Here is a 142,721-nt window from a genome sequence, read left to right as displayed (position 1 = left end):
CATCTATTTCCCATGAAGTGATGGGACCGGATGCCATGATCTTCGTTTTCTGAATGTTGAGCTTTAAGCCAACTTTTTCACGCTCCACTTTCTTTCTTTTTTAATATAATTTAATTTTTTTAAATTTTAGTTTATTTTTTAACTTTACAATATTGTATTGGTTTTGCCATATATCGAAATGAATCCACCACAGGTATACATGTGTTCCCCATCCTGAACCCTCCTCCCTCCCCCCTCCCCATACCATCCCTCTGAGTCGTCCCATTGCACCAGCCCCAAGCATCCAGTATCGCGCATCGAACCTGGACTGGCAACCGTTTCATATATGATATTATACATATTTCAGTGCTATTCTCCCAAATCATCCCACCCTCTCCCTCTCCCACAGAGTCCAAAAGACTATTCTATAAATCAGTGTTTCTTTTGCTGTCTCGTATACAAGGTTATTGTTACCATCTTTCTAAATTCCATGTATATGTGTTAGTATACTGTATTGGTGTTTTTCTTTTTTTTTTAAATTTTATTTTATTTTTAAACTTTACAATATTGTATTGGTTTTGCCAAATATCGAAATGAATTCACCACAGGTATACATGTGTTCCCCATCCTGAACCCTCCTCCCTCCTCCCTCCCCACACCATCCCTCTGGGTCGTCCCAGTGCACCAGCCCCAAGCATCCAGTATCATGCATCGAACCTGGACTGGTGACTCATTTCATATATGATATTATACATATTTCAATGCCATTCTGCCAAATCATCCCACCCTCTCCCTCTCCCACAGAGTCCAAAAGACTGTTCTATACATCAGTGTCTCTTTTGCTGTCTCGTATACAAGGTTATTGTTACCATCTTTCTAAATTCCATATATATGCGTTAGTATACTGTATTGGTGTTTTTCTTTCTGGCTTACTTCACTCTGTATAATAGGCTCCAGTTTCATCCATCTCATTAGAACTGATTCAAATGTATTCTTTTTAATGGCTGAGTAATACTCCATTGTGTATATGTACCACAGCTTTCTTATCCATTCGTCTGCTGATGGACATCTAGGTTGCTTCCATGTCCTGGCTATTATAAACAGTGCTGCGATGAACATTGGGGTACACGTGTCTCTTTCAATTCTGGTTTCCTCAGGGTGTATGCCCAGCAGTGGGATTGCTGGGTCATAAGGCAGTTCTATTTCCAGTTTTTTAAGGAATCTCCACACTGTTCTCCATAGTGGCTGTACTAGTTTGCATTCCCACCAACAGTGTAAGAGGGTTCCCTTTTCTCCACACCCTCTCCAGCATTTATTGCTTGTAGACTTTTGGATCACAGCCATTCTGACTGGTGTGATCTACAGCCCAGATTATTGTGCCCAGCAAGGATCTCATTCAAATATGAAAGAGAAATCAAAAGCTTTACAAACAAGCAAAAGCTGAGAGAATTCAGCACCACCAAACCAGCTCTCCAACAAATACTAAAGGATACTCTCTAGACAGGAAACACAAAAAGGGTGTATAAATTCGAACCCAAAACAATAAAGTAAATGGCAACGGGATCATACTTATCAATAATTACCTTAAACATAAATGGGTTGAATGCCCCAACCAAAAGACAAAGACTGGCTGAATGGATACAAATGGATACAAAAGCAAGACCCCTACATATGTTGTCTGCAAGACAGGGGACACATACAGACTGAAAGTGAAGGGCTGGAAAAAGATTTTCCATACAAATAGGGACCAAAAGAAAGCAGCAGTAGCAATACTCATATCAGATAAAATAGACTTTAAAACAAAGGCTGTGAAAAGAGACAAAGGCGGTCACTACATAATGATCAAAGGATCAATCCAAGAAGAAGATATAACAATTATAAATATATATGCACCCAACACGGGAGCACTGCAATATGTAAGACAAATGCTAACAAGTATGAAAGGAGAAATTAACAACAACACAATAATAGTGGGAGACTTTAATACCCCACTCACACCTATGGATAGATCAACTAAACAGAAAATTAACAAGGAAACACAAACTTTAAATGATACAATACACCAGTTAGACCTAATTGATATCTATAGGACATTTCATCCCAAAACAATGAATTTCACCTTTTTCTCAAGTGCACACGGAACCTTCTCCAGGATGGATCACATCCTGGGCCATAAATCTAACCTTGGTAAATTCAAAAAAATTGAAATCATTCCAAGCATCTTTTCTGACCACAATGCAGTAAGATTAGATCTCAATTACAGGAGAAAAACTATTAAAAATTCCACTTTCACTTTCATCAAGAGGCTTTTTAGCTCCTCTTCACTTTCTGCCATAAGGATGGTGTCATCTGCATATCTGAGGTTATTGATATTTCTCCTGGCAATCTTGATTCCAGTTGTGTTTCTTCCAGTCCAGCGTTTCTCATGATGTACTCTGCATATAAGTTAAATAAACAGGATGACAATATACAGCCTTGACGAACTCCTTTTCCTATTTGGAACCAGTCTGTTGTTCCATGGCCAGTTCTAACTGTTGCTTCCTGACCTGCATACAAATTTCTCAAGAGGCAGATCAGGTGGTCTGGTATTCCCATCTCTTTCAGAATTTTCCACAGTTTATTGTGATCCACACAGTCAAAGGCTTTGGCATAGTCAATAAAGCAGAAATAGATGTTTTTCTGGAACTCTCTTGCTTTTTCCATGATGCAGCGGATGTTGGCAATTTGATCTCTGGTTCCTCTGCCTTTTCTAAAACCAGCTTGAATATCAGGAAGTTCACGGTTCACATATTGCTGAAGCCTGGCTTGGAGAATTTTGAGCATTACTTTACTAGCATGTGAGATGAGTGCAATTGTGTGGTAGTTTGAGCATTCTTTGGCATTGCCTTTCCTTGGGACTGGAATGAAAACTGACCTTTTCCAGTCCTGTGGCCACTGCTGAGTTTTCCAAATTTGCCGGCATATTGAGTGCAGCACTTTCACAGTGTCATCCTTCAGGATTTGGAATAGCTCCACTGGAATTCCATCACCTCCACTAGCTTTGTTCGTAGTGATGCTTTCTAAGGCCCACTTGACTTCACATTCCAGGATGTCTGGCTCTAGGTGAGTGATCACACCATCATGATTATCTGGGTCGTGAAGATCTTTTTTGTACAGTTCTTCTGTGTATTCTTGCCACCTCTTCTTAATATCTTCTGCTTCTGTTAGGTCCATACCATTTCTGTCCTTTATCGAGCCCATCTTTGCATGAAATGTTCCTTTGGAATCTCTGATTTTCTTGGAGAGATCTCTAGTCTTTCCCATTCTGTTGTTTTCCTCTATTTCTTTGCATTGATCTCAGGAAGGCTTTCTTATCTCTCCTTGCTATTCTTCGGAACTCTGCATTCAGATGCTTATATCTTTCCTTTTCTCCTTTGCTTTTCGCTTCTCTTCTTTTCACAGCTATTTGTAATGCCTCCCCAGACAGCCGTTTTGCTTTTTTGCATTTCTTGTCCATGGGGATGATCTTGATCCCTGTCTCCTGTACAATGTCATGAACCTCCTTCCATAGTTCATCAGGCACTCTGTCTATCAGACCTAGGCCCTTAAATCTATTTCTCACTTCCACTGTATAATCATCAGGGATTTGATTTAGGTCATACCTGAATGGTCTAGTGGTTTCCCCTACTTTCTTCAATTTAAGTCTGAATTTGGCAATAAGGAGTTCATGGTCTGAGCCACAGTCAGCTCCTGGTCTTGTTTTTGCTGACTGTATAGAGCTTCTCCATCTTTGACTGCAAAGAATATAATCAATCTGATTTTGGTGTTGACCATCTGGTGATGTCCATGTGTAGAGTCTTCTCTTGTGTTGTTGGAAGAGGGCGTTTGCTGTGACCAGTGCATTTTCTTGGCAAAACTCTATTAGTCTTTGCCCTGCTTCATTCTGTATTCCAAGGCCAAATTTGCCTGTTACTCCAGGTGTTTCTTAGCTTCCTACTTTTGCATTCGAGTACCCTATAATGAAAAGGACATCTTTTTTGGGTGTTAGTTTTAAAAGGTCTTGTAGGTCTTCATAGAACTGTTCAACCTCAGCTTCTTCAGCGTTACTGGTTGGGGCATAGACTTGGATCACTGTGATATTGAATGGTTTGCCTTGGAAATGAACAGAGATCATTCTGTCATTTTTGAGATTCCATCCATATACTGCATTTCTGACTCTTTTGTTGACCATGATGGCTACTCCATTTCTTCTGAGGGATTCCTGCCCGCAGTAGTAGATATAATGGTCATCTGAGTTAAACTCACCCATTCCAGTCCATTTCAGTTCACTGATTCTTAGAATGTCGACATTCACTCTTGCCATCTCGTTTGACCACTTCCAATTTGCCTTGATTCATGGACCTGACATTCCAGGTTCCTATGCAATATTGCTCTTTACAGCATCAGACCTTGCTTCTATCACCAGTCACATCCACAGCTGGGTATTGTTTTTGCTTTGGCTCCATCCTTTCATTCTTTCTGGAGTTATTTCTCTACTAATCTCCAGAAGCATATTGGGCGCCTACTGACCTGGGGAGTTTCTCTTTCAGTATCCTATCATTTTGCCTTTTCATACTGTTCATGGGATTCTCAAGGCAAGAATACTGAAGTGGTTTGCCATTCCCTTCTCCAGCAGACCACATTCTGTCAGAATGTGACCTGCTAAAATAATGAAGCTGAGTTACTTTCAGGCAGCAGAATTAGAGAATTGTGATTCCTTTACCAGGAAGGGTTCAGATGAAAATCTGTTAACTCGATCTAAGAAGGCTGGGTCCTGACCTCACTGTGGGACCTTCCTTGGTGCTGAACTCCTCATCTGCAAATAGGTGGGTTTATGATCAGGAGAACCAGACCATCAGGTATACCAAAAGGCAGACAACAGGAGTTAATATTGCAAATGCAAGTCCATAGCCAAATTAAAGTTCAACTCACATCTCTTTGGATGACTTTTTAAAGAAAAAGCTTAAAAGAAAACAAATGTTGGTGAGGATGTGGAAGTAAGGGAAAACTTATACCTGATCAGTGATAATGAATATTGGTACAGTCGTAACAGAAAACAGAATGGAGATTTCTTAAAAATTAAAAATTGAAACTAATTGAAATAGATCTACCATAGGCTCCAGCAACCCCACTTCAAGGTAGATGCCAACGAGATAAATCAGAACCTCAAAGAGCTATGTGCATTTCCTTGTCATTGTGCTGTCATTTGAAATCGTGAAAATACAGGTAAGTGTCTATTGATAGATGAATAAGTTAAAAAAAAACAGCTAAAAATTCTGGATGTTTTCTTAAAATCTGCTAAGAGAGATCTACTTAACTGTTTCTATACACACAAATAGGAACTCTGTGAGGTGACAGGTATGCTAATTAACTTGACTGTAATCATCCCCAAGGTCTCTCTGTATTAAATTATCACTTTGTACACCTTTAGAAAATCTTCATGTGGCAACACTCAAATATATGCAATTTTGTCAATCACTTCAGTAAACTGATGAAAAGACAATGAAGTTGTATTATCCGCCAGCACAGAATAAAGTCCAAAAATAGTACATTGGTTTCTCACATCAAACATTTAACTGAGACAGTAGTGAAACAAATAATCCTATATATAATTTAAAACCTTAAAGAAGGATTATTAAATTTTGTTATTGTGTAAAAATTGACAGTGCTCTGTACACTAACACCACATTTGTAGTCACCAATGCTGTATGATCATGAGTGCTTAGTTAAACCATGCTGATCAAAATCTGAAGCCCATCAAAGTCAAAGATGGGGTTTCCCAGCTGGCATTAGTGGTAAAAGAACCTGCCTGCCAACGCAGGAAGCATAAGAGACATGTGTCCCATCCCTGGGTCAGGAAGATCCCCTGGAGGGCAGCATGGCAACCCACTCCAGTACTCTTGCCTGGAGAATCCTATGGACAGGGAAGCCTGGTGGGCTACAGTCCATAGGGTCACAAAGAGTCAGACACAACTGAAGTGACTTAGCTTCAAAGTCAAAGGTATGAAGTCTATACTAAATGACTTTTAGGAAAACAACCCTGGGGACTTCCCTAGTGTTCCAGTGGCTAAGACTCTGCAATCTTAATGCAGGACGCACTGGTTCAATCCCTGCTCCAGGAACTAGATCCCACATCCCCCAAATAAAGATCCCTTATCTGCAAGGGAGATCAAAGATCCTGTGTGCCCACAACTAAGACCTGGCACAAATAAGTAAATAAATAAAGAATATTAAAAAAAGATAATCCTGATATTTGAGTAATCACTTATTTCATGAAGTAAGGAAGACAGAAGAAACAAAGGATTATCTAAAACTCTGAGTGTCGCTCTCTCCGCCCCGGGTCGCCGCAGCCTCCACCACTTTCGGGCCTAGTAGCCTGAAGAAGAAAAAAAAAAAAAAAAACAACCCTAAAACGCTTTAAAATTTAAAAAAAAAGAAAGAGAAAGAAAAAGAAAAAAACGAATCCTCTTCGGAGAAACCGCGGGGAAGTCACTTTCGCACGCTTCCCGCCTGACCGCCCCCGCCGCACCTGGGCGTCTGTCGGTCCCCGTCCGTCGGTCTGGTGGTGAGCCGCCTGCGCGCCCGCGTCCACGCGCCGCCGCCCGGTTGCGCCGCGTGGCAGCCCCGTGCCCGCCGCCCTCGCCCCCCGCGCGCCGGCCTCCCCGCCCCAAGTGTCCGCGCTGCCCTTCGCCGGCCCGGCGTGGGAGGCGGCTGCGCGCTCGGGCCGCCCGGGGCTTGCCGAGTCGGCACCGACAAATATTTGGTTTCCCTCTTCCCCGGGCTGCTGTAATCTTAAACCGCCGGGAGCCCGAGGCCTACATTTATAGAGAAACGCGCGTCCCGGAGGCCGCCGTGGGCACCGCTGGGTTGCCTCTGGAAATTTTTTTGTCATTCGGAGGGGAGTCCCCGTTTTAATTTTTTTCCTTTTTTTTTTTTTTTTTGAAATTGGGAGCTTCAGACCAGGACAGCTGAAAAATTGAAAACTCCCAGGGAGGGCCATATTGTTTTTGAGAGCCTTTTGTCTGTGGTTTGGCAGTTTCATCCGAGCTGTCACCGAACTCCTCTCCGGCCCTCGGAGCCGACTCCCAGCTTCTCCGAGCTTCACTGCCACCTGTGAGCCGCGGCGTGGGCCACGGCTCCGAGAGGAGCCCCCTTTGTCCTGTGCGGTCCCTCTTAAGAAGTCCTCCTGGTGGGGCTCGGGGTGGTGGGGCCTGGGGAGATGAACGCTGCGGCCAGCAGCTACCCCATGGTCTCCCTGTACGTGGGTGACCTGCACTCGGACGTCACCGAGGCCATGCTGTACGAAAAGTTCAGTCCTGCGGGGCCTGTGCTGTCCATCCGGATCTGCCGCGATATGATCACCCGCTGCTCCCTGGGTTATGCCTACGTCAACTTCCAGCAGCCAGCTGACGCTGAGCGGGCCTTGGACACCATGAACTTTGATGTAATTAAGGGAAAGCCGATCCGGATCATGTGGTCTCAGAGGGATCCGTCTCTGAGAAAATCTGGTGTGGGAAACGTCTTCATCAAGAACCTGGACAAATCTATAGATAACAAGGCACTTTATGATACTTTTTCTGCTTTTGGGAACATTCTGTCCTGCAAAGTGGTGTGTGATGAGAACGGCTCTAAGGGTTATGCCTTTGTCCACTTCGAGACCCAGGAGGCCGCCGACAAGGCCATCGAGAAGATGAACGGCATGCTCCTCAATGACCGCAAAGTGTTTGTGGGCAGATTCAAGTCTCGAAAAGAGCGGGAAGCCGAACTTGGAGCCAAAGCCAAGGAATTCACCAATGTTTACATAAAAAACTTTGGGGGAAGAGGTTGATGATGAGAATCTGAAAGAGCTGTTTAGCCAATTTGGTAAGACCCTAAGCACAAAAGACAGTGGAGCGGCAGGCCGAGTTAAAGCGAAAATTTGAACAGCTGAAGCAGGAGAGGATTAGTCGCTATCAGGGGGCGAATCTCTACATTAAGAACTTGGATGACACCATCGATGACGAAAAGTTAAGGAAAGAGTTTTCTCCTTTTGGATCAATCACCAGTGCTAAGGTGATGCTGGAGGATGGGAGAAGCAAAGGATTTGGCTTTGTCTGCTTCTCATCCCCTGAAGATGCAACCAAAGCAGTCACAGAGATGAATGGACGCATCCTGGGCTCCAAGCCACTTTATGTCGCTCTGGCCCAGAGAAAGGAAGAGAGAAAGGCTCACCTGACCAACTAATATATGCAGCGGGTGGCCGGGATGAGGGCACTGCCCGCCAACGCCATCTTAAATCAGTTCCAGCCTGCAGCTGGGGGCTACTTTGTGCCAGCAGTTCCACAGGCTCAGGGAAGACCTCCATATTACACACCTAACCAGTTAGCACAGATGAGGCCTAATCCACGCTGGCAGCAAGGTGGGAGACCTCAAGGCTTCCAAGGAATGCCAAGTGCTATACGCCAGTCTGGGCCTCGTCCAGCTCTTCGCCATCTGGCTCCAACTGGTAATGCTCCGGCCTCTCGCGACCTCCCTACCACCGCTCAGAGAGTCGGGTCTGAGTGCCCGGACCGCTTGGCTATGGACTTTGGCGGGGCTGGTGCCGCCCAGCAAGGGCTGACTGACAGCTGCCAGTCTGGAGGTGTTCCCACAGCTGTGCAGAACTTAGCGACCCGTGCCGCTGCTGCTGCTGCTGCTCCTCGGGCTGTTGCACCTTACAAATATGCCTCCAGCGTCCGCAGTCCTCACCCAGCCATCCAGCCCCTGCAGGCACCCCAGCCTGCGGTCCACGTGCAGGGGCAGGAGCCACTGACCACCTCCATGCTGGCTGTAGCCCCCCCGCCCAGGAACAGAAGCAGATGCTGGGTGAACGTCTGTTCCCACTCATCCAGACGATGCACTCGAACCTGGCTGGGAAGATAACTGGGATGCTGCTGGAGATCGACAACTCAGAGCTGCTGCACATGCTGGAGTCCCCTGAGTCTCTCTGCTCCAAGGTGGATGAGGCTGTGGCGGTCCTTCAGGCTCATCATGCCAAGAAAGAAGCTGCTCAGAAGGTGGGCGCTGTTGCTGCTGCTACCTCTTAGACAAGGACGAACCGATTCAAAAGCCAAATAAACCCTCATGGAATTCAGCTCAAGGTTTGAAGACTTCCTAGCTTGTCCTATGGACCTCAACACCAAGAACCACAATTGCAAATTTAATAGGTCATTTTGTATCAAAAGGTCAATTATGAAGCACCTAGAATTTTTCAATTTAAAGAATATATTCTCTGGGTTCTGATGTGGCCCAGACAGTGTTAACTTTTTTTTCTATTGTGGGTTTTGCTTCCCCCCCCACCCCCGAAATTGGTTTTATTTGATGTACCCAAGTCTTAAGTTTCTCAATAAAGAAAAAAATCTCAATAAAAAAAAATAAAACTCTGAGTGTCATATTAGAGTGTGTCCTGGTTGGAAACATTCATTTTTAATTTAAAATTCAGATTATACAGTCCTGCATTTCATAGAGGTTTGTAAATATTCTAAATGAAGGAAATATCTAGAATTGTATTTGAATAAAATAAATATATATATCTTAAATTCTTTAACTTTGAATCATATATTTTCTTTGAGGGGAAAGAGAATTTCTCATTCTATATTATCTCTAAAGAGGTAGGTGGTATTTTACTGAGATCATGGATGTATTATCTCTAACATTCTTGCTCCTTTACACTTTTCTGTGAAGTTTTATAAAGTAAGAGTGTATAGATACAGGTGAATAACACAGAAACCACTGAGGGAACAATTCTAAACAGACAGAATTTGTTACAGTGAGAAATACTGGTGAAGGAAGTGGGGTGTACAATCTTAGAAATGAATTGCTTCAATCCAAAATATGGACACAGTGCTCAACGCCCATTTACTTATTTCCTTTGTTTCCAGCTCTCTCTCTTTTTCCAAAGGTGTCCAAGCAGCACAGATCTGTAAATCTAACAAGTGTCTCAGAATTATTCCTCCTGGGTCTCTCAGATGATCTAGAACTTCAGTCTTTTCTCTTTATCCTCTTCCTGTCCACGTACCAACTGAGCTATCAGGGAAGCCCCTTTTCAGAAAACTAAGATCATGGCATCCGGTCCCATCACTTCATTGCAAATAGATGAAGAAGCAATGGAAACAGTGACAGACTTTATTTTCTAGAGCTCCAAAATCACTGCAGATGGTGACTGCAGCCATGAGATTAGAAGACTCTTGCTCCTTGGAAGGAAAGTTATGACCAACCTAGACAGCATATTAAAAAGCAGAGACATTACTTTGCCAACAAAGGTCCGTCTAGTTAAGGCTATGGTTTTTCCTGTGGTCATGTATGGATGTGAGAGTTGGACTATAAAGAAAGCTGAGCACCGAGGAATTGATGCTTTTGAACTGTTGGAGAAGACTCTTGAGAGTCCCTTGGACTGCAAGGAGATCCAACCAGTCCATCCTAAAGGAAATCAGTTCTAAATATTCATTGCAAGGACTGATGTTGAAGCTGAAACTCCAATACTTTGGCCACCTGATGCGAAGAACTGACTCATTGGGAAAGACCCTGATGCTGGGAAAGATTGAAGGTGGGAGGAGAAGGGGTGACTGAAGATGAGATGGTTGGATGGCATCATCAACTCAATGGACATGAGTTTGAGTAAACTTAGGTTGGTGATGGACAGGGAGGCCTGGCGTGCCGCAGTCCATGGGGTTGCAAAGAGCTGGACACGACTGAGCGAATGAACTGAACTGATGTGAGCAGAGGTGGATTAGACAACGTGGAAGTGATTGCTAGGATTGTTTAAAATATTCAGACAGTAGCAAAAATAATATTAACTTGAACTCATGGCATGTAGTGTACAGGGGATACACTATCAGAGTTGCTGCCAAAGATGTGGGTACAGGACATGGTGTATGAAAAACACAGATATTTGTGTGTATGTAATAAACTTAGTGATTAGGTTTTCTCAATTTCTCCTCACATGATGTGCTTCTTTTCAGGAAATAGTAATCTTTTCATCATGTCACGTGAAACTGAGAAATCTCTATCCTCACTTTTTCTCCCTTTGTTGTTCGTAGTACTTTTCAAACCCCAACCTATATTCTGTGAGTCTTAACCTTTTCTTTTCTTTTTTAAGCTAATTTAATTGGAGGATAATTATTTTACAATATTGTGATGGCCTTTGACATGCATCAACATGAACTGGCCATTGGCATTCAAGTGTTCCCTCCCTTCTGAACTCTGCTATTTCTGTTTTGTAGATAGGTTTATTTGCACTACTTTAAAAAATTCCATGTATAAGCAATATCATATGACATTTGTCTTTCTCTGACATACTTTACCCAGTGTGACAATCTCTAGGTCCACCCACATTGCTGAAAATGGCATTATTTAGTTATTTAATGTGGCTGAGTAGCCCTCTGCCAGGAATAATGCAATTAGTCCTTTGAGTGAAAAAATGTAATAAAATGAGTTGGTTAAAGAGTTACTGAAGGACTGAAAGGCAAAAAGAACAAAGCTAACACAGCAACCCTAAGTGAAGGATGAAGTTACTACCCCAAGGGCTTGAAGAGTATGACCAGACCAGTTGAGCTTTAAGGACACAGAGGTTTTACTGACCACTATTGAAAGTATGTAAGATGATGACAAGATGAAGAATAGAGCAGTGATTTCAAGCCCCTTAATCCAAAGAAATGCTGGGCTGGATGAAGCACAAGCTGGAATCAAGATTGCTGGGAGAAATATCAATAACCTCAGATATGCAGATGACACCACACTTATGACAGAAAGTGAAGAAGAACTAAAGAGCCTCTTGATGAAAGTGAAAGAGGAGAGTGAAAAAGTTGGCTTAAAGCTCAACATTCAGAAAACTAATATCATGGCATCTGGTCCCATCAGTTCATGGGCTTTTATATTTCAAGAGATGGCAGCTATGAGTGTTAAAATTACTATCAGTTTATTCTCTTACACATGCATGAGGTGCAGACTGTTGCACAGTTAAAATATCATTCATTGTTCATCACTCTCCACTTGTTCCATAAATGTTTATGACATGAAAGCAGTTTCTGGCATCTGAACCAGAGGAATTGTTTTCCAGCATCAACTCAAAAGACATTAAAATCCAGGGAGGAAGGGAAGAGAGGAGAATTGTTGTCCTTTGGAGGCTTGGATTAGATGTTCCCCCAGCCACTAGTAGGGACATAAGTGACCCCTTTAAAACTTTCATCAGGCCTGAAGGGGATCCTTGTTCTGATTAATAAACAAAGCCTCCTAGAGAAACTATTTAAATAAAACTCACCTTCATCCTGACCTGTCTCCCCATACTTAGTGAAAATCCTTCCTGTCCTGGAGCAGGGAGTAATGGGTTAGGACTTCCCCAGACTGGAATCCTACCTCTCTGTACCCTACATTGAGCAAAACAACAGTTGAGAGAGTCCAAAAGACAAGTATTGACATAAAATGTCATTAATGTAATTGACCATGTTTCATTTGTGCATGCATTTTATTGGATGGGAAGTGGAAATAAGTCATCTGAATCTATTGGTATTATTTCAGAGACTAATCCAGTTTGTACTTGGGTTAAAGATACTGAAGGGCAATATTTAACTACAGAGTTTAATTTTTCTTAAAAACAATCCTCTTAATATAGTGTGAAATGTCTTTCAAATTTTAGAATTTAGGCTTGAGATGTCTAATAGATGTCTTAAGACTTTCCTATAAACTCATTGCACAAACTGGAATTACCTTCCAACAGACTTAGGGAATGCAAATATGTTATTTGTAAAATGCATTGAGTATTGTAAATAAAACAAGCCATTTTTGTTTTGTTTAAAAAAAAAAAAAAAGCCAAGGTTGAGAAGCAGTGACAGGTATCCTCACACATAACTTCATGCAGAGATGTGAAAAATAGAATTTACTATGGAAAATACATGGGCTTCCCTGGTGGCTCAGATGGTAAAGAATCTGCCTACAGTACAGGAGACCTGGGTTCAATCGCTGTGTTGGGAGGGTTCCATGGAGGAAGGCATGGCAACCCACTTCAGTATTCTTTCCTGGAGAATCCCCATGGACAGAGGAGCCTGGTGGGCTACAGTATACTCTTTGGGGTCCCAAAGAATCATACACAAATGAAACGACTAGGCACATGCACATAGAAATTACATAAGGGCTGTGGAAGAATTGTAAACTTTCAATGTATTAAAAGAAAAAATTTTTTAAAGATTTTATTTTTATTAGCTACTATACCATAATACATAAGGTAGTTACAAAGTTGAGAACTAAAACCTGAAGAACAATGTAAAAAGATATGAAAGCTAATTTTTACTTGCTTATGGCTCTTAGACATAGATACTTTTTCCTTTTTTCCTTAGAGGATAATTGCTTTACAATATTGTGTTGGCTTCTGCCATTCGTCAACATGAATCAGCTATAGGTATACATATGTCCCTTCCCTCTGGAGCCCCTATCCCATCTCCATCCCATTCTACCCCTCTAGGTTGCCACAGAGCACTGGGTTGAGCTCCCTGTGTCACATAGCACATTCTCACTTGCTATTTATTTTACATATGGTAATATATAAATGAAAGGGAATTATTTATGTTTTGAGGATGCTTGGGCTACCAATTATAAACTATAAAATCTCTGTAGATATAACAATATTCAGTCAAAACTGAATATGACATACAAAGGATGATAGAACTCTCAAATGGTCAGATAAGGACCTAAAAAGGAGAAATAATTAAGCTGTTAAGGAAGAGATGTGAAGCCATAAGGGCTACAGAAGTGATGTCCTGAGAGAGGTGGAATTTTTAGGTCTAGATGTTAATTTTGCTACATTTTCCAACCTTATACACTCCAAATGAGTGGCACAGGTACTAAGGTGAGATTATTTTGCTGAGTAACTTCCACATGGCCCTTTTGATGTCTCTGTTCCTAAGACTGTAGATGAAGGGGTTCAACATGGGGGTGACCACAGTGTACACCACTGACGCTGTCACATCCTTCCTGGGAGATTGTGAGACGGCTGAGATGAGGTACACCCCAAGGCCTGTTCCATAAAATAAGCAAACAACTGCCAGGTGGGAGCCACAGGTGGAGAAGGCTTTATATTTCCCACCTGTTGACGGGATTCTCAGAATGGAAGAAAGAATTTTATAGTAAGAGAAAAGGATTCCTGATAAAGGGAGAAAACCGAAGATGGTACCAACAAAATACATGACTATGTTATTGGTGACAGTGTCAGAACAGGCCAGGTCGAGGAGCAGAGAAGGGTCACAGAAGAAGTTGGAGATTTCCACATCCTTGAAGCAGGTAAGTTGTAACACAATCAAATTGTGCACCTGGGACTCCAAAAGGCTAACCAAAAAAGACACCAAAACTAAGGAGCAGCACAGGCATGGGTTCATGATGGCTGTGTAGTGCAGTGGATGACAGATGGCCACAAACCGGTCATAGGCCATAGCAGTCAGAAGCGTACAATCCATGCCTCCAAAAAGGATAAAAATAGACATCTGAGTCAGGCAGCCTTCACAGGAGATGACTCTGCTGTGAGTTTGGATGTTTGCAATCATATTGGGGACAGTGCTGGAGATGAAACCAATGTCAGCCAAGGACAGGTTGGAGAGGAAGAAGTACATGGGGGTGTGGAGGTGGGAGTCAGAGGTGACGGCCTGGATGATGAGTAGGTTCCCCAGAACGGTGATCAGGTACATGGACAGAAATAAGACACAGAGCAAAGGCTGCAGTTCTGGATCATCTGAGAGGCCCAGGAGGAAGAATTCTGAAACACTGGTTAGATTCTGTGTTAGATTCTGTGGTTGTATGTATCTTGGACACCTTTGAAAAAGAAAAGAGTTTGGAAGAAAGATAACAAGAAAATGGCATGTACCACTGTAGCCATTGAAAAATCCAGACTTAAATCGAAGAAAGTATGGAAAACCATGAGGCCATTTAGGTATGGCCTAAATCAAATCCCTTATGATTATACAGTGAAAGGGACAAATAGATTCAAGGGATTAGGTTTGATAGACAGAGTGCCTGAAGAACTATGGATGGGGGTTTGTAACATTGTAGAGGAGGCAGTGATCAAAAGCATTCCCAAGAAAAAGAAATGCAAAAAGGCAAATGGTTGTCTGAGGAGGCCTTACAAATACCTGAAAAAAGTAGAGATGCAAAAGGCAAAGGAAATAAGGAATAAACAGCCCTCTGAATGCAGAGTTCCAAAGAATAGCAAGGAGAGATAAGAAAGCCTTCCTAAGTGAACAATGCAAAGAAATAGGGGAAAACAATAGAATGGGAAGGACTAGAGATCTCTTCAGAAGAATTATAGATGCCAAGGGAACATTTCATGCAGAGGTGAGCAGAAACTGTACAGGACAGAAACTGTATGGGCCTAACAGAAGAAGAAGATATTAAGAAGAGGTGGCAAGAATACACAGAAGAACTGTTCAAAAAAGTCTTAATGACCCAAATGACCACGATGGTGTAGTCATTCAACTCGAGCCAGACGTTCTGGAATGTGAAGTCAAGTGGGCCTTAAGAAGTATTACTATGAAAAAGTTAGTGAAGGTGTTTAAATTCTAACTTAGCTATTTCAAATCCTAAAAGACGATGCTGTTAAAGTGCTGAAATCGATGTGCCAGCAAATTTGGAAAGCTCAGCCACAGGACTGAAAAGGTCAGTTTTCATTCCAATCCCAAAGAAATGTTAAAAGCGTTAGTTACTCAGTCTTGTCCAACTCTTAGTGACCCCATGAACTGTAGCCTGCCAGGCTCCTCTGTCCTTGGCGTTCTCCAGGCAAGAATACTGGAGTGGGCTGCAATTCCCTTATCCAGGGATCTTCCCAACTCAGAGATCAAACCTGAGTCTCATGCATTGTAGGCAGTACCATCTGAGCCATCAGGGAAACATAATCCCAAAGAAGTGAAAAGCCAAAGAATGTTCAAACTACCACACAAGTGTACTCATTTCACAGGCTAGCAAGGCAATGCTCAAAATCCTACAAGCTAGGCTTCAATAGTACATGAACCAAGAACTTGTACAAGCTGGATTTATTACTTTTTAATATAAATTTATTTATTTTAATTGGAGGCTAAGTGCTTTACAATTTTGTATTGGTTTTGCCATACATTGGCATGAATCCGCCACGGGTGTACATGTGTTCCCCATCCTGAACCCCCCTCCCACCTCCCTTCCCATCCCATCCCTCTGGGTCATCCCAGTGCACCAGCCCCGAGCACCCTGTCTCATGCATAGAACCTTGACTGGCAATTAGAAAAGAGGAACCAGAGATCAAATTGTCAATGTCTGTTGGAATATAGAAAAAGGAAGGGAATACCAAAAAACATCTACTTCTGCTTCATTGACTATGCTAAAGCCTTTGACTATGTGGATCACAGCAAACTGGAAATTTCTTAGAGATGAGAATACCAGATCACCTTAGCTGCCTCCTGGGAAACCTGTATGCAGGTCAAGAAGCAACAGTTAGAACCGGACATGGAACAATGGACTGGTTCCAAATTGGGAAAGGAGTATGTCAAAGCTGTATATTGTCACCCTGCTTATTTAACTTATATTCACCCTGAACATCATCCAAAATGCGGGGCTGGATGAAGCACAAGCTGGAATTAAGACTTCCAACAGAAATGTCAATATCTCAGAATGCAGATGACACCATCCTAAACACAGCAAGTGAAGACTAACTGAAAAGCATCTTGATGAAAGTGAAAGAGGAGAATAAAAAAGCTGGCTTAAAACTCAACATGCAAAAACTAAGATCATTGGATCTGATCCTGTTGCTTCATGGCAAATGAATGGGAAAACAATGGAAACAGTGACAGACTTTATTTTCTTGGGCTCTAAAATCATTGTGGACGGTGACTGCAGTGGACATGAAATTAAAAGATGCTTGCTCCTAGGAAGGAAAGATATGATAAACCTAGACTGCATATTAAAAAGAAGAGACATTGCTTTGCTGACAAAGGTCCATATAGTCAAAGCTGTGGTTTTTCCAGTAGTCATATATGGACATGAGAATTGGACCATTAAGAAGGCCGAGCACCAAAGAATTAACGCTTTTGAACTGTGGTGTTGGAGAAGATTCTTGAGAGCCCCTTGGACCGACAACAAGGAGAGCAAATCAGTCAATCCTAAAGGAAATCAGTCCTGAATAGTCCTCAATAGTCATTAGTCAATAGTCATTGATGCTGAAGCTGAACTGTCAATACTTTGGCCACCTGATTCAAATAGCTGACTTATTAGAAACACCCTGATGCTGGGAAAGATTGAAAGCAGGAGGAGAAGGGGACAACAGAGGATGGAGAGATGGTTGGACAATCTGTGCAGAGATGGCTGGATGGCATCATTTACACAAGGGACATGAGTTTGAGCAAGCTCTAGGGGATGGTGAAGGACAGGGAAGCCTGGTGTGCTGGAGTCCATGGGGTCAAAAAGAATCCAACACAACTGATATACTGAACAACAAGAATCAATTCATTCCCGTCTGTATATCCCAACTGTCATGTTTGTCTTGTGGAAAAAATCATGCTCCCAGACTCCCTTCACTTTCACTGTCTCCCTCAGCACTTACTGGGCTGGACTGCATCTCTGCTGGAGCATGACCAAGAAGCACAGACTCTCTTGCCTGGTGTGTGATTCAGCCTCAGGGTCCCTCCTCAGGATGGGCAGGAAGACAGACTCAGGCTGGACCTTCTGATGCAGGTTCCTACAAAGGATGGGGACATAAGTGTGAAGCCAAAGTACTAGAACAGTGAAATTAATTAGCTGGAGGCACTGGCTAATTATTTACAATGGTATGGCCTTAGGGCTCAATGCTCATAGAGCATCATTAGCCAGTTGGTCCATGTTGTCCCAAACTCTGGGGACTTGTTAATATTAATGGAAAAGGAAAAGGAGAAAAGTGGATGTCCTGGGAAGGGTCTGGGTCCCTTTACATCTCAGGAGGAAATTCCACGTACTCTTGCTTCTGACCTCCAAGATGCAGGATCTTAATATAACATCAGACCTTTTTTCTCAATTTACCACTCAATGTGTAATTTTGATATGCTGAAATCCATTGTATCAATCATGATATCTACGGAGCATGAGGTCTAGACCAATGATGCGATACATTTTCCATTTTCAGAGTTAATAATTATCTTGAAAGAAAACGTACTTTCATTTGTTTACTTCAGCTCACAGTCAATGGGAGGAAATACACAATGAAATTAAAACCAGGAGCTGGAATCAGTGAGAGCATCTCAGATCCTGCCCACCATACAGGCCTCATCCTCTATAAGGAATGTGTGCTCCAAACCCTTCAAGGATCAGGTCTTGCCCATCTGTTTTGCTGTATATTCCCAGATTCACTGCGCCAACATGATCTAAACAAAAAAATCCCTGGAAACAAACTAGAAATTGGTAGGCTTTCCTCTCCACTGGGTACTTCTGCAGACCTGACTCGACTGCTTCCAGTCATGCTGTCTCATGTAGACTCCTGGCTTGATACACTATGAGAGCCCCTCCATCAGCATCAGGACAACCTGCAGTTGTCGCGTGAACAGATGTAACAAATTTCCACGTTATGTTCCTCATGTTTCTAATTTCTGCTAATTCTAATGGAATCCATTCAAATCTGGATATATTTTCTCTTGGTTTCTTTGTGGTCTCAGCTCTTGGAGACTTTAATACAATGTGGATTTGGCTTACCCATTTTTGCTAGTGGATAAAGTGAGATGTATGTGGAGAGTGGTGGAATGTAATCTTCTCAGTTCTGTCTTCGTGACAATCTTCATGACAGAGTGCACTCTCTTGAGGAATGTGGAGGTTGGTTTGTCATTAAGTGATATGAAGAAATCTTTAATTTAAACCCTATCAGATTAGATATGGAGGAAAGAATGTTATGCAACTGTGAATGAACAAGTGACAGAGGGTATTTTTAAGGGAGATCACATTGCGGATATGCACAGGCAGATATGAGAGGAAGAAACTGGGGGCTGTGGCATTTAAATATTTAGTTCTTGGCAAAAAACGTATCACTAAACTGAAATGCTTTCATACTGAGAGCAAGGAATAAGATTTGAGGGTCAAAGACAAAGATGAATTTATAGGGCATGAGACATGAAAACCAAGGTAGTTATGTTTGTCCTGTAAAATGTGATGTATGTCTTGTTCTTTTTCTACTTCTCAATACCTTCTATCATGATGAGTAGTGAAGTGAAGTCTCTCAGTTGTGTCCAACTCTTTGAGACCCCATGGACTGTATGCTCTGTCCATGGGATTTTCCAGGCAAGAGTACTGGAGTGGGTTGCCATTTCCTTCTCCAGGGAATCTTCCCGATCCAGGGATCGAACTGTAGTCTCCTGTGCTATAGGCAGACGCTTTTACCATCTGAGCCACGAGGGAAGTATCCATGACCAAATAGCAACTCAGTAGAGTTGATTATGGGCTGCCCCGATGTTGTTGTTGTTCAGTCGCCCGGTTGTGTCTGACTGTTTGTGACCCCATGGACTGCAGCATGGCCAGGCTTCCCTGTCCTTCACCATCTCCCAAAGCTTGCTCAAATTCATGTCTGTTGAGTTGGTGATGCCATCCAATCATCTCATCCTCTGTCATCCCATTTTCCTGCCTTAAATCTTTTCAAGCATCAAGGTATTTTCTAATGAGTCAGCTCTTCATGTCAGGTGGCCCAAGTATTGGAGCTTCAGCTTCAGCATCAGCATCAGTCCTTTCAGTCAATATTCAGGATTGATTTCCTTTAGGATTAATGGGTTTGATCTCCTAGCAGTTCAAAGGACTCTCAAGAGTCTTCTCAAAAAACCACTGTTTGAAAGCATCAGTTCTTCAGCACTCAGCCTTCTTTACTGTCCAACTCTCATCCATATATGACTACTGGAAAAACCATAGCTTTGACTATATGGACCTTTGTTAGCAAAGTGATTTCTCTGCTTTTCATTATGCTATCTCACTCTGTCATAGCTTTCCTTCCAAGGAGCAAATGTCTTTTAATCTCATGACTGCAGTCACTGTCAGGAATGATTTTAGAGCCCAGGAAAAGAAAATCTGTCACTGTTTCCATTGTTTCTCCATATATTTGCCAGGAAGTGATGGGACCAGATGCCATGATCTTAGTTTTTTGCATATTGAGTGTTAAACCAGCTTTTTCATGTTCCTCTTTCACCTTCATCAAGAGGCTCTTTAGTTCCTCTTTGCTTTCTGCATTTAGGGTGGTGTCAGGTGCATATCTGAGGTTGTTGATATTTGTCCTGGCAATCCTGTTTCCAGCCTGTGAGTCATACAGCCTGGCATTTTGCATGATGTTCATGGTGTATGTAAGTTAAATAAGCAGAGTGACAATATACAGCCTTGACGTACTCCTTTCCCAGTTTTGAAATAGTCCATTCTTCCATGTCTAGTTCTAACTATTGCTTCTTGTCCTACATACAGGTTTTCTCAGGAGGCAGTTAGGGTGACCTGGTATTCCCATCTCTTCAGGAATTTTTAACAGTTTTATTGTGATTCATGAAGTAAAGACTCTAACATAGTCAATGAAGCAGAAATAGATAGTTTTCTGGAATTCCCTTGCTTTTTCTATAACAACTTGATCTCTGGCTCCTTTGTCTTTTCTAAATCCAGCTTGTCCATCTGAAATTATCTGTTCATGTACTGTTGAAGCCTAGCTTGAAGGATTTTGAGCACCTTACTAGCGCAATTGTGCAGTTTGAACATTCTTAGGCATTGCCCTTCTTTGCAATTGAAATGAAAACTGACCTTTTCCAACCCTGTGGCCATTGCTAAGTTTTCCAAATGAGTGAGGGTAGCACTTTAACAGTGTCATCTTTTAAGATTTGAAATAGCTCAGCTGGAATTCTGTCAGTTCCACTAACTTTGTTAGTTGTAATGCTTCATAAGGCTCACTTGACTTCACATTCCAGGATGTCTGGCTCTAGGTGATGACCACACCATCATGGTTATCCAGGTCATTAAGACCTTTTTAATACAATTCTTCTGGTGTATTCTTGCCACCTCTTCTTTTAAAAAAAATTATTTATTTTTAATTGAAGGATAATTGCCTTACCAAATTTTGTTGTTTTCTTTTAAACCTTATCATGAATCAGCCACAGGTATATATATATATATATATATATATATCCCCGCCCTTTTGATATAGAGCCCCTGTTTGATTTTCCTGAGACATACAGCAAATTCCCATTGGCTATCTATTTTACATATGGTAAGGTAAGTTTCCATGTTGCTCGCTCCATACATCTCACCCTCTCCTCTCCTATCCCCAGGTCCATAACTCTATTCTGTATGTCTTTTTCTTCATTTCTGCCCTGCAAATAAATTCTTCAGTACCATTTTTCTATATTTTGTATATTTGCATTCAGTTCAGTTCAGTTCAGTTGCTCAGTCCTGTCGGACTCTTTACGACCCCATGAATCGCAGCACATCAGGCCTCCCTGTCCATCACCAACTCCCGGAGTTCACTCAAACTCAAGTCCATCGAGTCAGTGATGCCATCCAGCCATCTTATCCTCTGTCGCCCCCTTCTCCTCCTGCCGCCAATCCCTCCCAGCATCAGAGTCTTTTCCAGTGAGTCAACTCTTCACATGAGGTGGCCAAAGTACTGGAGTTTCAGCTTTAGCATCATTCCTTCCAAAGAAATCCCAGGGCTGTTCTCCTTCAGAATGGATTGGTTGGATCTCCTTGCAGTCCAAGGGACTCTCAAGAGTCTTCTCCAACACCACAGTTCAAAAGCATCAATTTTTCAGTGCTCAGCTTTCTTCACAGTCCAACTCTCACATCCATACATGACCACTGGAAAAACCATAGCCTTGACTAGACGGACATTTGTTGGCAAAGCAATGTCTCTGCTTTTCAATATATTATCGAGGTTGGTCATAATTTTTTTTCCAAGGAGTAAGCGTCTTTTAATTTCATGGCTGCAGTCACCATCTGCAGTGACTTTGGAGGCCTAAAAAATAAAGTCTGACACTGTTTCCCCATCTATTTCCCATGAAGTGATGGGGCCAGATGCCATGATCTTCATTTTCTGAATGTTGAGCTTTAAGCCAACTTTTTCACTCTCCACTTTCACTTTCATCAAGAGGCTTTGTAGTTCCTCTTCACTTTCTGCCATAAGGGTGGTGTCATCTGTGTATCTGAGGTTATTGATATTTCTCCCAGCAATCTTGATTCCAGCTTGTGCTTCTTCCAGCCCAGCGTTTCTCATGATGTACTCTGCATAGAAGTTAAATAAGCAGGGTGACAATATACAGCCTTGACGGTGCTTCTTCCAGCCCAGCATTTCTCATGATGTACTCTGCATAGAAGTTAAATAAGCAGGGTGACAATATACAGCCTTGACGTACTCCTTTTCCTATTTGGAACCAGTCTGTTGTTCCATGTCCAGTTCTGTTGCTTCCTGACCTGCATATAGGTTTCTCAAGAGGCAGGTCAGGTGGCCTGGTATTCCCATCTCTTTCAGAATTTTCCACAGTTTATTGTGATCCACACAATCAAAGGCTTTGTCATAGTCAATCAAGCAGAAATAGATATTTTTCTGGAACTCTCTTTCTTTTTCGATGATTCAGCAGATGTTGGCAATTTGATCTCTGGTTCCTCTGCCTTTTCTAAAACCAGCTTGAACATCTGGAAGTTCACGGTTCACATATTGCATCAGAATATGATATTTATCTTTCTCTTTCTGACTCACTTCACTCTGTATAATAGGTTCTAGGTTCATCCACCTCATTAGAACTGAGTCAAATGCTTTTATGGCTGAGTAATATTCCATTTTATATATGTACCAGAACTTCTTTATCCATTCATCTGTCGATGGACATCTAGGTTGTTTCCATTTTGTAGTCATTGTAAACAGTGCTGCAATGAACAATGGTATACATTTGTCTTTTTCAATTTTGGCTTCCTCAGGGTATATGTCTAGGAGTGGGATTGAGGGGTTATGTTGTGCTTTTATTCCTATTTTTTTTAAGGGACCTCCATATTATCTTCCATAGTGGCTGTATCAATTTACATTCCCACCAACAGTGCAAGAGCATTCCCTTTTCTCCATACACTCTCCAGCATTTTCTGTTTGTAGACTTTTTGATATGGCCTAGTTCCTCCTTGAGGGCTATAGATGATATTCTGAGCCTTATTCTGTGAACTGTCTTACTGAAACCCTCACCAGGTGGAGAAGTTAACTACATGGATCAGACTGTAGCCATGACATATGCTGCCACAGTTCCAAGAATTGGCCTCAAAGAAATGAAAACAAACTGACTCTGAAAATGAAGATTAACTGTACCTAAAACAACTATGATGATGATGGTCAGACCATCAATGACCAATTTGAAGATGACTGTCAGAGCTGACTGTACTATTTCCACATGTAGCCCCCTCTCTCAGCCTATAAAACTCTTCCCCACTGACTGTCAGTGAGGGGGAGTCAGCCTTTGGATAAATGTTAGTTCAGTTCAGTTCAGTCGCTCAGTCGTGTCCGACTCTTTGCGACCCCATGAATCGCAGCACGCCAGGCCTCCCTGTCCATCACCAACTCCCGGAGTTCACCCAGACTCATGTCCATCGAGTCAGTGATGCCATCCAGCCATCTCATCCTCTGTCGTCCCCTTCTCCTCCTGCCACCACCTACCAGTTGCCTACATCTGAAGTAAAGCAAATTTTCCTTTCCATCAATCTGGCCTGTTTATTGGCTTTTGAGCAGTGAGCAGCCAGACCCTACCTTTCAGGAACAAGTCTACGGTGTGGAAGTCATATTGCTTAACTTTTTTTTCTATTAAAAATGGAAGAATTTGTTCAATATTTAATTTTTTTTTAAAAATTCTTGGTGCTTCCTCTGTAACAACAAAGTATAGGGTCTGGGGATTCAGAAATAAATGAGCCTCAGTCATTTCACATAGTTATTGCATAGAAGGCATCCATTATTTGTTTAGTCTTACTTCAGTGGCGTTGTATCATAAGGAATCAACACATTTGGCAATCCTACATCTCAGAGATACTATGAAATTGCCCCATAATATGCTAAGAATAAGGGGAGCACACAGGATTCAAAAACAAGTTGTCAGTCTCTGAGTCCCACACACTAATTTAGTTGTTTCCAGACTTTCTGAAAGGTTTAAGCAAAGATGAAAAAGTGAAAAGGTTGGTCTCAGTCATGTCCAACTGTAGCCTCTGTCCATGGAATTCTCCAGGCAAGGAAAGAGGAGTGACTTGCCATTTCCTTCTCTAGGGGATCTTCTCAACCCAGGGATTGAACCCAGGTCTCCTCCATTGAAGGCAGATTCTTTACAGTCTGAGTCACCAGGGAAGACAAAGGTACCAAGGTCTAATCAGAGATATGTCTGAGGTATATTTATTAGTGTTTTTATTTTCTGAGTAAAGATGAACAACAAGACTCTGACTTTATATTTCCTTTTGTGATTGAGTAGGTGGATTATAAATGTGGATGAAGAAGTGAACAGTTAAAATCCAGGAGCAGGATAAGCAGATAAATCTGCCTTGAAGTGTCTGGGTTCCTTCTATTAATGAGTTTGCTGGTGATCTCACCCACCCTTCCTTCCTATGAGCGATGCAGCAAGTTCAGCCTTTGTGTCCTCTGGAAAACTCCAAAGGGAAGGGTGTGGTAAGTAGGAAGTCTCTTCCAGGACTGCCCAGTCATGTCACTCTGGGTTTTCAGGGGGCACTGTCTAGTCTAGGTGCCCTCTGTCTGGAGGAAATCTGCCCAGATTCACCGGCTTCCAATCTGGCTTCAACACTTTCTACCTCATGACCTGGTACAAGTTACAGAAAATGCTGCAAGCCTTTCCTTTTCTTAAAGTGCTAATGAGGGCTTCACTGATGGTTCAGTGGTTAAGAATCCACCTGCCAAAGCAGGGGACATGGGTTTGATTCCTGTTCCAGGATCCCACATGCACCGGGACAAGTAAGCCCATCTGCCACAACTACTGAGTCCATGCTCCTCGAGCCCATGCTCCACAAGAGAAGCCACAGCAATGAGAAGCCACAGCACTGCAACTAGAGAGTAGCCCCCTCTTTCTGCAACTAGAGAAAGTCTGTGTGCAGCAATGAAGGCCCAGAGCAGCTAAAAAAGTATTAATAATGTGTCTGTACTTATAATTTGGAGGGGTTATGTAGATGAAATCAAACAACATACATAAAACACAGACCTCAGTGCCTGGCTCTGGGGATGACCTCAGCAACAGTACATGATATTATGGTTAATGTTATCTTCCTTATCATCCTCATCACTGCTTTCAGGATCATTAGACTGCTTACGTGAAATTTAGAGACCCATGTGCTGCTATAGTTGGAGAAATGCCAGCCAGAATCAGAACCAATGAGGATAGAATTAGACCTCTGAATGAGAGTTCTCACAACCTAATCAGAACCAAGAACTTAAACTTCATAGGGCTCTGATACAAAATCTTGTATATCAGTGCCCTCTCAACTTTCCATCTCTATTGTCATGTTTGTTCCTCCTGAACATAAAATATTGCTCCCAGTGGTTCCTCCTTCAATCACTGTCTCCCCCTCAACACTTACTGGGCTGGGCTGCATCTCTGGTGGAGCATGACCAAGGAGCATAGACTCATGACCCCTCTCCTGCCTGATGTGTGACGAACTCTCAGGGTCCCTTTTCAGGATGGGCAGGAAGACAGATTCAGGTGGGGAACGTCCAATGCAGGTGCTTCGAAATGGAGGAGACACAGGTATAGATCCACACACTTAGAACTGGCAAACTAATGTGTAGATGGCACCAGCCAATTATTTACATTGATATGACCTAGGGCTTAATGCATAAACGGTATAATTAGCCAGTTGGTCCATGTTGTCCCAATCTCCTTTTTAATATTAGTGGAAAAGGGGGGAAAAAAAAAAAGAAAAGTGAATATCCTTAGGAGGGTCTGGGATCCTCTCTCCTCAGGTGGAGGTCCACTTTTACTTCTTCCTTCCAATTTGCAGGATTTTAACATAAAATTCAGGTTTTTGTTTTTTTAAGCACTTTAACATGAAATTTTGATATCTGTAAATCCATTGTATTTCATGTGAAATCTATGCAGCATTAGGTCTACACCAAGGATGTAATACCTTTTCCATTTTCTCAGTTATTATTTGTCTCTAAGTATAACTGGGGACTTCCTTTGTAGCTCAGTTCAGTTCAGTTCATTTCAGTCACTCAGTCATGTCCAACTCTTTGTGACCCCATGAATTGCAGCAAGCCAGGCCTCCCTGTCCATCACCAACTACCAGAGTTCACTCAAACTCACGTCCATCAAGTCAGTGATGCCATCCAGCCATCTCATCCTCTGTCGTCCCCTTCTCCTCCTGCCGCCAATCCCTCCCAGCATCAGAGTCTTTTCCAATGAGTCAACTCTTTGCATGAGGTGGCCAAAGTACTGGAGTTTCAGCTTTAGCATCATTCCTTTCAAAGAACACCCAGGACTGATCTACTTTAGAATGGACTGGTTGGATCTCCTTGCAGTCCAAGGGACTCTCAAGAGTCTTCTCTAACACCACAGTTCAAAAGCATCAATTTTTCAGCGCTCAGCCTTCTTCACAGTCCAACTCTCACATCCATACATGACCACTGGAAAAACCATAGCCTTGACTAGATGGACTTTTGTTGGCAAAGTAATGTCTCTGCTTTTGAATATGCTGTCTAGGTTGGTCATAACTTTCCTTCCAAGGAGTAAGCGTCTTTTAATTTCATGGCTGCAATCACCATCTGCAGTGATTTTGGAGCCCCCCCAAAAGAAAGTCTGACACTGTTTCTACTCTTTCCCCATCTATTTCCCATGAAGTGATGGGACCGGATGCCATGATCTTCGTTTTCTGAATGTTGAGCTTTAAGCCAACTTTTTCACTCTCCTCTTTCACTTTATCAAGAGGCTTTTTGGTTCCTCTTCACTTTCTGCCATAAGGGTGGTGTCATCTGCATATCTGAGGTTATTGATATTTCTCCCGGCAATCTTGATTCCACCTTGTGCTTCCTCCAGCCCAGCGTTTCTCATGATGTACTCTGCATATAAGTTAAATAAGCAGGGTGACAATATACAACCTTGACATACTCCTTTTCCTATTTGGAACCAGTCTGTTGTTCCATGTCCAGTTCGAACTGTTGCTTCCTGACCTGCATATAGGTTTCTCAAGAGGCAGGTCAGGTGGTGTGGTATTCCTATCTTTTTCAGAATTGTCCACAGTTTATTGGGATCCACACAGTCAAAAGCTTTGTCATAGTCAATAAAGCAAAAATAGATGTTTTTCTGGAACTGTCTTGCTTTTTAGATGATGCAGTGGATGTTGGCAATTTGATCTCTGCTTCCTCTGCCTTTTCTAAAACCAGCTTGAACATCTGGAAGTTCACGCTTCACCTATTGCTGAAGCCTGGCTTGGAGAATTTTCAGCATTACTTTACTAGTGTGTAAGATGAGTGCAATTGTGCAGTAGTTTGAGCATTCTTTGGCATTGCCTTTCTTTGGGATTGGAATGAAAACTGACCTTTTCCAGTCCTGTGGCCACTGCTGAGTTTTCCAAATTTGCTGGCATACTGAGTGCAGCACTTTCACAGCATCATCTTTCAGGATTTGAAATAGCTCAACTGGAATTCCATCACCTCCACTAGCTTTGTTCGTAGTGATGCTTTCTAAGGCCCACTTGACTTCACATTCCAGGATGTCTGGCTCTAGGTGAGTGATCATACCATCGTGATTATCTGGATCATGAAGATCTTTTTTGTACAGTTCTTCTGTGTATTCTTGCCACCTCTTCTTAATATCTTCTTCTTCTGTTAGGTCCATACCATTTCTGTCCTTTATCAAGCCCATCTTTACATGAAATGTTCCCTTGGTATCTCTAGTTTTCTTAAAGAGATCTCTAATCTTTCCTATTCTGTTGTTTTCCTCTATTTCTTTGCATTGATATCTGAGGAAGGCTTTCTTATGTCTCCTTGCTATTCTTTGGAACTCTGCATTCAGATGCTTATATCTTTACTTTTCTCCTTTGCTTTTCGCTCTCTCTTCTTTTCACAGCTATATGTAAGGCCTCCCCAGACAGCCATTTTGCTTTTTTTGCATTTCTTTTCCATGGGGATGATCTTGATCCCTGTCTTCTGTACAATGTCATGAACCTCAGTCCATAGTTCATCAGGCACTCTATCTATCAGATCTAGTCCCTTAAATCTACTTCTCACTTCCACTGTATAATCATAAGGGATTTGATTTAGGTCATACCTGAATGGTCTAGTAGTTTTCCCTACTTTCTTCAATTTAAGTCTGAATTTGGCAATAAGGAGTTCATGATCTTTGTAGCTCAGTCGTTAAAATATCTGCCTACAATGCAGGAGACCGGGATTTGATTCTGGCAGCAGAAAGATCCCGTGGAGAAGTAAATGGTAATCCACTCCAGTATTCTTGCCTGGGAAATTCCATGGACAGTAGAGCCTGACAGGCTACAGTCCATGAGGTCAAAAAGAGTTGAACACGACTTAGCGACTAAGCCACCACCAAGGATAACTTATTTTCTTTTCCTTAGTCTTTGCTTTGGTTGGCATTTTATAGGATGGAGATTTACATGTTTTTATTATTTGCTTATCTGAAATGTCATCAGCTCTAAGTTTTTGCTCTAATTGTATACATTGGCATATTAGAAAACTATTGATTTGTACACATTTGTTGGTAACTGGTACTTAATTAAATGGCTTCCTTGGTGGCGCAGTGGTAAGCAATTCTCTTGGCGATGCAGGAGATGGAGGAGGTATGGATTTGAGCTCGGGGTTGGGAAGATCCCATGGAGAAGGAAATGGCAACTCACTCCAGTATTCTTGCCTAGAAAATCCTAAGGACTGAGGAGCCTGTGAAAGTGAAATGTGGAAGTTGCTCAGTCATGTCCAGCTTTTTGTGACTCCAAGGAATTCTCCAGGCCAGAATACAGGAGTGGGTAGCCTTTCCCTTCTCCAGGGGATCTTCCCAACCCAGGGATCAAATCCAGGTCTCCCACATTCCAGGTGGATTCTTTACCAGCTGACCCACAAGGGAAGCCCAAGAATACTGGAGTGGGTAGCCTATCCCTTCTCTAGTTCATGGGCTTGTGAAGAGTCAGACATAATTGAGCAATGGGCATGCATGAATGAATGTAAGAACACAAGATGGTAAACAGAGCAGTGATTTTAAGAGCCCCAGCCCAAAGCAAGTGCAGAAGTGTGAGTTTGGAGCAGAGATAGTAGCTTCATAACCAGCACTTACACCCAACTCTATGGTGTAGAGAGAGACTATATGTGAAGAATAATGATTCAGAAAGGGGAAAATTGCCTGTTGCCATGGTAAGCTCTTCATATCTTCCCACCTTGAGTTCTGATCATTGTCCAAGAGCTGTTAGGATTCAAGGTGCACAAGTCATCCTGGAATCAAAGATATGACTGAAATCAGAAGTTCTAAACCTTGTCCAGACTGGAGCCTTTTAAGTGCTTTTAAAAATCCTCAGGACACACTGAAGTATAATATCAGTCTCTGGTTGTGAGACCTAGTTGTCAGTATTTTTTTTTTAACCTCAGTTTTATTTATTTATTTTACTTTACAATATTGCATTGGTTTTGCCATACATTGACATGAATCCACCATGGGTGTACATGTGTTCCCCATCCTGAACCCTGCTCCTTCCTCTCTCCCCATCTCATTCCTTGGGGCTGGTGTCAGTGTTTTTAAACTTCCTGATGATTTCAATAATAACCAAGGTTGATGTCACATATAGCCTGTGTAAATAGACTTCAAACTTGAGAAAATTTTATGGAAAATACATCAGAGCTGTGAAAAAAGATGTGAAATTTAAATATATAGAAAGAGTTATTCATCTTTTCAGGATCCTTGGACCACAGATAATAAACAATAGAATCACCATAGATGAAAACTACTCAATAATGCCATGATTAAGATGGACAAAGGATCCTAGAAGTCTCCCCCAGTCCCATTAAAACAATACCAAAAGAAGAAACACTCAGTTGTTCAGCAAGGAGAGGCATCAAGGCCATGAGAGCTACAAAAATGATGAGATGAAAGAGGTAGGGTTTCAGGTCAACATGCTTAGTTTTACTGCATTTTCCAGCCTACACTCCAAATAGGTGGCACAGGGACTGAGCTTAGATTATTTTTCTGAGAAACCTCCACATGGCCCTTTTGATGTCTTGGTTCCTCAGGCTGTAGATGAAGGGGTTCAGCATGGGGGTGACCACAGTGTACACCACAGAGGCCACTGCATCCTTCCTGGGAGATTGTGAGATGGCTGAACTGAGGCACACACCAAGACCTGTTCCATAAAATAAGCAAACAACTGCCAGGTGAGAGCCACAGGTGGAGAAGGCTTTGTATTTCCTACCTGATGAGTGAGCTCTCAGAATGGAGGAAAGAATTTTACAGTAAGAGAAAAAGATTCTGGAGAAAGGAATAAAACCAAAAATGGCACCAACAAAATACATGACTATGTTATTTTTGAGCATGTCAGAACAGGTAAAGTTGAGCAGTTGAGAAGGGTCACAGAAGAAATTAGATATTTTCACATCCTTGAAGCAGGTAAGTTGTAACACAATCATATTCTGCACTTGGGAGTTCAAAAGGCTAACAAAAAAAGACACTGAAATTAATTTGCAGCAGGTGCATGGATTCATGATGACCTGGTAGTGCAGTGGGTGACAGATGGCCACAAACCTGTCATAGGCCATCACAGACAGCAGCATACAATCCATCCCTCCAAAGAGGATAAAAATGGACATCTGTGTCAGGCAGCCTGCATAGGAGATGACTCTGCTGTGAGACTGGATGTTCACAATCATCTTGGGGACTGTGGTGGAGATGAAACCTATATCCGCCAAGGATAGGTTGGAGAGGAAGAAGTACATGGGGGTGTGAAGGTGGGGGTCAGAGGAGACTGCCAGAATGATGAGTAGGTTTCCTAGCATGGTGACCAGGTACATGGATAGGAATAGTCCAAAGAGGAAAGGCTGAAGTTCTGGATCATCTGAAAGACCCATGAGGAAGAATTCTGATACATTTCTTAGGCTTTGTGGTTCTATGTAGATTGGACACCTTTTAAAAAAGAAAAGAATTAGTGGAAAAAAGGAAATAATTATATGGTCATGCAGTACTCTGTCTGTATTTTGGATTCTAGGAATTCATTTCTAAGATCATTCACTCCAGGGCCTTTAGCAATGTATCTCAGTGTGACAAATTCTATCTGCTCAGAACTGTTCCTTTATTGCTTTCTCCTTCTCCACCTCTCTATACACAATTATTTTGTAGGTCCTGGACTGACGGGTAAAAGAGGCACAAGAATGTTGGAGATAGTAAATCCATGATCTCACTAAAAAATAGTCTTCTCTTTAGAAAAAAATCTAGAATGATAACTGCCCCCTCTAAGAAAAAGTATGTATGATTATGGCTAATTCCCATTGTTGTATGGCAGAAACCAATACAACACTGTAAAACAATTTTCCCCCAATAAAAAAAATAAAAAAGAAAAATATTCAAATTGAAAGAAAGTGAGGCATAGTTATATAAATCTTATTTTAATTAAATACAGTCTAGAAATTTCCTTCATTTAGAATGTTTGTAAGCACTCTATGAAACATAGGACTGTGTCATCTGAATTCTAAATTTAAGATTAACAGTCAGAAAACATTTTTGTGTCATAGTAATCTTCATAATTTTTTATCATTCTTCGATTTCCTGAATTTCCTGTTTCAAACAATAAGTATTTACTCAAAAATGAGAGTTGTCCTTTAATTAATTAATTAATTTGAGAGTTGGCTTTTAAAAAGTCATTAAGTATATACTTCATACCATTGGTTTTGCTGGAATCAAACTACAAGAAGTATGGTCTCCTTAAGTGTACATAATGAAACATTGCTGAGGACTGCAAAAATGATATTAGTACATGTGAACGTGAAAGTCGCTCAGTAGTGTCCGACTCTTTGCAAACCCATGGACTATACAGTCAATGGAATTCTCCAGGCCAGAATACTGGAGTGGGTAGCCTTTCCCTTCTCCAGGGGGATCTTATCTTCCCAACCCAGGGATCGATCCCAGGTCTTCCATATTGCAGGCGGATTCCTTACCAGCTGCGCTACAAGGGAAGCCCAAGAATACTGGAGTGGGTAGCCTATCCCTTCTCTAGGGGATCTTCCCGACCCAGGAATCAAACTGGGGTCTCCTGCATTGCAGGTGGATTCTTTACCAACTGAGCTATCAGGGAAGCCTGAGGGCTCTGTTAATATTTAAACAACAATAAGATTTTGAAACATTAGAATATTTTTTTAACGTGAGGTTATTTGTTTCAACCCAATATATATAATCTTGGTGCTTCCCTGGTGGCTCAGCTGGCAAAGAATCCTCCTGCAATGTGGGAGACCTGGGTTTGATCCCCCAACTCTTTTGCGACCCTATGGACGATAGCCTGCCAGGCTCCTCTCTCCACGGGATTTTCCAGGCAAGAATTCCGGAGTGGGGAGCCATTTCCTTCTCCAGGGAACCTTCCTGACCCAGGGATGGAACCCATATCTCTTGCATTGGGCAGGAAGATTCTTTACCAACCGAGCCACCAGAAAAGTCCCCATAAATGCGTGGATAGATAGAGATACAGATGAATAGATGGAAAGTTAAGTATAGGCAAGTAGATAGATATACAAATAGGTAGATGGTGTTTTAGTTGCTAAGTCATGTCTGACTCTTTGCAACCCCATGGACTGTAGCCAGCCAGGCTCCTCTGTCCATGGGGATTCTCCAGGCAAGACTACTGTAGTGTATTGTATGGCCATGTTTAAGTTCATCCATGTTGCTGTAAGTGGCATTATTTCATTATTTTTTTTTATTGCTGACTAACATGCCTGGAAAATGCCATGGACAGAGGAGCCTGGCGGGCTACAATTCATGGACTCTCAAAGAGTCGGACATGACTGAGTGATTAACACATACATCAAATAAATAGCTAATAAAGGACCTACTGTCTAGAACAAAGGATTCCACTCAATATTCTGTAATAACCTATATGGGAAACAATCTAAAAAAGAGTGTAAATGTAAAAAAGTATGTGTATGTATGACTATTTCACTTTGCTTTACACCCAAAACAAACACAACATAATAAATCAACTATTCTTCAATAAAAATTTTTCAAAAAATTAGCATTATTAAAAAATATATTTAACATATATTAAAATGCAATAACTATAACAACATTTACATATCTACTAAATATTTAATGTCACATATATTATTTTGTTATATTATTATATATATCAACTTTGTTTTACAGCAATCCTGTGAAATTTCTTGTAACTCTCTGTGTCATACAAGTGAGAATTTGTGTATGATATGTGAGTGTTCAACAGTTAGTTATTCAATAACTAACAATTAGTGCATGTCCAGCCTTATTAATATTAATTGCCTATGTTCATTTCAATGCAAAAAATATTTTCTATCAACTGCAAGCGTGCATGCTCAATCATTTAGTGATATCTGATTCTGCAACTCATGGACTGTTAACATCCACCCTTATTAAGGTATCATATGAATATATTATTGAAATCTGTCTTTTGATCATTTCATGATACCTGCACATGATTTTTCATCTTCTACAGGAGATCTTATCAATCTTATATTTCAAAACTGGACTGCAAAACATGACTATTCATATAAAATCCTATATTCCATCATGTTAGTGCCTTTATGGTCCCTCTATAATACTGCCTCATTCCCATAATTCTCTGGTTGACACTCTGAGCCCAAAGAGGGTGAATCAATTATTTTCTCTTCATTTCAAAACTGAGACCAAATTGAGAGAGTAGCATTGACATATATACATTACCATGCATAAAGTAGATGGCTAGTTGGAAGCTGCTGTATAGCATGGGGAGCTCAGCTTGGTGCTCTGTGATGATCTAGAAGGGTGGGATGGGAGGGTGGGAAGCAGGCTCAAGAGGGAGGGGATATATGCACACATATAGCTGATTCATGATGTTGTACAGCAGAAAAAAACACAACATTGTAAAGCAGTTACATTCCAATAAAATAATGAAAAAAAAACCCAAAACTGAGGCCAAAGTAGGTTTGGAAAGAAACAGTCACAGTATTAGCAGTGAAGTTGGTTGAGAACTGGTGCAGGAATAAGTAGATCAATGACTGAGTTCTGGGTCTTTCACCCTCTATTAATGAAATGTCTGTAAACCTTTCCACCTCTCTGTGCCTCTGTTCCTTCTGGAAAAATGTCTAAATTGCACCTGTAGAATGTACATGGTACCTAAAAGAAGTTTGGAGCTTAACAGATATTTGGTCATTTTTTAAAAAGAATTTCAATTTGGGGTACTGCATTTAGCAAAGAAACACAGATCCCAAATTTAATGGTATTTCATGGGTTATATGGAAGAGAGATTCAGGCATTTCCTGTTTCAGTGATCTTGAATCATGGATGACAACAAATCCTAAAATGTGTCTCAACTCATGCATTAAGATGTGTATACCTGTGGTGGATTCATGTTGATATATGGCAAAACCAATACAATATTGTAAAGTTAAAAAAAAAATTAAAAAAAAGATGTTCTGTCCTCTTATTTTCTGACTTGCACCCCACCCCCCATATTTGTGCAACTTTCTGCAGTGGTTTTCCAATCATTGAATGCTGCTGATGCTACTCAATGGAAAATAATAGGCCCCAGAGAAAGTTCATGAGATACACACATATAAACACAACTTTATCTTGTCTCTGTCCCTTGGGATATTTCTGAAAAGGATGAAAACAGTGGTATGTGTGGTTGATTGTGTGGGGACTTTATTGAACACTTTATTTCCACGCAAAATGGAAGTTTTTATTCAAATCTTAACAGGGCTTTAAAAAAAAATTCTTGATATCTCCTCTGTGATATCAGGATGTAGGCTCTGGTGTGTGCATGCTAAGTAGCTTCAGTTGTGTCTGACTCTGCGACTCTATGGACCATAGCCTGCCAGGCTCCTCTGTCCATGGGATTCTCCAGGCAAGAATACTGAAATGTGTTACCACGCCCTTCTCCAGGGGATCTTTCTGACCCAGGGATCCAACCCTCGTCTCTTATGTCTCAAGCTTTGGCAGGCAGGTTCTTTACCACTAGCACCACCTGGGAAGCCCAAGGAAATCCAGTAGGCTCTGGGGAATCAGAAATAAAAGAGCCTCCGTTGTTTTCTTTCATCTATGTAAAATATAAACAAAACCAAATATTCTGTCAGCATGTAGGAAAAATATACCATCAGGTCACCAGATATTTAAGTCACATGATGTGAAAATTAGCCTTATCATTCAGTTCAGTTCAGTCACTCAGTTGTGTCTGACTCTTTGTGACCCATGGACTGCAGCATGCCAGGCCTCCCTGTCCATCACCAACTTCCGGAGTTTACTCAAAATCATGTTCAATGAGTCGGTGATGCCATCCAATCATCTCATCCTCTAAGTCCACTTCTCCTCCTGCCTTAAGTCTTTCCCAGCATCCAGGTCTTTTTCAACTAGTCAGTTCTTCTTTGCATCAGGTGGCCAAAGTACTGGAGTTTTAGGTTCCAACGAATATTCAGGACTGATTTCCTTTAGGATGGACTGTTGGATATCCTTGCAGTCCAAGGGACTCTCAAGCGTCTTCTCCAACACCACAGTTCAAAAGCATCAATTCTTCGGTGCTCAGCTTTCCTTATAGTCCAACTCTCACATCCATATTTGACTACTGGAAAAACCATAGCGTTGACTAGATGGAACTTTGTTGGCAAAGTAATGTCTCTGGTTTTCAATATGCTGTCTAGGTTGGTCTTAGCTTTTCTTCCAAGGAGCAAGCATCTTTTAATTTCATGGCTGCAGTCACCATCTGCAGTGATTTTGGAGCCCAGAAAAATAAAGTCTGACACTGTTTCCACTGTTTCCCCATCTATTTCCCATGAAGTGATGGGACCGGATGCCATGATCTTCGTTTTCTGAATGTTGAGCTTTAAGCCAACTTTTTCACTCTCCTCTTGCACTTTCATCAAGAGGCTCTTTAGTTCTTTTTTGCTTTCTGCCATAAGGGTGGTGTCATCTGCATATCTGAGGTTATTGATATTTCTCCCAGCATTCTTGATTCTAGCTGTGCTTCCTCCAGCCCAGCGTTTCTCATGATGTACTCTGCATCTAAGTTAAACAAGCAGGGTGACAGTATACAGCCTTGATGTACTCCTTTTCCTATTTCGAACCAGTCTGTTGTTCCATGTCCAGTTCTAACTGTTGCTTCCTGACCTGCATACAGATTTCTCAGGAGGAAGGTCAGGTGGTCTCGTATTCCCATCTCTTGAAGAATTTTCCACAGTTTGTTGTGATCCACACAGTCAAAGGCTTTGTCATAGTCAATAACGCAGAAATATATGTTTTTCTGGAACTCTCTTGCTTTTGATGATCCAATGGATGTTGGCAATTTGATCTCTGGTCCCTCTGCCTTTTCTAAATCCAACTTCAACCTCTGGAAGTTCACAGTTCATATACTGTTGAAGCTTGGTTTGGAGAATTTTGAGAATTACTTTGCTATTGTGTGAGATGAGTGCAATTGTGTGGTAATTTGAGCATTCTTTGGCATTGCCTTTGTTTTTTTTTAATAACTTTAATTATTTATTTAATTAATTATTATTATTTAAAAAAATGTATTTATTTTAATTGGAGGCTAATTACTTTAAAATATTGTATTGGTCTTGCCATACATCAACATGAATCCGCCACGGGTGTACACGTGTTCAGCATCCTGAACCACCCTCTTTCCTCCCTCCCCATACCATCCCTCTGGGTCATCCCAGTGCGCCAGCCCCGAGCATTCTGTATCATGCATCGAACCTGGACTGGCAATTTGTTTCACATATGATATTATACATGTTTCAATGCCTTAGGGATTGGAATAAAAACTGACCTTTTCTCTGAGTTTTTGAAATTTGCTGGCATATCTTTTCTCACAGCATCATCTTTGAGGATTTGAAATAGCTCAACTGGAATTCCATCACCTCTACTAGCTTTGTTAGTAATGATGCTTCCTAAGGCCCACTTGACTTTGCATTCCAGGATGTCTGGCTCTAGGTCAGTGATCATACCATCGTGATTATCTGGGTCATGAAGATCTTTTTTGTATAGTTCTGTGTATTCTTGCCACCTCTTCTTAATATCTTCTGCTTCTGTTAGGTCTATACCATTTCCGTCCTTTATTGTGCCCATCTTTGCATGAAATGTTCCCTTGGTATCTCTGATTTTCTTGAAGAGATCTCTAGTCTTTCCTATTCTGTTGTTTTCCTCTATTACTTTGCACTGATCACTGAGGAAGGCTTTCTTATCTCTCCTTGCTATTCTTTGGAACTCTGCATTCTTGCCTTTCATTATGCATCCATCACACAGTTATTATACATAGACGGCATCCATTATTTATTTGATTGTAATTCACTGAAGTTGCATCAACAAGTAATACATTCAGTGAACAATCTTTAGCTCATTTATACTAAGAACTTGTTCTCAAATAAACTGATAATAAGTGAAACGAACAGAATTCAAAATGAAGGTGTCAGCCAGATTCCTTCATACAAAATTTCACTGTATCCAGGCATTCTGAAAGTTTTAAGCAGACTTCCCAGGTGGTGCTAGAACCCGCCTGCCAATGCAGGAGATGTAAGAAATGTGGGTTTGATCCCTGGGTCAGGAAGATCCCCTGGAGAAGGGCATAGCAACCCACTCCAATATTCTTGCCTGAAGAATCCCATGGATAGAGGAGCCTGGTGGGCTACAGTCCGTGGGGTCCCAAAGAGTCAGACACAACTGAAGCGACTTGGCTGGAATACCCATGGATATCTAACCACAGATATGTATGAAGTACATTTATAAAACTGTTTTCAGTTTCCTAAGTAAGAATAAACAATAAGACTCTGAATGTATATCATTTTGTGTGATTGAGTATGCTGATTATGAGCATGAAGGAGAAAGTAGACAGTCAACATTACATCTGGGAGCAGGATCAACAGAGAATCTCCCTGAATTATCCTGTGTCCCTTTTCTCTAAGACATTGCTTGTGATCTTGGCCACCCTTTTTATAATAGATGCAGCCAGTGCTGCCTACTGCCCTCCTCTGTGTCCTCCAGAAAACTCTAAAGGGAAGGACACAGTGAGCAGTGAGTCTGCCAGGACTGACAAGGAGGCGACAGGACTTTTGGGGTTTGCAGGAGGAGGACTGCCCATGTGTCCTGTGTCTGGAGTCAGTCTGCCTAGACTGATGGGCTTCAATGCTTTCAAACTTATGATCAGATATAAATTACATAAAATTCTGTATGCATTTACTGTTATTAAAATAATGATGTCTGTGCACTTATTATCAGGAGATTATGCAGATGAAATCAAGCAAGAAATAAAACACATACTTTTGAGCCTGGCACTTCGGAAAACCACAGTTACAGTACATTATGGTTAATATTGGGCTTCCCAGGGAGTGCTAGTGGTAAAGAACCTGCCTGCCAAAGCAGGAAGCATAAGAGACGTGGGTTCAGTCCCTGGGTAGGGAAGATCCGCTGGAGGAGGGCATGACAACCCACTCCAGTATTCTCGCCTGGAGAATCCCTAGGACAGAGTAGCCTGGCAGGCTACAGTCCAAACGGTTGCACAGAGTCAGACATGACTGAAGTGACTTAGCAGGTGGTTAATGTCATCCACCTTGTCATCACTGTTTTCAGAATTCCTTAAAGTGCTGAGGGGGAAATGTATAGAGACCCATTCACTGCTGTGGTCGGGGAGATGCCAGTCACAGCCAGAACCAGTGAGGGTGGAAGCAGAACTCTGAATGAGAGTTCTCACACCCCAACCAGGAACAAAAATATACAGTATAAGGCTCTGAACCAAAATTTGTACATTGATGCCCTCCCACCTAACTGTTCCAACTGTCACATTTGCCTTGTCGAGGAAAAAAACATCATGCTCCCAAACTCCCTTCATCCGTGTCTGTCTCCCTCAACACTTACTGGGCTGGGCGGCATCTCTGCTGGTTCATGACCAAGGAGCACAGACTCACTGATCCTCTCCTTCCTGGTGTGTGATGAAGTCTCAGGGTCCTTCCTCAGGACAGGCAGGAAGACAGACTCAGGCTGGACCTTCTGAGGCAGGTTCCTACAATGGATTGGAGACATAGGTGTGGATTTCTGATATTAGAACAGGCAAACTAAAGAGCTGGAGGCACCGTGTATTTACAGTGATATTAACTTAGGGTTCAGTGCTGAAAGCTCATCATTATCCAGTTGGTCCCTGTTGTCCCAATCTCTGGAGACTTGTTAATATGAACAGAACAGGGAAAGGAGAAAAGTGAATGTCCTGGAAAGGGTCTATGTCCCTCTTATCCTCAGGAGGAAATTCTCCTGTACTCTTACTTATTAATTCTAACTAGCTGGATCTTAATATAAAATTTAGACTTCTGTCCTCAGTTTGACCACTCAATGTGGTTTGATAGCTGCAAATCCATTGTATCAATCATGACATCTATGCAGGATCAGTTCTATACAAAGGATGTGATATACTTTCCATTTTCACAGTTAATATTTGCAAGGATAACTTTTCTCTTAATTTGAACAAATCTTCAGTTCTAAGCTTTTTCTCTGGCATATTAGAAAAATATTGATTTTTGCTTATTATTTAATATTTGATACTTTAATTAAATACTTTGACAGGCCTACCAGAAGGTTTTAATCAAGGTGTCAGCCAGGGCTGCAGGCATCTCAGGGCTGAATCAGCAGGTGTCCACTTTCAAGCACACTCACGAGGTTGTTGGTGGGACTCATCTGTTCACATAATATTGTCCAGAGAATTCCTTCAGTTCCTTGACACATGGCCTCCTGGTGAGGCAGCTGGGTTTTATCCATGTGAGCCATCAAGAATGCAAGAAAGAGGAGCCGGAAAGAAAACTAGATTACTTTACTCTGTTCCCAGAAGTAACTTCCCAACATTTCATCCACATTCTTATCATTGTAATCGAGTCACTATGTATGTCTTGATTCGATGGAAAGGAAATACACAAAATAATGATCACCAATATTTGGCATCATTGAAAACATCTCAGATCTTGCACCCTCCAGCCCCCACCCTGCTACTGTCCTCATCTTTATAATGACTTTGTGCTCCTAGCAATTCAAGACTCAGATCCTGTCCTTCTACTTTCCAGCATATTCCCAAATTCATCCCACAACCTCAGCAAAGCTTCCCTGGACACAAACTACCATTTGAGTCAAACCTCTTCTACAGAAGTGGGGTACTTCTGTAGACCCTACTCTACTGCTTCAAGTTGTGCAGTCTCAAGTAGATCCCTGGCTTCTGATACACTAGGAGAGCCCCTGCATCAATATCAGCACAACTTGCAGCCATTCCATGGAAAAATGTAACAAATCTTCCAAGTGTTCTGATTTTTTTCTAATTAGAGAACAATCAGCTAAATTCAGAATATATCTTCCTTAGATACATTTGTGGCCTCAGTTCTTGAAGACTTTAATAAATAAAATGTGGTTGGGCTTACCCAATTTTTTCCTATTGTATAAAGTGGGATGTAGGTGGAGATTGGTGTGATGTAACCTTCTGAACCCTGTCCATGCAGCCTTTCTGACTTAGAGACCTCGTTGCTGAGGAATATGGAGATTGGTTTGTCATTGACTGATATGAAGAAACATTTAATTTATACCAAAATCAAATTGGATGTGGAGGGAAGAATGGTATTTACCTGTGTGTGGATAAGTACCAGAGGGTATTTTTAGGAGAGAGCACATGGCAGATATTTATAGACACATACGAAAGGGAGAGACTGTGTGTTGAAGCACTTAAATGAATTAGTCCAGGGCAAAAATGCATTCAGTTCAGTTCAGTTCAGTTGCTCAGTCGTGTCTGACTCCTTGTGACCCCATGAATTGCAGCATGCCAGGCCTCCCTGTCCATCACCATCTCCAAGAGTTCACTCAGACTCACGTATATCGAGTCAGTGATGCCATCCAGCCATCTCATCCTCTGTTGTCCCCTTCTCCTTCTGCCCCCAATCCCTCCCAGCATCAGGGTCTTTTCCAATGAGTCAACTCATAACATGAGGTGGACAAAGTACTGGAGTTTCAGCTTTAGCATCATTCCTTCCAAAGAACACCCAGGGCTGATCTCCTTCAAAATGGACTGGTTGGATCTCCTTGCAGTCCAAGGGACTCTCAAGAGTCTTCTCCAACAACACAGTTCAAAAGCATCAATTCTTCGGGGCTCAGCTTTCTTCACAATCCAACTCTCATATCCATACATGACTACTGGAAAAACCATAGCCTTGACTAGATGGACCTTTGTTGGCAAAGTAATGTCTCTGCTTTTCAATATACTATCTAGGTTGGTCATAACTTTCCTTCCAAGGAGTAAGCGTCTTTTAATTTCATGGCTGCAGTCACCATTTGCAGTGATTTTGGAGCCCCACAAAATAAAGTCAGCCACTGATTCCACTGTTTCCCCATCTATTTCCCATGAAGTGATGGGACCGGATGCCATGATCTTCGTTTTCTGAATGTTGAGCTTTAAGCCAACTTTTTCACTCTCATCTTTCACTTTCATCAAGAGGCTTTTTAGTTCCTCTTCACTTTCTGCCATAAGGGTGGTGTCATCTGTATATCTGAGGTTATTGATATTTCTCCCGGCAATCTTGATTCCAGCTTGTGGTTCTTCCAGCCCAGCGTTTCTCATGATGTACTCTGCATAGAAATTAAATAAACAGAGTGACAATATACAGCCTTGAGTACTCCTTTTCCTATTTGGAACCAGTCTGTTGTTCCATGTCCAGTTCTAACTCTTGCTTCCTAACCTGCATATAGGTTTCTCAAGAGGCCAGTCAGGTGGTCTGGTATTCCCATCTCTTTCAGAATTTTCCACAGTTTATTGTGATCCACACAGTCAAAGGCTTTGGCATAGTCAGTAAAGCAGAAATAGATGTTTTTTCTGGAACTCTCTTGCTTTTTCCATGATCCAGCGGATGTTGGCAATTTGATCTCTGGTTCCTCTGCCTTTTCTAAAACCAGCTTGAACATCAGGAAGTTTACAGTTCACGTATTGCTGAAGCCTGGCTTGGAGAATTTTGAGCATTACTTTACTAGCATGTGAGATGAGTGCCATTGTGCAGTAGTTTGAGCATTCCTTGGCATTGCCTTTCTTTGGGATTGGAATGAAAACTGACCTTTCCCAGTCCTGTGGCCACTGCTGAGTTTTACAAATTTGCTGACATACTGAGTGCAGCACTCTCACAGCATCATCTTTGAGGATTTTAATTAGCTCAACTGTAATTCCATCACCTCCACTAGCTTTGTTCATAGTGATGCTTTCTAAAGCCCACTTGACTTTGCATTCCAGGATGTCTGGCTCTAGGTGAGTGATCACACCATTGTGATTAACTTGGTCGTGAAGATCTTTTTTGTTCAGTTCTTCTGTGTAATCTTGCCACCTCTTCTTAATATCTTCTGCTTCTGTTAGGTCCATACCATTTCTGTCCTTTATCGAGCCCATCTTTGCATGAAATGTTCCCTTGGTATCTCTAATTTTCTTGAAGAGATCTCTAGTCTTTCCCATTCTGTTGTTTTCCTCTATTTCTTTGCATTGATATCTGAGGAAGGCTTTCTTATGTCTCCTTGCTCTTCTTTGGAACTCTGCATTCAGATGCTTATATCTTTCCTTTTCTCCTTTGCTTTTCGCTTCTCTTCTTTTCACAGCTATTTGTAAGACCTCCCCAGACAGCCATTTTGCTTTTTTGCATTTCTTTTCCATGCGGATGATCTTGATCCCTGTCTCCTGTTCAATGTCACGAACCTCCATCCATAGTTCATCCGGCACTCTATCTATCAGATCTAGTCCCTTAAATCTATTTCTCACTTCCACTGTATAATCATAAGGAATTTGATTTAGGTCATACCTGAATGGTCTAGTGGTTTTCCCTACTCTCTTTAAGTCTGAATTTGGCAATAAGGAGTTCATGATCTGAGCCATAGTCAGCTCCCGGTCTTGTTTTTATTGACTGTATAGAGCTTCTCCATCTTTGGCTGCAAATAATATAAACAATCTGATTTCGGTGTTGCCCATCTGGTGATGCCCATGTGTAGAGTCTTCTCTTGTGTTGTTGGAAAAGGGTGTTTGTTATGACCAGTGCATTCTCTTGAGAAAACTCTATTAGCCTTTGCCCTGCTTCATTCCGTCTTCCAAAGCCAAATTTGCCTGTTACTCCAGGTGTTTCTTGACTTCCTACTTTTGCATTCCAGTCCCCTATAATGAAAAGGACATCTTTTTTGGGTATTAGTTCTAAAAGGTCTTGTAGGTCTTCATAGAACCATTCAACTTCAGCTTCTTCAGGGTTACTGGTTGGGGCATAGACTTGGATTACTGTAGTATTGAATGGTTGCCTTGGAAACGAACAGAGATCATTCTGTCATTTTTGAGATTGCATCCAAGTACTGCATTTCGGACTCTTTTGTTGACCATGATGGCCACTCCATTTCTTCTGAGGGATTCCTGCCCGCAGTAGTAGATATAATGGTCATCTGAGTTAAATTCACCCATTGCAGTCCATTTTAGTTTGCTGATTCCTAGAATATCTATGTTCACTCTTGCCATCTCCTGTTTGACCACTTCCAATTTGCCTTGCTTCACGTACCTAACATTCCAGGTTCCTATGCAATATTGCTCTCCACAGCATTGAACCTTGCTTCTACCACCAGTCACATCCACAACTGGGTATTGTTTTTGCTTTGGCTCCATCCCTTGATTCTTTCTGGAGTTATTTCTCCACTGATCTCCAGTAGCATATTGGGCACCTACCGACCTGGGGAGTCCTCTTTCAGTACCCTATCATTTTGCCTTTTCATACTGTTCATGGGGCTCTCAAGGCAAGAATACTGAAGTGGTTTGCCATTCCCTTCTCCAGGGCACTACATTCTGTCAGACCTCTCTACCATGACCCACCCGTCTTTGGTGGCCCCACAGGGCATGGCTTAGTTTAATTGAGTTACACCAGGCTGTGGTCCTAGTGTGATTTGATTGACTAGTTTTCTGTGATTATGGTTTCAGTGTGTTTGCCCTCTCATGCCCTCTTGCAACACTTACCATCTTACTTGGGTTTTCTTACCTTGGACTTGGGGTATCTCTTCATGGCTGCTCCAGCAAAGCGCAGCCACTGCTCCTTACCTTGGACGAGGGGTATCTCCTCACTGCTGCACCCCCTGACCTTGAATGTGGAATGGCTCCTCTCGGCCCTCCTGTGCCCACACAGCTACTGTTCCTTGGACGCGGGGTTGCTCCTCTGGCCGCTGCCCCTGACCTCGAGTGTGGGGTAGCTCCTCCCAGCCACTGCCCCTGACCTCGGATGTGGGTAGCTCCTCTCGGTTGCTCCTGTGCCGTCACAGCCTGGCACTCACGGCTGCCGCCCCTGACCTCAGACATGGGGTAGCTCCTCTTGGCTGCTGCCCCTGACCTCGGACGTGGGGTATTTACCCTATTTTGCCAGTGTTATTCATTATGGAAAGGCATTTCATGAATGTTGTAGAAAGTTTACGAGTAATACTCAAATGTGCATATTCCATTATAATATTCTCAAATTGAAAAATTCATATGTTTACTTATCTTTAGAAATCTTTAAGATGATGCAGTCTGAAAATAACAGCTAGAAAATTTTACAGAACATCCTTGAAATTAAACCTTATACACAAAAAAGCAAATTTCCTTTGGCCTTTTCCAAGATTACTTGCCTATCATTTGCTGAGATGAATGGAGAATAAATATAGTATTTTAGGACATATATTTAACATAATATTTTAAAAGTACAAGTAATTTTAATGTGCTATATCTTTTCCCACTGAATCATATGAATTCATCTTCTGTTGCATGGATTCCCTTCTTTACTATTTACATTTCAATCAATGCAGTGGATAACTGTTTATCCTTGGTTGGAAAATGTAAAGCAAATTAATTTAGTTATGGAAAGTTTTCAGAACACCAAGATAACTACCACAAAAATGATGTGTTGCATCTCTTAGGAGTTTCAAAAGCTCATTTTGTAGAAAACAAAAGGAGCCCCAAAACTGAGTTATCCTGACTGAAGACTGGGAAGCTTGGTGAAGTCCTAACCAGGATGCCACTGCTCAAAGGAAACATTCCCCTTTCTGACAATGTGGTCCTTTGCAATCCTACAGTAATATAAAAGAAGAACTGATTCAAATGTATTCTTTTTAATGGCTGAGTAATATTCCATTGTGTATATGTACCACCGTTTTCTTATCCATTCATCTGCTGATGGACATCTAGGTTGCTTCCATGTCCTGGCTATTATAAACAGTGCTGCGATGAACATTGGGGTACACGAGTCTCTTTCAATTCTGGTTTCCTTGGTGTGTATGCCCAGCAGTGGGATTGCTGGGTCATATGGCAGTTCTAATGAGGTGGATGAAACTGGAGCCTATTATACAGAGTGAAGTAAGCCAGAAAGAAAAACACCAATACTGTATACTAATGCATATATATGGAATTTAGAAAGATGGAAATGATAACTCTGTATGCAAGACAGCAAAAGAGACACAGATGTATAGAAGTCTTTTGGACTCTATGGGAGAGGGTGAGGGTGGGATGATTTGGGAGAATTGCATTGAAACATGTGTATTATCATATGTGAAAGGAATCGCCAGTCCAGGTTCGATGCATGATACAGGGTGCTTGGGGTTGGTGCACTGGGATGACCCAGAGGGATGGGATGGGAAGGGAGGTGGGAGGGGGTTCAGGATGGGGAACATGTGTACACGCGTGGCAGATTCATGTTGATGTATGGCAAAACCAATACAATATTGTAAAGTAATTAGCTTCCAATTAAAATGAATAAATTGTATTAAAAGTAAAAGAAGATAAATTTGTTGTGATGACTTGGGTGATTTATGATATTTAGGCATCATTAAAGCCACGTGTAATTGGAAAAATAATAGTATCACCCATTTTCCAGTTGGTTGCCCATGACTAAGGCATATTATGGATAATCACCATTCTTACCTGTGCATGTTTTGTAATCATGAAACTGGAGGCATCATACAATGTACTTCTATATCCCATGCTTCAATATCAGTAAAGGTTCAGTCAAAAAAGCAATATAAGCCAATTAGCTGTTAACAGATGAATATTTAATATGAAGAGTTGGATAAAATGTTATTGAAGGAGGGAGGAGATAAGATGGCGGAGGAATAGGACGGGAAGACCACTTTCTCCCCCACAAATTCATCAAAAGAACATTTAAACGCTGAGTAAATTCCACAAAACAACTTCTGAATGCTGGCAGAGGACATCAGGCATCCAGAAAAGCAGCCCATTGTCTTCGAAAGGAGGTAAGAAAAAATATAAAAGATAAAAAGAGAGACAAAAGAGGCAGGGATGGAGCTCCATCCTGGGAAGGGAGTCTTAAAAAGAGAGAAGTTCCCAAACACCAGGAAACACTCTCACTGCCGAGTCTGTGCCGAGCCTTGGAAGCACAGAGGGCAACATAATAGGGAGGAAAAAAGTAAATAATTAAAACCCACAGATTACGAGCCCAACAGTAACTCCCCCAGCGGAGAAGCAGCGCAGACACCTGCGCCCACCACTAGCAAGCAGGGGCTGGACAGGGAGGCGTGGGCTGCATTGCTTAGAGTAAGGATTGGGCCTGAATGCCCCGAACACTATCTGAGCAAACTAACTTGGGCTAGCCAACCAGACTGTGGGATAACTACCACGTGAAAAGCCAGCCCTAACCTAAGACACCTCCAGGCCTGCGCACAGAACAAAGGACTGAACAGAGATAGCCGGCTGCAGACCATCCCCCTCCAGTGACAGGCAGCCAGAGCCAGAAGGGGGCAATCATAACCCCAGAGAGACATTATCTACAAAACTGCAAGCAGGCTTCTTTGCTAACTAAGACTTCTTGGGGTTCTGGACGGTCAACATTCGCCTGAGAAGATGCGCTGGTTGTACACCCAGAAAACTGAGCATCAGGGACGAGGGAGGTGATAAGTCACAGTGACCACGCTCACCAAATACCTCATCACTTGAGCTGCTCAGACCTGGGAAGGGCACAAAACGCAGGCCCAACAGAGTCTGCTCCTCTGAGGACTACCTGAGTGCCTGAACCTGAGCGGCTTAGACCTGGGAGGTGCATGCAGCCGAGGGCTGGCCTCAGAGGGTTCCCAGTGAAGTAACCTAGAGCCTGAGCAGTGTGGGCAGGGAGGGTACATGCGTCGTGAGCAGGGGCAGGCCCAGTGTGGCTGACGCGCTGCGAGCACATGCCAGTATTATTTGTTTGCAGCATCCCTCCCTCCCCACAGTGCGACTGAACAAGTGAGCCGAAAAAAAAAAAAGAAAAAAAAAAAAAAAGAAAAAATATGTCCACCACTGCCCCCTTTATGTCAGGGCGGAAACCAGACACTGAAGAGACCAGCAAACAGAAGAAGCTAAAACAGAGGGAACCGCCTTGGAAGTGACAGGTGCAATAGATTAAAAACCTGTCGTTAGTACTGACTACATAGGAAGGGGCCTATAGATGTTGAGACATATAAGCAGGACCAAGGAAGTATCCAAAAATGAGCTGACCCCACAAACCCACAACAACACCAGGGAAAGTCCCAGATATATTTTTACTATTTTTACGATCATTCTTTCTTTTTTTTAATTAAAAAAAAAAAATTTAAGCCCTCTATTACTCCTTTTTCACTTTTGTAACATACTATTACTTTGCAAAAAAAAGGACCCTATTTTTTTTAAAAGCAAACTTCATATATATTTTTGTAATATTTTTTGTGACTGTTTGTTTGTTTTTTTCTCTTTCTCTTTTTTTTTCTTCTTTTCTTTAACATTGTATTTTTGAAATTCCAAACTCTACTCTAGATTTTTAATTTTTGCTTTTTGGTATTTGTCATCAATTTTGTACCTATATATATGTATTTTTTTAAAATAATTTTATGACTTTGTTTTTTTTTTTTTTTTTCTTTCTCTTTCTTTTTCTTCTTCTTTTCTTTAACATTGTATTTTTGAAATTCCAAACTCTAGATTTTTAATTTTTGCTTTTTGGTATTTGTTGTCAATTTTGTACCTTTAAGAACCCAATTGTCAGTACCCATTTTTACTTGGGAGCGAGATTACTGGCTTGATTACTCTCTTCCCCTTTAGAATCTCCTTTTTCTCCACCAGGTCGCCTGTGTCTCCTCCCTAACCCCTCTCTGCTCTACCGAACTCTGTGAATTTCTGTGTGTTCCGGATGGTGGAGAACACTTAGGGAACTGATTACTGGCTGGATCTGTCTCTCCTTTTGATTTCCCCCCTTTTATCCTCCTGGCCACCTCTGTCTCCTTCCTCACTCTTCTCTTCTCTGTATAACTCTGTGAACATCTCTGAGTGGTCCAGTTGTGGAGTGCACATAAGGAAGTGATTACTGGCTAGCCTGCACTCTCCTTTATTGATTCCACCTTATCTCATTCAGGTCACCTCTAACTCCCTCCTCCCTCTTCTCTACTCCATGTAACTCCGTGAACCTCTCTGGATGTCCCTCACTGTGGGGAAACTTTTCATCTTTAACTTAGATGTTTTATCAATGGTGCTGTATAGAAGGAGAAGTTTTGAGACTACTGTAAAAATAAGACTGAAAACCAGAAGCAGGAGGCTTAAGTCCAAACCCTGACTCCAGGGAACTCCTGACTCCAAGGAACATTAATTGACAGGAGCTCATCAAACGCCTCCATACCTACTCTGAAACCAAGCACCACCCAGGGCCAACAAGTTCCAGAGCAAGATATACCACGCAAATTCTCCAGCAACACAGGAACACAGCCCTGAGCTCCAATATACAGGCTGCCCAAGTTACTACAAAACCGTAGACATCTCATAACCCATTACTGGACACTTCATTGCAGTCCAGAGAGAAGAAATACAGCTTCACCCAATAGAACACTGAAACAAGCTTCCCTAATCAAGAAACCTTGACAAGCCACCCATATAATCCCACCCACAGTGAGGAAACTCCACAAGAAAGAGAACTCCACAAACTACCAGAATACAGAAAGGACACCCCAAACTCAGCAATATAAACAAGATGAAGAGACAGAGGAATACCCAGCAGGTAAAGGAACAGGATAAATGCCCACCAAACCAAACAAAAGAGGAAGAGATAGAGAATCTACCTGATAAAGAATTCCAAATAATGATAGTGAAAATGATCCAAAATCTTGAAATCAAAATGGAATCACAGATAAATAGCCTGGAGACAAGGATTGAGAAGATGCAAGAAAGGTTTACCAAGGACCTAGAAGAAATAAAACAGAGTCAATATATAATGAATAATGCAATAAATGAGATCAAAAACACTCTGGAGGCAACAAATAGGAGAATAACAGAGGCAGAAGATAGGATTAGTGAATTAGAAAACAGAATGGTAGAAATAAATGAATCAGAGAGGAAAAAATGAAACCGAATTAAAAGAAATGAGGACAATCTCAGAGACCTCCAGGACATTATTAAACGCTACAACATTCGAATCATAGGAGTTCCAGAAGAAGAAGACAAAAAGAAAGACCATGAGAAAATACTTGAAGAGATAATAGTTGAAAACTTCCCTAAAATGGGGAAGGAAATAATCACCCAAATCCAAGAAACCCAGAGTCCCAAACAGGATAAACCCAAGGCGAAACACCCCAAGACACATATTAATCAAATTAACAAAGATCAAACACAAAGAACAAATATTAAAAGCAGCAAGGGAAAAACAACAAATATCACACAAGGGAATTCCCATAAGGATAACAGCTGATCTTTCAATAGAAACTCTTCAAGCCAGGAGGGAATGACAAGACATACTTAAAGTGATGAAAGAAAATAGCCTACAGCCCAGATTACTGTACCCAGCAAGGATCTCATTCAAATATGAAGGAGAAATCAAAAGCTTTACAGACAAGCAAAAGCTGAGAGAATTCTGCACCACCAAACCAGCTCTCCAACAAATACTAAAGGATATTCTCTAGACAGGAAACACGAAAATGGTGTATAAACTCGAACCCAAAACAATAAAGTAAATGGTAACGTGATCATACTTATCAATAATTACCTTAAACGTAAATGGGTTGAATGCCCCAACCAAAAGACAAAGACTGGCTGAAAGGATACAAAAACAAGACGTCTATATATGTTGTCTACAAGAGACCCACCTTAAAACAGGGGACACACACAGACTGAAAGTGAAGGGCTGGAAAAAGATTTTCCATGCAAATAAAGACCAAAAGAAAGCAGGAGTAGCAATAGTCATATCAGTTAAAATAGACTTTAAAACAAAGACTGTGGAAAGAGACAAAGAAGGTCACTACATAATGATCAAAGGATCAGTCCAAGAAGAAATATAACAATTATAAATATACATGCACCCAACATTGGAACACCGCAATATGTAAGACAAATGTTAACAAGTATGAAAGGGGAAATTAACAAGAACACAATAATAGTGGGAGACTTTAATACCCCACTCACACCTAGTGATATCCACCTATGGATAGATCAACTAAACAGAAAATTAACAAGGAAACACAAACTTTAAACGATACAATAGACCAGTTACACCTAATTGATATCTATAGGACATTTCACCCCCAAACAATGAATTTCACCTTTTTCTCAAGCGCACACAGAACCTTCTCCAGGATAGATCACATCTTGGGCCATAAATCTAGCCTTGGTAAATTCAGAAAAATTGAAATCATTCCAAGCACCTTTTCTGACCACAATGCAGTAAGATTAGATCTCAATTACAGGAGAAAAACTATTAAAAATGCCAATATATGGAGGCTGAACAACACGCTGCTGAATAACCAACAAATCACAGAAGAAATCAAAAAAGAAATCAAAATTTGCATAGAAATGAATGAAAATGAAAACACAACAACCCAAAACCTGTGGGACACAGTAAAAGCAGTCCTAAGGGAAAAGTTCATAGCAATACAGGCATACCTCAAGAAACAAGAAAAAAGTAAACTAAATAACCTAACTCTACACCTAAAGCAACTAGAAAAGGAAGAAGTGAAGAACCCCAGGTATAGTATAAAGAAAGAAATCTTAAAAATTAGGGCAGAAATAAATACAAAAGAAACAAAAGAGACCATAGCAAAAATCAACAAAGCCAAAAGCTTGTTCTTTGAAAGGATAAATAAAACTGACGAACCATTAGCCAGACTCATCAAGAAACAAAGGGAGAAAAATCAAATCAATAAAATTAGAAATGAAAATGGAGAGATCACAACAGACAACACAGAAATACAAAACATGTAAAATATCATGTATGAAACGAGTTGCCAGTCCAGGTTCGATGCACGATACTGGATGCTTGGGGCTGGTGCACTGGGACGACCCAGAGGGATGGTATGGGGAGGGAGGAGGGAGGAGGGTTCAGGATGGGGAACACATGTATACCTGTGGCGGATTCATTTTTATATTTGGCAAAACTAATACAGTTATGTAAAGTTTAAAAATAAAATAAAATTAAAAAAAAAAAAAAAAAGAAAGAAATCTTCCAGCAAACAAAAGCCCAGGTCCAGACAGCTTCACAGCTGAATTCTACCAAAAATTTAGAGAAGAGCTAACACCTATCCAACTCAAACTCTTCCAAAAATTGTAGAGGAAGGTAAACTTCCAAACTCATTCTATGAGGCCACCATCACCCTAATACCAAAACCTGACAAAGATGCCACAAAAAAAGAAAACTACAGGCCAATATCACTGATGATCATAGATGCAAAAATCCTTAACAAAATTCTAGCAATTAGAATCCAACAACACATTAAAAAGATCATACACCATGACCAAGTGGGCTTTATCCCAGGGATGCAAGGATTCTTCAATATCCGCAAATCAATCAATGTAATACACCACATTAACAAATTGAAAAATAAAAACCATATAATTATCTCAATAGATGCAGAGAAAGCCTTTGACAAAATTCAACACCCATTTATGATAAAAACTCTCCAGAAAGCAGGAATAGAAGGAACATACCTCAATATAATAAAAGTTATATATGACAAACCCACAGCAAACATTATCCTCAATGGGAAAAATTGAAAGCATTCCCCCTAAAGTCAGGAACAAGACAAGGGTGCCCACTCTCACCACTACTATTCAACATAGTTTTGGACATTTTGGCCACAGCAATCAGAGCAGAAAAAGAAATAAAAGGAATCCAAATTGGAAAAGAAGAAGTAAAACTCTCACTGTTTGCAGATGACATGATCCTCTACATAGAAAACCCTAAAGACTACCAGAAAATTATTAGAGCTAATCAATGAATATAGTAAAGTTTAAGGATATAAAATCAACACACAGAAATCCCTTGCATTCCTATACACTAATAATGAGAAAATAGAAAGAGAAATTAAGGAAACAATTCCATTCACCATTGCAACGAAAAGAATAAAATACTTAGGAGTATATCTACCTAAAGAAACTAAAGACCTATATATAGAAAACTATAAAACACTGGTGAAAGAAATCAAAGAGGACACTAACAGATGGAGAAATATACCATGTTCATGGATTGGAAGACTCAATATAGTGAAAATGAGTATACTAAAGCAATTTATAGATTCAATGCAATCCCTATCAAGCTACCAACGGTATTCTTCACAGAGTTAAAACAAAGAATTTCACAATTTGAATGGAAACACAAAAAACCTCGAATAGCCAAAGCAATCTTGAGAAAAAAGAATGGAACTGGAGGAATCAATCTGCCTGACTTCAGGCTCTACAACAAATCCACAGTCATCAAGACAGTATGGTACTGGCACAAAGACAGAAATATAGATCAATGGAACAAAATAGAAAGCCCAGAGATAAATCCACACACCTATGGGCACCTTATCTTTGACAAAGGAGGCAAGAATATACAATGGATTAAAGACAATCTCTTTAACAAGTAGTGCTGGGATAACTGGTCAACCACTTGTAAAAGAATGAAACTAGAACACTTTCTAACACCATACAGAAAAATAAACTAAAAATGAATTAAAGAACTAAACGTAAGACCAGAAACTATAAAACTTCTAGAGGAGAACATAGGCAAAACACTCTCCAACATAAATCACAGCAAGATCCTCTATGAACCACCTCCCAGAATATTGGAAATAAAAGAAAAAATAAACAAATGGGACCTAACTAAACTTAAAAGCTTCTGCACAACAAAGGAAACTATAAGAAAGGTGAAAAGAGAGCCTTCAGAATGGGAGAAAATAATAGCAAACGAAGCAACTGACAAATAACTAATCTTAAAAATATACAAGCAACTCCTACAGCTCAATTCCAGAAAAATAAATGACCCAATCAAAAAATGGGCCAAAGAACTAAATAGACATTTCTCCAAAGAAGACATACAGATGGCTAACAAACACATGAAAAGATGCTCAACATCACTCATTATCAGAGAAATGCAAATCCAAACTACAATGAGATACCATTTCACTCCAGTCAGAATGGCTGGGATCCAAAAGTCTACAAGCAATAAATGCTGGAGAGGGTGTGGAGAAAAGGGAACCTTCTTACACTGTTGGTGGAAATGCAAACTAGTACAGTCACTATGGAGAAAAGTGTGGAGATTCCTTAAAAAACTGGAAATAGAACTTCCTTATGACCCAGCAATCCCACTGCTGGGCATACACCCTGAGGAAACCAGAAGGGAAAGAGACACGTGTACTCCACTGTTCATTGCAGCACTGTTTATAATAACTAGGACATGGAAGCAACCTAGATGTCCATCAGCAGATGAATGGATAAGAAAGCTGTGGTACATATACACAATGGAGTATTACTCAGCCATTAAAAAGAATACATTTGAATCAGTTCTAATGAGGTGGATGAAACTGGAGCCTATTATACAGAGTGAAGTAAGCCAGAAAGAAAAACACCAATACAGTATACTAACGCATATATATGGAATTTAGAAAGATGGTAACAATAACCCTGTATACGAGGCAGCAAAAGAGACACTGATGTATAGAACAGTCTTTTGGGCTCTGCGGGAGAGGGAGAGGGTGGGATGATTTGGGAGAATGGCATTGAAACATGTATAATATCATATATGAAATGAGTTGCCAGTCCAGGTTCGATGCACGATACTGGACGCTTGAGGCTGGTGCACTGGGACGACCCAGAGGGAGGGTACGGGGAGGGAGGAGGGAGGAGGGGGGCGGGTTCAGCATGGGGAACACGTGTATACTTGTGTCAGATTCATGTTGATATATGGCAAAACCAATACAATATTGTAAAGTTAAAAAATAAAAATAAAAAAATTAAAAAAAATTTTATTGAAGGACTGAAAGACAAGAAAGAAAAAAGTGGTACCATAGTGATCATAACTGAGGGAAAAAACTACTCTACCAAGGTCTGGAGGGGTATAAAGGGACTCGTTGAGCTTTTAGAGTGAAGAGACATTTGCAGGCCACTGCTGAATATATGTTAAGATGAATACAAGATGGAACATAGACCACAAGATAGAATGTGATTTCAAATGCCCCACCCTAAAGCAAAGGCCAGGTGTAAGATGTGGAGAAGCTATGTGGAGAAATTTATTGGATATAATGGGGAAAATGCATTGCTTATTACCACATCAGGGTCTTCATATCTTCCCCCTTTGACCTCTAATCTCTTTTGGATCTTCAGCATTTGTCCATGAGGAACGTTAGGACCCAAGGCATAAAGCTCACCTTTGAAAGAGAGACTTGACTTGGATCAGTGGTTGTCAACAGTGGGCACACACTTGAGAGCTTTTTAAAATCCTTGTGCTTGGACTACACCCAAGTCCAGTTGAATCAGAAACTCTAGTGGTGAGACCCAGTGGTCACTATTTTAAACTTCCCAGATGGTTTCAATAGAAGTCAAGGCTGAGGAGCAGTGACTTGCAGCTCACATAACAGCACGTGCAGATTTGAAAATAGAATTTACTCTTGAAAATATATAAAAGCTTGGAAAATTTGTACATTTTTGGTATATTAAAGGGGAATTATTCTTTTGAGGATGCTTGGGCTACTGAAGATAAAAATATAGAATCTCCATAGATTTAATGAGATTCTGTCAAGGAGTGATTTTGATACAAAAAGGATCTTAGAACTCTCCGCTGTCATGTTAAAACATGTGTGTGTGTGCATGCTCAGTCTTGTTTGACTCTTTGCGACCCTGTGGACTGTAGCCCACGAGGATCCTCTGTCCATGGGATTTCCCAGGCAAGAATACTGGAGTGGGTTGCCATTTCCTCCTCCAGGGATCTTCTGGACTCATGGATTGAACCTGTGTCTCTTGTGTCTCCTGCATTGGCAGGGGAATAAGCTACAGAGAAGTAATATTCAGGTAGAAAGCAAGGAGAGGCATGAAGGCAATAAGAGCTATAAAATGATGTCGAGAGAGGTAGAACTTTTAGATCTCCAGATTTAGTTTTGCTACATTTTCTAGTATATGCTCAAATGGGTTGCCACATCCTAAGATGAGTTTGTGCTGCTAAGGAACCTCCACAAGGCCCTTTTGATGTCTTTGTTCCTCAGGCTGTAGATGAAGGGGTTCAGCATGGGGGTGACCACAGTGTACACCACCGAGGCTGCTGCATCCTTCCTGGGAGATTGTGAGATGGCTGAGCAGAGGTACACATCCAGGGCTGTTACATAAAATAAGCAAACAACTGCCAGATGAGAACCACAGGTGGCAAAGGCTTTGTACATCCCACCTGATGAGGGGACTCTCAGAATGGATACAAGAATTTTAAAGTAAGAGAAAATGATTCCTGAGATAGAGAGAAAACCAGTCAAGGCACCGATAGTATAGCTGACTATGTTATTGGTGAAAGTATCAGAACAAGCAAGGTTGAGCAGTTGAGAAGGGTCACAGAAGAAACTAGAAATTTCTACATCCTTGAAACAGGTAAGTTGTAACACAATCACATTGTGCACCTGGGAGTCCAAAAGGCTAACACAAAAGGACACCAAAACTAAGGAGCAACAGAGGCGCGGGTTCATGATGACCGTGTAGTGCAGTGGGTGACAGATGGCCACAAACCTGTCATAGGCCATCACAGTAAGAAGCATACAATCCATACACGCAAAAAGGATAAAAATAGACACCTGAGTGAGGCAGCCTCCGTAGGAGATGGCTCTGCTGTGAGATTGGATGTCCACAATCATCTTGGGAACTGTGGTGGAGATGAAACCGATGTCAACCAAGGACAGGTTGGAGAGGAAGAAGTACATGGGGGTGTGGAGGCGGGGGTCAGAGGTGACAGCTAATATGATGAGCAGGTTCCCCAGCACGGTGACCAGGTACATGGACAGGAACAGGACACAGAGCAAAGGCTGCAGTTCTGCATCATCTGAGAGGCCCAGGAGGAAGAATTCTGAGACACTTGTTAGATTTCCAGTTCTGTGTATCTTGGACACCTTTGGAAAAAGAAAAGAGGACTGGAAACCAAGGAAATAAGTAAATGGGCATTGAGACTATGTCCATATTTTGGATTCAAGCAATTCATTTCTAAGATTATACACCCCAGTTCCTTCAGCAATATCTCTCAGTGTGATAAATTCTGTTTAGAACTGTTCCCTCATTGGTTTCTGTGTTATTCACCAGTCTATACACTCTTACTTTATTTTTATTTATTTTTTTTTACAGGCTTAAGAAACATTTATTTTTATTTTTTTTAATTTTATTTTATTTTTAAACTTTACATAACTGTATTAGTTTTGCCAAATATCAAAATGAATCCGCCACAGGTATACATGTGTTCCCCATCCCGAACCCTCCTCCCTCCTCCCTCCCCATTCCATCCCTCTGGGTCGTCCCAGTGCACCAGGCCCAAGCATCCAGGATCGTGCATCGAACCTGGACTGGCAACTCATTTCATACATGATATTTTACATGTTTCAATGCCATTCTCCCAAATCTTCCCACCCTCTCCCTCTCTCACAGAGTCCATAAGACTGTTCTATACATCAGTGTCTCTTTTGCTGTCTCGTACACAGGGTTATTGTTACCATCTTTCTAAATTCCATATATATGCGTTAGTATACTGTATTGGTGTTTTTCTTTCTGGCTTACTTCACTCTGTATAATAGGCTCCAGTTTCATCCACCTCATTAGAACTGATTCAAATGTATTCTTTTTAATGGCTGAATAATACTCCATTGTGTATATGTACCATAGCTTTCTTATCCATTCATCTGCTGATGGATAAAACTCCACATAAAAGTGAAAGAGAACAAGAATGTTAGAGGTATTACATCCATGATCTCAGTTAAATACAGCCTACTTCTTTAGAAATAATACAAAATCAGAAATTTCCTTCTTCCTCTAAGAAAATACATAATTCAAATGTAAAGAAATTAGGACATATTTATATATATCTTATTTTATTCATGAGCTTCCCTGGTGGCTCAGATGGTAAAGTGTTTGCCTGCAATGCGGGATACCTGGGTTTGACCCCTAGATTGGGAAGATCTCCTGGAGAAGGAAATGGCAACCCACTCCAGTATTCTTGCCTGGAGAATCCCACGGATGGAGGAGCCTGACAGGCTACAGTCCATGGGGTCACAAAGAGTCAGATACAATTCTAGATAGTTCCTTCATTTAGAATATATACAAATCTCTATGTAATGCAGGACAATATCACTTAGATCCTAAATTAAAAATGAACGCTCTTAATCAGAACATGCTTTTATATTACATTCAGTGTTTTAGATCATCCTTTGTTCCTTCTGTCTTTCTTCATGAAATAATTGATTATTCAAAAATCAGGATTATCTTCTTTTAAAATTTATATATATTTATTTACTTATACATGCCAGGTCTTCGTTGTGGGCATGCAGGATCTTTCATCTCCCTTGCAGATAAGGAATCTTTAGTTGGGGCATGTGGGATCTTTCCTGGAGCAAAGATCAAACCAGTGTGCCCTGCATTAAGATTGGAGAGTCTTAGCCACTGGAACACTAGGGAAGTCCCGCAGTTGTTTTTAAAAAGTCATTCAGTATAGACTTTATATCTTTGACTTTGCTAAGTCACTTCTGTTGTGCCCAACTCTGTGACCCTATGGACTGTAGCCCGCCAGGCTTCTCTGTCCATAGTATTCTCCAGGCAAGAATACTGGAGTGGGTTGCCATGTGGCCCTCCAGGTGATCTTCCTGACCCAGGGGTCAAACCCATGTCTCTTATGTTTCCTGCATTGGCAGCCGGGTTCTTTTACCACTAGTGCCACCTGGAAAGCCCCATTTTTGACTTTGGTGGACTTCAAATTTTGATCAGTATAGTTTAACTAAGCACTCATGATCATACAGCATTGGTGACTACAAATATGGTGTTAGTATACAGAGCACTTTCAATTTTTAAATGATAACAAAATTTAAGAATCTTAAAAATTTTACATTATATTATTTGTTTATTTGTTTCACTACTGTCTCAGTTAAATGTCTGATATGAGAAACCAATGTAATATTTTTGGACATTATTCTGTGCTGGCAGGATAGTACAACTTCATTGTATTTTTTTTTTTTCAGTTTATTGAAGTGATTGACAAAATTGCATATATTTGAGTTCTGCAACTCAACTCAAATATATGCAGGTTTTTTAAAGATATACAAAGTGATGATTTAATACACAGGGACCTTTGGAATGATTACCACAGTTATATTAAGAATGTGTACAATAGACCAGTTAGACCTAATTGATATCTATAGGACATTTCATCCCAAAACAATGAATTTCACCTTCTTCTCAAGCGCACATGGAACCTTCTCCAGGATAGATCACATCCTGGGCCATAAAGCTAGCCTTGGTAAATTCAGAAAAATAGAAATCATTCCAAGTATCTTTTCTGACCACAATGCAGTAAGATTAGATCTCAATTACAGGAGAAAAACTATTAAAAAATCCAACATATGGAGGCTGAACAACACGCTGCTGAATAACCAACAAATCACAGAAGAAATCAAAAAAGAAATCAAAATTTGCATAGAAACGAATGAAAATGAAAACACAACAACCCAAAACCTGTGGGACACGGTAAAAGCAGTCCTAAGGGGAAAGTTCATAGCAATACAGGCACACCTCAAGAAACAAGAAGTCAAATAAATAACCTAACTCTACACCTAAAGCAACTAGAAAAGGAAGAAATGAAGAACCCCAGGGTTAGTAGAAGGAAAGAAATCTTAAAAATTAGAGCAGAAATAAATGCAAAAGAAACAAAAGAGACCATAGCAAAAATCAACAAAACCAAAAGCTGGTTCTTTGAAAGGATAAATAAAATTGACAAACCATTAGCCAGACTCATCAAGAAACAAAGGGAGAAAAATCAAATCAATAAAATTAGAAATGAAAATGGAGAGATCACAACAGACAACACAGAAATACAAAGGATCATAAGAGACTACTATCAACAATTATATGCCAATAAAATGGACAACGAGGAAGAAATGGACAAATTCTTAGAAAAGTACAACTTTCCAAAACTCGATCAGGAAGAAATAGAAAATCTTAACAGACCCATCACAAGCACGGAAATTGAAACTGTAATAAAAAATCTTCCAGCAAACAAAAGCCCAGGTCCAGACGGCTTCACAGCTGAATTCTACCAAAAATTTAGAGAAGAGCTAACACCTATCCTGCTCAAACTCTTCCAGAAAATTGCAGAGGAGGGTAAACTTCCAAACTCATTCTATGAGGCCACCATCACCCTAATACCAAAACCTGACAAAGATCCCACAAAAAAAGAAAACTACAGGCCAATATCACTGATGAACATAGACGCAAAAATCCTTAACAAAATTCTAGCAATCAGAATCCAACAACACATTAAAAAGATCATACACCATGACCAAGTGGGCTTTATCCCAGGGATGCAAGGATTCTTCAATATCCGCAAATCAATCAATGTAATACACCACATTAACAAATTGAAAAATAAAAACCATAGGATTATCTCAATAGATGCAGAGAAAGCCTTTGACAAAATTCAACATCCATTTATGATAAAAACTCTCCAGAAAGCAGGAATAGAAGGAACATACCTCAACACAATCAAAGCTATATATGACAAACCCACAGCAAACATTATCCTCAATGGTGAAAAATTGAAAGCATTTCCTCTAAAGTCAGGAACAAGACAAGGGTGCCCACTTTCACCATTACTATTCAACATAGTTTTGGAAGTTTTGGCCACAGCAATCAGAACAGAAAAAGAAATAAAAGGAATCCAAATTGGAAAAGAAGAACTAAAGCTCTCACTGTTTGCAGATGACATGATCCTCTACATAGAAAACCCTAAAGACTCCACCAGAAAATTACTAGAACTAATCAATGACTATAGTAAAGTTGCAGGATATAAAATCAACACACAGAAATCCCTTGCATTCCTATACACTAATAATGAGAAAACAGAAAGAGAAATTAAGGAAACAATTCCATTCACCATTGCAACGGAAAGAATAAAATACTTAGGAATATATCTACCTAAAGAATCTAAAGACCTATATATAGAAAACTATAAAACACTGGTGAAAGAAATCAAAGAGGACACTAACAGATGGAGAAATATACCATGTTCATGGATTGGAAGAATCAATGTAGTGAAAATGAATATACTACCCAAAGCAATCTATAGATTCAATGCAATCCCTATCAAGCTACCAACAGCATTCTTCACAGAGCTAGAACAAATAATTTCACAATTTGTATGGAAAAACAAAAAACCTCGAATAGCCAAAGCAATCTTGAGAAAGAAGAATGGAACTGGAGGAATCAACCTACCTGACTTCAGGCTCTACTACAAAGCCACAGTTATCAAGACAGTATGGTACTGGCACAAAGACAGAAATATAGATCAATGGAACAAAATAGAAAGCCCAGAGATAAATCCACGCACATATGGACACCTTATCTTTGACAAAGGAGGCAAGAATATACAATGGATTAAAGACAATCTCTTTAACAAGTGGTGCTGGGAACTCTGGTCAACCACTTGTAAAAGAATGAAACTAGAACACTTTCTAACACCATACACAAAAATAAACTCAAAATGGATTAAAGATCTAAACGTAAGACCAGAAACTATAAAACTCCTAGAGGAGAACATAGGCAAAACACTCTCTGACATACATCACAGCAGGATTCTCTATGACCCACCTCCCAGAATATTGGAAATAAAAGCAAAAATAAACAAATGGGACCTAATTAACCTTAAAAGCTTCTGCACATCAAAGGAAACTATTAGCAAGGTGAAAAGACAGCCTTCAGAATGGGAGAAGATAATAGCAAATGAAGCAACTGACAAACAACTAATCTCGAGGATATACAAGCAACTCCTACAGCTCAACTCCAGAAAAATAAATGACCCAATCAAAAAATGGGCCAAAGAACTAAATAGACATTTCTCCAAAGAAGACATACAGATGGCTAACAAACACATGAAAAGATGCTCAACATCACTCATTATCAGAGAAATGCAAATCAAAACCACTATGAGGTACCGTTTCACACCAGTCAGAATGGCTGCGATCCAAAAGTCTACAAGTAATAAATGCTGGAGAGGGTGTGGAGAAAAGGGAACCCTCTTACACTGTTGGTGGGAATGCAAACTAGTACAGCCACTATGGAGAACAGTGTGGAGATTCCTTAAAAAACTGGAAATAGACATGCCTTATGATCCAGCAATCCCACTGCTGGGCATACACACTGAGAAAACCAGAAGGGAAAGAGACATGAGTACCCCAATGTTCATCGCAGCACTGTTTATAATAGCCAGGACATGGAAGCAACCTAGATGTCCATCAGCAGATGAATGGATAAGAAAGCTGTGGTACATATACACAATGGAGTATTATTCAGCCATTAAAAAGAATACATTTGAATCAGTTCTAATGAGGTGGATGAAACTGGAGCCTATTATACAGAGTGAAGTAAGCCAGAAAGAAAAACACCAATACAGTATACTAACTCATATATATGGAATTTAGAAAGATGGTAACAATAACCCTGTGTACGAGACAGCAGAAGAGACACTGATGTATAGAACAGTCTTATGGACTCTGTGAGAGAGGGAGAGGGTGGGAAGATTTGGGAGAATGGCATTGAAACATGTAAAATATCATGTATGAAATGAGTTGCCAGTCCAGGTTCGATGCACGATACTGGATGCTTGGGGCAGGTGCACTGGGACGACCCAGAGGGATGGAATGGGGAGGGAGGAGGGAGGAGGGGGGCGGGTTCAGCATGGGGAACACGTGTATACCTGTGGCGGATTCATTTTGATATTTGGCAAATCTAATACAGTTATATTAAGTTTAAAAATAAAAAAAAAAATCAAAACAAACAAACAAACAAACAAACAAAAAAAGAATGTGTGTAGCACACAGGATTCAAAATTAAGTTTCTCTTCTCTGAGTCCCATGCCCTAAATGTCAAAATTTCAAGCAGAGGCACAGCTTTAAACAGAGGTATCTCAGTCTAAACACAGAGGCATATCAGATTTTTTTTCAAGGTTTTCATTTTCCTGAATAGGTAAAACCCCAAGACTCTGATTTTGTGTCGCCTTTCATGATTGAGGCAACTGATTATAAGTACAGAGGAGAAAGTGGACAGGCGAAGTGAAATTCAGAAACAGAGTCAACAGAGAGATCTACCATGGAGCATCAAGTGCCAATTATTTCTGTGATGTTTGCCTGTGATCACAGACGTTCTTCTTATAGTTGTTGCAGCAAGTGCTACCTACTGCCCTCCACTGTGTCCTCCAGAAAACTACAAAGGGGAAGGGCACATTGATCAGGGAGTCTCTGCCAGGACTGATGGAAAGTGACATGACTGGGTGAAAACAGGAAGACTGCCCAGGTGCCCTGTATCTGTAGTCAGTCTGACCAGACTGACTGATTTCAAACTTGGTTTTAACATTTTCTAACTCATGATCTTGCACATGTTACATAGAATGATGTGCTTCTTTCCTCCAGTTAAAATAATGTGTGCACCTGCATTTTGGAATAGATTATTCAAATGAAATGAAACAGGAGAGAAAACACATACTTCAGAATCTGACACTTAGGAAGCCTTCCATAACAGTATATGATATTATGATTCATGTCATTTTGCTAATGCTTGTCTTCATCCTCAATACCTGTCTAATAATGAACTGAAGTGCTTAGGGGGAAGTTTACAGAGACCCACTTGCTGCTGCTCTGGTACGAGGGATGCCAGCCAGCCAGAGCTAGAACCAGTGAGGGTGGAAGCAGAACTCTAAATGAGGGTTCTCAAACCCCAACCAGAACTGTGAACATAAACTTCAAAGGACTCTATTCCAAACCCGAATAGATTGGTGCCCTGATGCTGGGAAAGACTGAGGGCAGGAAGAGAAGGGGGCAACAGATGATGAGATGGTTGGATGGCATCACTGACTTAATGAACATGAGTTTGAGCAGACTCCAGGAGATAGTGAACGACAGGGAAGCCTGGTGTGCTGCAGTCTGTGGGGTCGTAAAGAGTCAGACATGACTGCGCAACTGAACAACAACAGCATCTTTCTCTAACAACTATTATGTTTATTCTTCTTGAAGAAGAAATACATTTTCAGCACTCCCTTCATCCATCACTCTCTCCCTCAGTACTTACTGGGTTGGGCTGCATCTCTGCTGGAACATGACTAAGGAGCAAAGACTCACTGCCCCTTTCCTGCCTGGTGTGTGATGAAGTCTCAGGGTATCTCCTCAGGACAGGCAGGAAGACAGACTCAGGCTGGACCTTCTGATGCAAGTTCCTACAAAACATGGACACAGACATGGAGCCACAATAGTTAGGACATGGAAGCAACCTAGATGTCCATAGGCAGATGAATGGATAAGGACGCTGTGGTATATATACACAATGGAATATTACTCAGCTATAAAAAGGAACGCATTTGAGTCAGTTATAATGAGGTGGATGAAACTGGAGCCTATCATTCAGATTGAGGTAAGTCAGAAAGGGAAACATCAATACAGTGTATTAACGCATATATATGGAATTTGGAAAAATGGTAACGATCCTACATGCAAGGCAGCAAAAGAGACATAGATGTAAATAATAAACTTTCAGACTATGTGGGGGAATGCGAGGGTAAAATGATTTGAGAGAATAGCATTAAAACATGTATATTACCATATGTAAAATAGATGACCAGGGCAAGTTCAATGCATGAAGCAGGACACTCAAAGCCAGTGCTCTGGGAAAATCCAGAGAGATAGGGTGGGGAGAGAAATGGGAAGGGGGGTCAGGAAGGGAGACACATGTGCACCTGTGGCTGATTCATGTTGATGTATGGCAAAAACTACCACAGTATTGTAAAGTAAATAGCCTCTGATTTAAATAAATAAATATTAAAACAAGAACTGGCAAAATAATGAGCTGGAGGCACTGACCAATTATTTACAATAGTATGACCTTAGAGCTTAATGCCCAAAGCTCATCATTAGCCAGTTGGTCCATGTTGTCCCAATCTCTGGAGACTTGTTAATATTAACAGAATAGGAAAAGGAGAAAAGTGAATGTCCTGGGAATGGTCTGCATCCCTCTTCTCCTTAGGATGAAGTACACCCGTGCTCTTGATTCTTATTTACAAATTATAGATGTTAACATAAAATTCAGTCTTTTTCTCATTTAACAATCAATGTGTGATTTTGATATCTGTAACTTCATTTTATTTGTCATGAATTCTATGCTATATTAAGTCTTTTATATCAGGAATGTGATAATCTTTCCATTTTCTCAGTTAATATTTTTTCTGAGTATAACGTCTTGTTTTTGTTGCTGTTGGCTTTGCTTTGGAAGACATTTTTATATCACGGAGGCTTAACAGCATTGCTTTTCTTTTGTAATTTGAATGAGTCTTCACTTTTAAGTTTTTCTCTAATGTAATTACATTGCCATATTGGGAAACTCTTGATTTTTGCTTATTATTTGGTAACTGACCTTTTTTCTTGAAATATTTCAGAGCACCTCTCAGAAGGTGGCAGTCAGGGTATTGGTTGGGGCTGCAGGCCTCTGAAATCTTTATGAGCAGAGGATCACTTTCAAGCTCGCCCACAGGGCTTTTGGTAGCATTCACAGCATATTATTCAGAGAGTTCTCAAGGTTCCTTGGTATGTGGGCCTCTGAAGGAACAGTGCACAACATGGAAGTTGGATTCTATCAACCTAAAGAGAGAGGCAGCAAGAAGAAATTCAGATTTTTTTTACTCCAATTCCTGAGGAGACTTCCAAATATTTCTTCCACATTCTCTCTCTTTTAATCACATCACTATGTACACCTCATAGTCAATGAGAGGGAAATTTGCAAGGGCATGAAAACCAGGATTTGGGACCATTGGAAATATTTGAGAGACTGCTTATCAGCCAAGCCTCATCCTTTATAAGGATATTGTGTTCTAAGACTCAGGTCCTGTTCATCTGTTTCCAACATAGTCCTAAATTAATCTCACCACCATGATCTAATAAAATATCCCAGATATAGTCTCACAAATGGGTAGACCTTCCTCTCCATTGGGTACATCTGCAGACCCATCTATACTACTGTGGTCATACAGTCTCAAGTAGACCCCTGGTTTCTGATACACTAGGAGAACCCCTCCATCAACATCAGGACAACCTGCAGCCATTCCATGGACAAATTGAGCAAATGTTTCCTGTATTTCTGATTTCTACTAACTAGAGCAGAATCCATTCACTCCAAAATCTATTTTCTTTAGGTTTCTTCGTGGTCTTATCTCTTAAAGAGTTTTATTTATTTATTTTATTTTTAAACTTTACATAATTGTATTAGTTTTGCCAAATATCAAAATGAATCCGCCACAGGTATACATGTGTTCCCCATCCTGAACCCTCCTCCCTCCTCCCTCCCCATTCCATCCCTCTGGGTCGTCCCAGTGCACCAGCCCCAAGCATCCAGTATCGTGCATCGAACCTGGACTGGCAACTCGTTTCATACATGATATTTTACATGTTTCAAAAAATGTGGTTTCGGTTCACTTGTTTGTGTGTGTGTGTGTAGTGGATAAAGTGGGATGATTGTGAATAGTGATGTGATGAAACCTTCTCAATCGCATCATGCAGCCTTCCCAATAGAGAGCTCTCTCCTGATGAATGCAGAAATTGGTTTGTCATTAAGTGATATGAAGAACACTTGAATGTAAATCAAGTCAAATTGGATATGGAGGAAAGAATGCTATTCACCAGTGTGTGGATAAATGCCAGAGGGTATTTCTAGGGCAGAGCACATGGTAGACATGCACAGGTGGATATGAGAGTGAGAGACTGGGTACTGGAGTATTTAAATTAATTAATTCAGAGCAAAAATATATCACTAGGCTGAGATGATTTCATAAAGAATTTGTGGAATAAGATTCTAGAATGAATGACAAAGATGGATTTATAGGACATGAGACATGAAAACCCAAGAACGGTATGTTTCTACCAAAAAATGTAATGTATATTTTGTTGTTTCCCCAGGTCCCAGTGTCCCCTCCCATGACGAGTGCTGTGCTGTTCTTAGTCACTTGGTCATGTCCAACTCTTTGCAACCCCATGAACTGTAGCCCACCAGGCTCCTCTATCCATGGGAATTCGCCAGGCAAGAATACTGGAGTGGGTTGAAATGCCCTCCTCCAGGGGATCTTCCTGACCTAGGAATCAAACCAGAGTCTCCTGCATTGCAGGTGGGTTCTTTACCAGCTGAGCTACCAGGGAAGCCCCCCCATGATGAATATCCATAACCAAATAGCAAGTCAGTAGAGTTGATTAGCGGAGAAGGCAATGGCAACCCACTCCAGTACTCTTGCCTGGAAAATCCCATGGACAGAGGAGCCTGGTGGGCTGCAGTCCATGGGGTCACTAAGAGTCAGACACAACTGAGCGACTTCACTTTCACTTTTCACTTTCATGCGTTGGAGAAGGAAATGGCAACCCACTCCAGTGTTCTTGCCTGGAGAATGGGTGGGCTGCCGTCTATGGGGTCGCACAGAGTCGGACACGACTGAAGTGACTTAGCAGCAGCAGCAGTAGCAGCGTTGATTAGAGAGAGAGGAAAAGCAGGTATTGGAGCCCTTTAATATAGTGGGTAGTAGCAAAAATAACATTAAACTGAAGTCATATCATAGTAAAGGGAATCAAATCTTAGGGTTACTGGTAAAGATGAGTAATGAGAACATGGTGCTTGAAAAACATAGATACTGATGTTCATATAATTAATAGTCAAATGAATGATTTTCTTTTTACTTTTCCAAATTTCTCCACACATGATGAATATGTATAGCTGAGAAATTCTCTACTCCCTTTTTTGTTCCTTTATTATTTGTAGAACTTTCAACCCTCAATCTTAATCTAAGAGTCTTAATCTTGCAGTGATCATTAGAGAAAAATAGATCCCATTGAAGGTCCTGATAATAAAACCAAGCAAATCATACTTTTTTCCTCTTTCAGGAGTTCTTAGATATATCTATATGAAGCAAGGGCTCCAGGAAAGAAGGCAAATAGTGGATATACAAATGTTAAATCATCTTCACTTTTTCTGATAATATAGAGAATAATTTACTTAATGTTATAACGGTTGTATAAAGACCTACAAGACCTTTTAGAACTAACACCCAAAAAAGATGTCCTTTTCATTATAGGGGACTGGAATGCAAAAGTAGGAAATCAAGAAACAGCTGGAGTAACAGGCAAATCTGGCCTTGGAATATGGAATGAAGCAGGGCAAAGAATGATAGAGTTTTGCCAAGAAAATGCACTGGTCATAACAAACACCCTCTTCCAACAACGCAAGAGAAGACTCTATACATGGACATCACCAGATGGTCAACACCGAAATCAGATTGATTATATTCTTTGCAGCCAAAGATGGAGAAGCTCTATACAGTCAGCAAAAACAAGACCAGGAGCTGACTGTGGCTCAGACCATGAACTCCTTATTCCCAAATTCAGACTTAAATTAAAGAAAGTAGGGAAAACCACTAGACCATTCAGGTATGGCCTAAATCAAATCCCTGATGATTATACAGTGGAAGTGAGAAATAGATTTAAGGGCCTCGATCTGATAGATAGAGTGCCTGAAAACTATGGAATGAGGTTCGTGACATTGTACAGGAGACAGGGATCAAGACCATTCCCATAGAAAAGAAATGCAAAAAAGCAAAATGGCTGTCTGCACAGGCCTTACAAATAGCTGTGAAAAGAAGAGAAGCAAAAAGCAAAGGAGAAAAGGAAAGATATAAGCATCTGAATGCAGAGTTCCAAAGAATAGCAAGAAGAGATAAGAAAGCCTTCTTCAGCGATCAATACAAAGAAATAGAGGAAAACAACAGAATGGGAAAGACTAGGGATCTCTTCAAGAAAATCAGAGATACCAAAGGAACATTTCATGCAAAGATGAGCTCGATAAAGGACAGAAATGGTATGGACCTAACAGAAGCAGAAGATATTAAGAAGAGATGGCAAGAATACACAGAAGAACTGTACAAAAAAGATCTTCATGACCCAGATAATCACGGTGGTGTGATCACTGACCTAGAGCCAGACATCCTGGAATGTGAAGTCAGGTGGGCCTTAGAAAGCATCACTACGAACAAAGCTAGTGGAGGTGATGGAATTCCAGTTGAGCTATTCCAAATCCTGAAAGATGATGCTGTGAAAGTGCTGCACTCAATATGCCAGCAAATTTGGAAAACTCAGCAGTGGCCACAGGACTGGAAAAGGTCAGTTTTCATTCTAATCCCAAAGAAAGGCAATGCCAAAGAATGCTCAAACTACTGCACAATTGCACTCATCCCACACGCTAGTAAAGTAATGCTCAAAATTCTCCAAGCCAGGCTTCAGCAATATGTGAACCGTGAACTTCCTGATGTGCAAGCTGGTTTTAGAAAAGGCAGAGGAACCAGAGATCAAATTGCCAACATCCGCTGGATCATGGAAAAAGCAAGAGAGGTCCAGAAAAACATCTATTTCTGCTTTACTGACTATGCCAAAGCCGTTGACTGTGTGGATCACAATAAACTGTGGAAAATTCTGAAAGAGATGGGAATACCAGACCACCTGATCTGCCTCTTGAGACATTTGTATGCAGGTCAGGAAGCAACAGTTCGAACTGGACATGGAACAACAGACTGGTTCCAAATAGGAAAAGGAGTTCGTCAAGGCTGTATATTGTCACCCTGTTTATTTAACTTATATGCAGAGTACATCATGAGAAACGCTGGACTGGAAGAAGCACAAGCTGGAATCAAGATTGCCAGGAGAAATATCAATAACCTCAGATATGCAGATGACACCACCCTTATGGCAGAAAGTGAAGAGGAACTACAAAGCCTCTTGATGAAAGTGAAAGTGGAGAGTGAAAAAGTTTGCTTAAAGCTCAACATTCAGAAAACGAAGATCATGGCATCCGGTCCCACCACTTCATGGGAAATAGATGGGGAAACAGTGGAAACAGTGTCAGACTTTATTTTTCTGGGCTCCAAAATCACTACAGATGGTAACTGCAGCCATGAAATTAAAAGACACTTACTCCTTGGAAGGAAAGTTACGACCAACCTAGATAGCGTATTCAAAAGTAGCGACGTTACTTTGCCAACAAAGGTTCGTCTAGTCAAGGCTGTGGTTTTTCCAGTGGTCATGTATGGATGTGAGAGTTGGACTGTGAAGAAGGCTGAGCGCCGAAGAATTGATGCTTTTGAACTGTGGTGTTGGAGAAGACTCTTGAGAGTCTCTTGGACTGCAAGGAGATCCAACCAGTCCATTCTAAAGGAGATCAGCCCTGGGATTTCTTTGAAAGGAATAATGCTAAAGCTGAAACTCCAGTACTTTGTCCACCTCATGTGAAGAGTTGACTCATTGGAAAAGACTCTGATGGTGGGAGGGATTGGGGGCAGGAGGAGAAGGGGATGACAGAGGATGAGATGGCTGGATAGCATCACTGACTTGATGGACGTGAGTCTGAGTGAACTCCGGGGGTTGGTGATGGACAGGGAGGCCTGGCATGCTGGGATTCATGGGGTCACAAAGAGTTGGACACGACTGAGTGACTGATCTGATCTGATCTGATACAAAGCAGAGCTGTGTTTAACTCAGCCCACCCTTACTGTGTTGCATTTGGGTATACAGATAAATGACATTTGGTCCCTGATCTCGACCTATTCAAGGTCTCATGGTGTAAACATAAAATGTGAGTCAAGCATACAGGATAAAGCTCTCAGTTCAGTTCAGTTGCTCAGTCGTGTCTGACTCTTTGCAACCCCATGAACCACAGCATTCCAGGCCTCCCTGTCCAACAGTAACTCAAGGAGTTCACCCAAACCCATGTCCATTGAGTTGGTGATGCCATCCAACCATCTCACCCTCTGTTGTCCCCTTCTCCTCCTGCCCTCAATCTTTCCCAGTATCAGGGTCTTTTCAAATGACTCAACTCTTCACATGAGCTGGCCAAAGTATTGGAGTTCCAGCTTCAATATCAGTCCTTCCAATGAACACCCAGGACTGATCTGCTTTAGGATGAACTGGTTGGATCTCCTTGCAGTCCAAGGGACTCTCAAGAGTCTTCTCCAACACCACAGTTCAAAAGCATCAATTCTTCAGTGCTCAGCTTTTTTCACAGTCCAACTCTCACATCCATACATGACCACTGGAAAAATCATAGCCTTGACTAGATGGACGTTTTTTGGAGAAGCAATGTCTCTGCTTTTGAATATGCTGTCTAGGTTGGTCATAACTTTCCTTCCAATGAGTAAGCGTCTTTTAATTTCATTGCTGCAATCACCATCTGCAGTGATTTTGGAGCCCCCCAAAATAAAGTCAGCCACTGTTTCCACTGTTTCCCCGTCTATTTCCCATGAAATTGTGGGACCGGATGCCACGATCTTCGTTTTCTGAATGTTGAGCTTTAAGCAAACTTTTTCTCTCTCCTCTTTCACTTTCATCAAGAGGCTTTTTAGTTCCTCTTCACTTTCTGCCATAAGGGTGGTGTCATCTGCATATCTGAGGTTATTGATATTTCGCCCAGCAATCTTGATTTCAGCTTGTGCTTCTTCCAGCCCAGCTTTTCTCATGATGTACTCTGCATATAAGTTAAATAAACAGGATGACAATATACAGCCTTGATGTACTCCTTTTCCTATTTCGAACCAGTCTGTTGTTCCATGTCCAGTTCTAACTGTTGCTTCCTGACCTGCATGCAGGTTTCTCAAGAGGCAAGTCAGGTGGTCTGGTATTCCCATCTCTTTCAGAATTTTCCACAGTTTATTGTGATCCACACAGTCAACGGCTTTGGCATAGTCAATAAAGCAGAAATAGATGTTTTTCTGGACCTCTCTTGTTTTTTCCATGATCCAGCGGATGTTGAAAATTTTATCTCTGCTTCCTCTGCCGTTTCTAAAACCAGCTTGAACATCTGGAAGTTCACGGTTCATGTATTGCTGCAGTCTGGCTTGGAGAATTTTAAGCATCACTTTATTACCATGTGAGACGAGTGCCATTGTGTGATAGTTTGAGCATTCTTTGGCATTGCCTTTCTTTGGAATTGGAATGAAAACTGACCTTTTCCAGTCCTGTGGCCACTGCTGAGTTTTCCAAATTTGCTGGCATAGTGAGTGCAGCACTTTCACAGCATCATCTTTCAGGATTTGGAATAGCTCAACTGGAATTCCATCACTTCCACTAGCTTTGTTCATAGTGATGCTTCCTAAGGCCTACTTGACTTCACATTCCAGGATGTCTGGCTCTAGGTCAGTGATCACACTGTCATGATTATCTGGGTCATGAAGATCTTTTTTTTTTTTTTTCCTTTATGATAAGTTTTTATTTGTATCAAATACAGAGTACCATAAGTAAATATAAGATTATGACTTGAATATTGTAATATAGCTTATAATTTGGCAAATTAATTATCCAAAATTTATTACATGTTTGAGTACACACTGATGAAATTACTTGGCATAACTTGGAAAGATATTTCTCTACCTTATTTAACCATTTGTCATGTATATATGTGGTACATGTATGAACACATGTGTGTGTATATGTGTATAAACACACTTCTGAATTAAATATATTTGTATAAAAGCTAAAGATTTATGTATTATCTTTAATTCCTTTTAAAAAATCTATTGTATTAAATTGCATCTGCATTCAAAGCAGAAATGTAAAAAAATGATCACTTTGCTTAGTACACATGAATTTACAATGTAATGGAAAATGAAACAAAAATTTCAATTGAAATACTATATTCCTGTTTAATTGACATTTACCTGGCACTATCAGACTATGGAAATAAACCTCCTACTTTAGGTTGTTGAGAGAACAAAGATTCTATTGTGCATTACTGTACCCCCTAAATTAAGAATCAACATTACTACAGTAGGAAAGGTGGCATTTAATTTTCTTCTTCATGAATGTGGGAATTCTCGGGAAGCAATCAGGGCAGTGTCTGTACTCCTGGGATGCAGCCTCCTGCTTTTCCATCAGTGGAAGTTGGGCTTCTCGGGAAAGGTGCAGCCAGTCCTCCTAATTATGACACTGGCAGCATAGTGGCCGGCACGGATGCATTCAGTGAGGGGCTTGTCAGAGACCAGCTGGGACAGAAAACCTCCAACAAATGCATCTCCAGCTCCATTGGTATCAACAATTTCTTTCTGGTCTTGATCCAAGACAGCAAAAGCGGTGACTTCACTTTCTGTAGCCACTATGGTGTCCTCTCTCCCTTGGGTGAAAATCACAATGCGCTGCCTCTTTGAGTTGACTTTTGGCAGAGCCTGTGCCTTTCTCGCTATTTCTTTAATGTCTTCAGTCTCAAAGCCTTGCTCTCTGGCAAAAGTGGCAGCTTCCATCTCGTTTCCAAAAAGTATGTCAACAAAAGGCATAACTTTCATCAATGATTCCTTGTAGAACTGACTAATAAATGGTGCAGACAGATTCAAAGTGAAAATTCTGTTGTTTTCAGAAGCATGGTGAGCCACTTTTAAAATCGACTCTGGAGAAACTGTGAGGAAAAAACCTGCTATATAATAAACTCTTGCTTTGTCTACCAATATCCAGTTTTTCTCCATATCAAGATGTTTTTCCTTTTTGTAACAGTTGGCAGCAGCAAGATTAGCTACAAGTGATCTGTTGTCACCGGTGATGCACGCAGCACAAGTTCCTGTTGGCTGCTCATTCTGTTCATAGTAGTGAGCATCCACATGGGCTTCAGCAGCTTTTTCCTTCAGGATCTCCCCAAATTTATCTATCCCAATGCATCCAAAAAATGTTGCTGCTTTGTGTGGCTGCTGAATCATCCACTGGGCCACTTTAATTGAATTCTGGGTAGAGCCACCCGCATGATATTCAACTTTGAATTTTTTTACAAGTTCATCAAACAGTTCCTTATGTTTCTCTTCAGCCAAAATCTGGTCATTAGGTTTAAGAGAATACTTATCAAGGAAATCCTTATCCACTACAGCAGTGATGTCAAGAAGAGGATTTCCCATTCCAAAGAGAATATTTTCACTGATGGCCGTCATAGCTTCACCTTCCAGCCCCAAGCGACAGCGCTCGCGTCCGATGCTCTGCGTCCGCACGGGTGGCAGCAGCAGGTACCACAGTCACCGCTTCTGGGCTCAAAGCACTCCGCGACCCGGGAGCGCGTCCTCACACACCCCGCGCGCGGGCGGCCCCCCATGAAGATCTTTTTTGTACAGTTGTTCTGTGTATTCTTGCCACCTCTTCTTAATATCTTCTGCTTCTGTTAGGTCCATACCATTTCTGTCCTTTATTGAGCCCATCTTTGCATGAAATGTTCCCTTGGTATCTCTGATTTTCTTGAAGAGATCCCTAGTCTTTCCCATTCTGTCGTTTTCCTCTATTTCTTTGCATTTATCACTGAGGAAGGCTTTCTTATCTCTTCTTGTTATTCTTTGGAACTCTGCATTCAGATGCTTATATCTTTCCTTTTCTCCTTTGCTTTTCATTTCCCTTCTTTTCACAGCTATTTGTAAGGCCTCCTCTGACAGCAATTTTGCTTTTTTGCTTTTATTTTTCTTGGGGATGATCTTGATTCCTGTCTGCTATACAATATCAGGAACCTCTGTCTATAGTACATTAGGCACTCTGTCTATCAGATCTAGTCCCTTAAATCTATCTCTCAATTCCACTGTGTAGTCATAAGGGATTTGATTTTGGTCATACCTGAATGGTCCAGTGGTTTTCTCTACTTTCGTCAATTTAAGTCTGAGTTTGGGAATAAGGAGTTCATGGTCTGAGCCACAGTTAGCTCCCAGTCTTGTTTTTGCTGACTCTATAGAGCTTCTCCATCTTTGGCTGCAAAGAATATAATCAATCTGATTTCTGTGTCGACCATCTGGTGATGTCCATGCGTAGAGTCTCTCTTGTTTTATTGGAAGAGGGTATTTGCTATGACCAGTGCGTTCTCTTGGCAGAACTCTATTAACCTTTGCCCTGCTTTATTCTGTACTCCAAGGCCAAATTTGCCTGTTACTCCAGATGTTTCTTGATTTCCTACTTTTGCATTCCAGCCCCCTATAAGGAAAAGAACATCTTTTTTGGGGGGGTGTTAGTTCCAGAAGGTCTTGTAGATCTTCATAGAACTGTTCAACTTCTTCAGCATTACTGGTCAGGGCATAGACTTGGATTACTGTGATATTGAATGGTTTGCCTTGGAAACGAACAGAGATCATTCTATCGTTTTTGAGACTGCATCCAACTACTGAATTTTGGACTCTTTTGTTGACTGTGAGGGCTACTCTATTTCTTCTAAGGGATTCCTGCCCAGAGTAGTAGATATAATGGTCATCTGAGTTAAATTCACCCATTCCAGTCCATTTTAGTTTGCTGATTCCTAGAATGTTGATGTTCATTCTTGTCATCTCCTGTTTGACCACTTCCAATTTGCCTTGATTCATGGATGTAACATTCCAGGTTCCTATGCAATATTACTCTTTACAGCTTCGGACCTTGCTTCTGTCACCAGTCACATCCACAACTGTGTGTTGTTTTTGCTTTGGCTCCTTCACTTCATTCTTTCTGGAGTTATTTCTCCACTGATCTCCAGTAGCATATTGTGCACCTACCGACCTGGGGAGTTCATCTTTCAGTGTCCTATCTTTTTGCCTTTTCATACTGTTCATGGAGTTCTCAAGGTAAGAATACTGAAGTGGTTTGCCATTCCCTTCTCCGGTGGACCACATTCTGTCAGACCTCTCCACCATGACCTGTCCATCTTGGGTGGCCCCACATGGCATGGCTTACTTTCATTGAGTTAGACAAGGCTGTGGTCCATGTGATCAGATTGGCTAGTTGTCTTTGATTGTGGTTTCAGTCTGTCTGCCCTCTGATGCCCTCCCTCAGTGCCAACTTCTTACTTGGGTTTCTCTTACCTTGGGCGTGGGGTATCTCTTCATGGCTGCTCCAGCAAAACTTTTGACTTTGGTGGACTATACCTGTGGCGGATTCATTTTGATGTTTGGCAAAACTAATACAGTGTTTCAGGTTTAAAAATAAAATAAAATAAAATTAAAAAAAAATTTCAATAAGTATTGTTTAGTTAGGTGCACATAATCATATAGCATTGATGATTACAAAGTGGCATTGTATACAGACATTTTATCAATGATTAAACAACAAAATTCAAGGAATCTACTTGAAATTTTTAAATTTTTTATGTGGATATTTGTTTCAATACTGTCTCAGTGAAACTTTTTACATGTGAGATCCCTTTACTTTTTTTGGACTTTATTCTGTACTGTGAAATAATACTACTTCAATGTATTTCTTTTATTCAGTTTAATGAAGTGACTGACAAGATAGAATATTTGGGTGGCGCCACATGAAGAGTTTTAAAGATGTACAAAGTGATGATTTAATACACATAGACGTTGTGAAAGATTACCACAATTAAATTAATTGACATTTAGGTCATCTCATGTAGTTTCTTTTTTTAAATATAAATTTATTTATTTTAATTGGGGGCTAATTACTTTACAGTATTGTATTGGTTTTGCTATACATCAACATGAATCCACCGCAGGTGTACACGTGTTCCCCATCCTGAACCCTCTTCCCACCTCCCTCCCCAATCCTGTATCATGCATCAAACCTGGAGTGGCAATTCGTTTCACATATGATATTATACATGTTTCAATGCCATTCTCCCAAATCATCCCACTCTTGCCCTCTCCCACAGAGTCCAAAAGACTGTTCTATACATCTGTGTTTCTTTTGCTGTCTCGCATACAGGGTTATCATTACCATCTTTCTAAATTCCATGTGTGTGTATGCATAGTAACAATTAAGTAGATCCCTCTTAGAAGATTTGAAGAACACAACCAGAATTATTAGCTGTGGTCACCAGGCTGTATATTTGATTCCCAGAACTTATTCATTTTAATAACTGAAAGTTTATACCCTTTGACAAACATCTCCCTACTTTCTCCACCACCAATACTCACAACTACGGTTTAATCTATGATTCTAAGAGTTTGATATTCTTAGCTTCCACATGTAAGTGAAATAGTTCAGTATCTGACTATGTCTGGTGTACGTATTTTAATAGGCATAATATTCTCCAGTTCCATCCATATTGTCACAAATGGCAGGATTTCCTTGTTTTTGTGGCTGAATAATATCTCATTGTTTATTTACACACCATGTTTTCTTTACCTATTCATCTGTCAACAGACACATCCATCTTTCACTATTTCAGATAATATCACAATGGCAAGGGAATGAATATATCTCCTTAAGGTTCTGATTCCATTTCTATGGCATATACCCTGATGTGGGGTGCTGGATCCTCTGGTAGTTCTATTTCAATTTATTGCAGTTTTTAATTTTTAAAGGAACCTCCATTGTATTTCCCATAATGGTTGTACAAATATTCATTCCTGCCAACCAAGTATTCCCTTAAACTTCACATCCTCACTAATATATATATATATATATATATATATATATATATATATATATATATATTTGTTGTTGTTGTTGTTAAGTTGCCCAATCATGTCTGAGTCTTTGCAACCCCATGGACTGCAGCATGCCAGGCTTTCCTCTCCCTTACCATCTCCTGGAGTTTGCCCAAGTTCATGTCCATTGCATCAGCGATGCCATCCAGCCATCGCATCCTCTGATGCCCTCTTCTGCTTCTGCCTTAGGTCTTTCCCAGCATCAAGGTCTTTTCCAATGAGTTAGTTGTTCACATCAGGTGACCAAATTTGGAGCTTCAGTTTTAGCATCAGTCCTTCTGAAGAGTATTCAGGGTTGATTTCCTATAAGATTGACTAGTTTGATCTCCTTGCTGTCTAAGGGACTCTCAGGAGTCTCCTCCAGCCCCACAATTTGAAAGCGACGGTTCTTCAGTGCTCTGCCTTCTTTATGGTCCAGCTTTCACAACCATACTTGACTACTGGAAAGACCATAGCCTTGACTATATGGACCTTTGTCAGCGAAGTGATGTCTTTGCTTTTTAACACACTGTCTAGGTTTGTCCTATCTTTCCTGCCCAGAAACAATCGTCTTCTAATTTCATGGTGGTAGTCACCATCCACAGTGATTCTAGAGCCCAAGAAGAGGAAATCTGTCACTGCTTCCATCTTTTCCCCTTCTATTCGCCATGAAGTTATGGGGCCAAATGCCATGATATGTTTTTTTTTTTTTTAATGTTTATAGTTTTAAGCTGGCCTTTTCACTCTTCTCCTTCACTCTCATCTAGAGGTTCTTTAGTTCCTTTTCACTTTCTGCCATTAAAGTGGTATCATCTACATATCTGAGGTTGTTTCTCCCACCAATCTTGATTCCAGCTTGTAACTCATCCAGCCTGGCATTTCTCATGATGTGCTCAGCGTATAAGGTAAATAAACTTGGTGACAGCAGACAGCCCTGTTACTCCATACAGGATTTCTAACTGTTGGTTCTTGACCCTCATACAGGTTTATCAGGAGACAGGTAAGATAATCTTATATTCCCATCTCTTTAAGGGCTTTCCATAGTTTGTTATGATCCACACAGTTAAAGGCTTTAGCATAGTCAATGAAACAGAGGTAGATGTTTTTCTGGAATTCCCTTGCCTTCTCTATGATTCAGTGAATGTTGACAATTTAATCTCTGGTTCCTCTGCCTTTTCTAAACCCAGCTTGGATGTCTGGAAGTTCTTAGTTCATGTAACGCTGAAGTCTAACATGCAGGATTTTGAGCATAACCTTACTAGCATGGGAGATGAGTGCAATTGTCCAGTGGTTTGAACATTCTTTAGTACTGTCCTTCTTGGGAAGTGGGATGAGGATGAACATTTTCCAGTCTTGTGGCCACTGCTAGGTTTTCCAAACTTGCTGGCTTATTGAGTGCAGCACTTTGATAGCATCATCTTTTAGGGTTTAAAATAGTTCTACTGGAATTCCATTGCCTCCACTAGCTTTATTGACAGCAGCTCTTCCTAAAGCCTACTTGAATTCACACTCTAGTATCTCCAGCTCTGGGTGAGTGACAAAACCATCATGGTTATCTGGGTCATTAAGATCTTTTTTGTACAGTTCTTCTGTGTACTCTTTCCATCACTGGTTGATCTCTTCTGCTTCTTTTAGATCTTTTCTGTTTCTGTCCTTTACTGTGCCCATCTTTGGATGAAATATTTCTTTGATATTTCCAGTTTTCTTGGAGATATCGCTAGTCTTTCTCCTTCTGTTGTTTTCCTCCTTTTCTTTGCATTGTTCATTAAAGAAGGCCTTCTTAGCAACCTAGATGTCCATCAGCAGATGAATGGATAAGAAAGCTGTGGTACATATATAAAATGGAATATTACTCAGCCATTAAAAAGAATATATTTGAATCAGTTCTAATGAGGTGGATGAAACTGGAGCCTATTATACAGAGTGAAGTAAGCTAGAAAGAAAAACACCAATACAGTATACTAATGCATATATATAGAATTTAGAAAGATGGTAATGATAACCTTGTATGGGAGATAGCAAAAGAGACCCAGGTGTATAGAACAGTCTTTTGGACACTTTGGGAGAGGGCGAGGGTTGGATGATTTGGGAGAATGGCATTGAAGCATATATAATATCATATGTGAAACGAATTGCCAGTCCAGGTTTGATGCATGATACAGGATGCTCGGGGCTGGTGCACTGGGATGACCCAGAGGGATGGGATGGGGAGGGAGGTGGGAGGGGGGTTCAGGATGGGGAACATGTGTACACTGTGGTGGATTCATGTTGATGTATGTAAACCAATACAATATTCTAAAGTAATTAGCCTCCAATTAAAATAAATAAATTTATATTAAAAAAAAAGAAGGCCTTCTTGTCTCTCCTTGCCATCTATATCTATATAGTAGCCATTCTAACAGATGTGAGGTGATATTTGATTTAGATTTGGACTAGAATTTCCTGATATTAATTGATGTTAAATGTCTTTCCCTATTCCTGGTGGTCTTTTTCTTCTGATCATAAATACCCTTATTTAAAGGGAGGAGTTTAACACGAGAGAAGGTCCCACAGCCAGATCAGGACCCAGTCTTATGTTGAGTTAACAAATTTTCGTGTCAAACATTCCTTATACAGGGATTCCAATTCTTTTACCTCTGCTTTTTAAAGGTAATTCTGGTTCATTATTTTGGCATGTTGAACTATGACTTAATTATGAAAAAGATCAAAATAGAATAATGGAAAATCTGTGGGCAGTTTCCTTATCAATGAAATTATGATAGTAATTGAACTTACCTAATAGGACTATTTCAAGAAAAATTAAAAAAAAATCATTAATATTCCTTAAACTGTGGTTTTCAGTTCTAGTTGACTGATTAAGTATGTTTACTTTAAAATGCAGTTAGCCCAGCCTCAGCCTCGAACCAGTTCCAGGATCCCTACTCATGAGTTTCTTGGTCTACCTTTTATGAAGCTGGGCTTGATAGCACTGCCTTAGAATATTGCCCAACACTTGGAAAAAGCTCCATGAATATCATCTATTAATATAGTTATGAATACCATATTTATTTTTAAAACATAATCATTTCATAATATTTACTTCAAATCTCATATTTTTAAAGAGATTTGAAGCATTACAATAAAATTTAACTTTTCTTGGTGTCTCAGCTTCATCCCATTCCCCTGAATACGTGTCCCCAAGAACAACTAGTGTCATGAACTGGATAGGTATGTTTCCTTGTCATTGCTAATGTCAATATTCGTTTATGTATCCATAACCAGCTTTCATAAAATCTTCTCTAAACAGATTACTATCCATATCGCCCCTGAAATGAACTTGTTTAGCACAACGTTTTTGTGAAGCCTCTTTGTGAAATACAAAGAACTGCTTCAGGATGGGGAACACGTGTACAACCGTGGCAGATTCATGTTGATGTATGGCAAAACCAATACAATATTGTAAAGTAAAAAAATTAAAACTAAAGATAAAGATTAAAAAAAAACAAAAGAGGAAATCAAGGGGGGCCAGGTTATTTGTGGAAAGTCATAAAACTGAGATAAAGCAGGATACACACTTCAGGACTTCAAGACCTTCCTACTTAACAACTCTGCTTCCCAAGTTAGTGTCATCACCAAGGCCTTTTCTGAATATGATCTTAGGCCTCACAATGACACAGGATGAATTCAGTTCTGAAATTCATTATCTGTGTCAAAAGTTTCTTAAACTCTCCAAGCTTTGAGTCCTTGTTGTAAATAGGGATCATAAAAAGACTTCTCAGAGATTGCCGTGAGGATTAAATGTAGCAAATCTAGAAAAGCATTTAATGCAGTGTCTGGCACACAGTAAGTGCCCAAGAACTGGATACCAGGCTTGATGCTCTGGACCTGCCACCTTTATAAAAGGAAGCTGGAACTGAACATATGTTGAAGGAGGAAACAAACAGAACAGGCTCCATCTTGAAAGCAGGACTCCATCTTGGGCCAGACTGTGGAGTTTGAGCTATATGCTCAGTATCTATGGAAATGACAAACCAACTGGAAAACCAGACCCCCCCGGATGGAAGAGCCCCAGGGCTCGTAGGTAGACTCTCCACCACCTAAAAGAATACCCTAAGTATCTGTGTAACCGAATAGAATCAGAAATTCTATTATGCTTATTGGGGTATGACCACAGGCCTATTGATAATTGTCCACAGTTAGCTACCTAGGTTTAAGGCATATGAATCTCGGGTTTAAGGCATAAAAATCACAGGTTAACTTTGTTTGTATTCTTCTCGTCCACTGTTCAGACTAGTTTCAGAGAATTTGGGGAGGTGAGTTTGAGCACGTGCACTTAGGGTATATAAGGTTTTCACAAAAACTGGTCAGGGTTCTTGGCTAAGAGGAGACTCTGCCTTGGGCCTGCTGGTGTAATAAACTGCACTCCACTATCAAAAAAAAAAAAAAAAAAAAAAAAAGAACTACTTCAAAACTTTCCTGACACACATTATTACAAAAGGAAAGAAAATATTTTCATCAGTTCATAAATTTATATTTATATAAACTAATATAAATTTAACAAATTTAAAATATATCTTTCTTTTTTATTTTTTAATTTAATTTTATTTTTAAACTTTACAATATTGTATTGGTTTTGCCAAATATCGAAATGAATCCGCCACAGGTATACATGTGTTCCCCATCCTGAACCCTCCTCCCTCCTCCCTCCCCATCCCATCCCTCTGGGTCATCCTAGTGCACCAGCCCCAAGCATCCAGTATAGTGCATCGAACCTGGACTGGCGACTCATTCCATATATGATATTATACGTATTTCAATGCCATTCTCCCAAATCATCCCACCCTCTCCCTCTCCCAGAGTCCAAAAGACTGTTCTATACATCAGTGTCTCTTTTGCTGTCTCGTATACACGGTTATTGTTACCATCTTTCTAAATTCCATATATATGCGTTAGTATGCTGTTGTACTTTAATAGCAAAGTTTTAGTCACTCAGTCATGTCTGACTCTTTGCAACCTCATGGACTATAGCTTGCTGGCTCTTCTGTCCATGGGGTTTTCCAGGCAAGGATACTGGAGTGGGTTGCCATTTCCTTCCCCAGGGGATCTTCCTGACCCAGGGATCATATCTGTGTGTGTTGCATCTCCTGCATTGCAGGCGAATTCCTTATCTGCTGAACTATAGGGGAAACATATTTTAATAGCATTTTATTATTTATTAAATATATATTTAATTTGAATTATAAGTATTATATTTTTATTTATATCAGGTTCTGATTACAACAAATCTATGAAAATTCTTGTACCGTTCTCTGTATAATACAAATGGGAATTTGTATATAATATGGGAGTAATAATTAATTGTTCAAATTCTAACAATAGGTGCATAATCAGTTTTACTAATTTATACTAGTAACTGCCTGTATTTGTTTCAATGCAAAAATCATTTTTGTCAACTGAATCCTCTTTTAAGAAGGTATCTTTTACCAACCTAGATGTCCATCAGCAGACGAATGGATAAGAAAGCTGTAGTACATATACACAATGGAATATCACTCTGCCATTAAAAAGAATACATTTGAATCAGTTCTAATGAGGTGGATGAAACTGGAGCCTACCATACAGAGTGAAGTAAGCCAGAAAGAAAAACACTAATACAGTATACTAAGGCATATATATGGAATTTAGAAAGATGGTAATGATAACCCGGTATGCGAGACAGCAAAAGAGACCCAGATGTATAGAACAGTCTTTTGGACTCTGTGGGAGAGGGTGAGGGCGGAATGATATGGGAGAATGACATTGAAACATGTAAATTTTCATACGTGAAATGAATCGCCAGTCCAGGTTTGATGCATGATACAGGGTGCTCAGGGCCGGTGCGCTGGGATAACCCAGAGGGCTGGGATGGGGAGGGAGGTGGGAGGAGGGTTCAGCATGGGGAACACGTGTATACTTGTGAAGGATTCATGTCACTGTATGACAAAACCAATACAATATTGTAAAGTAGAATAAATAAATTAATTAATTAAACTGAAAAAAAAATCCTTGAAATCTGTCTTGTGAAAATTTCATAATACCTGCACATTTTCATCTTATATAGGAAATCTTTTCAACCTTAGATTTAAAACTGGACAGCAATATGCATGGCTATTCATTAAAAACCCTATAATCCTCCACATCAGGGCCATTAGAGCCTCTCTAAACTCCTGGCTTGTTCTCATGATTTACAGATACATCCCCTGAACCAAAAGAGGATAAAACAGTTCTCTACCATTTTTTCACCTCTGGTAGCCAAGTAGGTTAGAAAACAAACACTTTTAGCTAGATAGAGGTGACTGAGAGTTGGGCAGGAATAAGCAGAAATCACTGCAGATGATGACTGCAGCCATAAAATTAAGATGCTTACTCCTTGGAAGAAAAGTTATGACCAACCTAGATAGCATATTCAAAAGCAGAGACATTACTTTGCTAACAAAGGTCTGTCTAGTCAAGGCTATGGTTTTTCCAGTGGTCATGTATGGATGTGAGAAGTGGACTGTGAAGAAAGCTGAGCACTGAAGAATTGATGCTTTTGAACTGTGGTGTTGGAGAAGACTCTTGATAGTCCCTTGGACTGCAAGGAGATCCAACCAGTCCATTCTGAAGGAGATCAGCCCTGGGATTTCTTTGGAAAGGATGATGCTAAAGCTGAAACTCCAGTACTTTGTCCACATCATGCGAAGAGTTGACTCATTGGAAAAGACTCTGATGCTAGAAGGGATTGGGGGCAGGAGGAGAAGGGGACGACAGAGGATGAGATGGCTGGATGGCATCACTGACTCGATGGATGTGAGTCTCAGTGAACTCCGAGAGTTGGTGATGGACAGGGAGGCCTGGCGTGGTGCGATTCATGGGGTCTTAAAAAGTCGGACACGACTGAAAGACTGAACTGAACTGAACTGAACTGAAGCAGATCAATGATTGAGTCTTGGTCTTTCACTCCCAAAAGTGGAGTATGTGCAAATCTCTCCATCTCTCTGTGTTTCTGTTCTTTTCTGGAAACAGAGTCCAATATTCACCTCTACAGCATATGTCACACCTAAGGAATATTTGTAGATTGATAAATATGCAATCATTTGTATAAAGAGTTTCAATCATTATTGAGATGGCAAGTTTATTAATAAAATAAAGTCCCCCCAATTTAGTGACCTTTCATAGATTATATGGCAGAGAGATCAGAGCCATTTCCTGTCTCAGAGCTGGAGCAGGGATAACATGAAATCTTAAAATGTGTCTTATTCCATATATTAAGATATGCCATCCCCTTCTTTTCTGACTTTCCCCCCAAGGTTTGTGAAACTTACTGCAATGGCTTTTCAATGATTGAATGCTGCAGATGCTATCAAATGGAAAATAACAGGTCCCAAAGAAAGCCCATGATACAGACAAAAACAAGCAGTATTTTATCTTTTATCTGGTGTTTTGGGACTTTCTGAAAAGGATGGAAAATACTGGCATGAATGGTCCACTGTGTGGAAACCATGTTGCTCTGACATTGTTTCTATGAAAAAGAGAATGATTTATTCAGCATTTAATTTTTTTAATCCTTCGTGCCTCCTCTGTGGCCACAAGATACAAATGAGGGGAATTAGAAATAAATGAGCCTTAGTCATTTCTCTTCATATGTGAAGAATGTATTTGTATAAACAAAAATCAAATGTCCTGTAAGGGATGTAGCATCAGATCAAGAGATATTTAAATCTAATAACATGAGAATAAGCCTTATCATTATTGGTAACAAAATGTCAAAAATGTATTTTGTCTTCTATACCCATCCATCACATAGTTGTTGCATGGAGGGTGATCATTATTTATTTAGTCCTAATTCAGTGGGTTTGCATCAACAAGAGGGCTTCCCAGGCAGGTCAGCAGTAAAGAATCTGCCTCTGAATGTATTAGCTTCAGGAGACATGGGTTTGATCTCTGGGTCAGGTAGATCCCCTGGAGAAGGAAATAGCAACCCACTCTAATATTCTTGCCTAGGAAATCCCATGTACAGAGAAGCCTGGACAGAGGTGGGCTAAAGTCATGGGGTTGCAAAGAATTGGACACGACTATAGAATGGAGCACATAGCATGTACCAATGAAAAGTCAAGGTAGTAGACAATCCTAAGTCTCACAGATTCTAAGAAATTGTTCCATAACACACTAAGAATTCGTGGAGCACACAGGATTCAAAATTAAGTTTTTCTTCTCTGAGTCTCAAGCCCTAAATGTCACTGTTTTCAGACTTCCTGAAAGTTTTCAGCAAAAGTACGGAGGTATAACTGCAGATACATCTGGCATACATTATTTTGAATTTTTTATTTTCTTGAGTAGGAAAACACCCAAGACTGATTTAGTGTCCACTTTCATGATTGATTCAGTGGATCATAAGTACAGAGGAGAAAGTGGAGAGGTGGATAGGACTGTTTGGGTAAAAAGGAAGACTGCTTTGGGTGCCCTGTGTCTGGCATCAGTCTGCCCAGAATGACTGACTTCAAACTTGGCTTTAATACTTTCTAACTCATAACCTGTGGGCTATAGTCCATTGGATCGCTAAGAATCAGATACGACTGAGTGACTTCACTTTCACTTTTCACTTTCATGCATTGGAGAAGGAAATGGCAACCCACTCCAGTGTTCTTGTCTTGAGAATCCCAGGGATGCGGGAGCCTGGTGGGCTGCCGTCTATGGGGTCACACAGAGTCGGACACGACTGAAGCGACTTAGCAATAGCAGCAACTCATAACCTGATACATGTGATATAAAATGCCATTCTTCTTTCCTCTTATTAAAATTATGATAATGTGGGCTCTTACAATTTGGGAGAGATGATGCAGATGCAATCAAAGAAGAAACATAAAACACATGTCTCAGAGCCTAACACGTGTCTCAGAGCCTTACACTTAGGAAGCCTTGAATAATAGTATCTGATGTGATGGTTAATGTCGTCCTCCTCACCATTGTCATCATTTTCATAACTGTTTGAAGTGCTTAGAGGGAAGTTTACAGAGACCCATTTACTACTACAGATGTGGAGATGCCAGCCAGAGCCAGAAACAGTGATGGTGGAAGCAGAATTCTGAATGAGAGTTCTCACACACCAACCAGAGTAAAGAACATGAAGATCATAGGATTCTCATCTGAAATTTGTATACTGGTGCCCTCCCACCTGTCTATCCAACTGTCATGTTTGCCTTGTTGAGGAAAAGATCATTCTCTCAACACTCGCTTCATCCATGTCTGTCTCCCTCAGCACTTTCTGGGCTGGGCTGCATCTCTGCCAGAACATGACCAAGGAGCTCACTGACCCTCTCCTGCCTCAAGTGTGATGAAGTCTCAGGGTTCCTCCTCAGGATGGGCAAGAAGACAGACTCAGACTGGACCTTCTGATGCAGGTTCCTATGAAGGATGGAGACATAGGTGTGGATTCACAATATTAGAACTGACAAAATAATGAGTTGGAGGAACTGGTCAATTATTTACAATTTTATGCCCAAAGCTCATCATTAACCAGTTGGTCCATATTATCTCAACCTCTGGAGACTTGTTAATGTTAACAGAAAAAGAAAAGGAGAAAAGTGAATATCCTGAAAAGGGTCTGGGTACCTCTTCCCCTCAGGAGGAAGTTCACCTGGACTCTTACTTCTAACTTGCAGGCTTTCAATCCAAAATTCAGAATTTCCCCCCCTCAATTTAACCTTTCAATATGTGGTTTTGATATCTGCAAATCCATTGTATCAATCATGAAATCTATGCAGCGTGAGGTTTTTGTATCAAGAATGTGATACATTTTCCATTTTCACAGTTAATATTTGTCTCTAACGATAACTTTTTATTTTCATTTCCCTGCCTTGCTCATCTGCATTAGATATGGTAGACATTATTAAGTTTTTGTTGTTAATTTGAATGAATCTTCATTTCTAACTTTTTTCTATAAATGAATTACATAGAGTATTAGAAAACTATTGATTTTCACTTATTATTTAATGACTGATTTTTAAATTAAATATGTCAGTGGGCCTTCCAGAAGGTTGCAATCAAGGTGTCAGCCAGGCCTGCAAGCATCTCAAGGTTGGATTGGTAGCTGTCCACTTTCAAGCACACTGATGAAGCTGTTGGCAGGGTTCACTTGTTCACAGAATATTGTCCAGAGAATTCCTTCAGTTCCTCAACACATGGCCTCCTGGTGTGGCAGCTGGGTTCTATCAATGTGAGCCGTCAAGAACGCACTCATGTCATTTTGATATTTGGCAAAACTAATACAATTATGTAAAGTTTATGTAAACCTGTGGCGGATTCATTTTGATATTTGGCAAATCTAATACAGTTATGTAAAGTTTAAAAATAAAATAAAATTTAAAAAAAAAAAAAAAAAATGGAAATAAAAATAAAATAAAATAAAAAAAAAACGCACTCATGGCTGATTCATGTCAATGTATGGCAAAAACCACTACAATATTTAAAGTAATTAGCCTCCAATTAAAATAAATAAAATAAATTAATTAATTAAAAAAAGGAATGCAAGAGAGAGAGTCAGCAAGAAGAAAGCCAGAATTTTATTTACTCTGTTTTTATTTACTCCCAGTGACTTCCCAACATTTCTTCCACATCCTCATTGTAGGAAGTGGGTTTCTATGTACATCTCACACTCAATGAGAGGGAAATACACAGGTCATGAAACCATGGCTGGGGTCGGTAAGAACATCTCTGATACTGCTCAGCATCGAGGTTTCATCCTCTGTAAGGACTCTGTGCCCCAAGCAACTTAAGCCTCAGGTCCTGTCCATCTGTTTTCCAGCATATTTCTAAATTCATCAAACAACTATGATCTCAACAAAAATTCCCTGGACAAAAGTTAGCATATGGGTAGAATTTTCCCAGACATCAAATTGCCAACATCTGCTGGATCATCAAAAAAGCAAGAGAGTTCCAGAAAAACATCTATTTCTGCTTTATTGACTATGCCAAAACCTTTGACTGTGTGGATCACAATAAACTGAAAAATTCTTCAAGAGATGGGAATAACAGACCACCCGACCTGCCTCTTGAGAAACCTGTATGCAGGTCAGTAAGCAAGAGTTAGAACTGGACATGGAACAACAGACTGGTTCCAAATAGGAAAAGGAGTACATCAAGGCTGTATATTGTCACCTTGCTTATTTAACTTATATACAGAGTACATCATGAGAAACGCTGGGCTGGAGGAAGCACAAGCTGAAATCAAGATTGCCGGGAGAAATATCAATAACCTCAGATACGCAGATGACACCACCCTTATGGCAGAAAGTGAAGAAGAACTAAAGAGCCTCTTGATGACAGTGAAAGAGGAGAGTGAAAAAGTTGGCTTAAATCTCAACATTCAGAAAACAAAGATCATGGCATCCGGTCCCATCACTTCATGGCAAATAGATGGGGAAACAGTGGAAACAGTGTCAGACTTTACTTTTCTGGGCTCCAAAATCACTGCATATAGTGATTGCAGCTATGAAATTAAAAGACGCTTACTCCTTGGAAGGAAAGTTATGACCAACCTAGATAGCATATTCAAAAGCAGAGACATTACTTTGCCAGCAAAGGTCTATCTAGTCAAGGCTATGGTTTTTCCTGTAGTCCTGTATGGATGTGAGAGTTGGACTATAAAGAAAGCTGAGCGTTGAAGAATTGATGCTTTTGAACTGTGGTGTTTGAGAAGACTCTTGAGAGTCCCTTGGACTGCAAGGAGATCCAACCAGTCCATCCTAAAGGAGATCAGTCCTGGGTGTTCATTGGAAGGACTGATGTGGAAGCTGAAACTCCAATACTTTGGCCACCTGATTCAAAGAGCTGACCAATTTGAAAAGACCCTGCTGCTTGGACAGATTGAGGGCAGGAGGAGAAGGGGACAACAGATGATGAGACGGTTGGATAGCATTACTGACTCAATGGAAATGGGTTTGGGTGGACTCCGGGAGTTGGTGATGGATGGGGAAGCCTGGTGTGCTGCAGTTCATTGGGTTGCAAAGAGTCAGACACGACTGAGTGACTAAACTGAACTGAGAATTTCCCCTTCACTGGGTACTTCTGCAGAACCTACTCTGCAGCTTCAGGTCATGCAGTCTCAAGTAGACCCTTGATTTCTGATATACCTGGAGAGCCCCTCCATCAACATCAGAACAATCTGTAGCCATTCCATGGACAAATGTATAATAATAAATATTCCAAGTGAATCTGATTGTTTCTAAGTAGAGGCAATGGCAACCCACTCCAGTACTCTTGCCTGGAAAATCCCATGGATGGAGGAGCCTGGTAGGCTGCAGTCCATGGGGTCGCACAGAGTCGGACATGACTGAAGCGACTTAGCAGCAGCAGAAATGAATCAACTCACTCCAGAATATATATTTTTTTCAGATTTCTTTGTGTTATTAAACTCTTGAAGATGTTAATAAAATGTGATTTTGGCTTATGTATTTTTTTCTAGTGGATAAGGTGGGATGTAAGTGGATAGTGTTGTGATGGAGCCTCTAAATCCTGTCCATGAAGCCTTCCTGACTCAGAGACCTCTCTGCTGAGAATGCAGAGATTGCTTTATCATTAGGTGACATGAGAAAACTTTAATTCATACAAAAATCAAATGGAGTATAGAGGAAAGGATGCGATTTACTTGTGTGGTGATAAGTGAAAAAGGGTATTTTTAGAGGAGATCACATGGCAGATATCTGGAGGTGGATAGGAGAGAGAGAGACTGAATGTTGAGCCATTTAAATAATGAGTGCAGGGCAAAAATGAGCTACTAATCAGAAGCTGTTTCACGTGAATAGAAGGGATAAGGTACTAGGGTCATTGGCAAACATGATTTCCAGGAAATGGGATATGAAAACCAGTGGTAGTTACATTTGTCCCATGAATGTGACATGTGCTTTGTCCTTTTCCCAATGCCCTCAGAGAATATCCTTTACTAAGTGGAAAGTGAGCAGAGGTGGATTGGAGAAAGTGGAGGTAAGTGTTGGGGACATTTAAAATACTTGTACAATAGCAAAAATAATATTAACTGATCTCACGGCATATTGTGTAGAGGAGATCTGATATTAGGGCCAAAGATGTGTGTACAGGACACAGTAGATGACAAACATAGATATTGATGTTTATGTAGTAAAAATTAGTGATGAGCTTTTTTCACTTTCTCCTCACATGATGAGTACCTTTTAAGGAAACAGAAATCTTTTCACTGCTTGATGTGAAATTGAGAAATTTCTATCTCATTCCTTATCCATTGTTATTTATAGTAAATTTCAAACACTAACTTTATTCTGTGAGTCTTAATCTTACGGTAACTATGAGAGAGAAACAGATCCCAGTGAGGTTCTTGATAATAAATAGGAGCAAACCATACTTTCCCCCCTCTCTCTCAGGAATTCTTAGATATGTCTGTAGAAGTCAAGGGATCCTGAGAAGAAGAATAAATGTTAAATTGCCTTCACTTTTTCTTATAACATAGTAGAATACTTGTTCAATGTTATACAAAGTAGAGCCATGTCTAATCTCTGCCATTTCTGTGTTACATTTGAGTGTACAAACAAATGATATTCAGCCCCTGCCCTCAACCTGGTCAAGGTCTTATTGTGTAAACAAGAAAATGTCAAGGTCAGTCAGGCATCCTGGATAAAGGGCTAATGGTACACAATTAATTAATTTGAAACACATCAACCTCAGAGTAGATGATAAGAGGGATATCAACATTTATTTACATATTACCATGTGCATGTATTATCTGCTTAATCCACAAGTGCTTTAAGCTGTATGTGATTAAAAAGGAAGAATCAGAATGCCCCAGAGTAAAAAAATGACTGTTTCACAGGGTTAAAGATTTAGAGGACCTGATGGGGAAAATCAACTTTTCTGCCTGAAAAGCACATAAGTTGAAATGACACATTGACCTATTAAAGTGGTGAATATGATAGTGTACAATCATTGATCTATTAGTAGGTCAAAACATTATTCTAACAAGTACTTTAGGTTACCTCCTCTCTATCACCTTCTCAGTTAAAAACTTCTTATCACTATTATACAAATGAGAAAGTTAAACAGAAAGAAGTTTTCTTTTATACTCAAGGTCACAATTTGCAAAATCAGGTAACTTATGAATTCCAAGAAGTTCACTGAAAATTACCTTCATTATCAGGAGGCGATGAGGATGGTGGCATAGGAGAACCCTGAACACACTTCCCTATGGAACACATCAAAAATGTGGAGATATTCTTACAAAAACCAAACTGGAAACTTCACAAACACACTTCTAACTTAAAAGCTTTTGCACAGTGCAGGAAACTATAAACAAGGTAAAAAGACAACCCTTGGAATGGGAAAAAATAATAGCAAGTGAGACAACTGACAAAGGATTAATCTCCAAAATATACAAGTAGTTCATTCAGCTCAATACCAGAAAAACAACCCAATCAAAAAGTGGGCAGAAGACCTAAATGGACATTTCTCCAGAGAAGACATGTAGATTGCTAATAAACACATGAAAAGATGTTCAATATTGCTCATTATTAGGGAAATGCAAATCAATATTACAATGAGGTATCACCTCACACCAGTCAGAATGGCCATCATTGAAAAAATCTACAAACAATAAATACTGGAGAGAGTGTGGAGAAAAGGGAACCCTCTTGCACTGTTGATGGGAATGCAAATTGATACAGTGACTTTGGAGAACAGTACGGAGATTTCTTAAAAAATTAGGAATAAAACTACCATATGACCCAACAATCTCACTATTGGGCATATACCCTGAGGAAACCAAATGGAAAAGACCCATGTACCCCAGTGTTCATCTCAGCACTATTTGCAATACCTCGGACATGGAAGCAACCTAGATGTCCATCATCAGATGAATGGATAAAGAAGTTCTGGTACACATATACAATGGAATATTACTCAGCCTTAAAAAGGAATACATTTGAGTCAGTGCTAGCTAATGAGATGGATGAACCTAGAGCCTATTATACAGAATGAAGTAAGTCAAAAAGAGAAAAACAAATATTGTATATTAACACATATATATGGAATCTAGAAATATCTAGAACCTATCTGCAGGGCAGCAACAGAGACACAGATATAGAGAACAGACATGTGGACATGGGGGGAAGGAGAAGGGTGGATGAACTGAGATGGTAGCATTAAAACATCTACACTCTTACACTGTTGGTGGGAATGCAAACTAGTGCAGCCACTATGGAGAACAGTGTGGAGATTCCTTAAAAAACTGGAAATAGAACTGCCTTATGATCCAGCAATCCCACTGCTGGGCATACACACTGAGAAAACCAGAAGGGAAAGAGACACGAGTACCCCAATGTTCATCGCAGCACTGTTTATAATAGCCAGGACATGGAAGCAACCTAGATGTCCATCAGCAGATGAATGGATAAGAAAGCTGTGGTACATATACACAATGGAGTATTATTCAGCCATTAAAAAGAATACATTTGAATCAGTTCTAATGAGGTGGATGAAACTGGAGCCTATTATACAGAGTGAAGTAAGCCAGAAAGAAAAACACCAATACAGTATACTAACGCATATATATGGAATTTAGAAAGATGGTAACAATAACCCTGTGTACGAGACAGCAAAAGAGACACTGATGTATAGAACAGTCTTATGGACTCTGTGGGAGAGGGAGAGGGTGGGAAGATTTGGGAGAATGGCATTGAAACATGTAAATATCATGTATGAAATGAGTTGCCAGTCCAGGTTCGATGCACGATACTGGATGATTGGGGCTGGTGCACTGGGACGACCCAGAGGGATGGAATGGGGAGGGAGGAGGGAGGAGGGTTCAGGATGGGGAACACATGTATACCTGTGGCGGATTCATTTTGATATTTGGCAAATCTAATACAGTTATGTAAAGTTTAAAAATAAAATAAAATTAAAAAAAAAAAAAAAAAAAAAAAAACATCTACACTACCATATGTAAGGGCTTCCCTTGTAGCTCAGTTGGTAAAGAATCTGCCTGCAGTGCAGGAAATGCGGGTTCGATCTCTGGGTTGGGAAGATCCCCTGGAGAAAGAAATGGCAACCCACTCCAGTATCCTTGCCTGGAAAATCTCATGGACAGAGAAGCCTGGTGGGTTGCAGTCCATGGGGTCGCAAAGAGTCAGGCATGATTGAGCAACTAACATGTAACACCATATGTAAAACTAGACAGCCAGTGGAAATTTGCTGTATCATGCATGGAGCTCAAATCTGGTGCTCTGTGACAACCTAGAGGGGTGGGATGGGATGGGAGGTGGGAGGGTGGTTCAAGAAAGAGGGGACGTACATATACCTATGACTGATTTATGTTGCTGTATGTCAGAAACCAATAAAATATTGTAAAGCAATTATCCTCCTATTAAAAAATAAATTTAAAGAACAAACAAACAAAAATAATGTTTTGTGGCAAGAAAAAAAAAGAAACATACTTCTGAAGAAAAAAGAATTTAAAGAAATACCCACATGGAGTTGGGTAGGAAGGTGGGAGAAGTGTTCAGGTTGGGATCTGTGCCTCTAGGATGTGTCACAGAAGATAAGGAGGGTGATATAACACAGGCTGGGGTATCCTTCCTGGGGAGTGAGGGGTTTGAACCACATGTTGGGCACCCGAGCCTGGGGTCTGACATTGGGAAGCAAAATCTTCACCTCACACCTGTTAAAGTGGCTATTATCAAAAAGACTAAAGTTAACAAATGCTGGCAAATATGTGCAGAAAAAGGAATCCTCATGCACTGTTTATGGGAATGTGCAGCCACTACCAACAACAGAGTAGAGTTCCTCAAAAATCTTAAATAGAACTATCGCATGATACAGCGACCCTACACCTGGGTGTATGTCCAAAGGAGATGACATGACTATCTCAAAGAGATAACTGCATCCCCATACTCACTGAAGAATCATTCACAAGAGCAAAAAATGGAAACAACCTAGTATCCATGGATGAATTAAGGATAAAGAAAATGTGATAGATATTCAGCACATACAATGGAATATTATTCAGCCACAAGAAAGCAGAAAACTATGCTATTCATTACAATATGGATGAAATTTAGGGGCATTATGCTAAAAGAAATAAGTCAGACAAGGAAAGACATGGAATGTATGGTTTCCCTTATCTGTGGAATCTGAATTACTGAACTCATAGCAGTATAGTTTATTTACTCCCATTTGACCAATTGTGAATGTTGTGGAAAAACACTTCATGAATGTTTTAGTACATCTAGATTAGTATTCCTGTGTGTATACTTAAAATTATAATATTTTAAGACTTAAATTTCCTATAATCATTTGATGTGAGGATTTAATATGATTTAATAAGAAAATAAGAGGTTGTAAAGAACATAAAGTGGAAATTAAACTACACAAACACATACACATATACACTCAAAGTAGGATTACTTGGATTTTTTCCAAGATTCTTTGACTATCACTTTGTTGTTGTTCAGTTGCTAAGTCATGTCCGACTCTTTGTGACCCCATGAACTGCAGCAAACCAGGCTTCCCTGTTCTTCACTATCTGCTGGAGGTCACTCAAACTCATGTCATCTGCATAAGTGGATATACTGACATACTATTTTAGTAATTTTTAATGAGTGCTATTTCTTCCCAAAATCCAATAGGAATTTATCCTATGTCAAGTGTATCTTTTCTTTAATATCAAAGTTACTCATCAATGGAGCTTGTGGTGATCTTAAGTGGTAAAATGCAAAGTAAATTAAACTAGTTTTGCACAATATTATTTTCAGATGGCCAGTATTACCACTACAAAACAATGTGTGACATATCTATGAAGTGATGGATAGTCATCTTGTAGAATTCAACAGGAACCCTAAGACTCGAGTTATTGTGACAGAAAGCCATGGTATTCAAATGAAGTTCTAACCAGGCTGTTTCTAGTATTAATAAAAGGAATAAACTCCCCTTTGTTGACAACTGGGCTATTTGCACTCCTAAGTAATGTGAAAGAAGATAAACTTATTGTGAAGACTGGGGTGACTGAATGTACCTTGGATATCATTGGAGTCACACAGCAATTGAAATATGACATCGCCAACCTATTTTCCAAGTGCATATCCCAGACTAAGACATATTTTTGACAACCTTTCTTCCCTGTGCACATTTTGCATCTTCAATTTCAGATGCCTCAAAATACACTTTTTCAAAACAATCAATACTGATTTTTAAAAAATGTTTTGCTGTGTCACCTTTTAGTCACATCTTAGTTGTGGCACTTGGGTTATCTAGTTGTGGCACATGGGCTTACTTGCCCTGTGGCATGTGGGATCTCAGATCCCTGACCAGGGATTAAACCTGTGTCTCCTGCATTGGAAGGCGGGTTCCCAACCACAGGACCACCTGGGAAGACCCCGAAATATACTTTTGTACTCATGCTACAATATCAGTTGGGGTTCAGTCAAGAAAAGAGAAACCAATTAGTCATTTTAATAAAGAGAATTTAATACAGAGAGTCAGCTAAAGAGATACTGAAAGACTGAAAATTTTAAAAAAGTAAAGTAGTAACATAGCAATCATAAGTGAAGGAAGACTTGATTTGAGGGGCATAAAGGGAACACTTTAGCTCTTAGGGCAAAGAGAATTTTACTGACCACTGTTGAATGTATGTAAGATGGACGAAGATGAAAAATAGTGATTTCAAGAGCCCCACCCCAAAGCAAAGCCTTGTATGATGTAGAGAAGCTAAGTGAAGAAAATGATCAGAAATAACATGGTAAACACATTGCCTATTACTACATCAGGGTCTTCATAGCTTCCCCTCTGAGCTCTGTTCTCTTCTGGATGTTCAGCATTTGTTCATGAGCAGTTAGGACCCAAGGTATACAGGTCACCTTTGAATGAAAGATCTGATTTGCGTTGGTAGTTTTCAACCTTGGCCATATACCAGAACCACTTGAGTGCTTTTAAAATTCCTTATGCTCAGACCACACCCGAGTCTAATTAAATCAGAATATTTGATGGTGGTTAGACCCAGTGAACAGTATTTTGAAGTTCCCAGATGATTTCAATAAAACCCAAGGCTGAGAAGCAGTGACACGAATACTCACACATAACCTATGTAAACAGATTTGAAAAATAGAATTTACTGCGGAAAATACACAAGAGCTGTGAAAAACTTATACATTTTCAATATATTAAAAGGGAATTATTCATCTTTTGAGGATGCTTGGGCCACAAAAGATAATCTGTATAATCTCTGTAGAGGCAGTAAGATTCAGTCAAGGCAGTAATGGACTCACAGAGAGAACAGACTTATGGACACAGTAGGGGAAGGAGAGGGTGGGTTGAATTGAGAGAGTAGCATGGAAATATATACATGACCATAGGGAAAACAGATACCAAGTGGGAATTTGCTATGTGACACAGGGAGCTCAGCCCAGTTCTCTGTGACAACCTAGAGAGGTGGGATGGGGTAGGAGATGGGAGTGGGGTTCAGGGGGAGGGGACATATGTATACTTATAGCTGATTCATGTTGATGTATGGCAGAGGCCAACACAATATTGTAAAGCAATTACCTCCCAATTTAAAAAAAAGAAAAAAAATATTCAGCCAAGGAATGATTTTGATGCACAAGAATCCTAGAAATCTCACCCATCACATTAAAGACATAAAAGAAAAGTAATATTTAACTATGAGGTTAAGCAAAAGGAGAAGTAAAGCCATGAGAGCTACAAAAAGTGATGTATGAGAGAGGTAGAATTTTCAGGTCTAGATTTAATTTTGCTGCATTTTGCAACCTACCTTCCAAATGCATAACACAGGTACTAAGTGTAGAACATTTTGCTGAGAAACCTCCGCATGGCCCTTTTGATGTCCTTGTTCCTCAGACTGTAGATGAAGGGGTTCAGCATGGGAGTGAGCACAGTGTACATCACTGAGGCCACTGCAAACTTCCTAGTAGATTGTGAGATGGCTGAACTGAGATACACGTCAATGCCTGTTATGTAAAATAAACAAACAACTGCCAGGTGAGAACCACAGGTGGAGAAGGCTTTATTCATGCCACCTGATGAGGGGACTCTCAGAACAGAGGAGAGAATTTTACAGTAAGAGAAAAAGATCCCCGAGATAGGAAGAAAACCGAAGATGGCACCAGCAGTATACATGACTATGTTATTGGTGAAAATGTCACAACAGGCAAGCTTGAGGAGTTGCGAAGGGTGACAGAAGAAATTAGAGATTTCTACATCTTTGAAGCAGGTGAGTTGTAGCGCAATCCAATTGTGCAGCTGTGACTCCAAAAGACTAACAAAAAAAGACACCAAAACTAAGAGACAGCAGAGGCGTGGGTTCATGATGGCCATGTAGTACAGTGGATGACAGATGGCCACAAACCGGTCATAAGCCATTGCAGTGAGAAGAGTACCATCCATACATCCAAAAAGGAGAAAAATAGACATCTGTGTTAGGCAGCCTTCATAGGAGATGACTCTGCTGTGAGTTTGGATGTTTACAATCATCTTGGGGACTGCGGTGGAGACCAAACCAATGTCAGCCAAGGACAGGTTGGAGAGAAAGAAGTACATGGGGGTGTGGAGGTGGGGGTCAGAGGTAACAGCCAGGATGATGAACAGGTTCCCTAAAATGGTGACCAGGTACATAGACAGGAAGAGGATAAAGAGCAAAGGCTGTAGTTCTGGATCATCTGAGAGGCCCAGGAGGAAGAATTCTGAGACACTGGTTAGATTTCCAGTTCTGTGTAGATTAGACACCTTTGGAAAAAATAAAAGAGGGCTGAAAAAATAGGAATTAAGTAACGGGCCTTGCACACTGTGTCTAAATTTTGGATTCAAGCAATTCATTTCTAAGATCATACACCCCAGTTCCTTCAGCAATATTTCTCATTATATAACTGTCATTATTATGACAATTTCTATCTGCTTAGAACTGTTTCCTCATTGATTTCTGTGTTATTCACCTCTGTCTACAAAGTCTTACTTTATAAGACTTCACTGAAAGATGAAAGGGAACAAGCACATTAGAGGTAATACAGCCATATCCATGATCTCAGTTAAATACAGCTTACTTTTTTAGACATAATATAGAATGAGAAACTCCCCCTTTAAGGAAAAATATAATTTCAATTTAAATAGACTTAGATATAGTTATATTTTATTCAAATGCAATTCTAGATATTTCTTTTATTTAGAATATTTACAGATCTCTATGAAACACAGGACTATGTCATCTAGATTCTAAATTAAAGCTGAAGTTCATAATCAGAAAATATTTTATATGCTATTCAAAGTTTTATCATTCTTTGGTTTCTCTGTCTTCCCTCTTTCGTGAAATGAGTGATTACTCAATCTCAGGGTTATGTTTTATTTATTTTTTTTAAATTTTATTTTATTTTTTTTTAAATTTTATTTTATTTTTAAACTTTACATAATTGTATTAGTTTTGCCAAATATCAAAAGCCACTTAATATATACTTCATATCTTTGACTTTAGTGGACTTCAAATTTCAATCAGTATGGTTTATTTTTTTTTTATGTTGAGTCATTTATTGTAAGATAATTAATTAAGTGCACATAATACAGCATTCCTGACTATGAAGATGTTATCAGTGTACCAAGGATTGTCAATGATTAAATGGTAACAAAATTTAAGAAACCTACTTGAACTTTTTTATTTTATACAGGCTTATTTGTTTCAGTCCAATACCATCTCAGTAAAATGTCTGATATGTGAGACCACTTTACTCTTTTTGGACCCTATTCTGTACTGGCAGATTAACTATGTTATTGTTTTTCTTTTTTTCAGTTTACTGAAGTTAACTGACAAAATTGCATATATTTGGGTTGTGCAATGGGAAATTTCTTAAAAGATGTCCAAAATGATGATTTAATATATGTACACATTGTGAATGGTTACCATAGTCAGGTTAATTAACATATCTGTCACCTCACATCATTTTTATTTGTGTGTGTGTGTGTTTATAGTAATAGTTAAGGAGATCTCTCTTAGCATATTTCAAGAATATAATACAAAATTATTAGCTATAGTCACCAGGCTGTGTACTAGCTCCCCAGAATGTATTCATTTTATAACTGAAAGTTTGTACCCTTTGACCAAAATCTCCCTACTCTCTCCACCAGCATTTCCTCACAACTACAGTTCTAATCTATGGCCCTAAGAGTTTGATTTTCTTAACTTCCACACATCAGTGAGATCATATGATATTGACTGTCTATGTCTGTTGTATGTATTTTAATAAGCATAATATTCTCTAGGTCTACCCATGTTGTCACAAATGGCAGAATTTCCTTCTTTTCCTGGCTGAATAATATTTCATTGCTTACATATACACACATATATACATACCACATTTTCTTTATTCATCTTTCAACAGACACTTTAAGTGTTTTCATGGTTTCACTATTTCAAATAATATCATAATGACATGTAAAAGCAGATAATCTCTTCTTTGACATATATCCTGAAGTGGGATTGCTGGATCCTATGGTAGTTCTATTTCAATTAGTAAGTTTTTGTTGTTAAGGAACCTCCCTTCTCTTTCCTGTAATGACTGTACCAATATTCATTCTCACCAACCACACACAACAGTTCCCTTATCTCCACATCCTCCAAGAAACTTGTCTTTTTTTTCTTCATAATAAACATCTCAACATATGAAAAGTGGTATTTGATTGGGTTTTTGACTTGAGTTTCCTGGTATTAGCAATGTTGAGCCCATTTTCATGTACCAGGTGGTCTTCCTTTCCTGGTCTAAACCCTCCTATCTATGGTTGACAAATTTGGCACCTGGGGAAGGTCCCACAACCTGCCTTATGTCTACTAACAGATTTTCATGTGAGTCCTTCCTGACCAAGAGATTGCAATTCCCTTAATTCTTCTGCCTCAAAGTAATTCAGGTTCATTATGTTGGCATGCCATACTATGATTTAATTGCTGCTGCTGCTAAGTTGCTTCAATCGTGTCCGACTCTGTGAGACCCCATAGATGGCAGCCCACCAGGCTCCCCCATCCCTGGGATTCTTCAGGCAAGAATACTGGAGAGGGTTGCCATTTCCTCCTCCAGTGCATAAAAGTGAAAAGTGAAAGTGAAGAGGCTCAGTCATGTCTGACTCTTAGTGACCCTTTGGACTGTAGCCCACCAGGCTCTTCTGTCCATGGGATTTTCCAGGCAAGAATACCAGATTGGGTTGCCATTGCCTTCTCCCATGATTTAATTGAGAAACATTCAAAATAAATAATATAAACACATCTGGGAAGATTCCTTGTCTGTCAGTTAGATAATAATTGAACCTATCTAAGAGGACTATAGATGGGGAAACAGTGGAAACAGTGTCAGACTTTATTTTGGGGGGCTCCAAAATCACTGCAGATTGCAGCCATGAAATTAAAAGACGCTTACTCTTTGGAAGGAAAGTTATGACCAACCTAGATAGCATATTCAAAAGCAGAGACATTACTTTGTCAACAAAGGTCCATCTATTTAAGGCTATGGTTTTTCCAGTAGTCATTTATGGATGTGAGAGTTGGACTGTGAAGAAAACTGAGCACCAAAGAATTGATGGTTTTGAACTGTGGTGTTGGAGAAGACTCTTGAGAGTCCCTTGGACTGCAAGATCCAACCAGTCCATTCTAAAGGAGATCAGTCCTGGGTGTTCATTGGAAGGACTGATGCTAAAGCTGAAACTCCAGTACTTTGGCCACCTCATGCGAAGAGTTGGCTCATTGGAAAAGACCCTGATGCTGGGAGGGATTGGAGGCAGGAGGAGAAGGGGATGACAGAGGATGAGATGGCTGGATGGCATCACCGACTCGATGGACGTGAGTTTGAGTGAACTCCAGGTGTTGGTGTTGGACAGGGAGGCCTGGCGTGCTGCGATTCATGGGGTTGCAAAGAGTCGGATATGACTGAGCGACTGAACTAAACTGAACTGAACTGAAGAGGACTATTGGGCTTCCCAGGTGGTTCAGTGGTAAAGAATCCTCCTGCCAATGCAGGAGTTGTGGGTTCGATCGCTGGGTTGGGAAGATCCCCTGGAGAAGGAAATGGCAACCCAGTCCAGTATTCTTGCCTGAGAAATCTCATGGACAGAGAAGCCTGATGGGCTACAGTCCATGGGGTTGCAAAGAGCTGGACACCACTTTAGTAACTAAACAGCAGCAGCAGCAGAATGGATTATATAACAGAAGAGTTCAAAGCCTTTCCTGTGCCAGGGCACCAGAGCATGGAATGATAGGAAATTTCAAAATATGTCTCTGCAAGTGCAGTAAAATGTACTGTCCCCATGTTTTCTGACTCTTTTTTCCCCCAATACTTATAAAAACTTCAGAAATGGTGTTTTGATCATTGAAATCTGAAGATTAAATGGAAAATAATAGGCCCCATAGAAAGTCCATGACATAAAAACAAATACTATTTTATTTTGTCTCTAGTCCTATGGGGTATTCTGAAAAGGATGACAACACGGGCATGAATGGTGCACTATGCAAAAGCTATATTGCCCACACTTTGTTTCTGTGAAAACTGGAAGGGTTTATTCAACACTTAACTGAGTTTTTTTTAAATTCTTGGGGCCACTTCTGTGCTATCAAGTTATAGGCTCTGGGGAATCAGAAATAAATGACCCTCACTCAGTTCTCTTCATATTTGAAGGATATACTTGTATAAACAAAAATAAAATGTCCTGTCAGGGATATAGGGAAACCATAACATCAGATCAATAAATGTTTAAATCTGATGACACGAGACTTATCGTTATCATTATTAGGAACAAATATAAAAAAGGTATTTTGCACTTTCTTTATGCATCCATCACATAGTTATTGAACAGAGGGCAACACTTATTTGTTTAGTCTTAATTCAGTGGGCTTGTATCAATGAGGAATCAACCCAGTTGATAATCCTAAATCTCACAGATTCCAAGAAATTTCCCCATAACACACTAAGAATTGGTAGAGCTATAGGATTCAAAATTCCATTTTTCTTCTCTGAGTCCTGTCCTAAATTTCACTGTTTTCAGACTTACTGAAAGTTTTAAGCAGGAGTACAGAGGTATAACAACAGATGTACCTGGGGTATATTATTTTGAACTGTTTTCAGTTTCCAGAAACCAAGACTCTGATATTTATGTCTCTATTCATGATTGATTCAGTTGATTATAAATACAGAGGAGAAAGTGGATAGATGATTGAAATCAAGAAACAGCATCAACAGAGAGATCTACCCTGAAAATTTCAGGTGCCAATTATTTCTTTGACCTTTGCCTGTGATCTCAGACATTCCTCCTAAAGTTGATGCAGCAAGTGCTACCCACTCCCTTATTCTGTGTCCTCCAGAAAACTCCAAGGGGAAGGGCACAATGAGCAGGGAGTCTCTACCAGGGCTGACAGGGAAGTGGCAGGACTGGGTGAAAACAGGAAGATGGCCCAGGTGCCCTGTGTCTGGAATCAGCCTTCCCGGGGTGACTGGCTTCAAAAAGGTTTTAGCATTTTCTACCTCATGACGTGATACATGTGACATAAAATGTGCTTCTTGAGGAGCTGTGAAGACATGTGGAGGAGTGCACCCCTCAACTGTTGCGGCCCCTCCACCCTGCATTCACCATGTTTCTCCACACCCAGGGGAGGAGCTGGCCAGCCCAGGCTTAAGGCAGGTGCCAGGACCTGCCCTTCGGCAGCTCCCTTGCCTGGGACTTATGCCTGGCTGCCTTGCCTGCAGCCCACCAGACTCACACATCCCTGGAAGTGAGCCTAGGGCAGGCAGTGAAAAAAAATGTTGTCCTTTCTTCCTAATAAAATAATAATAATAATATGTGCACTTATAATTTGGAAGAGATGATGCAGATGTAATTAACCAAGAAACACAAAAACACACCCCAGAGCCTGACACTTAGGAAACCTTGAATAACAGTACCTGATACTTTGATTAATGTCATCCTACTCAGTCTCCCCATGACTTCTTTCATAATGAATTGAAGTGCTCAGGGGAAGGTTATAGAGACCCATTGGCTGCTTGGGTGGGTGGGGTGCGAGCCAGAGTCAGAACCAGTGATGGTGGAAGCAGGACTCTGAATGAGAGTTCTCACACCCCAACTGGAGCAAAGATCATGAAGATCACAGGGCTCTAATCTGAAATTAGTATACTGGTGTCCTCCCACCTGTCTATCCCAACTGTTACATTTGTCTTTGGAAAAATTCATGTTCTCAACAGTTCCTTCATCCATCCCTGTCTTACTTACTGGGCTGGGCTGCATCTCTGCTAGAACATGACCAAGGACCACAGACTCACTGCCCGTCTCCTGCCTGGTGTGTGATGAAGTCTCAGAATCCCTTCTCAGGATGATCAGGAAGACAGACTCAGGCTGGACCTTCTGATGTGGGTTCCTACAAAGGATGGAGACATAGGAGTGGACTCACAATATTAGAACAGGCAAATTAGTGAGCTGGAGGCACTGCCAGTTATTCACAATGGTATGACCTTAGGGCTCAGTGCTCAAAGCTCATCATTCACCAGTTGGTCCATGTTGGCCCAGTCTCTGGAGACTCATTAATATTAATGCAACAGGAAAAGGAGAAAAGTGAATGTCCTGGGAAGGGTCTAGATCTCTCCTCTTCTCAGGGGGTTGTTTACTTGTACTTGTTGCTTTCCACTTCCAAGTTGTAGGATGATGACATAAAATTCAGACTTCTTTTCCTCAGTTTAATCATGTGATGTGTGATTTTGATATTTGTAAATCCATTTTATTAATCATGAAATCTATGCTGTATTATGCCTTCTATACCAAAAATGTGATGCACTTTCCATTTTCTCAGTTAACATTTGTCTCTAAGTATATATTTTTATTTTCATTGTCTTCAGTTCAGTTCAGTTCAGTCACTCAGTCGTGTCTGACTCTTTGGGACCCCGTGAATCGCAGCACGCCAGGCCTCCCTGTCCATCACCAACTCCTGGAGTTCACCCAGGAGAAACTCATGTTCATCAAGTCGGTGATGTCATCCAGCCATCTCATCCTCTGTCGTCCCCTTTTCCGCCTGCCCCAAATCCCTCCCAGCATCAGAGTCTTTTCCAATGAGTCATCTCTTCACATGAGGTGGCCAAAGTACTGGAGTTTCAGCTTTAGCATCATTCCTTCCAAAGAAATCCCTGGGCTGATCTCCTTCAGAATGGACAGGTTAGATCTCCTTGAAGTCCAAGGGACTGTCAAGAGTCTTCTCCAACACCACAGTTCAAAAGCATCAATTCTTCAGTGCTCAGCCTTCTTCACAGTCCAACTCTCACATCCATACATGACCACTGGAAAAACCATAGCCTTGACTAGACGAACATTTGTTGGCAAAGTAATGTCTCTGCTTTTGAATATGCTATCTAGGTTGGTCATAACTTTCCTTCCAAGGAGTAAGCGTCTTTTAATTTCATGGCTGCAGTCACCATCTGCAGTGATTTTGGAGCCCAGAAAAGTAAAGTCTGACACTGTTTCCACTGTTTCCCCAACTATTTCCCATGAAGTGATGGGACTGGATGCCATGATCTTCGTTTTCTGAATGTTGAGCTTTAAGCCAACGTTTTCACTCTCCTCTTTCACTTTCATCAAGAGGCTTCTTAGTTACTCTTCACTTTCTGCCATCTTTAGTCCTTGCTTTGGATAGCATTTTTTACTGTGAAGATTTATAGATTTTTATTTCTCTAATTTGAATGAGTCTTGTCTTCTAAGTTTTTCTCCAATGGAATTACATTGCCTTATTAGGAAAATCTTTTTCATTTTTAACAATATTTTATTACACTGTAGGTGATTTACAATGTTGTGATAGTGTCAGGTGTACAACAAATTGAATCAGTTATATACAAACATGTACCCACTCTGTTCGGAGAAGGCAATGGCACCCCACTCCAGTACTCATGCCTGGAAAATCCCATGGATGGAGGAGCCTGGTAGGCTGCAGTCCATGGGGTCTCTAGGAGTCGGACACGACTGAGCGACTTCACTTTCACTTTTCACTTTCATGCACTGGAGAAGGAAATGGCAACCCACTCCGGTGTTCTTGCCTGGAGAATCCTGGGGACGGGGGAGCCTGGTGGGCTGCTGCCTATGAGGTCGCACAGAGTCGGACACAACTGAAGTGACTTAGCATCGCTCCCACTCTGTTTTAAATTCTTCTCCCATATAGATCATTACAGAATATTGAGTAGAGCTCCCTGTGCTGTACAGTAAGTCTTTATTAGTTATCTATTTTATATACAGTAGTGGGTATATGTCAATCTCAATCTCCCCTTTAACCCATCCCCCCTTACTCCATAGTAACTCAAGTTTAGTTTCTACATCTGTAACTCTATATCTGTTTTGTAGATAAATTCATTTGTACCTTTTTTTTAGATTTCACATATAAGTGATATCATAATATTTGTCTTTCTCTGTCTTACTTCACTGACTATGACAGTCTCTAGGTTCATCCATATTGCTGCAAATATTTGACATTATTTCACTGTTTTTAAGGCTGAGAAGTATTCCATTATATATATGTGCAATTGCAACATCTATTTTATCTATTCCTCTGCTGATGGACGTTTAGATTACTCCCGTGTCCTGGCTATTGTAAATAGTGCTGCAATGAACATTGGGGTGCATGTGTTTTTGACTTATGGTTTTCTCCTGATATATGCCCAGGAGTGGGATTGCTGGCTTATATAGTAGTTCTATTTTCACTTTTTTTAAAGCACTTTCATACTGTTCTTCATAGTGGCTTATCAGTTTACATTCTCACCAACAGTGAAGGAAGGTTCCTTTTTCTTCACACCTTCTCCAGCATTTATGTCCATAGACTTTTTAATGACAGACATTTTGACTGCTGTGAGGTGATACCTTATTGTAGTTTTGATTTGCACTTTCACTTTTCACTTTCATGCATTGGAGAAGGAAATGGCAACCCACTCCAGTATTCTTGCCTGGAGGATCCCAGAGATGGCGGAGCCTGGTAGGCTGCCGTCTATGGGGTCGCACGGAGTCGGACACGACTGAAGGGACTTAGCATAGCATTAGCATAATAATTAGTGATGTTGAGCATCTTTTCATGTGTTTGTTGGCCATCTGTATTTTGGGGCTTCCCTCATAGCTTAGTTGGTAAAGAATCTGCCTGCAGTGCAGGAGACCTGGGTTCGATCCCTGGGTTGGGAAGATCCCTTGGAGGAGGAAATGGCAACCCACTCCAATAGTCTTGCCTGGAAAATCCCATGGACAGAGGAGCCTGGCAGGCTACAGTCCCTGGGATCACAAGAGTTGGACATGACTTAGCAACTACACCACCATGTCTTCTTTGGAGAAATGTCTATTTAGGTTCTACCCATATTACTGATAGAGAAAGCAAAGGCACCCCACTCCAGTACTCTTGCCTGGAAAATCCCATGGACAGAAGAGCCTGGTGGGCTCCAGTCCATGGGGTCTCTGAGGGTCGGACATGACTGAACGGCTTCATTTTCACTTTTCACTTTCATGCATTGGAGAAGGAAATGGCAACCCACTCCAGTGTTCTTGCCTGGAGAATCCCAGGGACGGGGCACCCTGGTGGGCTGACGTCGATGGGGTCGCACAGAGTCAGACATAACTGAAGTGACTTAGCAGGAGCATATTACTGATTGGGTTTTTTTTTTTTTTTTTTTAATTGAGCTGCATGAGCTGCTTGTTTATTTTGGAGATTAATCCTTTGTCAGTTGCTTCATATGCAAATATTTTCTCCCGTTCTTTTTTTTTGTTTGTTTTCTTTTTTTTTTTTGTAATAGGCTTTATTTATTTTTTTTTAAATTTTATTTTATTTTTTAAACTTTACATAATTGTATTAGTTTTGCCAAATATCGCATTGTTTATGGTTTCCTTTTGTTGTGCAAAAGATTAATTAGGTCCCAATTCTTTAGTTTTGTTTTTAGTTTCACTACTCTGGGTGATGGGTCCAAAAATGTCTTGCTGCAATATATGTCAAAGAGTGTTCTGCCTTTGTTTTCCTATGAAAGTTTTATAGTGTCCAGCATTACATTTTGGTTTTTAATCCATTTTGAGTTTCTTTTAGTGTATGGTGTTAGAAAGTCTTCTAATTTCCTTCTTTTGCATGTAGCTGTTCAGTTTTTTCAGCACCACTTATTGAAGAGACTGTCTTTTCTCATTGCATATTCTCACCTCCTTTGTCTAAGAAAGGTGACCATAGGTGTGTGGGTTTATCACTGGGCTTTCTATCCTATTCCTTTGAGGTACAGGTGGTGTTAGTGGTAATGAACCCACCTGCTAGTGCAGGAGACATAAGAGACAAGGGTTCAATCCCTGGGTTTGGAGGATCCCCTGGAGGAGAGGATGGCAACCCACTCTAGTATTCTTGCCTGGAGAATCCCATGGACAGAGGAGCCTGGTGGTCTACAGTCCATAAAGTTGCAACGAGTTGGACACGACTGAAGTGACTTAGCACCTGCATGCCATTACCATATGTTTTGATTACTGTAGATTGGTAGTATGATCTGATGTCAGGGAGCCTGATTCCCCCAGCTCTATTTTTGCTTTCTCAAGATTGCTTTGTCTATTTGAGATCTTTTGTGTTTCCATACAAATTGTAATTTTTTGGCTCTAGTTCTAGTAAAATGTCATTGGTAATTTGATAGGAATTGCATTGAATCTATAGATTGCTTTGGGTAGTATAGTCATTTTCACATCTTGATTCTTCCAATCCAAAAACATTGTCTATCTCTCCATCTGTTTGTGTCACCACATAGGTATTGATTCTCTGTTATTTATTTATTTATTTTTGATGCACTATGCAGCATGTGGGATCTAAATTCCCTTACTAGGGCTCGAACCTACAGTCCTTTGAAGTCTTAACCACTGGACTGCTTAGGGAAGCCCCCCTGAATGGACTAATTTCTTAAATAGACAATTCTCCCAAGGATATATACAAATGGCTAACAGGTATCTGAAAAGTTGCTCAGTATCACTATTCATCAGAGAAATGCAAATCAAAACCACACGGAGATATCACTTCAGACCTGTCAGTATGGCTAAAAAAAAAAAGAAAACAAAATCTATAAGACAATGCTGGCAAGGACGTGGAGAAATTGGAACCTTTATGCATTGTTGGTGTAAATAAAAAAAAATGTGGCAACCACTGTGGAAAACAGTATGAAGCATCCTTAGAAAATTAAAAACAGAACTGCTATATGATCCAGCAATTCTATCTCTCAGTATTTAATCAAAAGAATTGAAATCATGATCTCAAAGAAATAGTAGCATTTCTATGTTCATTGCTCTACTACTCATAATAGCCAAGCTCTGGAAACAACTTAAATGTCATAGACAGAGGAAGGAATTAGGAAATGGGAATACTCTTCAGCCTGAAAAAAGAAGGAAATCTTGTCATTTGCAACAACATGGGTGACTTTAGGATATTATGCTAAGAGAAATAAGCTAATCACAGAAAGACAAATACTGCCTAATTCTACTTACATAATTTATCTAACAGAGTCAAATTCACAAGATCATAGAGTGGAATGGTGACTGCCAGGGGCTGAGAGGAGGGGCAAATGGAGAGTTACTACTTAAAGGGCATAAATCTTCAGTCAATTAAAATTAATAAGCTCTAGAGATCTGCTCTACAACATTGTACCTACAGTTAACAATAATATATGAACACTTTGAGATTTGTTAAAAGGGCAGATCTCATGGTAAGTGTTCCTTTCAGAATAAAAAAAAGAATTGTCCTTAGAGACATGAACATTACCTTTCAGTTAATATTTCAGGACATATACCATCAGGTTCTTGATATAGAAGACCTAATTTTCCCTAAATTTCTTGGTCATTTGAATACATTTGATGATGATAAACTCATATTTTGATGTATGTTAATTAATTGCTATTGAAGTATGGTTGCTTTACAATGTTGTGTTAGTTTCTAGTATATAACAGAGTGAATCAGTTATACAGATACATATATCCCTTTTTTAGAGTCTCTTCCCATTTCAGTGATGTGCTAAGTTGAATTAGTCATGTCCAACTCTTTGTGACCCCAGGGACTCTAGCCTGCTAGGCTCCTCTGTCTATGGGGACTCTCCAGGCAAGAATACTGGAGCGGGTTGCCATTTCCTTCTTCAATTTAAGTAATGTATGCTATTTTAAAAAGTAAGTCTGTGGAAATATAAATTGGTGCAGCCATACTGAGAACAGTATGAATGTTCCTTAGAAAACTAAAAATAGATTTACTATATAATTCAGCAATCCCACTCCTGGGCAAATATCCAGGGATAACTTTAATTCAAAAAGATACATACATACATACAATGTTCTTAGCAGCACTATTTACAAAAGCCAAGACATGGAAACAACTTAAGTGTCCATTGACAGATGAATGGATAAAGAATATGTGGTATACTCAAGGGAATATTGCTCAGCCATAAAGAAGAATGAAATAATGCCATTTGCAGGAACATGGATGGACCTAGAGATAATCATACTAAGTGAAGTTAGTCAGACAGAGAAAAACAAATATCATATGATATCACTTAATGTAGAATCTCAAAAATGATGCAAGTAAACTTATTTACAAAACAGAAATAGAATCATAGACATAGAACACAAACTTATCATTACCAAAGGGAATAACAGCAGTGAGGGTGGAGAGGTAAAGTAGCACTTTGAAATTTATGTGTACATGCTACTATATATTAAATAAACATCCAAGGACCTATTGTATATAGCACAGGGAACTATATTCAATATCTTGTAATAACCTATAATGGAAAAGAATCTGGAAAATGGTATATATACATGTGTGTATATATATATATATATATATATTATTCACACATATGTGTATATAATTGTATCACTTTGCACTATACCTGAAACTAACACATACACATATAGTAAGTCTGAATTTTTCATTAAGGGATATGAAACCTGAAAGTCAGAAGGAGAAATACAGGCAAGATTTCTCCTAAGAAGTGGAAATCCTTAGTCCCTATTCTATGCTAAGTCACTTCAGTCATGTCCGACTCTGTGTGACCCCAGAGATGGCAGCACACCAGGGTCCCCCGTCCCTGGGATTCTCCAGGCAAGAACACTGGAGTGGGTTGCCATTTCCTTCTCCAATGCATGGAAGTGAAAAGAGAAAGTGAAGTTGCTCAGTCGTGTCCGACTCCTAGCGACCCCATGGACTGCAGCCCACCAGGCTCCTCCATCCATGGGATTTTCCAGGCAGGTGTACTGGAGTGGGGTGCCATTGCCTTCTCCACCTTAGTCCCTACAAAGAAGATTTACTTTTCCTATAATCCAGTACAATTAACATTAACATCCTCAGAGACTGAGATAACAAGGACCAATTTGGCTAATTAGGAGCTCTGCATCAAATCTTCAAGCCAACACAACTTCAAATAATCAGCCTGTGCTGTGCAAGCTTTCAGTTTGCAAGTCCTTGTACAGTTGCATCTGTATGTGTGTCTTCTATTCCCAGAGTCATTGTATGCATCAGGGGGTTCGGGTCTAACTCTGTCTTTCTGCCAGTCCAGAGAATAAAGCCTGAACCTTCATCACTTACCAAGAATGGGAAGGGCAGCAGATTGTTAGTCCTTTGTCATGAGCCAGCATAAAGGAGGTGCAGTACAGTGAGTGCCACTGGAGATAATGTATACGGGAAGGCCTGGTGGAGGGTTGTGTCTTGATCATCAGGATAAGAAGCACAATTGGAGTAGAAGATGGTAGGACACCATAGGCAGTCAGCTCAGAGTCCCATGGAGTTTATGGTATTGGTTCTGGTGGGGATTCTGAGATTCTTATTTAGATTTCTGTGTTCCTCCCACATGGACTCTAGTGCCCATTGGCATCTATCTCACTGGAGCAGGAAATGAGTCCCTGTAAACCATCCCCTAGGGGAATTCCCTTGTGGGCCCAGTGGTTAGAAGTCCATATTTCTGCTGCAGGGGCACAGGTTCAATCCCTGCTCATGGCCTAAGCTGCATGGCATAGCCAAAATAAATAAATAAATAAATAAAAACAACTGTCCCTTAAGTATTTCAAAGTGATCAGTGATCCTGCAAGTTATGATGAAAATGAGCAGGGGAATGATGTCAGCTACACATATTTTGAACTTCAGTACTGAGAAGCCTCTTGAGAGTCCCTTGGACAGCAAGGAGATCAAACCAGTCACCCTGAAGGGAATCAACCCTGAATATTCATTGGAAGGACTGATTCTGAAGCTTAAGCTCCAATACTTTGGCCATCTGATGTGAAAAGCCGACTCTGTGGAAAAGACCCTGATGCTGGGAAAGATTGAAGACAAAAGCAGAAGGAGGTGACAGAGGATGAGACGGTTGGATGGCTTCATTGAATCAATGGAAATGAGTTTGAGAAAGCTCTGGGAGATAGTGAAGGACAGGGTAGCCTGGCATGCTGCAGTCCAAGGGGTTGAAAAGAGCTGGACATGACAAAGCAACTGAACAACAAGCTATAGACTTGGTATCATGAACCTTTATTAAAGATTCCCTGTTGTTGCTTTGTCGCTAATTTGTGCACAATATAATTTAAAATCCTGTCCGCTCTACTTGCTATCTAGAAAAATGGAACAAGTACTGAGTACCTCTGAACCTCCATATTGTTATCTGAGTTGATTCCTGGTTGATAAGGGTTCCCAAGTCCAAGCTTGCTCTGCTCACCACAGTTCAGTTCAGTTCAGTAATCAGTCATGTCCGACTCTTTGGGACCCCATGAATCGCAGCATGCCAGTCCTCCCTGTCCATCACCAACTCCTGGAGTTCACCCAAACTCATGTTCATCAAGTCGGTGATGCCATCCAGCCATCTCATCCTCTGTCGTCCCCTTTTCCTCCTGCCCCCAATCCCTCCCAGCATCAGAGTCTTTTCCAATGAGTCATCTCTTCGCATGAGGTGGCCAAAGTACTGGAGTTTCAGCTTTAGCATCATTCCTTCCAAAGAACACCCAGGACTGATCTCCTTTAGAATGGACTGGTTGGATCTCCTTGCAGTCCATGGGTGTCTCAAGAGTCTTCTCCAACACCACAGTTCAAAAGCATCAATTCTTCGGCGCTCAACTTTCTTCACAGTCCAACTCTCATATCCATACATGACTACTGGAAAAACCATAGCCTTGACTAGATGGACTTTTGTTGGCAAAGTATTGTCTTTACTTTTTAATATGCTGTCGAGGTTGGTCATAGCTTTCCTTCCAAGGTGTAAGCATCTTTTAATTTCAGAGACTGTGAAAATGGAAAGTATGTCATATCCATAGTATAGACCTAATGCTTTGTAGATTTCATGATTGATACTATCAATTTATAGATATCAAAATAACACATTGCATGGCTAAATTGAGGGGAAAAGTCTGAATTTTGTGTTAAGATCCTGCAAGTGAGAAGTAATAAGCAAGAATATGGGAAATTTTTCTCCTGAGGAGAAAAGGGACCCAGATGCTTCCCAGGACATTCACTTTTTTCCTTTTCATGTTCCATTAATATTAACAAGTCTCCAGAGATTGGGACAACATAGGCCAACTTGCTCATGATGAGCTTCGGGCACTGAACCCTAAGGTCATATCATTGTAAATAATTGGCCAGTGCCTCTAGCTCATTAGTTTGCCAGTTCTAATATTGTGGCTCCACACCTGCCTTGATGCTGATGGAGGGGCTCTCCTGTGTATCACAAACCAGGGGTCATTGGAAACTGCATGACCTGAGCTATACAGTGGGGTCTGCAGTACCCAGTAGAGAGGAAAGTCTACCTGTTTCTAGTTTGTTTCCAGGGACTTTTTGTTGAGATCATGTTGGTGCAGTGAATCTGGGGACATATTACAAAGCAGATGGGCAGGACCTGAGCCTTGAATGGCTTGGAGCACACAGTCTTTATAGAGCATGAGGCCTGTGTGGTGGGCAGGATCTGAGATGCTCTCACTGATCTCAACTTCTGGTTTTCATTCCATTGGGTATTTCCTCACATCGAATGTGAGCTAAAGTAAGGAAATGAAAACAAGTTATCCTTAGAAACAATTATTAACTCTGAAAATGGAAAGTGTACACATCCTTGGCATGTACCTCATGCTGCATACATTTCATGATTGATACATGGATTTTCAGCTCTCAAAACCACACACTGAGTGGCAAAATGAGAAAAAATCGGACTTTATATTAAGATCCTGTGACTTGGAAGTAAGGAGCAAGAGTACAGGGAATTTCCTCCTGAAGAGAAGAGGGACCCAGACTCATCCTAGGACATTCACTTTTCTCCTTTTCCTGTTCTATTAATATTAACAAGTCCCCAGAGATTGGAATAATATAGACTAACTAGCTAATGATGAGCTTTATGCATTGAGCCCTAAGGTCATATCATTGTAAATAATTGGCCAGTGCCTCCAGCTCTTTGGTTTGCCTGTTCTCATGTTGTGAATCCACACCTCTGTCTCCATCCTTTGTAGGAACCTACATCAGAATGTCCAGCCTGAGTCTGTCTTCCTGTCCGTCCTGAGGAGGGACCCTGAGACTTCCTCACACACTAGGCAGGAGAGAGGCAGTGAGTCTGTGCTCCTTGGTCATGTTCGGCAGAGATGCAGCCCAGCCCAGTAAGTGCTGAGGGAGATAGTGATGACGAAGGGAGTTTGGGAGCAATCTGCATGGGTTTGGAATTGTTTTATATTTATTGCTTGAGTACATCTGCATAATTTCTCCCCAATTATATGTACACACATTACTATTATTTTAATAAGAAGAGAGAAGTGAAATATTTTATGTAGCATGTACCAGTTCAAGGGGTTTTCCTGGTGGCTTAGTGGTAAAGAACCTGCCTGCAAATGCAGAAGTGGGTTCAAATCATGGGTCAAAAAGATTCCCTGGAGAAGGAAATGGCAACCCACTCCAGTATTCTTGCCTGGGAAATCCCATGGACAGAGGAGACTGGTAGGCTACAATTCATGGGGTCTCAAAGAGTCAGATGCAACTTAAGGACTAAACAACAGCAACCAGACCATGAGTTAGACATTGTTAAAACCAAGTTTGAAGCCAGTGATTTTAGACAGACTGACTGCAGATGTAAGGTAGGGAAGTCCCTCTGCCACCTCAAACCATCGTGCCACTTCCTTGTCAGTCCTGGCAGAGATTCCCTGCTCACTGTGCCCTTCCCCTTGGAGTTTTCTGGAGGGCACAGTGAAGAGCAGTAGGTAGCTATTTCTGTGTCAGCTTTAGGAAGAACATATGAGATACAGGCAAAGACCGAGAAATGATTGCCACCTGATACTCCAGGGTAGATCTCTCTGTTGACATTGTTTCTGGATTTCACTTCATCTGTCCACTTTTTCCTCTGCACTGATGATCAGCCAACTCAGTCATGAAAGCAGATACAAAATCAGAGTCTTGTGGTCCATTCTTACTCAGGTAAATGAAAATAGTTTAAAATAATATACTCCAGATGTATATGTTGCTATATCTCTGTACTTTTGCTGAAAACTTTCAGAAAGTCTAAAAACAGTGAAATTTGGGGTATGAGACTCAGAGAAGAAAAACTTTATTTTGAATCTTTTATGCTCCACTAATTCTTAGTGTGTTATAGGGAAATTTCTTAGAATCTGTGAGACTTAGGATTGTCAACAGACTTGATTCCTCATTGATACAAACTCACTGAATTAGGACTAAAGAAATAATGGTAGCCCTCTGTGCAATAACTATATGATGGACAAAGAAAGGGAAAAATACATTTTTGATATTTTGTTACTAATAATGATAAGGCTAATTCTCCTGTCATCAGATTTAATTATCTCTTCATCTGATGCTATGGTTTCCTCACATCCCTGACAGGAGATTTTTGCTTATTTTATTGTTTAGTTTATTGTGATTTTTGTTTGTACAAGTGCATTCTTCATAATGAAGAGAAATGACTGAGGTTTATTTATTTCTGATTCCTCAGAGCCTATATCTTGGTAGCACAGTGGAGGCGACAAGGGTGCAAAACCCATTTTAGTGTTGAATAAACCCTTCCATTTTTCATAGAAACAATGTGTGGGCAATATAGCTTCCACACAGTGGACCATTCACGCTAGTGTTTTCATCCTTTTCAGAATGTCCCATAGGACCAGAGACAAGTTAAAACATTGCTTGTTTTTTCCTGTATCCTGGGGCTTTCTTTGGGACCTATCATTTTCTATTCAATAGCCTCTACAGCATTCAATCTCTGAGAAGTCATTGAAGAAAGTTTCATGAATATACGGGAAAAAAGAGTCAGAAAAGAAGAGGACATGCACATCTTGATGCATGAGCCAAGATGTATTTTAGGATTTCATGTTTTCTATGCTCCAGCTCTGAGACAGGAAAGGCTTTGATCTCTTTGCCTTGGAACCCATGAAAGGTCATTAAACTGGGGGAAGTTTATTTTATTAATGAGTATGATCTCCTAATAATGATTGAAATTCTTTATACAAATGATTGATTATTCATTAAGTTCCACACTTCCCTTTAGGTGTGATATACACTGTAGAGGCAAATATTGGACTGAATTTTCAGGAAGGAACAGAAACACAGAGAAGTGGAGAGATCTGCACATACTCCACTTACAGGGGGTGAAAGACCCAGGACTCAAACCCTGGTCTGCTCATTCTTACAAAAGTTCTCAGTAACCTCCACGTACCTAGTAAGAGTTTCTTCTCAAATCTACTTGGGTCCCAGAAGTGACAGGGAAGATAAACGGTTTCATCTTCTTTTGGTTCAAGGGGTGTATCTGTGAATTATGAAAGTGACACAGCAGTTTACAGAGGCCATAATGACCCTAAAATGGAGGATTATAGGGTTTTCAATGATTAGCCATGCATTTTGCTGTCCAGTTTTGAAATTTAAGGTTGAGAAGATTTCTTATGTAAGATGAAAATGTGCAGCTAATGTGAAATTATCACAAGACAGACTTCAAAGATCTTTTCAAAAGATACCTTATTAAGAGACAGTGCCATTGTCAAAAATGATTTTTTCATTGAAACAAATATTAGTAATTACTAATATTAATTAGTAAAACTGATTATGAATCAATTATTAGAACTTGAACGACTAATTACCGCTCACATATTACATACAAATCTTCATCTGTTTGATATAGAGAAAGGTACAAAAATTTTCATAGGATTGTTGTTAGCAGAAACTGATATGAATAAAAATATAATACATATAATATAAATTAAATATTCACTTTATATATAAACTATATTAAAGTATGTATTATTGCCTTTAATACATATGTCAAAGATATATTTTAAATTTGTTAAATTTATATTGCTTTCTATAAATGTACATTTATGAACTGATGAAATGTCTTTCCTTATGCAAAAACGTGTGTCAGGAAAATGAAGTAGTTGTATGTATTTCACAGAGAGATGGAACCAAAATGTCATGTAAAGAAGTGCATTTCAGGGGCAATATTGATAGTATTCTGTTTAGAGAAGATTTTATGAAAGCTGGTTTTGGATACATAAATGAATACTGACATTATGGAAACATTTACAAGGAAACAAACCCATCAACTTCACAACACTGGTTGCTTTCTGGGATATGCATGGAGAAGATGGGATTGAACTGAGATGAAATGAAAATTTCAATGTTTTAAATTTTTATAAAATATGACATCTGAAGCAAATATTATTAATGTCCATATTTTCAAAGTAGGTGAAGTATTCATGATAGTATTAATAGATATAATAGTCATGGACCTTCTTCTCAGTGTTGTGCAGTATTCTAAGGCGGTGTTTATCAAGCCCAGCTTCACAGAAGGGAGACCAAGAAATTCACATGTAGACATCCTGGAACTGGTTCTAGACTGAGGCTGGGGTAACTGAGTATTTTTAACATATGCACATATAAATAATAGATCAACTGGACCTGAAAACCTGGTCTAAGCAACATTAATGATTTTTCTTTAAAAGTTCTTGCAATAGTCCTATTAGGTAGGTTCAATTACTATAATAATTTCATGGATAAGGAAACTGCCCAGATGTGTTTTCAGTATTCTATTTTGATCTTTTACACAATTAAATTATAGTTTGGATACCAAAATAATGAACCAGAATTACCTTTTAAAGGCAGAAGTGTAAGAATTGCAATCCCTGAATCAGGAAGGATTGACATGGAAATTTGTTGCATCACGATAAGAAGGTTGAGTTCTGACCTGTCTGTGAAATCTCCCCTGAAACTCCTCAACTATAAATAAGAGAGTTTATGATCAGGAGAACAAGATCACCAGGTAAAAGGCCCTCAACATCAGTTAATATGAAGACATGCAAGGAGAAATGTAAATTAAATATCATCTTATATCTGTTAAGATGGCTATTATATATAAAAAAAACACAAATGTTGGTGAGGATATGGAGGTAAGTGAATCTTTGTACTTGGTTGGTGGGAATGAATATTTATAGACACTAGAAAAACAGAATGGAGGTGCCCTAAAAAAGAAAAAAATTGCAACGAACTGAAATAGAACTACCACAGGACCCAGCAACTGCACTTCAGATTACGTGCTAATAAAATGAACTCAAAAGCTTTAAGAGATATATGCATTCCCTTGTCCTTATGATATTATTTTAAATAGTGAAATGTGGATATGTGTCTATTGACAGATGAATAAAGAAAATGTGCTGTGTATATATAAATGATGGGCCATTATTTAGCCATAAAACAAGGAAATCTTGCCATTTGTGACAACATGGATGGACCTGAGAAGTATTTGCATATTAAAATATATACACCAGACATAGTCAAATATTGTATGATCTCACTTATGTGTGGAAGCGAAGAATATCAAGCTCTTAGCACTATAGTTTAAACTGTAGTTGTGAGGATTGGTGGTGGAGAAAGTGGGGAGATGTTAGTCAAAGGGTACAAACTTTCAGTTATAAAATGAGTAAGTTCTGTGGATCTAATGTACACAGTGCAGAATTATTAGCTATAATCAGTTATAGCTAATAATTCTGCACTGTGTAGTTGAGATTTGCTAAGAGAGGTTGGCTTACCTGTTACACACACACACACACACACACACGCAAAGAAACTATGTGAGGTGACGGATATATTAATTAACTTGACTGTGGTGATCATTCCCTGTGTGTATATGTATTTAAACCATCCTTTTGTATATCTTTAAAAAGTTTCATCTCACACAACCCACCCGAATATATGCCATTTTGTCAATCACATCAATAAACTGAAAAAAAGAAAAACAATGAAGTAGTATTATCCTGTCAGTACAGAACAGAGTTCAAGCAATGTAAAGAGGTCTCATACTTCAGACATTTTACTGAGATGGTTCAAAACAAATGATCCTGTATAAGATAAAAAATTTCAAGAGGGTTACTTAAATTTCATTATCATTTAATCATGACAATACTGTGCACACGAACACTATCTTTGTAGTCACCAACACATTAGATCTTGTCCTCAATTAAACAAAGTTGATTAGAATTTGAAGTCCACCAAAGTCAAAGATATCGAATATATCCTAAATGACTTCTGAAAGACAGCTCTGATATTTGAATAATCTCTATTTCATGAAGGAAGGAAGACAGAAAAACAAAGGATGAATAAAACTCTGAAGATCAAACAAAATGTTTCTGATTACGAACATTCATCTTTGATTTAGAATCCAGGTGACATAGTCTTGAATTTCATAGAGATTTGTAAATAGAAAAGTGAGAGAAATATCTAGAATTGTATTTGAGAAAATAAGATTTATATAAATGACTTAATTTTTTTATATTTGAATTATTATATATATTTTTAGATGGGGAAGGGAATCTCTTACTCTATAAGGGAATCTCTTATCATCTCTAAAGAAGTAGGCTGTATTTAACTGAGGTCATGGATATATTACCTCTGACGTTCTTATTTCTTTCAGTTTTCAGTGAAGTTTTATAAAGTAAGAGTGCATAGACAGATGTGAATAACACAGAAACCAATGAAGAAAGAATTCTAAGCAGATAGTATCTGTCACACTGAGAAATATTGCTGAAGGAACTGGGGTATATGATCTTAGAAATGAATTGCTTGAATCCAAAATATGGACAGAGTACTGCATGTCATTTACTTGTTTTCTTTCTTCCAAAACTCGTTTCTTTTTTAAAGGTGTCCAAGATACATACGACCACAAAATCTACCACAGAATCTAACCAGTCTCTCAGAATTCTTCCTCGTGGGCCTCTTGGATGATCCAGAACTGCAGCCTTTGCTCTGTGTCCTGTTCTTGTCCATGTACCTGGTCACCATGCTGGGGAACCTGCTCATCATCCTGGCCATCACCTCTGACCCCCACCTCCACACCCCCATGTACTTCTTCCTCTCCAACCTCTCCTTGGCTGACATTGGTTTCGTCTCCACCACAGTCCCCAAGATGATTGTGAACATCCTAACTCACAGCAGAGTCATCTCCTATGGGGGCTGCCTGACACAGATGTCTTCTTTTATCCTTTTTGGTTGTATGGATGGTGTGCTGCTGTCTGTGATGTCCTATGACAGGTTTGTGGCCATCTGTCACCCACTGCACTACCCGGTCATCATGAACCCACGCCTCTGTTTCTCTTTAGTTTTGGTGTCTTTCTTTGGTAGCCTTATGGACTCCCAGGTACACAATTTGATTGTGCTACAACTTACCTGCTTCAAAGATGTAGAAATTTCTAATTACTTCTGTGACCCTTCTCTGCTCCTTAAGCTTGCCTGTTCTGACACTTTCACCAATAATATAATCCTGTATTTTACTGGTGCCATTTTTGCTTTTGTCCTTGTCTCAGGGATCTTTTTCTCTTATTACAAAATTCTTTCCTCCATTTTGAGAGTCCCGTCATCAGGTGGGAGGTATAAAGCATTCTCCACCTGTGGCTCTCACCTGACAGTTGTTTGCTTATATTATGGAACAGGCCTTGGTATGTACCTCAGCTCAGCCATCTTACAATCTCCCGGGAAGGATTCACTGGCCTCAGTTATGTACACTGTGGTCACCCCCATGCTGAACCCCTTCATCTACAGCCTGAGGAACAGAGATATCAAAAGGGCCTTGTGCAGATTCCTCAACAAAACAATCTAACCTCCATTTGGAGTGTGGGTTGGAAAATGTAGCAAAATTAACACCTGGATCTGAAAATTCTATCTCTCTGATGACATCATTTGTAGCCCTTAGGGCCTTCTTGCCTCTCCTTGTTTTATACCTGAATATTGCTTCTTTAGATATGTTTTTGATGGGGCTGGAAGGGTCTTCTGGGATTCTGTAGATGTCAAAAATACTGCGTAACTGAATCTTATTGTATCTAAGGAGGAGTCTCTCATTTATTGTGGTGACCCACATACTAGAAAAATGAACAACTCCATTTTTACAGATTTAGATAGTATATTTTTTGGGAAGCTGTTGTTTATTTTCCAGCTGATTACTATGTTTTAAATCTGTGTATGCAGTCTATGTGGAGAAGGCAATGGCACCCCACTCCAGTACTCTTGCCTGGCAAATGCCATGGACAGGGGAGCCTGGTGGGCTGCAATCCATGGGGTCGCAAAGAGTCGGACACAACTGAGCGACTTCACTTCCCTCACTTCACTCACTTCATACTTTATCACTGGAGAAGAAAATGGCAACCCACTCCAGTATTCTTGCCTGGAGAATCCCATGGACGGAGGAGCCTGGTGGGCCATGGTCCATGGGGTCACAGAGAGCCGGACATGACTAAAGTGACTGAGCACGCACACATGCAGTCTATGTGTTAGGGTACATGTCACTGCTTCTCAGCCTTGGCTTTTCTCAAAGTCATCTGGGAGGCTTAAAAATACTCACTATTTTGTAACATTGTGAATCAGTTATACTACAATAAAATAAACTAAAAAATAAACTGACAACTGAGTCTCACTGCCAAAGACTCTATTTATTTTATTCTTATTTCTTTATTTTTAAATTTATTTACTTATTTTAAAGGAGGATAATTCCTTCACAATGTTAGACTTAGGGTGTTCTGAACTGAAGATTTTTAAAAATTACTTATTTTTATTTTTGGTCATACCATGCAGCATGTGGGGTCTTAAGTCCCAGACCAGGGGTTGAATTCATGCCCCCTGCATTGAAAGGTGGAACCTAATCCACTGGAGCACAAGGGAAGTCCCAGCAAGAGGGTTTTTAAACACACTGAGGCTGGTTCTAGCATGTGGCCAAGGTTTGAACTTCTGCTGTAAGTCAGATCTTTCAGTCAAATGTGACCTTTATGTCATGTGCCCTAAATGCTCATGGACAAATGTCCCAGATCCTAAAGAGATCTGAGCTCATGGGGGAAAATATGAAGAGCCTGCTGTAGTAACAGGCAATGTGCCTGTGTGCATACTCAGTCAGTAAGTTGGGTCTGACTCTTTAGCGACCCCATGAACCATAGTCTGCCAGGCTCCTCTGTCCATGATATTTTCCAGGCAAAAATACTGGAGTTGCCATTTCCTTCTCCAGGGGGTCTTCCTGACCCAAGGATGGAACCCACATCTCTTAAACTGGAAAGCAGTTTCTTTACTACCTAGAAGCCCAACAGGCAGTGTGTTTTCCCCATTATTGCTGATAATGATTCTTCATATATAGCCTCTCTACACCATAGAATTTGGTCTCCGTAGCCTATGTGCTGTTTATAAAACTATTGTCTCTACTCTAAACTCACACTTATATACATTGCTTTGGGGTGTGGCTCTTGAAATGTTTGTTCCATTTTCTAACTTACATACATTCAATAGTGGTCAGTATACATTGTATGCATTGTATACAGTATACCTTATATATGTTGCTTTGGGGTGTGGCTCTTGAAATAATTGCTCTATTTTTTTATCTTACATACATTCAGTAGTGGCCAGTAAATTCTCTTTGCCCTAAATGCTCAGCTGTTCATTTTATACTCTTCAAGCCCTTGGTGGAGTAACATCTTTCTTCCCTCATAAATGCTGTGTTCCTGCTTCGTAATTTTTTGCCTGTTAGCCTTTCACTATCTTTTAAACCAACTCCCAGTTTCAGTTGAGTTTAGTTCAGTTGCTCAGTTGTGTCTGACTCTTTGCGATGCCTTGGACTACAGTATGCCAGGCTTCCCTGTTCATCACCAACTCCCAGAGCTTGCTCAAACTTATGTTGATCGAGTCAGTGATGCCATCCAACCATCTCATTCTCTGTCATCCCCTTCTCCTCCTGACTTCAATCTTTTCCAGCCTCAGGGACTTTTTCAATGAGTCAGGTTTTCACATCAGGTGGCCAAAGTATTGGAGCTTCAGCTTCAGCATTAGTCCTTCCAAAGAATATTCAGGACTGATTTCCTTTAGCATTGACTTGTTTGATATCCTTGCTGTCCAAGGGACTCTCAAGAGTCTTCTCCAACACCACAGTTCAAAAGCATCAATTCTTTGGTGCTCAGCCTTCTTTATAGTCCAACTTTTACATCTATACATGACCACTGGAAAAACCGTAGCTTTGACTAGATGGACCTTTGTCACCAAAGTATGTCTCTCCTTTTAATATGATGTCTAGGTTTGTCACAGCTCTTCTTCCAAAGAGCAAGCATCTTTTAATTTCATGGCTGCAGTCACCATCTGCAGTGATTTTGGAGGCCAAGAAAATAAAGTCTCTCACTATTTCCATTGTTTCCCCATCTATTTGCCATGAAGTGATGGGACCAGAAGCCATGATCTTTGTTTTTTGAATGTTGAGTTTAAGCCAGCTTTTTCACTCTCTACTTTTACTTTCATAAAGAGGCTCTTTAGTTCCTCTTTGCTTTCTGCCATAAGGTGGTGTCATCTGCATATGTGAGGTTATTGATACTCCTCCCTGCGATCTTGATTCCAGCTTGTGCTTTATCCAGCCTGGCATTTCATATGGTATACTCTGCATATAAGTTAAATAAGCAGGGTGACAATATATAGCTTTGATGTACTCCTTTAGCAATTTGGAACCAGTCCTTTGTTCTACGTCCAGTTCTGTTACTTCTTGACCTGCATACAGATTTCTCAGGAGGAAGGTAAGGTGGTCTGGTATTCCTATCTCTCTAAGAATTTTCCACAGTTTGTTGTGATCCACACAGTCAACGACTCTAGCCTACTCAATGAAGAAGTAGATAGTTTTCTGGAATTCCCTTGCTTTTTCTATGACTTCTTGATCTCTGGTTCTTCTGCTTTTTCTAAATCCAGCTTGTCCATCTGGAAGTTCTTGGTTCACATAGTGTTGAAGTTTAGCTTGAAGGATTTTGAGCATTACCTTACTAGTGTGTGAAGTGAGCACAAAATGTGCAGTGGTTTGGACAATCTTTGGTATTACCCTTCTTTGCAGTTGGATGAAAACTGACCTTTTCCAGTCCTGTGAAAAATGGAAAACTCTGAAAATGGATAGTGTATCACATCATTGGTCTAGACCTCATGCTGCAAAGATTTCAAGATTGATACAATGAATTTCAACATATCAAAATCACACATTGAGTGGTAAATTGAGAAAGAAAGGTCTGATGTTATGTTAAGATCCTGCAGCTTGGAAGTAAGAAGCAAGAGTACGTGGAATTTCCTCCTGAGATGAAAAGGGACCTAGACCCTTCCCAGGACATTCACTCTTCTCCTTTTCCTGTTCTTTTAATATTAACAAGTCCCCAGAGATGAGGACAACATGCACCAAGTGGCTAATGATGAGCTTTGGGCATTGAGCTCTAAGGTCATACCATTGAAAATAATTGGCCAGTGCCTCCAAGCTCATTATTTTGGCTGTTCTAATATTGTGAATCCACACCTATGTCTCCATCCTTTGTAGGAAGCTACATCAGAATGTCCATCCTGAGTCTGTTTTCCTGCCCATCCTGAGGAGGGACCCTGAGACTTCATCACACACCAGGCAGGAGAGAGGCAGTGAGTCTGTGGTCCTTGGTCATGCTCCAGCAGAGATACAGCCAACCTAGTAAGTGCTAGGGAGACAGAGATGGTGGAGAGGTGTTGGGAACAATCCACATGGGTTTGGAATAGAATGCTTTGAAGTTCATATTCTTAGTTTTGGTTGAGATGTGAGAACTTGCATTCAGAGTTCTGCTTTCACCCTCACTGGCCTGGTTCTGGCTGGCATCCCTCCCAATAGAGAAGCAGATGCTCCTCTGGAAACTTGCTCCTTGTTCAGTTGTTTTTCAGTTACTCAGTCATATCTGACTCTTTCCAACCCCATGGACGGCAGCATATCAGGCTTCCCTGTCCTTCACCATCTCCTGGAGTATGCTCAAACTCAAGTCCATTGAGCCGATGATGCCATCCAACCATCTTATCCTCTGTCCCCCTTCCCACTAACCCTTCAGTTCATCATGGGATCAGTGATGAGGATGAGGATGAGCATGATGAGGATGACATGAACCATACCATCCTGTCCTGGTATTGAAGTCCTCCTAAGTGTCGGGCTCTGACATATACATTTTGTATTTCCTTCTTGATTACATGTGCATAATTTCTCCCCAATGATATGTACATAACATTACTATTATTTTAATAAGAGGAAAGAAGTGAAACATTTTATATAACATGTGCCAGTTCTTGGGGCTTCCATGGTGGCTCAAGTGGTGAAGGATCTGCCTGCCAATACAGGAGACTCAAGTTTGATCCCTGGGTCATAAAGATCCCCTGCAGAAGGAAATGGCAACCCACCCCAGTGTTCGTGCCTGGGAAATCCCATGGACAGAGGAGCCTGGCAGGCTACAGGCCTTGGTGTCGTAAAGAGTCAGACACAACTTAGGGACTAAACAACAGCAACCAGATCATGAATTAAAGAATGATAAAATCATGTTTGAAGTCAGTCATTTTGGACAGACTGATTCTAGATGCTAGGTATGTGGGCAATGCCTCTGCCACCCCAAACCATCATGTCACTCACTTCCTTGTCAGTCCTGGCAGAGACTCCTTGATCCCTGCTCACTGTTACGGGAACACTTGTACTCGGTTAGTGGGAATGAATAATGATACAGCCATTACAGAAAACAGAATGGAGGGTCCTTAAAAAAATTAAAAGCTGCAACTAATTGAAATAGAACTACCATAGGATCTAGCAACCCACTTCAGGGTAGGTGCCAAAGAACTGAAATCAGAACTTCTAACAGATACTTGCATTCCCTTGTCGTCATCATTTATTTTAAATAGTGAAAATGTGTTTATTGAGTGTTGAATAGGTAAAAAACGTTGTGTGTTTATATAAATAATGGGATATTACTCAGCCATAAAACCAAGGAAATCCTGCCATTTGTGACAACATGGAATTATCTGGAGAATATTATGCCTGTTAAAAAAATAATTGATTTTAATTGGAGGATGATTACAATGTTGGGATGTTTTTTGCCATACATCATCATGAATAAAAATTTCAAGAGAGTTTCTTAAATTTTATTACCATTTAAGCATTAACATTGTTCTGTACAGTAATACCACCTTTGTAGTCATCAATGCATTATGATCCTGCATTTAATTAAACCATACTGATCAAAATTTGAATTCCACTAAAGTCAAAGATATGAAGAATATACTAAAAACTTTAAAAGACCACTCTGATGTTTGAGTAATGACTTAGTTCATGAAGAAGGGAAGGCAGAAAACAAAGAATGATAAAACTCTGAATATCATATAAAATGTGTTCTCATTATTAACATTCATTTTTAATTAAGAATCAGGAGGACCTAGTTCTGCATTTCATAGATTTGTCAATATTGAAAATGAGGAAAATATCTAGAATTGTTTTTGACTGAATTAAGATTTGTATAAATATGCATGTCTTAATTTCTTTAGATCAAATTTTATATTTTATTAGAGGGGAAGGGAATTTCTCCTTCTACATTATATCTAAAGAAGTTGGCTATATTTAGCTGAGACCATGGATGTTTTAACTCTAATATTCTTCTTCACTTTCACTTTTCCATGAAGTTTTATGAAGTAAGGGTGTATAGGCAGAATTGAATAACATAGAAACTAAGGAGAAAAAATTTCTAAGCAGGTAGAATTTGGCACACTGAGAAATATTGCTGAAGATACTGGGATGTATAATCTTAAAATGAATTGTTTGAATCCAAAGTATGGGCACAGCGCTCAATGCCCATTTACTTATTTCCTTTGTTTCCAGACCTCTTTTCTTTTTCCAGAGGTGTCCAAGCTACATAGAACTGGAAATCTAACAAGTGTCTCAGAATTCTTCCTCCTGGGCCTCTCAGATGATCCAGAACTGCAGCCTTTGCTCTGTATCCTGTTTCTGTCCATGTACCTGGTCACCGTGTTGGGAAACCTACTCATCATATTAGCCGTCACCTCTGACCCCCACCTCCACACTCCCATGTACTTCTTCCTCTCCAACCTGTCTTTGGCTGACATCAGTTTCATCTCTACCACTGTTCCCAAGATGATTGTGGACATCCAAACTCACAGCAGCGTCATCTCCTATGGGGGCTGCCTGACACAGATGTCTATTTTTATCCTTTTTGGGTGTATGGATAGTATGCTTCTGTCTGTGATGGCTTATGACAGGTTTGTGGCCATCTGTCACCCACTGCATTATACAATCATCATGAACCCATGCACCTGTTGCATCTTCTTTTTTGTGTCTTTTTTTGTTAGCCTTTTGGATTCCCTGATGCATAATGTGATTGTGTTACAACTTACCTGCTTCAAGGATATAGAAATTTCTAGTTTCTTCTGTGACCCTTCTCAGCTGCTCAACCTTGGCTGTTCTGATACTTTCATGAATAGTATAGTCAGGTATATTATCGTTGCCATCTCTGGTTTTCTCCCTACCTCAGGAATCTTTTTCTCTTACTATAAAATTCTTGTCTCCATTCTGAGAGTCCCCTCATCAAGTGGGATGTATAAAGCCTTTGCCACCTGTGGCTCTCACCTGGCAGTGGTATGCTTGTTTTATGGAACAGCCCTGGGGGTATATCTCAGCTCAGCCATCTCCCTTTCTCCAAGGAAGGATGTAGCAGCCTCAGTGGTTTACACTGTGGTCACCCCCATGCTAAACCCCTTCATCTATAGTCTGAGGAACAAAGACATCAAAAAGGCCATGTGGAGGTTCCTCAGCAGAACAATCTCAGCTTAGGACCTGGCCACCCATTTGAGTGTAGGCTAGAAAATGTAGCAAAACAAAACAAAACAAAAAAGCCCTGGAGATTTAAAATTCTACTTTTATTATGTCATCAGTTTTGCAACTCTTATGACCTTCATATTTTTCTTTGCTTTCCACCTGAATATTGTTTCTGTTTCTGGTTTAACATGACAGTGGGAGATCGAGGCTCCTTTGTGTGCCATAATCACTTCTTACCTGAATTTCTTTATATCTATGGAGACTCTATGATTTATCTTTGGTGGCACACACATCCTCGAAGAATGAATACTTCCCTTTCAATATATTGAAAATTTATGAGTTTTGCACAGCTGTTACATCGTTTCCATAGTAAATTATGTATCTATATTTTAAATCCACACATGCAGTTATGGGTGACGAGGCATGTCACTACTTCTTAACCTAGGCTTTTATTGAAAATATCTGGGAAGAGTAAAAATACTGACCTTGTGTTTCACCACCAGACACTCTAAGTCTACTTGGTTGTGGCCTAAATATGAGTATTTTTCAAAGGACTCAGGTGGTTCTAGTGTATGGCCAAGATTGAGAACTACTGATGGAAGTCAGAATTTTCCTTTAAAAGTGACCTTTATACTTTGGGTCATAACTGCTCATGGACAAATGCTAAAGATCCAGAAGAGATCAGAGGTCAAAGGGTAGAAGTTATGAAGACTCTGCTGTAGTAACAAGCAGTGCATTTCCCCCATTATTTCCAATAATCTTCACATGGATTATTCTACACCATATGCATGGACTTTGCTCTGGGGTGGGATGCCCAGAATAACTCCTCTATGTTGCATCTTGTGTTGATCTTAGGTACTTTCAACATGATCTGTAAATATCTCTTTGCCCTAAATGCTCAGGTGATCCCTTTAAACCCCTCAAGCCCTTGGTGGAGTAGCTTCTTCCTTCACTTATGATGGCTATGTTACTTAATTTTCTTTCTTTCTTTCTTTCTTTTAATCTTTCAGCCATTCAATAGCTATTTAACCAACTCTCTGTGTTAAAACTTTTCACTAAAATGATTAAATGAATTATTCCTGGATGACTGCCACTCAGCCAAACAAATAATGAAATAATGCCATTTGCAGCCACCTGAATGGACCTAGAGATTGTCATACTGCATGAGGTATGTCAGAGAAAAACAAATATCATATGATATCACTTATATGTAGGATATATGCTGCTGCTAAGTCGCTTCAGTTGTGTCCGACTCTGTGCGACCTCATAGATGGCAACCCACCAGGCTCCCCTGTCCCTGGGATTCTCCAGGCAAGAACACTGGAGTGGGTTGCCATTTCCTTCTCCAATGCATGAAGGTGAAAAGTGAAAGTGAAGCTGCTCAGTCCTGTCCGACTCTGAGCGACCCCATGGCCTGCAGCCTACCGGGCTCCTCCATCCATGGGATTTTCCAGGCAAGAGTACTGGAGTGGGGTGGATTATCTACAAAACAGAAATAGTGTTACAGATGTAGAAAACAAATTTATGCTGAGTAAGGGGCAGTAAGGGATAAACTGGAAGGCTGGAACTGACATATGAAAGTGATGAAGTTGCTCAGCTGTGTCCGACTCTGTGCGACCCCGTGGACTGTAGCCCACCAGGCTCCTTCATCCATGGGATTCTCCAGGCAAGAGTACTGGACATATAAACACAACTATATCCAAATAGATAGATGTTAAGAACCTGCTGCTGCTGCTAAGTCGCTTCAGTCGTGTCCAACTCTGTGCGACCCCATAGACGGCAGCCCACTAGGCTCCTCTGTCCTTGGGATTCTCCAGGCAAGAATACTGGAGTGGGTTGCCATTTCCTTCTCCAAAGAACCTACTGTATAGCAAAGGAAGGAACTCTACTCAATACAGTGTAATGAACTATATAGAAAACATTCAGAAAAAGAATGGATATATGTACAACAAATTCACTGTAGTGTACACCTGGAAGTAACACAACATTGTAAATCAACTCTACTCCAATAAAAAAAGTTTTTGAAAAAACACTAATTGGTTTTTCTTTACTTGACTGACTCTTGACTGATACTATAGCACGGGGTATAAAGATTTGCTCTTAAGTACCTGTGATTGGAAGATGCAAAATGTGCCCAGGAAAGACAGGTGGAAGTCAAGGGTATGTCTTAGCTTTGGGTACGCAGCTGGAGAATAGGTGGTATCATATTCCAATCGCTGTGTGACTCCAATGATGCCTGAGGTACATTGAGTCACCCAAGTCTTCATAGTACGTTTACCTTCTTTCAAGGGAGGACTTCTCCTTTTAGTAGAAACAGCCTGGTTAGGACTTCACTTGATTGCCATACCTTCCTGTTCTCTGTCTCAATAATTACATCTTAGGTCTCCTATTGAGTTCTGCAAGACAAGTCAGTTCAGTTCAGTCTGACTCTTTGCAACCCCATGGACTGCAGCACGCTGGGCCTCCCTGTCCATCACCAACTCCCGGAGCTTGCTCAAACTCATGTCCATCGAGTTGGTGATGCCATCCAACCATCTCATTCTCTGTCCTCCCCATTCCTCCTTTCTTTAGTCTTTCCAAGCCTCAGGATCTTTTCCAATGAGTCAGTTCTTCGCATCAGGTGGCCAAAGTATTGGAGCTTCAGCTTCAGCATCAGTCCTTCCAATGAATATTCAGGACTGATTTCCTTTAGGATGGACTGGTTTGATCTCCTTGCATTCCAAAGGACTCTCAAGAGTCATCTCCAACACCATAATTCGAAAGCATCAATTCTTTAGTGCTCAGCTTTCTTTATGGTTCAACTCTCACATCTGTACATGACTGTTGGAAAAAGCATAACTTTGACTATATGGACCTTTGTTGGCAAAGTAATGTCTCTGCTTTTTAGTATGCTGTCTAGGTTTGTCACAGCTTTTCTTCCAAGGAACAAGTGTCTTTTAATTTCATGACTTCAGTCACCATCTGCAGTGATTTTGGAGCCCAGGAAAATAAAGGTTGTCACTATTTCCATTGTTTCCCCATCTATTTGCCATGAAGTGATGAGACCAGATGCCATGATATTAGTTTTCTGAATGTTGAGCTTTAAGCTAACATTTTTACTCTCTTCTTTCACTTTCATCAAGAGGCTCTTTAGTTCTTCTTCACTTTCTGCCATAAGGGTGGTGTCATCTGCATATCTGAGGTTATTGATATTTCTCCTGGCAATCTTGATTCCAGCTTGTGCTTCATCCAGCCTGGCATTTTGTGTAATGTGTTCTGCATATAAGTTAAATAAGCAGGGTGACAATATACAGCCTTGATGTCCTCCTTTCCCACTTGATTACCATGCCTCTGTCAGAATATTTACATCTTAGGGCTCCTATTGCATTCTGCAAAATAAGTATCCATCACAAATTGAGATGTCACTTATTGTTTTTGTGGTAGTAATCTTGGCTGACTGAAAGCTGTGCAGACCTACTTTAGTTACTTTCCATTTTACCACTTAAGAAAATCACCAACCAACTCTACTGATGAGAGACTTTGATATTAAAAGAAAGAATATACTTGACAAAAGATAAAATCTTACTAGTTTAGGGAAAGAGATATCACCCCCAAAAAGTTACTAAAATCACTAAAATACTATATCTGCATATCCATTTAAGGTAACCTAAGTGACAGTCAAAGAATCTTGAAAGAAGCCAAAGTAATGCTACTTTGTGTGTGTGTGTGTGTGTGGTTCTGTGGTTTAGTTTTCTGTTTATGTTCTGTTAAACTTCTATCACTTAGTTTCTTATTAGATCGTGTTAAATTCTCATAGCAAATGAATACAGGGCACTTTAAATCCATAAATATTATAAGAGAAAGTATACACTTGAATAGTAATCCTAGGTATTCTACAATATTCATGGAATGATTTTCTGCAATGTTCACAATTGGTAATATGTCAGAAAATACATTCTGCTTGTATGGGTTTAATACATTACATTCCACAGAGAAGAGAAATCCTATATTCCATGTCTTTCACTGTCTGACTTATTTCACTTACCATAATGACCTAACAGAAACAGAAGAGATTAAGAAGAGGGGGCAAGAATACATAGAAGAATTGTATAAAAATTTCTTTTTTTTTTTAAGCAAAAGAAAGCACTTTATTTTTATTATACAAAATATTATCCAACAACACGTTGTTACACTGCTTATTACGAAAGTTTTTTTTTATATTTTTTATTTTTAAACTTTACATAACTGTGTTAGTTTTGCCATGGTGTGGCCACTCACCTAGATCCAGACATTCTGGAGTGTGAAGTCAAGTGGGCTTGAGGAAGCATTATGACTAACAAAGTTAGTGGAACTGATGGAATTCCAGCTGAGCTATTTCAAATCCTAAAAGATGACACTGTTAAAATGCTACACTCAATGTGCCAACAAATTTGGAAAACTCAGCAATGGCCACAGGACTGGAAAATGTCAGTGTTCATTCCAATTGCAAAGAAGGGAAATGCCAAAGGATGTTCAAACTACTGCACAATTGTGCTCATTTCACATGCTAGTAAGGTAATGCTCAAAGTCCTTCAAGCTAGGCTTCAACAGTACATGAACCAAGAACTTCCAGATGGACAAGTTGGGTTTAGAAAAGGCAGAGGAACCAGAGATCAAGTAGTCAATACCCATTGGATTGTAGAAAAAGCAAAGGAATTCCATAGAACTATCTACTTCTTCTTCATTGACTACACTAAAGTCTTTGACTCAGTGGATCACAACAAACTGTTAAAAATTCTTACAGTGAGGGGAATGCCAGACCACCTGACCCATCTCTTGAGAAACCTGAATGAAGGACAAGAAGCAATAGTTAGAACTGGACAAGGAACAGTGGACTGTTTCAAAATTGGGACAGGAGTATATCAAGGTTGTATATTGTCACCCTGCTTATTTAACTTATATGCACTGTGGACATCTTGCAAAATGCCTGATGGATTGGTTGACTCACAAGCTGGAAACAAGATTGCCTGGGGAAATATCAGCAACCTCAGATATGGCAGCAACCTGACACCACCATAAATGCAGAAAGCAAAGAGCCTCTTGATGAAGGTGAAAGAAGAGGAAAGTGAAGAAGCTGGCTTAAAACAAAAAAAAGAAAAAACTAAGATCATGGCATCTGGTCCCATCACTTCATGGCAAATAAATGGGGAAATAAGGGAAACAGTGAGAGATTTTCTTTTGTCTCTAAAATCGCTCCTACAGTGACTGCAGTCATGAGATTAAAAGATGCTTGTTTCTTGGAAGGAAAGCTATGACAAACTGAGATAGCATATTGAAAAGCAGAGACATCACTTTGCCAACAAACGTCCACAGAGTCAAAGCTATGGTTTTTCCAGTAGTCATACATGAATGTGAGAGTTGGACTGTAAAGAAGGCTGAGCACTGAAAAATTGATGCTTTCGAACTGTGGTGTTGGAGAAGACTCTTGAGAGTCCCTTGGACAGCAAGGAGATCAAATCAGTCAATCTTAAAGGAAATCAGCACTGAATATTCATTGGAAGGACTAACACTGGAGTGGAAGCATCATACTTTGGCCACGTGATGTTAAGAGCTGCCTCATTAGAAAGTACCTTGATGCTGGGAAAGATTGAAGGCAGCAGAAGGGGATGACAGAGGATGAGATTATTGGATGGCATCACCAACTCAATGGACATGAGTTCGTGCAAGCTCCGGGAGATGGTGAAGCACAGGAAAGCCTGGTGTGCTGCAGTCCACGGGGTTGCAAAGAGTTGAACACGACTGGGTGACTGAAAAACAGCAACAACAACACCTGGGAAGCCCCTGATCAAATCTACTGAGTTGCTATTTGGTCATAATATTGGAGGCATTGAGAACTGGGAAAAGAACATGACGTATGTCACATTATATGGTACAAACAACTACCTTGGTTTCCTTGTCTTGTGTCTATAAATTCATCTTTGTCCTAGAATCTTATTCCTAGATCTCAGTATGAAAGCATTTCAGTTTAGTGATACATTTTTGCCACAAACTAAATATTTAAATGCTACAACACCCAGTGACTTCCTCTCATATCCATCTGTGCATATCTACTATGTGATTTCCCTTAAAAATATCCTCTGTCACTTATTTATACATGGTTGCATAACATTCTTTCCTTCATATCCAATCTGATATGGTTTAAGTTAAAATTTTCTTCTTGTCACTTAAGGACAAACCAACCTCTGCATTCCTCAGGAGAGCACTCTCTGTCAGGAAGTTTGCATGGACAGGACTGAGAAGGTTACAGCCCAACACTCTCCACATACATCCCACTGTATCCAATAGCAAAAATGGATAAGCCAAATCCATATTTTATTAAAGTCCTCAAGAGCTGAGACCACAAAGAAACCAAGAGAAAACATATCCAGGTTTGAGTGGATTCCATTTGAATTACCAGAAATCAGAAACATGTGGAACATAGCATGTGGAAATTTGTTATATCTGTTCATGGAACAGCTACAGGTTGTCCGGACATTGATGGAGGGGCTCTCCTAGTGTATCAGAAACCAGGGGTCTACTTGAGACTGCATGACCTGAAGTTGTTGAAGTACCCAGGGGAGAAGAATGTCTACCCATTTGTAGTTTGTTTCCAGGGAATTTTTGTTGAGATCATGTTGGTGCAGTGAACCTGGGAATATACTGAAAAGCAGGTGGGCAAGACTTGATCTTGGAAGGGTTTGGCGCACAAAGATCTTATAGAGAATGAGGCCTGTATGGTGGGCAGGATCTGAGATGGTCTCACTTATCCCACCTCTTGGTTTTCATTCCATTGTATGTTTCCTCTCATCAACTGTGAACTAAAGTAAAGAGATGAAAGCATGTTATCTTTACAGACAGTTATTAACTCTGAAAATGGAAAGTGCATCACATCATTGGCTAAACCTCTTGCTACATAGATTCCATAATTGATAAAATGGACTTCAACGCATCAAAACCACACATTGAATGGATAAAACTGAGAAAAAAATGTCTGACATTATGTTAAGATCCTGCAAGTTGGAAGTAAGAAGCAAGAGTACATGGAATTTCCTCCTGAGATGAAGAAAGACCCAGACCCTTCCCAGGACATTCACTTTTCTCCTTTTTCTGTTTTGTTAGTATTAACAAGTCTCCAGAGAGTGGGACAACATGGACCAACTGGCTAATGATGAGCTTTGGGCATTGAGCCCTAAGGTCATACCTTTGTCAATAATCGGTCAGTGTCTCTAGCTCCTTATGTTGCCAGTTCTAATATTGTGGTCCATCCATACCTACTTCTCCATCTTTTGTAGGAACCTGCATTAGAAGGTCCAGCCTGAGTCTGTCTTCCTGTCCATCCTGTGGAGTGACCCTGAGACTTCATCACACACCAGGCAGGACAAGGGCAGTGAGTCTGTGCTCTTTGGTCATGTTCCAGCAGAGATGCAGCCCAGGCCAGTAAGTCCTGAGGGAGACAGTGATTGGTGAATGAAAGGAGTTTGGGGAGCATGATTTTATGCACAACATGGCAAACATGACAGTTGGGATAGACAGATGGGAGGGCACCAGTATACAAATTTCAGATTAGAGCCCTATGACACTTATGTTCTGGTGTGTGAGAACTCTGATTCAGAGTTCTGCTTTCACTATCATTGGTGTGGCTCTGCCAGGTATGCTTCCCACCAGAGCAGTGAATAGATCTCTGTAAACTTTCCCGCTTCCCTCCCCTGGTGGCTCAGAGGTTAAAGCATCTGCCTGCAATGCAGGAAACCTAGGTTTGATCCCTGGGTCAGGAAGATCCCCTGGAGAAGGAAATGGCAATCCAGGACTCTTGCCTGGAAAATCCCATGGACGGAGAAGCCTGGTAGGCTACAGTCCATGGGGTTGCAAAGAGTTGGACACGATCAAGTGACTTCACTTTCACTTTCAAACTTCCCCATGAGCACATCAGATAATTCTGCAAGTGCTGATGAAGATGGTGAGGAGGATGACATTAACCTTAATATCAGGTACTGTTACTTAAGACTTCATAAGTGTCAGGCTCTGAGGTATATGTTTTATGTTTCATTTTTTATTGCATCTGTACCAAATTATGGTCTTCCCAGGTGGTGCTAGAGGTAAAGAACCTGCCTGCTAATGCAGGAGACATGAGAGACTTGGGTTCAATCACTGGGTAGGAAAGATCGCCTGAAGGAGGTCATGGCAACCCACTCCAGTATTTTAGCCTGGAGAATTTCATGGACAGAGGATCCTGGCCGGCTACAATCCATGGGGTCACAAAGAGTCAGATTCAACTGAAGTGACTTAGCACACAGGCATGCACAAAATTATAACTGCCTCCATTATTAATAATAAGAGAAAAGAAGCACAACATTTTATGTCATATGTATCAGGTCATGAGTTAGAAAGTGTTAAAGCCAAGTTGAAGCCAGTCATTCTAGAGAGAATGACTCAAGACACAGGGAATCTGAGCAGTCTTCCTCTTGCCACCCAGTCAGTCAGTCACTTCCCTGTGAGTCTGGGCAGAAACTCCCTGCTCACTGTGCCCTTCCCTTTGGAGTTTTCTGGAGGACACATTGGAGGTTACTAGGTAACACTTACTGCATCAACTATAGGAAGGATGTCTGAAATCACAGACAAAAGTCATAGAAATATTTGGCACCTGATACTTCAGAGTGGGCTCCCCTGGTGGCTCAGACAGTAAAGAATCACCCTGCAGTGAGGGAGACCTGGGTTTGATCCCTGGGCAGGGAAGATCCCCTGGAAGAAGGCAAGGTAATCCACTCCAATATTCTTGCCTGGAGAATCCACATGACAGAGGAGCCTGGTGGGCTACAGTGTATGGGGTTGCAAAGAGGCAGACATGACTGAGTGACTAAGCACAGCACAGCACTTCAGCATAGATCTCTGTTGACTCTGTTCCTGGGTTTCCATTCACCTCTCCACTTTCTCCTATGTACTTAAAATCAGTTTCCTCAATCATTAAAGGGGACACAGAATCAGAGCCTTGTGGTCCATTCCTACTCAGAAAAATGAAAACAGTTCAAAATAATGTATCCCAGATGTATGTGTTGTTAAATCTCTGTACTTCTGCCAAACACTTTCAGGATGTTTGAAAAGAGTGAAGTTTAGGGTATGGGACTCAGAGAAGAAAAACTTAATTTTGAATCTTCTATGCTGCACTCATTCTCAGTGTGTTATGGGAAAGTTTTAGAATCTGAGATTTAGCCATGTCAACTGAGCTGATGGTTCACAGACAGAAACCCACTGAAGTTGGACTAAAATAATAATAGTGCTTTGTGTAATAATTGTATGATGAGCATACAAGAAGGGCAAGATACGTTTTTTATTTTTTTTTTACTAATAATGACTATGTTAATTTTCATGTTATCAAATTTAAATATCTGTTGATCTGATGCCCTAATCCCTGACAGGACATTTTATTTTTGTTTACATAAGTACATTCTTCATAGATGAAAAGAAATGACTGAGACTCATTAATTTCTGATTCCCCAGAGACTCTATCTTGTTGACACAGAGGCAGCAACAAGAATAAAATAAATCCAGTAAATTTTGTTTAAACCCTTCCATTTTTCATAGAAACAAAGTGTGCAGCCAAGTTCATGACACTGGTTGCTATTAGGGAGGTGTATGCAGAGAAATGGATTTGAGCTGAGACACCAAGAGAAGTTAAATTTTATTGTTAATGTTTCAAATCCATATGAATATGAAATCTGAAGCAAATATTAGAAAATGTTTCTGTTTTAAAAATAGTGTGAATTCATGATTATATAAATAGATGATGGTCATTGAGCTTTTTCTAAGTGTTAGACTGTATTCTAAAGCAGTGTTTATCAAGCCCAGCTTCAAAGAAAGGAGACCAAGAAACTCACATGTAGAGATCCCGAAATTGATTTGAGGCCGAGGCTGGGGTAAGTGAGTATTTTTAAAGTAAGCACATGTAAATAATAGATCAACTGGAACTGAAAACCACTTGTTTAAGCAATATTAATGATTTTTAAAAAACTATCTTGTAATAGTCCTATTCTGTAGGTTCAATTACTATCATAATTTCACAGATAAGGAAACTGCCCAGATGTGTTTGCATTATTCTATTTTAATCTTTTTTTCACAATTAAGTCATAGTTTGAAAGCCAAAATAAAGAACTTGAATTGCCTATAAAAAGCAGAATTAGAAGAATTACAACCCCTCTATCAGGACTGATTGACAGGAAAATTTGTTACCTTGACATAAGAAGGCTGGGTCCTGACCTGGGAGTGGGACCTTCCCTAGTGTTAACCTCCTCAACAGTAAATAAGAGGGTTTATGATCAGGAGAACAAAACCACTGGGTAAAAGGTGCTGAACATCAGGTAACATTAGGACATGCAAAGACCAAATGGAAATCAAATACCACCTCATATCTGTTAGGATGGCTATTATACAAAAAGACAACAAATATTGGGTAGGATGTGGATTTTAAGGGACACTTGTACTTGGTTGGTGGGAATGAATATTTGTACAGCTATTACACAGAAATCCCTTGCATTCCTATACACTAATAATGAGAAAATAGAAAGAGAAATTAAGGAAACAATTCCATTCACCATTTCAACAAAAAGAATAAAATACTTAGGAATATATCTACCTAAAGAAACTAAAGACCCATATATAGAAAACTATAAAACACTGGTGAAAGAAATCAAAGAGGACACTTAGAGATGGAGAAATATACCGTGTTCATGGATCGGAAGAATTGATATCATGAAAATGAGTATACTACCCAAAGCAATCTATAGATTCAATGCAATCCCTACCAATGGTATTTTTCACAGAGCTAGAACAAATAATTTCACAATTTGTATGGAAATACAAAAAACCTCGAATAGCCAAAGCAATCTTGAGAAAGAAGAATGGAACTGGAGGAATCAACCTGCCTGACTTCAGGCTCTACTACAAAGCCACAGTCATCAAGACAGTATGGTACTGGCACAAAGACAGAAATATAGATCAAAGGAACAAAATAGAAAGCCCAGAGATAAATCCATGCACCTATGGACACCTTATCTTTGACAAAGGAGGCAAGAATATACAACGGAGAAAAAAATCTCTTTCACAAGTGGTGCTGGGAAAACTGGTCAACCACTTGTAAAAGAATGAAACTAGAACACTTTCTAACACCATACACAAAAATAAACTCAAAATGGATTAAAGATCTCAACGTAAGATCAGAAACTATAAAACTCCTAGAGGAGAACATAGGCAAAACACTCTGACATACATCACAGCAGGATCCTCTATGACCCACCTCCCAGAATATTGGAAATAAAGCAAAAATAAACAAATGGGACCTAATTAAACTTAAAAGCTTCTGCACAACAAAGCAAACTATAAGCAAGGTGAAAAGACAGCCTTCAGAATGGGAGAAGATAATAGCAAATGAAGCAACTGACAAACAACTACTCTCAAAAATATACAAGCAACTCCTACAACTCAATTCCAGAAAAATAAACGACCCAATCAAAAAATGGGACAAGGAACTAAATAGACATTTCTCTAAAGAAGACATACAGATGGCTAACAAACACATGAAAAGATGCTCAACATCACTCATTATCAGAGAAATGCAAATCAAAACCACTATGAGGTACCATCTCACACCAGTCAGAATGGCTGCTAACCAAAAGTCTACAAGCAATAAATGCTGGGGAGGATGTGGAAAAAAGGGAACCCTGTTACACTGTTGTTGGGAATGCAAACTAGTACAGCCACTATGGAGAACAGTGTGGAGATTTCTTAAAAAAACTGGAAGTAGAACTTCTTTATGACCCAGCAATCCCACTGCTGGGCATACACATCGAGGAAACCAGAATGGAAAGAGTCATGTGTACCCCAATGTTCATCGCAGCACTGTTTATAACAGCCAGGACATGGAAGCAACCTAGAGGTCCATCAGCAGATGAATGGATTAGAAAGCTGTGGTACATATACTCAATAGAGTATTACTCAGCCATTAAAAAGAATACATTTGAATCAGTTCTAATGAGGTGGATGAAACTGTAGCCTATCATACGGAATGAAGTAAGCCAGAAAGAAAAACACCAATACAGTATACTAACGCATATATATGGAATTTAAAAAGATGGTAACGATAACCCTGTATGCGAGATAGCAAAAGATACACAGATGTATAGAACGTCTTTTGGACTCTGCGAGAGGGCGAAGGTGGGATGATTTGGGAGAATGACATTGAAACATACATAATATCATATATGAAAGGAATCACCATTCCAGGTTTGATGCATGATACAGGATGCTTGGAGCTGGTGCACTGGGATGACTCAGAGGGATGGTATGGGGAGGAAGGTGGGAGGGGGGTTCAGGATGGGGAGCATGTGTACAACCGCGGCAGATTCATGTTAATGTATGACAAACCAATACAATATTGTAAAGTAATTAGCCTCCAATTAAAATGAAAAAATTTATATTAAAAAAAAGAAAACAGAATGAAGGCTCCTTAAGAAATTAAAAACTGCAAAAAATTGAAGTAGAACTACCTTAGGATCCAACAACCCTACTTTAGGTTAGATGCCAAAGAAATGAAATCAGAACCTTAAAGAGATATCTGCATTCCCATGTCATGGCATTATTATTTTACATAGTGAAAATATGGGTATGTGTCTGTTGACAGATGAATAATGAAAGAAAGCATCCTGTGTGTATTTAAAGAATTAGATGTTACTCAACCATAAAAACAAGGAAATCCTGCCATTTATGACAACAGGGATGGACCTGGAAAATGATATTCTTATTTCAAAAAATGTAGATGTAGAATCAGATACTGTATGATCTCATTTATGTGTGGAAGCTAAGAAAGTAAAAATCTTAGGATCATGGATTAGAACTGTAGTTGTGAGAACTGGTGGTGGAGAAACTTTCAGTTATGAAATGAGTAAATCTGGGGATCTAAATACAATCTGTTGATTATAGTTAATAATAATATATTATATTCTTGAAATCTGCTAAGAAAGATCTGCTTAACTGTTACTACACACACACACATACACACACACACGCATGAATAGAAATTCTGTGAGGTGACAGACATGCTAATTAACTTGATTGTGGTATTTGTTCACAATTTTGATGTATATTAAATCATCATTTTGGACATCTTTTAAAACACTTCATTGCATAACCCAAATATATGCAATTTTGTCAATCAAACTCCAATAAACCAAAAAAAAAGAAAAAGAAAAAGAAAAACAATGATGTAGTATTATCCCATGAGTACAGAATAGAGTCCAAAAATGCAAGTGGTATTACACATCAGACATTTTACTGAGGTGAAATTGAAATAAATAACCCCATATAAAAGAAAAGATTCCAAGAGGCTTTCTTAACTTTCATTGTCATTTAATCATTAACAATCCCCTGTACACTAACACCATCTTGTAGTCACCAATGCATTATGATTATGTGCACTTAATTAAACCATATTTACTGAAATTTGAAGTCCATCAATGGGGCCTCCCTTGTGGCTCAGCTGGTAAAGAATCCTCCTGCAATGTGGGAGACCTGGGTTCGATTCCTGGGTTGGGAAGATCCCCTGGAGAAGGGAAAGGCTACTCACTTCAGTATTCTAGCCTGGAGAATTCCATGGACTGTAGAGTCCATCAAAGATATCAAGTATATAGTAAATGGCCTTCAAAAGAAAACCTTGACATTTGAGTAATCACCTATTTCATGAAGGAAGGAAGACAGAAAAATAAAGAAGGATAAAACACTGCATATCATATAAAATGTGTTCAGATTATGAACATTCATCTTTAATTTAGAATCCAGATGACATAGTCCTGTGTTTCACAGAGATCTGTAGATATTCTAAATGAAGGAATTATCTAGAATTATATTTGAATAAAACAATATATATATATATATATATTGCTTCATTTCTTTAAATTAGAATTTAATTTTTCTTAAAGAAGGAAGAGAATGTCTCATTCAGGCTAATGGAGAGAGTAGCATGGAAACATATACACTAACATGTGTAAAAAAGAAGGCTGCATTTTACTGAGATGCTGGAGGTATTACTTCTAATGTCCTCCCTCCCTTTCATTTTTCAGTGAAGTTTTATAAAGTATGGGTGTATCAACAGAGGCGAATAACACATAAACCAAGAAGGAAGCAGTTCTAAACAGAATTTGTCACTGAGAAATATTGCTGAACGTACTGGGGTATATGGTCTTAGAAATGAATTGCTTGAATCCAAAATATGGACACAGTGCTCAATGCCCATTTAGTTATTTCCTATTGTTCAAACCCTCTTTTATTCTTCCAAAGGTGTCCAAGCAGCACAGAGCTGGAAATCTAACAAGAGTCTCAGAATTCTTCCTTCTGGGCCTGTCAGATGATCCAGAACTGCAGCCTTTCCTCTTTGGACTCTTGCTGTCCATGTACCTGGTCACCGTGCTGGGGAACCTGCTCATCATCCTGGCTGTCACCTCTGACCCCCACCTCCACACCCCCATGTACTTCTTCCTCTCCAACCTGTCCTTGGCGGACATTGGTTTCATCTCCAGCACTGTCCCCAAAATGATTGTGAACATCCAAACTCACAGCAGAGTCATTTCCTATGTGGGCTGCCTGACACAGATGTCTACTTTTACCCTTTTTGGTTGTTTGGATGATACTCTTCTGCTTCTGATGGCCTATGACAGGTTTGTGGCCATCTGTCAGCCACTGCACTACACTGTCATCATGAACCCATGCCTGTGCTGCTGCTTAGTTTTGGTGTCCTCTTTTGTTAGCTTTTTGGAGTCCCAGGTGCACAACTGGATTGTGTCACAAGTCGCCTGCTTCAAGGATGTGGAAATTTCTAATTTCTTCTGTGACCCTTCTCTACTCCTCAAGCTTGCCTGTTCTGACACTTTCACCAGTAACATAGTCATGTATTTTGCTGGTACCATCTTTGGATTTCTTCCTGTCTCAGGTATCTTTTTCTCTTACTATAAAATTTTTTCCTCCGTTCTGAGAGTCCCCTCATTAGGTGGGAGGTATAAAGCCTTCTCCACTTGTGGCTCTCATCTGGCAGGTGTTTGCTTATTTTATGGAACAGGCCTTGGTGTGTACCTCAGCTCAGCCATCTCACAATCTCCTGGGAAGGATGCAGTGGCCTCGGTGGTGTACACTGTGGTCACCCCCATGCTGAACCCCTTGATCTACAGTCTCAGGAATAGAGACATCAAAAGGGCCATGTTCAGGTTCCTCAGCAAAACAATCTTATCTCAGTACCTGTGTCATTCATTTAGAATGTAGGTTAGAAAATGCAACAAAACTATGCATGTGGACCTCAAATTCTACCTCTCTCATCACCTCGCTTTTGTAGTTCTTCTGGCCTTCAACACTTCCCCTTGCTTAACACCTGAGTGTTGCTGAGTTTGATGTCTTTAATGAGACTGTGGGAGCATTCTGGGATCCTTTGTATAGCTTAATAAATGCAGGATTGAATATTATTTTACTGTGGTAATGCTTCATTTTATTGTTAGCAGCCCAACCATCCTGGTAAGATGAATAACTTTTTTTACATATTTACAATTTACATCTTTCCCATAGTTCTTGTATATTTTCCATGTGTGTGCTCAGTTGCTCAG

General features: G+C 40.1%; 8 protein-coding genes and 1 pseudogene across 8 annotated transcripts; 4 read left to right on the top strand and 5 right to left on the bottom strand.

Annotated features, from left to right (window-relative positions):
* Positions 1 to 7,147: 7,147 nt before the first annotated feature.
* Positions 7,148 to 9,318, top strand: LOC129642033 (polyadenylate-binding protein 4-like; annotated as a pseudogene).
* Positions 9,319 to 13,850: 4,532 nt separating this feature from the next.
* On the bottom strand, positions 13,851 to 14,849 carry LOC129623550 (olfactory receptor 18-like). The gene has a single exon (XM_055541181.1). The coding sequence runs from the start codon at positions 14,685 to 14,687 to the stop codon at positions 13,851 to 13,853; it is 837 nt and encodes a 278-aa protein (XP_055397156.1). The 5' UTR covers positions 14,688 to 14,849.
* Positions 14,850 to 30,127: 15,278 nt separating this feature from the next.
* On the bottom strand, positions 30,128 to 31,102 carry LOC129642032 (olfactory receptor 18-like). Its single transcript, XM_055566594.1, has one exon. It carries the CDS (start codon positions 31,013 to 31,015, stop codon positions 30,128 to 30,130), a length of 888 nt encoding a protein of 295 aa, XP_055422569.1. The 5' UTR covers positions 31,016 to 31,102.
* A 24,424-nt stretch (positions 31,103 to 55,526) lies between these two features.
* On the bottom strand, positions 55,527 to 63,774 carry LOC129623491 (putative gustatory receptor clone PTE01). Its single transcript, XM_055541058.1, has 2 exons — positions 63,676 to 63,774; positions 55,527 to 56,474 (listed from the first exon to the last, which is right to left on the bottom strand). The coding sequence occupies exons 1-2, from the start codon at positions 63,688 to 63,690 to the stop codon at positions 55,527 to 55,529; spliced, it is 963 nt and encodes a 320-aa protein (XP_055397033.1). The 5' UTR covers positions 63,691 to 63,774.
* Positions 63,775 to 65,150: 1,376 nt separating this feature from the next.
* LOC129625458 (olfactory receptor 18-like) lies at positions 65,151 to 97,672 on the bottom strand. The gene is made up of 2 exons (XM_055543871.1): positions 96,798 to 97,672; positions 65,151 to 65,234 (listed from the first exon to the last, which is right to left on the bottom strand). Exon 1 carries the CDS (start codon positions 97,655 to 97,657, stop codon positions 96,821 to 96,823), a length of 837 nt encoding a protein of 278 aa, XP_055399846.1. The 5' UTR covers positions 97,658 to 97,672; the 3' UTR covers positions 65,151 to 65,234; positions 96,798 to 96,820.
* LOC129625450 (adenosine kinase-like) lies at positions 71,862 to 73,729 on the bottom strand. The gene has a single exon (XM_055543860.1). The coding sequence runs from the start codon at positions 73,577 to 73,579 to the stop codon at positions 72,542 to 72,544; it is 1,038 nt and encodes a 345-aa protein (XP_055399835.1). The 5' UTR covers positions 73,580 to 73,729; the 3' UTR covers positions 71,862 to 72,541.
* Positions 97,673 to 119,181: 21,509 nt separating the features above from the next.
* Positions 119,182 to 120,099, top strand: LOC129642031 (olfactory receptor 7E24-like). Its single transcript, XM_055566593.1, has one exon. It carries the CDS (start codon positions 119,269 to 119,271, stop codon positions 120,097 to 120,099), a length of 831 nt encoding a protein of 276 aa, XP_055422568.1. The 5' UTR covers positions 119,182 to 119,268.
* Positions 120,100 to 126,145: 6,046 nt separating this feature from the next.
* LOC129623447 (olfactory receptor 18-like) lies at positions 126,146 to 127,107 on the top strand. The gene has a single exon (XM_055540934.1). It carries the CDS (start codon positions 126,271 to 126,273, stop codon positions 127,105 to 127,107), a length of 837 nt encoding a protein of 278 aa, XP_055396909.1. The 5' UTR covers positions 126,146 to 126,270.
* A 14,272-nt stretch (positions 127,108 to 141,379) lies between these two features.
* LOC129623406 (putative gustatory receptor clone PTE01) lies at positions 141,380 to 142,386 on the top strand. Its single transcript, XM_055540840.1, has one exon. It carries the CDS (start codon positions 141,523 to 141,525, stop codon positions 142,384 to 142,386), a length of 864 nt encoding a protein of 287 aa, XP_055396815.1. The 5' UTR covers positions 141,380 to 141,522.
* The last annotated feature ends 335 nt before the right edge of the window (positions 142,387 to 142,721 follow it).

The sequence above is a fragment of the Bubalus kerabau genome, chromosome 1, assembly GCF_029407905.1.
Source record: "Bubalus kerabau isolate K-KA32 ecotype Philippines breed swamp buffalo chromosome 1, PCC_UOA_SB_1v2, whole genome shotgun sequence".
Taxonomy (NCBI): domain Eukaryota; kingdom Metazoa; phylum Chordata; class Mammalia; order Artiodactyla; family Bovidae; genus Bubalus; species Bubalus kerabau.
The sequence above is the reverse complement of the archived record's forward strand: the minus strand, read 5'-3'. Positions and strand labels throughout refer to the sequence as shown.

What these genes read in the sequence shown, in the direction of transcription:
- LOC129623550 (XM_055541181.1), bottom strand. Translation starts at nt 14,687, where the DNA reads ATGTACCTGATCACCGTTCTGGGGAACCTACTCATCATCCAGGCCGTC.
- LOC129642032 (XM_055566594.1), bottom strand. Translation starts at nt 31,015, where the DNA reads ATGGGTCTTTCAGATGATCCAGAACTTCAGCCTTTCCTCTTTGGACTA.
- LOC129625450 (XM_055543860.1), bottom strand. Translation starts at nt 73,579, where the DNA reads ATGACGGCCATCAGTGAAAATATTCTCTTTGGAATGGGAAATCCTCTT.
- LOC129625458 (XM_055543871.1), bottom strand. Translation starts at nt 97,657, where the DNA reads ATGTACCTGGTCACCATTTTAGGGAACCTGTTCATCATCCTGGCTGTT.
- LOC129642031 (XM_055566593.1), top strand. Translation starts at nt 119,269, where the DNA reads ATGTACCTGGTCACCATGCTGGGGAACCTGCTCATCATCCTGGCCATC.
- LOC129623447 (XM_055540934.1), top strand. Translation starts at nt 126,271, where the DNA reads ATGTACCTGGTCACCGTGTTGGGAAACCTACTCATCATATTAGCCGTC.
- LOC129623406 (XM_055540840.1), top strand. Translation starts at nt 141,523, where the DNA reads ATGTACCTGGTCACCGTGCTGGGGAACCTGCTCATCATCCTGGCTGTC.